This window comes from Argiope bruennichi, chromosome X2 (assembly GCF_947563725.1).
Source record: "Argiope bruennichi chromosome X2, qqArgBrue1.1, whole genome shotgun sequence".
Lineage (NCBI taxonomy): Eukaryota > Metazoa > Arthropoda > Arachnida > Araneae > Araneidae > Argiope > Argiope bruennichi.
In genome coordinates, this window is record NC_079163.1 from 50,653,703 (window position 1) to 50,797,881 (window position 144,179).

The 144,179-nt window shown below is 28.1% G+C and overlaps 1 protein-coding gene across 1 annotated transcript; it reads right to left on the minus strand.

Annotated features, from left to right (window-relative positions):
• Positions 1-939: 939 nt before the first annotated feature.
• Positions 940-56,902, minus strand: LOC129960284 (uncharacterized). Its single transcript, XM_056073588.1, has 4 exons — positions 55,677-56,902; positions 14,100-14,336; positions 5,590-5,655; positions 940-3,438 (listed from the first exon to the last, which is right to left on the minus strand). The coding sequence occupies exons 1-4, from the start codon at positions 56,700-56,702 to the stop codon at positions 3,247-3,249; spliced, it is 1,521 nt and encodes a 506-aa protein (XP_055929563.1). The 5' UTR covers positions 56,703-56,902; the 3' UTR covers positions 940-3,246.
• Positions 56,903-144,179: the final 87,277 nt, after the last annotated feature.

The following is a 144,179-nucleotide window of genomic DNA, read 5'->3' on the forward strand; positions in this document are numbered from 1 at the left end:
TAACTAATCTAAATGATATTCTACTGACACATTCTTTTATATGGATACTTCATGAATATTTTTTAAAAACCATTTTACAGAATATTTTATAGTTGTTATCATTTCATGAAAATCCCTTTCGAATTTTAAACTCTTTTTTGGCTCTCCAAGGATCAAAAATTGCGATTTAATCATTAGATTCTTAATCTAAAAAAGTTTTTCTATGAGTATCAGTATACCTTTTTAACGATAAATTGAAGCTGTATATTTTCAATAACGTAAGAAAATGAAAATTGGAGCTAATTGCTTCTATGGTTGCACATAACTGAGTATTCAAAATTAATGTAATTACCTAAAGGAAAATTTTTTGAAATTATATATATATATATATATATATATATATATATATATATATATATATATATATATATATATATATATATATATATATATATATATATATATATATAGTAATTTTCTCGCATACCCTCTATTAAAGGTGTAATTTCCTATTAAGAGTTTAATAAAATGCTCAAACCTCAACAGTAATTGTGCATAAACATTCGTCCCTTATATTTCTTAACTTAATGGATATCAATTAAAATAATGAAGTAGTTTTCAAAATGTTAATTTCTTTATTTTTCAGTAATCTGTGGTAAAAATAATCAGATCTTGCAAAATTTTGAATATTCAGATGAAATTAGATGACACAAAATATTTCTATTCGGTAATTTCAGACTAAATTTTCTGATTATGTAACCAGATGAAATTATCCTTATTAATTTCCTTTATATTAATATTAACTTTACAAGCAAATTATTATCTTTAATACTTCATTTCTCTTATATGACATAATAACAATTAGTACTTTTTTTCTTTTAAAATAACAAATATATTTTATTACTGACTTTAATTTTAAATTCGAGTTGATAATTTTCTACTAGGTAACGGAAATATAAAGATTTTTCTAATATTAATTATATAAATAAAATTCACGACACATTGAATAGAGTATTTTATTTTTAACGTAACAATTATGGCGGTGAGTACAATTCAATGAAACAGCCGGTGGGTAATTAGTAAAGTAAAGATTTTGGCAAATGAATCACAATTTTTGAAGCATATGATTTTTCTTTCTTTTTTTAATTTATGGTGCTTGAATTCTTTAATTTTATTTAAAAAATAATTAAACAGTTGGTGAAAACAGTAAAAACATTTCATACAGGAACAATAGGTAAATGAGCAAATATTCTTGGATTTCTTTTAAGAAATAAACAAGAAATATTTATAACATTTTTTATAAATGTAAAAAACTTTGAATTAAGCAGAGCGGTACATTTATTTGTTAGACTTTAAAAGTTGTATATGTATTTTGTTTCTTATAATAGTTAATATTATTATGATAAAATATAATAATATGCGTCATCATCTTTCAATCAGTGATAAATGTTATTCCTGATTTCCTTTATTTTGTTTCCACATAGTATTTTTTTTCCTTTTTAAACTTCTAAAAAGGATTCTTAATAACATATGCACTATTTTATAAATATGAAATCCCTATAAATATCGAATCTTTTTAAAGATAGAATATAAATATTTTTCCTATTAACGCAATAGCAATAATTACACCAAATTACATTTATTTTTAAATTATTCAATCCCTTTGTCTCTTCTATTATCCCTGAAAAAAATAATACAGTTTAAATTGTTTTTCTTCAGAAGTTAGTATGGGAAAAGTATTGTTAACTGTTCTAACCGATTTCTGTGCAAATGAAAAATAGGTTTCCTTTTGAAACCGATTATTATCAATATGTCTAGTGTAACGATTCAATTTAGCACACCGCATTCAGCTAATATCTTTTTTTAGCTAACTTTATGTAGAGTAATATCCTTTCGTGGAATAATATGAAGAGCTACTCAAAAGAACTTCATTTATTTATTTTGCAGCAAAATAATATACTTAAACGTATGGTAGGCTATTCCTCTGCTCGAAGAATAATTATGGACGAACAGCAAATTAAGAATCTGATCGCTACATGCAATTTATTTTGCGTCAGTCTTTCAGATTAAAAAAATGGACACCCATCAACTCAGTAAAGCGCTGTTATTGAAACTATATATTATTACTTACATGCCATTCCGCTAACCTACACAACAACAAGAAGTAATTTGCAAGACTGGCTTTTCCTCATTCTTGTTTAGTTGAGGTTGAAGAAAACATTCTTCGCTCACTGCTTTTTATCTTTCGAAGTCGAAACTTGACTGGAATTTTAATCAGTCACGCCGCAACTGAAGCTTACCCTACTTCTATCTATAGCTATTGCACAAAGAATAATATTTTATGCCCAACTTTTCCAATAGAATATATCACGTAATAACTAAGAGATTTTTTTTATGTTTAAAATTAGATTAATAGTTTATGATTAATATAAGCTGTAGTAAGATCTCTTGATGACAGCCTTCCACACATATTAATGAAACTATAGAACATAGTAAAAATTGCGCCTAAGTTTTTAATTAGAATTTTTTGACTTCACCACAACAAAGAAAACCCGTTGATTTATAACTAGTTTTATAATAGATTTAATGACTGAAAACTTCACCTTGAATTCAAGCGTCCTTCGCTGGTGTTTTGAAAGTTTACGATAATTATCTTATTAAAGTTGGGAAGGGTTTCAAAATTATACAAAAAATATATCATTTATCTAGACTCGTTTTATCAGTTTCATATTTAAAATATTTCATCACACTCAGTGAATGCCCAAAGTATGATCAAAAGAACACTTTATTGAAAAATGGTGTAAGGTTTAATGATCAATAAGACAATTATTATTTAAACAATCATTATGAGTTATAATTAATTTTTTTGAAGATATTCAAAGGAAAATTTCACTATTGAGCATCTTATTTATATACATTATTTAGTTCATTAGTCAAACACAGTGAATTCTAATCTTAAGTCTTGACATTTTCATATGAAGGTTCCTTGTATCATCAAACAATCCTTGAAAGGGCTGAAAATTCAGTCATTAATTGCAAAGTTTGCCAAATGTTAGTAACGCTGTTTATGATATTCAATCTATTTAATTTACAAGGCTTCTTAACCTTTCAGGTTGCAATGAAATAAATTCATTCGCAGTTTCCGCTCATTGATGAGCTGCAGAATATGCTACAAACACATTCAATTGCATGGCAATTATAGACATTCTCTTTCGGTCCACAGAGCGCTCTTTATCGTCAGATCTCATCAGAGCTTTTCATCGGTCATCAGACTTCGCCGGTAATACATTGCTGACAACGAATGAGTCCACTTTCGTCGCATGTTACACAGCGAAGAGCCACGAGGTCTTCCGAGAAATGATGTCGGTGTGTCACTGACTTCTTGCTACCACCACATACAGGGCACAAGAGGTAACGGTAACCACCACACTGCTGGCAGATTCCTCCAACAGATTGTTTCTGTAAACAAAAAAGGAAACCTTTCATTTAATCTTACAAATTATAAATGATTTAACAATACATTACTAAGAGGCTTCAAATATTTAGCTATGGCAGTAGGAAATCTACTGCCTTAAGAAAATATTTTCAGCCTTCTGAACATTGGAACTCAGTTTTCCTTATCAATTGTAATTGTGTCCATCCTACCTATATATCTATGTTGAACCTTTCTTTTCTTTCAATTAATTTTGGAATTTTAAGTGTAGGAAAACCTTTCGGACATTGGAAATCTTTTTTATATTTCTTCAATGTGAGATGAAGTGAGGGAAAAACATAGATTTTTATTGGGAGGAATGTTAAAGCCTGACCATGAGATCGATTGCTTAAAATCCGCTTCTATATTCAATATGAAGTGTCGATTTTTCCTCTTTGATAGTTAAACAATGTTAGAAAATGGAATACTAAATCGCTATTTTTAAATAAGAAATACATTTATTTATCCACTTTTACGAATAGTAATTAATTCTTTGAGTACCAGGATGCTTCTTTTGGAATTTCCTGATATTTTGATTATTAGTTTTTACTTTGTTTATCGTTCATATATCCACGCCTCCGTCGTTTTGTTACTTCCCGCACCATTATAGCGAAGTACCTGATAAATTTAAAAACATTGACTTAAAGCTTTCTAGTACTTATATTACTTTAAATGAAACAGAATATCATTCCTTGAACAGTGGAAATCCTTATTTGAGTGGAAATGAAATTTATTATGCAAAAAAAAAACGGCAAATTTGAAGTATAAACTCAAAAAAAGTTCGTAAATAACAAGATTATAATGAAATAAATAAACGTTGGGAGTTATGAAATTTGCCAAGAATATTTTTTATTCTGAATGTGTTTTTGACGCATCTATTATGTATAATATCTTTAGAATGCTGTCATTGGCCTGGTTTCAGTGTAAAGATTCAACGTAAACATCCGGTTGAGGACAGACAATAAATATCCTGAGCCTGGAGACACTTCATGAATATACCAAGTCTTTTAATGCGTTATATGGATACGATCCAACAATTAAAGAATCAATTCCGAATTTTCAGCTAAGGTGCATGCTTTCAATTCGAACTAAACCTAAAACAATGAAAAAACAAGCAATCCAAACCTAGTAAAAAATACGAAGTATTTACATTCTCCTATGAGATGTCTTAAAATTTTGGAATGTTTAATTAAATTTTTCATCGAATTGAAGATTACCGATATTTTAATATTTTTATTCATTTTTAAATCTTTACTTAGTTTCACTTTTCCCAACGAAGCAGTACCAAAGAGTATTCAAACTAAACATGGTTTAGATAGCAAAATAGAAAACATTTCGGTTTCGATGTGGCCAAATTGAGAGGTGAACTTATGGAGTCAGCCAAGCATAAAAAATCAGGGACATGTATCACTATTGCTTAGTCGTCAGAATATGCAAAAGGTGCTGAAAGGTAATACTACGCTTTCTGCTGATTCCCTCCTTTTTGTTATGACATGAGTCAACATGCTTTTGATTCTCTTCAAACAGAACAAATCCTTTCCGAAATTAGATTTCCTGATATCCAGTCAGCCCTAAGCCGATCAGTCAAAGAGTAATGAGCGGCTCATATATTGGTTGGTATTGTAGGCTCTATGATGCATGAGCTATATTTATACTGAAGAAATGTACGCATATTTTCAAATAAAATTTACTTTTTCTTTTCATTTTTGACTGGTTTGAATTTATGGATCATGTGAATCAAGATTTTCAGGTAGTCAGATTTTTTTAAAGGATGTTTTTAAAAGTGATATTACTGATTCAAGAATATTATATCACTATTATGTAGGTGTTACCAAATAAATAAGTTAAATTGCTGAAGATTTTTATGTGATTTTAAAATAAATTATAATAAATTAAAGCTAGATGAAAAAATGGCATTTAGTCAACAATACAGATATGGCTGGAATTCTTAATGCGCATAATAAGCCTTAAATAACATGCACATAATAAGCCATAGTTAAAAATATAATAGATTGTTTACTTAAACTGATGGAAGAAGGTTATCATAATTTTAAGAAAAGGATAACTAGATATGTTCAATAAAACTATAAGAAACTACAGAAATTATATTATATCAACTAAAATTATATTCCACTTACTTTATATGGCCGTACTAACTCCCTTAGATGACCGATTTCATTTAATTGCTCTATGACTTCGGCACCCTGAAAAAAAAAACAGAATATTTAACAACCGTAGTAAAAGTTATTCAATTAATCAAAAAATTAAGATTTATAAACAAATCAATACAGTAATTTACTAAAATATAAACTCCTGAGAGTTTGATTCGATTATATGTTGCTATGTTCATAAAATAGTAAAGAAATATAATATATATAAAAAAAATTTCAAATCTATTTAAAGTAAGGCAATTAGGCAAAATCTGTATAGAAGAGAATTCTGCATTACGCAGTAGTTGTATATATTAAAAGAATTGGTAATATTAATTGAAGGATAATAAAATATTGCATTTATATCTTTTAACATTGTGCTTTCAAAGAAATTACGGAAATTCGGAAGACCACATTATTAAAGAAAAATTCAAATAAATGTAACAATTCTTCGAACACATATAAATTTTTCATTTAAGAAAAAAAAATGTTGCTATATTTGAATCTTTGCATTTTATAATTATTTACAAATTCTCCCTACATCGTACAATAAATATGTGTATTGAAAAATCCTTTTAAATGTTGTTTAGACTCTACATAATCATATTTAATTGGTTGTGCATTTAAATTGCTCAAAGATGTTCATAATAGTGAATTTATCAACATATTATGACTATTATCAACAAAGTCTAACGATAGTTGTAATTTTACACCTATTATGAACGTTTCCAATAATTCCAAAACTGTATACTCAAACAAAAGAAACTTCTGTCTGTATCTTTTACATGAATGTGAACTATAGAATTTGTGTGATCACGCTTGAACAGTTATAATAGTTCCAGAGTATTTGATTAACTTTCCGTTTAATGCTACACACTGAACTATACTGGGATCAATCTCGTCATTTTAAGCTATGGTCAGATGATGAAGATAATTGTTGACCTTCATATCCTAGCCAAACTTCTCCACCAAAACAGAAGAAAGATGTTTCGTTTTCTTCAGACTTAAGTGTACCAAGCTCTAATATATTTTACATCTGATATATTTTAGAATTGGGTTCAAGTACCTGACCCCCTCCCTCATACTCGAAACTGAAAAAATCGTGAGGCCATTAAGTCCGGAGAAAATGTTAGATAATTTCTAAATAAAGATATCGGACTTTTTATCTGAGTTTGCATCCTGCATATAAATGAAGCTTTGATGATCCTTTTAAACCAATTCAATTAATTAATATATCTTTGAAGGTAGGTTGGTTAGTTTATATTTTCTTTTTTATCGTTCGAAATTCTTCTGATTACAAATTTTACACTCTTTTATAATATTTTTCCAGGCTTTTTTAAAGATTATTTTCTTTTACTTACAAAGGATTTTTTTTTAAATTTTCAATCGCTACCAAGTTGTAATAATAGAGAACTAATAAAATATCTTTATTAAAACTTGCATACTTTGAATATGAAAAGTGCATATATTTGTCTTATATTTGTGAATAGATGTTTGATAAACTTAAGTAAATTTTCATTTTAAAAATAATTTTGATATCAAAAACTTTTTAACAATAATTAAAGCTAAAAATTATTCATGTATACCCTCTAATTAAACATATCCTTAATACCAATATAACTGGATATCATTTATTTTTTTACTATTCTCAGAATGATCTAACTATGAAATTATAATGGTTGAAAATCAATTTTGCCTTGCCAGATTTACTAATAAATATACTATTTATATTTTAAAATAATAATTTATTTCTGATTTAAATTATCAAAATTTTTTAGAAGTAAAAGGGCTTCAATAAGGGTATAAATATGATTTATGAATCGTAACGTTGAAACAAAACATTTATTAAAGAACAAAATTCCTGTTTTTATAAACAAATATCGAAAACAAAAAATACCTAAAAGATCTCTCAAATATTCCTCTAAATTTTTGCAAGAGCTTTTAGTGAGGATTCAATAAAATAATATCCTTTATAAATCAATTTTAGGATAAATTGTGTAAACGTAGCATATGAAGATGAATAAAAGAGATGTACGAGCGTTTATTTTTCCGAAGTCAAGGCCGTAGATAAGAAAAGAAAACAGATGTTTCGGCTTTGGCTTTTTAGAGATAATTTAAGGAGCGTTTGTTTATATTCTTTCTATTTATGAAGAATAATTTATTGCTCAGAGAAATATTTCTTTGACAAGTGTTATTTACGTGTTGCAAATCACACCCAAGCGGCATAAACAAAGAAACAGTATGCTTCAAATGACAGTTTTTGTTGCAGAAGCCGTTAAAAGATTTACATAAAAAGGAAGTACCAAATATGCCCGGCTATTTTTTTAAGAACATGCAGGGTTTTTTTCCCCCTTTCTTCCATGTTTTCTAAAACTAATGATTTTAAAAAAACCTTTTAAATACTTTTTTTTACTACTTTTACACTTTGAGAATTAGATACTATCAGGAGTTCTCTGGGCTATAAATGATTTCTTTGATTTTTGTATTTCATATAAAATCTATTAGAGCTAAAAGACTTGGGAATTTTTTTTCTTTTCTGATATTCATTTACGGTAATAACGCTGTTCATTCACATTATAGATCAACTGTGAGTGATGTTTAATTGCAGTTGTCTTACATTCTTCTATGGCGGTATATCCTCCCCTTCTACATTGGAAAACGCACACTGGATTCTGAAATTTAATAGCGCTGTGTGTGTGTGTGTGTATCACAAGAACTAACTTTCTAGTAGCCTTTTATAAAAGGGAAGTGAGTGCATTTTCATATTTTTCTCTCTATAAAATTAAAAACTTCTATTTGTTAAAATTGAAATTAGCCAATCCAATGCAAAAAAATGAATAAGTCGAAGGAAAAAGAAAATCTAATTAATGTACTCGTGTGGTTTTACAATGGCGTCTCGGTAACAGAAGAATATCACTTATAAATATATGGGCAGTTTAATAATGTTTAATGATGATATATTGATAGACGTGTTTTTCATGTTACATAGATAATGTTTAAAACCTCAAAAACAAATTCAGTTTTTCTTTTTCTTTTTTTATTAACTATTCACTTATAATACTATGCCAACGATAAACATGGATTATCAAGGTAATAAAAAATGATTTAAAATCAAAGAATTATTAGCAAATCTCTGGATGAGATTTTTTTTTTTTCTTTAGGCATTACAAAGCTTTAAATCAAAAATATGCGAAATAACTCAAAATGAAAATATTTTAATAGGAAATATTTATATTTCTTTATTTAACAGGACGATTCAGAGTAATTTTCATTATTTTCTTTAATATTGGTATGATCTTATTTGTAAGATACAGGCTCTTCAATACAGAAATTACGTTTTATTCAGCAGTCAAATAAAAAAAATAGCTTAAGAATTAATGTAAAATAATATATAGTAAAGTATCTGATGGTTATATAATCGCTTTTTTTTAACTAAAATTGTTACAGATAAAGCAATGTTAATAAAAAATAAAATGCACATATTTTTAGATATTAATGTTATATATCCATTTTAAATTTTTTAAAAATTTCATTTTTTTTTGCTTTGTTTTGATTTTAAATTTAAATTTTTGCAAGTAATTTTTTTAAGAAAATTTGTAGATAATATGGTCAGTGTAGATAATTCAGTTATACTGATATTTATCAGAATAAATGCATTTCCGTTGAGCTTTATTTTAATTGAGGAAGAAAAAAAGAGCAATGATAGAGACACAACTTTGATATTTTTATATGAGAAATGATTTATTTCCATTAGAAATAGTTGAAATTTAAATGAAAAAATTCCAAACAAATCAAAATTTCCCTGATTGCTTTCAAAGAGTCCAACAATCAATAAATCTGAAGTGGTCACCAAAAATCCCACCATACATGTATTATAATCACTAATTGCTTTATTTTTCTGCAGATCGGTTTATGAAATCTCTTGATATTCATGTAGAACCATAAACATTTTGAGAAAATTCATCAACTATTATTGCAATACATGTATTATAATCACTAACTGCTTTATTTTTCTTCAGATCGGTTTATGAAATCTCTTGGTGTTCATGTAGAACCATAAACATTTTGTGAAAATTCACCATATATTATTGCAAGAAATGTGTTATAATCACTAATTGCTTTATTTTTCTGCAGATCGGTTTATGAAATCTCATGGTATTCATGTAGAACCATTTTGAGAAAATTCATCATGTATTTTTGCAATGTTAAAAACCTATCTGATTTAATAGCGCATTACATTTCTCCGACTCATTTACTACACGAAAAATCAGCAAACTTTGGAGATCAAAATAATGACAACCTAGTCAACCTCTAGACAACCTCTGGAAGTAAAAAACAAAACCACAGATTTCTTACAAAAAAAGCAGTATGATATTGGATTAATTCAGATCAGTACGCCACTGTCGAATGTTTTTAGCGTTCTTTTCAGGAGAGTAGTGCCCTTTAAACCCCCTAGTTTAAATTTTTACCCCCTTGGTAAAAATTTAAACTAGGACTGAAGCTGCTAAATGTATTCGCAATATTGGCTGTAGTTCCTTAGTTGCATGTTTGATGAATCAAATAATCTCAGGGATGAAAATAAAGTTTGTAAACTTATGCACGTGTACTTATCTCAGATCATATTACTTTTGTATACTAATCATAAAATAAATTCCTTCTGGAAGCAATTACTTCCACAGCATGGAGTAAGCTTTTAATCTAAACCTTCCGGGATAGTTTAAAATGATTGTATAAAAATGTTTATCATAAGCGTTCAATTACTTATTGAAAACTAGACACTTATTCTAATTATATGTTATTTTCAATGAATTATAACTTCCAGTCAAAATTATTTTTGTTGACAATTATGCATATTCAGTTCACCAAGATAACTAACGAACACCATTTCCTCGTGCTGATACTCCATTCGTTTCCAATAAAGTAGGTTGAGTTGATACTGATTTCGCTGAAACTGGTACAGGTTGATACTGATACTAGATAGTTTTGTACTTGATAAAACCGGTAAATAATTCTTTTCTCTTAGAAATGAAAAAAGGATACTCGTGGGTATTTGTTTTCGCACTTGTGCAAAGATTAAGAGTGAGCTGATACCCGCTTTTTCAATGTCAAAAGCAGCTTGATAACCGATTGCACCTGACAGTTTTATCTGATAATTTTACATTTGATACATCCGATAATCCATGTCTTTTTCATCAATAGGCATTAAAATACTATATGTTAATAGATATTAGTTTTAAGAACTGTTACTTCAACTCAAATTGCTGGTTACCTAAAACTTTGGTTGTTAATTTTTTACTTTGTTTTTTAAAGCATTACTAAAAAGGAGGATTTTAATAAAATTTTAAAGTTAGACAACAAGAGTTTATTTTTATTTTTCGATTTCTCGTCATGCATTTATTAGGAAAATATTTATGTTTTTAGTTTTAAAAACTTAAATATTGTATTTTTAAGTACATTTTTGAGATTGTTATATTATGAAACTTCTATTCGTGTTCAATGCTTAGTTTTATTAGCTTTCAATTAATTCAGTAATAATAATTATGTTGTTTGAGTTTCATCTTTGTTTGAAATAATAATTGTAAAACAAAATGCATTCATTAATTCATCTAAAATCTCTTCAATTTGTATATTTTATAAGCATTGCAAGAAAAGAAACAAATGTGTTAGAAACACTTATTCAATGTAGTGGTACGAAATAGTGATGCGAAATATAGTATCATATGATTGAAAATGAATGAGATAGAGAAAGTTATCAATCGAGTGCCAAAACTAATACCGAGTACCTGATACTCTTAGTCTATATCAATATTATTTACCTGATACTCTTAGTCTATCTCAATATTATGTACCTGATACTCTTAGTCTATATCAATATTATGTACCTGATACTCTTAGTCTATATCAATATTATGTACCTGATACTCTTAGTCTATATCAATATTATGTACCAGATACTCTTAGTCTATATCAATATTATGTACCTGATACTCTTAGTCTATATCAATATTATGTACCTGATACTCTTAGTCTATATCAATATTATGTACCTGATATTTTTGCGTGTCTGATACAAAGTATTTGGTTGATACAGTATTCCCCAACGTTATATTTTACAGATATTGATTTATTTTATTTATAAAAATCTCAACAGTTTTGATGTAACGTCGTTATACATCAAAACTACCAAGAAGATATTATAGATGACTGCAATAGCTTCGCATTTATAATAGGATTTAGAACACGTTATCCTTCCTGCAAGATAATAAAAATTGAGAAAGCAAAGTAAAACAACGTATATGAAGCACGAGATACCTTGAACGCCGAACACGTTTTGATAATGTTGAAACGGAGTGGTATTAGGTAAATAGTGACCTTCTCATCCGATTAACATAGCTAACTAAAGATTAAATATACGAACATGAGTTTATCTGTACGAAAACTGCTCTCAACAAAATGCCATAGAAAGAATTCATTTAACTGTCTGCATGTAATATCCTTTAACAATAAAATCACTTGTCAGCATATCCTGTTTAAAAGAATTCTCCTGTAACATAATATTGTGCCATATATGCAACAACGTAACGGTCGAATATTTTTCAAAACAGAAAATAATAATCCAACAAAACATGATCATGAAAAGATTTTTGTTGTCTATACAATATACTATAATATAAGAAGACCTTCTCTTTGTTATAAATTGTCTACAAAAGATTTATCTTTTCCAATACTTTTAGGATCATAGTTAATCACAAATAAAGCATTGCGAATATTTTATAGACTGTCTCATTAATGTAATATTGTAATCACTTACAGATAGAAATCGAACGATTAATGTAATATTATACTAAATGTGTATCCCTATTTGTGCTAAAAAATGGAAGCATCCCCACGTTTAATGGAATAATTAAGTCATTGTGCATTTCTAAGGGCATTATTTCCAAATATATGGTCATGGAGACTCAAAATAATGCATATATCAAAATAGTTATTCAAGTATAGAAAATAAATTCTTTGGGTTTTTTCGGCTAACCGGCTAAATTTTAACCGGCTAATATAAATGAAACGAAAAGTTAATTGCTTAATTTAAGTATTAAAATTAGTAGAAATTCTGAACATAGTAAAAATTAAGCTCTCTGAAATATGAGAATAGAAAATTAGATGCAACTTTAACTGCTGATTAGAATCTTTGAACAGCCTACTATATTTTACAATTTAGCATATTTCTCAAACCGGAGCCAGTTGACAAATATATTCACCCGGAAAAAAATGCGGTCATGTCACTAAAAGTCACAAGGTTGACTTGCCATTCGCCTTATCAAAAAAATTAAACGACCTTGAAGACTTTTAGGCTAGAAGACTGCTACGAAAATTATTTAAAAATCCGCACACGTTCAAATATACAAGGTAAATAGGAATGGAAATAGAAGAAACAAATTATATCAAGTTGAATAAATTAGATAAGAATTCTTTTTTTAAAGGAAGTAAAAGCCTTGCTATGTCTTTCTTTCTTCCTGTATTTTCCTTCCTTTTTTGATATTGAAAATAAAGCTGATGAAAGATTTTAATTATATTTTTTAGTAAATATTCATACGAAAAGTTCGTTAATTATTTATTATTTTAAAGCGCATAAAATAATATATATACATAATGTGTTAATATTTCGGCAAATGAAATTTAATGAAAGCGCTATATTAGACTGAAATTATTCAAATAAACATTATTCAGTCATTTTTTTCTATTCTTTTTAATATATATCAGCATATTTAAAAGTTCAGGGGTAATAAGCGGAATATATATATATGTTACAAAATTGATAATCGATAATGTAAACATCTTTATATTCGATAAAGAAAATAAATCACTAACAGAAGTTGCATTATGATTTTGTCTGGAATTATTTGAATTCATTTATTCTTAGAATCTACTCATTTTTTTTCGTCAACTTCGATAAAACTAAGTAAGAGGAAAACTAGTACCTTGAATATGCAATCTATTATTTAATTTGAAATAACTCGAAATATATGAAAAAAAATGACATGAATCTTAAAGCGTTTAAATCTATTAAAGATAAACTCTAAGTTATTTTTATTTTTGCGCTAAAATGTTTTTTACTTAATAAAGCTTTTATTAGAAAGCCTTTGCATTATTAGAAACTGCATGTATTTTAATCAATTTCAGAAAATCGTAAAACACAAATAGCCTGAATAATGCTAGCCTGTGAAATAAAAATAATCTGCATCATGAAGAAAAAACTTCTATAATTTTCGTTGTGTATTATAAGCAAAAGCGTTATTAAGCAATCAGGATGTTAAATCTCGTAAAATGATTTTTTTAAAAATAACTAGATCGCGGCTGATAAAATATTTATCAGACATTGACCTTTGTAATTTTTTTGTGATGAAAATGTTTACAATACATTTTTAAAAAAAGACACAGACACAGACAGCCAGAAATTTAATGCTTATTTTTAGAAAAGCTAAATAAGCAGATACACTTACCCCTAAATGTCTTCCTTCAACAAAAACCTGAGGTACTATTACTCTTGTTAAACCTAGCCTTTCTCTGACTTCTTGCTGGAAGCCTTTATTCATAAAAACGTCTCTTTCTTCAAACTTGACCATTAACGTTTCTAATATTTTTCTTACTTTACGGCACCTTTCAAATGTGTTTCGGACAATGCCCATGGATGTTGTGTAAAAGACTATGCGACCCACTTCCTCCTGGTCGTAATTCCTCTGAAAAAGAAGAAAAAATTCGCATATAATAAACATAAATCGTAGAGCAGTTGCACGAAATATCCGCACTCATATGCATATGTTGGTTTAAGCAATACTCTTTTGTCTGGAAAGAGGCAACGGTATTTTCTAAAATTAGTTTGCTAAAATGTGAATATTAACATGATTTGTAACTTAATCCTTTGTTAATTGTTTATTGATTAAATATCTTCAAGATGCATGTAATTAAATAATTATATATTCCTTCTCCTTTTTCAGATCAAACATTTATGTAAATAAATATATTAACATCTTTTCCTCAATATCATTTGAATAATAAATGTTAATAAAATCAAATGTTAAATAAATTAAATTGATTAATAAAAAAAATCCCGTTAATAAAATGCAATGATACATTATTTTTCTAGCTTTCGGATAAATACTAGAATTAATAAGTATAACTTTTGTATTGTGTATCTGCATATTATGCGCCAGTTTGCAAGTTTATATCCTTGATGTTAATTTTTTTTTTCATTTTGTAATGTTATAAATTATAAATTTGTTTTAGGCAAAATAAACTTTTTCAGTGATTTTAATGTTTATCTGGATCTATTTCTTCTCCTGAGTTTACTGCTCTAAACTGGATAAAGATTTTTTTTTAATTTTGTTGTCTTTTGTTATAAGTTTTCTCTTGTAGTGTAAGTACTGTAAAATTTAAGAATTTTGCAAAAATTCTAAAAACTGATTTGAAAAAAAAAATCAAGAACTGACTTTTGCGTATTTGCAAAATTTTAACGAAGTTTCTGAAATTTATCAGTACATTTTTCTTGACTATATTAATAAACTACTTTAACGAGAAAATAAAAGTTGAAACCATTATGCAACAAAAAACATCTTAATTCTAAACTAAAAAATTTTAAAATCCATTAAGGAAGAATTAGCAGACAAAAATATAGAAATTACCAACATTTAAAAAATGCATTTGAATCCTCAAATGTTTATTATAATAATTAATGAAACAAAAATAGTTTGCTTCTCGGCTCTGCTGATTACAGCACCAAACATGACGCATTCTTATTTGCACTCATGTCCAATTCTAAAATTATTCCTTAGTGTATAAAACATGCAAAATGTAATGAATTTTTGAAAAATAGCAAGTTTTCTATAAAGAGAACATTTAAAATTTCTTAAAGCTGATAGCAAATTATTAAATGAAATAGTGCATATATAACTTAACAAAACGATCTTCAACGTGTGATATTTGATTTTGAATTAAATACATTAAAAATACTTTATTCGATTCGATAATTTATTATCTTCGCTTTTACTACTTTTCTTTTCATTTAACTTTGAGTAATTTATTCACAGTGGAATTAAATTACTCAATTTAAATAATTGGATGCATTTCCAAAAAAAAGAAAAAATAAATAAGCTGATGCAAACAGTTTAGATAAGAGGAAATCAAAATTATATTTATACTCTTGACTCTATTTTCTTTGCTTTTACAGAAAACCCACGACAGAAACTTTCTTTGCTAGCAATTATTTTTCTGAGTGGGCTAATATAAGGTTGGATCAAACAAAAAATATTAGGGCGGAATACGCTACGAAGATGGCTCAAGATGGATATTAATCAATAAAGTAAGATCACGAAAACGCAAAGGAAGGAGGGCAGAAACTGGTAACCTATTATGGTCACCTAAGTTAAACCAGTATGAAGGTGAGTCATCAAATCTATTGATTGAGGCCAAGGCTTGAAACCTGACGAGTTTTGAAGCACGAATTCATTACGTTATAATGTCATTTAATATTCTTTTTATTTTCGATTCAAATTGATTTAGAATTTTAATCTTACAGAAACCACAATTGACTCTTGGAAAATATTTGATACAGAAATCTAAGAATGGAGGATTCTTGCAAACAGCATATTAACAATTATTGCTGTTATGATAGCAATCATAACTATGATTCTTAGAAGTATATGATAATTTTTGTATAGGATTGTTTGATGTAATAATATAATGGTTAAATTATTCTTTTGAAATTTATAATTAGCAGTGTTGTGAAATTCTGTAATATGCTATATTTTCTTTGCAATATTGTTTATAATATTACGAATAATTGATATTCTATATTTTCTTCCTACTTTTGAATTTTTTTAAACGTATATTTAGCTTAATGAAACCATTTGACAACTCGTCCAATGAATCAACTGTAAGAATTGCCTATAAAATATTATTGCAGAAGAGTGAATTTTCCTTAATGCAATTCCTGTTCTCTTCTGAAACAGCTCTTTTCGAATTGAGTAAAGCTCTAATTTTAATCTAAATTTGTTCTTCGAATTGATAGGCTTTATTGAGGCTTATTCTTTGTCTTTGTTTAAGTTGCAAAGGACAAAAATTTTCAATATTTACAATAAAAATTCGAAATTAATCATTTCGATCTTTTTTTATTTCCTTAAAATAAATGTTTTAATATCAATCAAATTTTAGAAATCTGTTATTAGATGTTATAATAACAGTTTATATAATACTAGCCGTCTTTAGAGACCAGCTTATACGATAAAATTATTGATTTTTTAAGCGATTAATATGGTATAGTTAAGTCCTAACGATTATCCGATACGAGGGTTAAATCTATTTTGGAACTTGATAAACCTATTTATTCATTTCTTTTACATCTTGTTTTTTCAAACTGAATGGAATTCCAGTCCATTCTAGAGCATTTCTTATAATATTTAGCAGCAGCAGTAGTTAGAGAAACATTGAATTAAATGCAGATGTAAAAACGTTCAGTGAAACAGTTTGAAAAGTTCGTATAGTGATTTGCTTACATTTGACTGTTGCCATTTAGCAATAAATAATAAGAGCGATTTCTATGTCCAGTACGCTACAGCATTTTACATATATGAATAAATGTATTATTCATGTAATAATTACACTCGCAGTAAAAAAAAATGTGAAAGATTATTGTCTCAAGTGGAATTTTGTCTGCTTTTGCCCACTTTTTTTTGCGACTCAGAGCAACTGACAGTCTGAAACCACCGGCTGCGGTTTAATAATACAAAGTTCATCCCTACGATGGCATCAGGTAGCTTAAAAACGTGTCGTTAAACTGAACTTCATTAAACTAATTAAGAAACCAATTTTATTCAACCACCTGATTCTAAAGAAAGTTTACTTCTTATGCTTGCTTATTTACATCTTCTGCCATTGAAACTGCTTAGACAGATCCAAACCACATACAATGTATTGAATCATCATATATTCATTTCTGTCAATGAGGGACAGACAAAAAGATAATTCCGAAAATCTTTAAAAAGTTATTATTGAAAGTTATTGAATAATAACTTTGAAAAATTATTTGTTAAGACTTTGAAAATGTCATTTTCTCTATAATATAATTATTTGCGTCCTCTAAAATAACTGACTTAACATGTTCAAAGTGACTTTTAAATATTTGTCTTTTCATTTTTATTTTGCAACTAATTAATGATCCTAAGGTTTTCACATCGCGTTCCATTTTGTCACATTATTGAATTTATTTTAAAATGTTGCATAGAAACATTTGATTCTTTATCTTCTTACATAGAAACATTTCATTTTATTTAAATGTAAAAGAAATATTTGACTCTTTATCATAAGATTAACACATTCGCTGCCACTGACGCGCTGGCGCGTCGCAGATAATATATAATTGTACCAAGCCATCTACCAAGCCATCTATATTATAAGATGACACCTTCAACTGCTGCAGTTAAAAGATAGCAAAGAAGGGATCATCTAATTAGACAGAAGGCCCGGATATCAGGCTTGAACCGTGGCAGTGAACGTGTTAAAGTTCTATTTTGCTTAATCAAAAAAAAAAAATCTAATGCCTCTTTTTATTAAATTTTGAAGTATCCTCTACTTGTCTGAGTAGCTGAAAAACATATAGTAGCAATTTTTTGAAGGCATTTATCAACTTCTTCTGCAACTTTTGATAATAAAATATTATTACGTTTAATATCATTGAAAACAATGGATAAATAATAATATATGCTTTAAAATCAATGTTTTGAAGCTTTTCATCCGGTAATTTTTGAACACTACGTCACAGGAGAATTTATATTAATCAATTGTAAATCTGGTATTAATTATTATATTTTATGTAATAATTAATACGTAACAGATTACAATACAAGATTATAATTAAACTGATCATTGCTTCAAAATGATGCGAGTCGAGAAGTTTCAATTCTTTAAATTTATTCATCTGAAATTTCAAAGTTTATTGAGAGTAACGTACCATATTGAGCATGAGAGTAGCATATTGAAGCATAATAATCAACTGCAATCATCTTTTAATAAAATTTCTTCGAATGAAGCATTTTTATATAGGTTAACTTAGCAATAAACTAGACTTTAGAAACTGACTGTGAATTCGTATCAAAGTATAGAATGACAGGTTATTAAATCGTGACATCTTTTTTGAATTTCAGTTGCCCAACCTGTGATTGCGATTGGTTTGAGGTTTTTCTAAAAAAACAAGCGCACGCGGAAATAAAACAGAAAGACAAGGAAGAAAAAAATACAGAAAATAAATCCCTGAAAGCAGTTGCTGAAAAATACTTTTCCCCCTTTTAAAGGTGCTCCTTTTTTTTTTTTTTTTTGCCTTTTTGGTTCTGGCACAATGAATTCAAAAAATGGCATTCTGCCGTTCCACATGAGTAAGTGAACGGAACAATAGATGTGTTTATTCAACTAATGGCATCAGGGGTGTTGCGAGCTCGGAGAAGACTCTTTTTTAATCTGATGTGTCAGCCCAGACCTTAAAATTGAGCAATTTCACCTCAATAATATAAAGCCTATCCAACCTTCTTTGGAAGAAACACCGGCCTTCTTTATAATTTGCTCGGTTGGAAGCAAAAACGGAAAAGAAAAATCTTAGAGTTCCTTTATGTTTCTCCATCGGTCAGAAGTATGATTTGCAGACTTTATTATGTTGTGCTGGCAAAACGTAAAACAAAGCGTTTCATTATCTTGATTTTCTGTTTTGCCTTATATTTTTAACCTTCGAACGGAAAATTTGGAATAGAAAATAAAAAATATACATAAACGAAAATCTAAAAATAAAAAAATATTAATAAAACAGCATGAAGTTTTTAAATTTTTTCTTTGGTTTATAATGATATAATCTAATTAAATTAAACTACATCTAAATTGAATGTTAAGGATTTCCATACGCAGATTTTTTAAGGATTACAATGTATTCCAAGAAATAAAAAAACACACTCTCAAAAATTTGAAAATAGTTAATTAAGAAAATGAGAAATAAATTCAAGCACATCAAATATAAATGGCTAGGAAAAAGCTTAAATGCTTGAAAGTACCAATTTTCTTAGTACTCAGCAATAATCGAAAAACAAAACCATTAAAATTAAAATAAAAAAATTGTATTAGAATTGTTGAAATACGACTAACAATTAGGAAGAAATAAATCTTACTCTCGAAGATCTGAAGTTACGAAAATAAATAATTTCAAGAAGAAACTCGGATTTGATTGAAAATATAGTAGTTTTCTGAGCTATGAAATTTTCATGGATCTTGCTTAGCGTTCAATTATGGCGAAAGATTACTAAAAATAGAAAGAAATTTATTATTGTAGTAGAAATCTCAAAATTCGATCGATTTCACAATCTAAAACTTTGTACCGAATTTTTACTGGTATTTATAAAGAAAATTATTAACTTCATCAGACATTTTGTTTGAAAAACGTAGAATTAAATATTTACAAAAAAAGCACACATCTTATGATAAATGGCCATAAAAATCTATTATATTGCGAAATTTTTATATACATTTCGTCTTTCACGAAGCAACAGTACCTATATCAATTGTCCAACTTTCTCAAGTCAAAGGAATAGGTGAATTTCTTACAAGCAATAATTACTAATTCTTATTTTTTCCCTCGCATCTTATATAAACGCGAGGCCACATATTCATACAAATTGGAAATAAAATGGAAATATACGTCAGTGATTACGACAAATATAGTTTATTTTTCCATTAGCAAAATATGGAAAATTGAACTAGGTAGAGTTGTCTTATTTCACAAAGATTTTTGTTGGTGTTTCTATTTCTGTATTTCCAGCATTTTACCTAGTTTAGAGTAATATAAATAAAAATCATTGTGGTCATATATGTATGAATGTATGTTTCACATCTCCTTTTAAACAAGAGGGACGAATTCAACTAAGTATTGCAGATTAATTATTTCAAACAAGGGAAAGAATACTGTCAACTTCTAAACGCACAAAAATTATTTAAATTTTCAATTAATTCGAAATTTGCCATAATTTTGTTTATTCCCTACAATAACATGGGAGAAAATCACACCAAGAATATTTTTACATCATTTTAAAATTCAAAATGTTACCTTCCTAATGATATCGATTTCATTTCTGTGCTGGTTTTTCTTCAATTTTTATAATTAAAAAAAACTTAACACAGCCGATTTTGAAAGTGGGGAGGTACTTCTTAGTTAGATTATTCTATTAGTATTTTTTTAAATCTTTTTTTTTAATTTATACATATTTTTTCATAAATATCTTTGTTAACTTTAAAGTAGTGCTTAAAATCAAGCAGAAATTAATCACTTAGATAAAAACAGAAAGGCAATATTTTCTTAAGCAAATGAACGACAGCGACTTCAGGCTATGAAAAATTAGCCAAATTTTTTTTCGTAGAAATTACTACGAAAAATATTCTCAGAAAAATATTATTACGGATTTGAAAATTCAAAATTTCACTTTTTCAATGATGACAATTTCTTTTCTGTACAGTTTTTATTTCATTTATTATTACTTAAAGCAGACGATTTTGAAATAAGAAAATGTATAGCTACTCCATAACTGGACGTCAAGACTTTGAACTACTCTACGATTGTTTTTCTTTTCTTTTTATTTTTATTTTCTTTCAATACAGATGTTTAGATACTGTTTTTATTGGTTTTAAAAAAGTAATTTAAGGATGTTTGAAAGGTAGTATAAATCCATCACTCAAATTCAAAGAGTGATTATGAAATTAAAGCTCTCCCGAAAAATGGAATATGAATATATATATTATTGTTAAAGAACAAGAATATAATCGAAAAGCTGTTGCAAAAATATCTTAGAAAATTCTAAAAGTAAAAAGAAAAGATTAACAATTTATATTAGGAACAACTATTAATTTGGTTTGATTTATATTTTCCATAAATAAAAAATTAATTATTTAATTAACTGTCTCAAAATTTTCTTTATAACCTTTCTTATACTTCAGCACTTTTGTTAACAAAATTTGTAGTACTAATATAATAAAAATTAATAATTTATTTAGAAAAGCAGCTTTAAGTGATTTTTAAAAAATCCTTTGCTGCCACTGATGATTTAATTTTAATTAAAAAACATTTCGGGGAATAAAAAGAATTTTTATAATATAATATTCAATACAAAAAGATTTTTTACTTTAAAAATATTATACATCGAAAAGTTTTAATCCAGATAAAAGCTTGGTATATCAAACAGTGTTTGAGAAATATGAAGAGAAATGTATTATATTGAATAGAATTCAGTCTACAAAAGATAAGAATAAAATATTAACAGATTATACAAATGAATAAAATGGGGAGAGGAGAATGCAACATTTATAATAAATTTCTTGCAAGTATTTTTTATAAGTAAATTGTCAAGTAGTTATCATTATAACTTTACTTTGTTTTACAATGAATATAATTAGAAATTTATTTAATTTTTAAATCATAAAACACTTATTCATTTAGTAACTCAGAATTGGTAAACTTGATCACCATTCTTTAGTTGAACACTTAAAAACTGAATATCATGTTTCTTTGAAATACATTAATCGCAAAAAGTGAAACAGAAAGAAGAATTTATCTAAAACGATTGAGAAGCAGACTATATTATTTCCTAAAAGTAAATAAATAGATTTCTTATAGAGAATAGTTTTCTTCTTTAATAAAATATACCAGATAATATTTTTTTCAATCTCAACAAAAGCTTCTTTATTTATACATTTATTTATTTAGTTTAGTTAGTTACTGATATCTTGGATTGTCATGATTCCAATAATCACTTAATTGATACAGTAGTGCATTTATTTTATAAGCTTTCTATTACAGTTAATTCCTTGGGAGTAAAATATGGTGGATCTACTTTAATCTAACATTTTTTAAACATTTAAATAAAAAAATATTCAAGATCTTCTGTAAGAACACTTGAAAAATTGTTACTTCAGTACCAAATAAAGGAATTAACTTTCAATCTAATTTAGCATAGAAACGTGAAGAATAAGCACTGATATATTTATTCATTATAATTAATTTCTCAATTCATAATTTATGATTATTAGTTACTAACGATTGCTTAAAATCGCTTTTATTGCCTCATCTATAGACCCAATCTGAAATTCCGGTATAGCACTTGAACACTAACATCTTAAATTCCGGTATAGCACTTGAATCCCACCCATCTTTAGACGGGAAACAATTATCTTTCTCATAAATAGTAGAAACTTTAACTTCCGCGTAAAATAATATTTGCTATCATAAGGTAAAGAAACAATTTTTTTAAAAAAAACTTTCCATGCAAACTGCTTATTCATAAAATTCACATCAGAAATATACACCAAGCGTATCGCTTCCTGAGACATATGAGAAAAATTTTAGAAGAAAATAAAAAAAAATAAAAAATACTTCCTACTATTAAAATTTAAGCCTACGCATCTGCTTTTGTAACGGAATTCTGATCGCCCTTTATGGAGATACGTTTTGCATGGCTGCCAAAGTCTAGTTCTTTGCTGTCTTAGCTTTTCATGGGAGAGTAGGCTAGAGATATTCTCCGACCCACGCACAAATTGTTACTCATAAAGGCAATCTCATAATTTATTGATAGCTAGACGAAACCAACTCCGTTATCGAACTGTATCTGAAGCCTTAGTGAATAAGCAAACCAACCTTAACTCAGATTTTACTTTTTGTTTTACTTACGGATCTCTTTTGGTCGGTGACCTGGGAAATTCACCTTATGATGATATGCTTTGATTTATGTCGAAAGAATAATCAACTTTAAAAATTTGGTCATTTCATTGAGTTTGAATAAAAATTCATGCTTCTAGTTCTTTTGCTTCGACAGTGAATTAATAAGAAAGCAATGGTTTATTGGTGTGACATGCCATAATTACAAAATGCAAGCAAGTGTTGCATCTAACTGCACATTGCTCTATGCTGTGGTGTGACTTCGCGTCTTATTGCCTCCTATAAAATGCTAGTGAAAATCATTTAAAAGTCAAAATTAGCACCAGTAAAATGCCGAAATTAAACTAATACGGCAGACTGCATGTATAAAATTTGAAACCTAGATTGATTTTATTAAAATACAAAGCAAAATCTTAAAAACAATTAGAAATAAGGATAATTGTAAATTTTTAACCCATCTTGAATAGCTGGAGGAAAATATTACGTTTATGATTGTTGAAATACTTTGATGCGATTATTGCAGATATTTCAATAAACGGTCATTGACCCAGATAGGGAATCATAAAGTGCTAATTTTATTGAATATTAACATCGAAAGGAGTTTAGTATTCTGGTAAATAATTTGGAACGAATATCACTTATTTATAATTTCTATTTAAAACACAACTATGTTGAAGAAATCGTATCAAAAATGTTCTGTGGTTAAAATATTAAAAATTAAACAGTTAAATTGGCTAGAATTATATTTATATAACATCTTATAAATTAAGGATTTAAAAATAAATATGGCAATGAGCAAGGATTGTAGATTTCAGATTTCATTTATGAGCAAAATATTTTAAAGCTTAAAATGTTTGACATTGCAATAACAGGAAAAAAAATTGTTATAATTCTATTTAACACGGAAGCATATTTTTATATCTAAAACTTAAATCTAAGAATATGGGTACCCAGAGGCAAAGTGCGCAATCTAATCTAAAGGATGAGATCTGAACAGCTGGAATAGTATCTGGAACAGCGGCATGTTACTTGATACTTTGGAATATTAATAAGCAGCTGAATTTCTTTCGTTTCAGTTCATGAGATATATATGTCTCAAATATGTTTAGTAAAAATACACCCTTAGGAAACAACTACATATCGAAGAGAAGGGATAAATTACATTGTTTAAACGAATGAAAACTGTTTCAAAATTGTGATTTGCCTTCATTCGTTATTATGTTCTGAGAAAAAAATGAAATTCAGTTCAGATTTTAGGTATTAGGGTATGCCACCGTAAAGAAATTGAACAGTAATCATAAGTTTTATAAGTAATTTTACTATCTTAAGCAAAACACTATTAACTTAATTTTTCAATATGTTATATAAAGAATAAACTCAGGATTTCTTCTTTCGAATTCTAATTGTGTTTATTAACTTAATTCTTATTTACGCCCTTAAAACTTTGTAATAAAAATATTTATTATACGATTAGAATTTACATATACATAATTAATTTTTTATTTTCACTAAAAGCTATTTTATGCCAAAATTAATTTATGATTATTTATCTTTGATACTATTTTTCGGAATATTAATTGATCCTAATTTTTAAAACAAATGAATGTTATCATAGAAAATATACTCTACGCTTACATATTTTAAGCTTTTCTAATATCACAGACTATTGTCTGTATCTGTACAGATAATTAGAAAACCTCAACAAATATACTCGGTGTAGATGGAACTCCATTGTTAAAAATAAAGAAATTGTTACAACTTCAATGTCAATAAATCTATCAGTTTTTATTTTTCGCTTTAATTATTTATGATACAATGGAGACAAACAAGGTATAACCTTGACTTAAATAATCGAATGCTCTGTTTTTTATATATTTTATATCTGGATACAGAATCTTCAAAAAGTCGTAAAAACAAATTGCAAATAAAAATATTCTACAATCAATTCACCACAACACATTAAGTAGTAGAATGTCATTGATTTTATTATTTCACTCGAAACTTTTCCTTTCTACCTTACGCGAGTTTACACAATTATACTTTCATGATCCTACTATCACGTAACATTTACTGCATGAGCAGTCGCACGATCTAAATAGAGTCTACCAAAATAAAATCAGCTGTCTGAGGTAAAAAGCTCATTTCAAGTGATTTCCCTCTTATATGCGTCACCCACATTGATGTCACTGCCAAAGTTCCCTTCCCTTTGACAATTAACAGTTGCATGGTCGATGTTGCAGTACCAAAACTCGCTTTTCCCACTGAGATTTCGTAAATTTACCTCAAAGCTATCGGAGATTCATCTCTCTCTCTCTCTCTCTCTCTCTCTCTCTCTTTTTTTTTTTTTTTTTTTTAGCTTGTTTGCTTTTTAGAATTTTATGTGATGCCTTTCTGAATTGCTAAAAAATGATTCAATGCGAGTGATTGGAATATGGATAGTTGGGCTAGAAAATTATGTTAGTTTATTTTCCACTTCAAATATTTCGTTTTGAATGGTTGTTCTCCAGTAAAGTGGTCAGTCTGAAAATCGAGGAGTCTAAAATTGAGCGTGAAGAAAATAATAATATCATTAAAAAGAAATTGTGCCCATTTTTAGCCAACGAAAATAGAATTAATGTTGATTTATCAACCAATTTTTATATCAAATTGCTTACAATGAGAGAATTTTTGAAAAAAAAAAAGAAAGGGAAACTTTTGAAATATCTGGACAATTCAAGTGACAAAGTTTAAATTATGAACTAATTTATTTTCTCTGACTAAGTTAATAACTGCAGTTTAGGATCAAAGAAATAATTTGAAAAACGAAAGAAAACGTGAGAAAGCGGGACAATTTCGTAGGATCGATATCTTTATTTTTAGCATTCTTTTCTTATATATGGGATACTGGATTTTATGTCCAGTAACAAGATTTCGGAGCAATGAACGATTTCAACTTACCTCTTTCTTATTCTCTCTAGGAAAAATAATAATTCGAATTCATACGTCCAGAACGAAAATTCTTTTGCTTTTGTTATATATGTATGCATAAAAATTTAAACTACACATAATTATGTTACGGCTTTGTGAAACTCTTAAGGAATAATGATTTAAGTATATCGGTATGTTTATTCACAAAAAAATTCAGTATGAAAAGGTAACAATATTATAAAATGAAGATTATTCAATAAGTGAAATTTGCTTTTTAATTTTGGGATCGTTAAAATCTCATCTTCAAAGCATGAAAGCGATATTTTGATTATCATATAACCCAAAGGTCTGCATAGAAAATTTCCCGATATCTAAAGAAATATTCTTTTTTCTCAGACAGAAATTCGTCCTTTTACAGATACGGATATTCTTTTATATTTTAATACAAGAAAGACTCATTCTTTTTCTTTAAAAATGAATTAGACATTGCTTTGCTGACATTAGAAATACTAACCTTGAATGAATACAGAAACATGAAAAAGGACTTCAAATATTCAATATGAAACATATGAACTTTCTTTTAAAATTCCCTTATTTATCACAACGATACCAACAAGTTTTGTATAAACTTCTTTTTGATGCACACGTTATTTGCAATCTATCCAATTATATCATCAAAGAAAGTGTATAAAAGAAAAATATTTTTAAAATTATTTCTTAAAAGGAAAATATTGTCAGAAAAAGATTACAAAAAGTAGTATTACTGGCATAATAATTATTAAATTGTTTTTATATATTCAAATGCGTCTTTTAACTCCTTGACAGCTCTCACTTCTTCTAAAATGCAACAGCATTTTCACTTCATCCACTTGTCACAAAATCTTTTCAAAGTCAAGGCCGGATCTGAGTCCTTTTTTGTCAGTTTCTATCACAGTATTCTTTTAACTACTGGTGAAAAAACTACAGGAGATTCTTTTACAGTGTGAATTTCGACTTTGTCTTTCGTCTTCATCATTTCCTTGTCTAGTAATATGTTTGTCAGTAATTAGCTAATCAGATTTATAAAACAAGCAAAGACAAATCGGCTCATTTGACATCACATTTTATTTCCTTATATGTATTATTTTCCTGTAAAGCTTTTAAGGATTCATGTTATTTTGTAATCTAGTGAGCGAATCCTGCTTGTGCCAAATCAAAATTTTATCAATCGACTTTAAATCTTGAGTGTAAAATTACGTGGAACATGATCCGATATATATTTAGCAGGTTAAAATTCAAAAAAGCATATTAATTTTTATTTATAATTTATTTCATTTAAAATTATTAAATATAATAAACATAATGTGGCTATTCCTATATTGTAGCAGCACGGATTTTGCTAGAAGTAATTTTAATTGCTGTCACATACGCAACCTTATGGAAAAAAGTTTTTTAAAAAAATCATAAATGTTTGCAAATGCAAACTTCATACAAAGATTTTACAATTAACTAAAGAAAACAAATTTCAAAAAATGGTATCGCTTGAATTTGAAAAGAATCTTTTCATCGAATGAGCAGATTAATTATAGCGAAAATAATCATAAATAAACTGGTAAGGTAATTTTAACTAACTTAGGATGTTCGAAGTTGCATAAAGCACTCAACTTCGACTTAATTATTTTATCTTTTACGTGAGAGTAACGATCTCTATTTTCTCATTATGTTCAAATAGTTATTTTCAGAGATTAAATTAAACACGCAAAGAAGAAATTACTTACAATAATAGTTTGTATAAATTTATCTTCATTAAAATAGATTGAAATGTTTTTTTAATCTGAAACTGCGTATCGCTCATTATATTTTTTGCTTTTAGTAACATAGGATTAGTTATTGCCTTTTTATAAATAACCTCTCATCTTTTATGTTCTAAAATGTCTTTAAGCTCAAGTACTAACTAATTAGCAACTGAAAAATTATTTAAATAACTTTTGAACCAAAACATATTTTTCAGACAGAACTTACACTATTTCTAGAAAATTATATCTATATTCTAATTTAATAAATATACGTAAAATGCAGCAATTTTTTATTAGGCTGAAACTAGTATTTAATGAGTAAATTGGAGATATGAAATAAATATCATTTGCTTAAATATTAGATTGCATTTTTGACTTCACAAGTTTAAAAATAACTTTTTCATTAATAATCTGTTATGTTATCCAGTTGAGTACAAAAAAAAAAAAAAAAAAAAAAAAAGTAAACTCTCCAACATCAAAACTAAAACTAGTTAACTCAAATATTCTTCCTGATTTAAGTTTAAAAAACAAAATATTTAATGCTCATGGCTTTATTTACTTAAATCGTTTTCAAATTTTCAGATCACTGGAAATGTAAAACTAGAAAAGTTATTGCCTTAATAAAGATCTTTGACTGTTCTAAACTTCCAATAATAGACAAAATAGATTGCAGGTAAAAAATATATATATAGTATTACCATATAAAGACGGTTACAAGCTTCAATAACCTGTCTTTAAGGGAATGGAACCGGTTCAGGTTTGGATTTAGGGGTTTTCCGGAACATGGCTTAGGTACGGAGTAAACATTTTTTATACGTGAGCAGCTTGGAGCAGCTTGTTGTTTATAGTGATGGCCAAAGGGCATCATTGCTCACAAGAAGATGTAAAGATGATTAATAATTAATGGAAATCGATAGGTGAAGTTTGTTTATGAACTCGCTAGCGAATTTCAGAGTTCATTCGACTTTGAGAAAAGATTATTTATAGAAACATGTTAATAACTTCATGCATGGATTTTACTAGTTCATGTAAATAAAATGTCCTGAAAAGGGAACTGAAAACTAAACATGTAATATGGGAAATCATATGCAGTGTAATTAAAAAAACATTCGCAAGTTCAATTACGCTTTTTTTTTTTTTTTTTTTGTATTGTGTGACACATCTAAAAGAAATCAACAAAGCATGGATTTTTTTAAACCAAAACTGCAATAGTTAAAATGATTGTGATTTTTTTTTTTTCATAATTGTGTTTTCTGAAATGTTCTACGATAAAAATGAAAACTTTGCAATGAGTTATCATGCATAAGGTTTCTAAGCTTGTACTGATTAGCTGATTCTGATTTGAACATTTGGAGCTTTAGCTTATGAAAGGACTGCATATTTTAATTGATAGTAAAAACAAGAAAGAAATGGAAAGAATCAAGGCCTTTTTATTTGAAAAGGAATCATTTTTCTTCAATCTGTGTATACCAAAATTATTAATAAATATTAGCTTGAAATATTTGCGCAATAGATATTAAACAGTTCGGGGCGTTTTTTGTTTTTTTTTAGTACATATGATAGACACACTTGATAAAAATTAAAATGCAGTGCTTCATGATACAATTTTAATAAAATAATTTTAAAAATTCAAGAAAACTTTTAAAAATCTTTTTCTTTAAATAATGAAATCATTTGAAATTCTAAGAAACAAAACATAATAATTTTAACTTAATTTTTAAAAATTATGTTTCATAGCTTTATATGTGTATGTGCCTCTTTTATGTATTAAATATTATAGTAAAAGATCTATGTTCATTTCCTTCCATATGTGCATTTAAAAATAATTTATGAAAATACATTCATTGTCAACAATTTCATATAACACTATTTTAAATATCCTTTCGGCAATTTTGTATTTAAAAGTGAGTTGGGGGGGGGTATTCTTGTAATCAAAATTCGGATTTCTTATTTTAAGAGAAAATAAATTCTCTTACATTTAAATTTTAAATTTTTTTATTATTTTTCCTATCGTGATTACTTAGCAGATTCAGTATTTCACCCAAACAGTAATTTAATTTTGCATTTTATATTTAACATTTCTCCCATCCAAATAAACGTTCTTTTAATAAATAGTTATATGCTTTAAAAGTTAACGCTCAATGAGATTTCAAGGCAAAAATATACAATAATTATATATTCGCATAAAAAAAAGATGACAAATACTTATTTTTAATTGGTGAATTAAAAGAATACCTTAAGAAGGTCATTCACTTGGAGTTTTGAAGCTATATAAATGCAGACACAAAACACATGGATTGTTTCTTAAAATAAAATGAATATATAGAACAAAGGAAAGCAAAAGCTACTTTAATTTGAATTTGTCCAACATGTGAATAATTTATATTCCGAGACATAAAAATATCTGAAAACTATATGAATTTAGCAAAAATTTGAGTACAATGCCTTTTTAATAGCATTTCCTCATTATGAGTATTTTCCCTAGTGAATGATCACAAATGTATTCAAGTGGAACAAAACTTCACTTTCTTTTCCACGATTTTATATGTAAATTATTATTCATAAATCGTTTTTGAAAACAAATCTCAAGTGACCATTGTTTTGAGCTTAAATAAATGAAGTTTGCGTATTCTTAGTAAAAAGGATTTGCGCGCAGAAAGTCTCAGTGTGAGATATATTTTTTCTATATGTAATAATTTTTTCATGTTTTAAGCGGATTAAAAAATTCGCATTACTGTGTATATTGCCAAAAGAATTTGAAATGACTAAAATAATCTTTGATTTTTTTTATATTTTAAATTTCCCGTTAATTAGATTTTTATTATTAAATAATGAAGAAAATCATTCTAAGATTTCATTTTATTTCAGTTTCAGTACACAAATGTTTTGACAATTATGTTAATAATCAAAATATTTCGCATTCTAATAATAATTATTTTTGCCAAAAAAATTATACTATTCAAGAAATTAACATAATGTGTAAAATATATCCCAGATATTTTAAATCAGTATGTTCCTTTTTTTTACTCCGTTTTTTGCTTTCATTTTTTAAAAAAAAAATTTAAAAAAAAATATTCACACTAATATGAAATCGAATTCGTTTGAGAACTCCTGATGTCTAAATAATAATTATCAATTTCAAATTTCTTCACGAGTATCATTCTAATATTGTAATATAAATTCAAAATAACTAAACTTTCAACAAATCAATAGCTTTTTCATTTGTTTTTCGGCCTAAAACCTTCAAAAATTCACAAAATATAATTTAATTAGGAAACAAATCATTGCAAAATTTAGTAATATCAAAATGAAAATGTATTACAGAATTCTCTAAAAAAATAATTTCCGACATTTAATGCTGTTTTCTTTAATGCTTTCTTTATAATAAAATATATTTAATCAATAAATAAGTAAAAGATATATTTTAAATTATCATTCGAAAATAAATAATAAATAAATTTTAAATAATCTGCTTTTGAAATCTATTTTTAATAGGTTTACAGTGGATTTTTAAAATTTTCTTTGATATTTTGGTTTCCAATTTTTCACAAAATGTTTCAGACCTAGGAGAAAGAAGTTAACGAGCTTTCAATGATCCAAATTTTACAACTTTGTTTTACACAATGAATAAAATTTTACTGATAATAAAATATTTCATTTAGTTGAAAATGGATAAATAAATGTACATTTTAAATTGCCAAGGTACATTGCTTGAACAGTAATACAACAAATTGTGAAAAACTAAGAGAAAATTAAATTATGAAATTCAAAGACTTTTATTTAAGCTTACATGAAAAAAACTTGATTTAAATAATACTTCAAACGATTGCTTTCAATATAAAAAGAACATCAGTGAAAAAATTTTGCTATCTCCTCTTTTTTTAAAAGAATTGAATGACAACAAATAGTCATTAAACTATTTACAAAAGAATTTGTTTTGAAAACAGAACTTAACTTTTTTGTTGATCTTTTAATCTGATTGTTATGTAAGTGTGTCTCCTAATATTTCAAGAAAAAAAGTGAATTTGTAAAGGAAATTTCACAATAGAAAATCTCACTGTATGCTTATTTTATGTGTTCTACTGGATTTCTGATTTGTTATATAATATTTCCCTCAGAATCGGTACAAAGATTACCTTAACTCTTTGAACTCGGATGGCTCCACTCGGACATCATTCAAGACGGTGAATCATTTTGAAATTTTATTTATTTATTTTTTAATCTTGATTATCATATATACATACGGAATGATAAGAAGATGTAGATTATTTTTCCAGAAAATTCAACTCAAAACAATTATATAATTTATTTCGGGGACTGTAAGCAAGTCCTTGTATCAGGTGAATAATTATGCATCGGATTGCGGTTTCGAGTTAATTTTGAAAACGAGATCAGCGCAAAGGGAATTGATAAAAAAGTACAGTATCCATCGCACACTCAAATTTTACTCTTAGCTCCAATGTGAGCACATTCAATTGATTTGAATACCAATATTCAACAAAAGCAGGGGCAATTATCGAATGTTTGATACAGACGGTGAAATTCTGACGTTAAAAATGCGCATATTTCTGCTTTTATTGTCATTTTTTAAAAATTATTTGAATTTCTTCTCTAATCATAGATCAAGAATTTTAATACAAAACTGGATGAATGATAGCGATGCTTTTGGTAATATTTTTTTCGTTCGTAGTTTTTAGTTAATATTCAAATGATAATTTTTTATATCCAACAAATTTTAGCTAATAAATATTTAAGTCTACACATCGGATATGAGTTTATTTCCTACTATATTTAACTGAAACCTTATCTAAATTTGTATATGTAGATGGAGAAGCATAAGGTTAATGTGATCAGGTGATGTAGTAACCTTATTTTCTTGAATTTAAGAGAAATACAATAACCATGGGAACTGAATACTTTTCATGGGTATAATCATTAACTGAACTAAATCTTCAGCAAATTATGTTGCTTTTTAGCAGCCTGTTTTCTCTACCTCCATTGCTAAATAAAAGAATGTTACTGAATTTTTCTTTAGTTAGTTCACTGAAATTACATATTGGTTGGAGTTGTAGATATCTCTTAAGACAGCTGCAGTCATTGAAATCAGATAATCTTTTATTTCAAACCTCAAATTATTCTTACTATCGTACTTTTAAAAATCTTCAGATGTTATTTCAGCCATAGTTATTATTTAAAACTTACGTGTACAATGAGGCAAATTATAGTGAAGCATCCAAAACAGAAAAAGGAAATTGAAACAGTGGTTACTGCTTTTGTGTTTTTGAAATTGGAAGATCCATGCGAAAGAATTTGATCAACAGCTTTATAAGGTTCAGGATGATGGCTAGTTCGAAAGTTTCAACAGTCAATTAAAGTTACAGTTAATATTAGATTTTCAGAGGCGTAAGCTAAAGGTTCGTTTAATGTATATATATAAAAATATAAAAGCTTTCGCTTTCGAAATTAAGTGGTCTGGAAAAGAATTTAGCATAAAGGCGTGGATAAATTGATATTATCACTTGTATATATTTATGATGATTTATTATATAAGAATTCTAACGATGAATCTTCTCAAATTTAAAACCTTACACCCCCAAAAGTTTTCAGAGCTTCACCAAGACAAAAATAAAGCAACGGAGCTTAAAGTAAGGATATACGTTTTTTTCTCTCTTTCTGTCGGCAAATCAAAAACTCCCCTACGAGATCACAAGGGTCACAAGTTAATGGAATAATGCGCCTTCAGTTATCCATCAACCTTCACTCAAACCATAAATGAGTTTTTCTATGTATTGTCGATAAGAGTTGCAGATTACTGATTTGATTGCCTTTTTACTTAATTTACGAAGAGAAAATATTGCAATCTTGGGAAATTTGAGATAGAGAGTGCAAAAACTCTCACACAGAAAACGAAAAGAGGCAGGTAAATGAAATTTAAAATGTCGTCATAACACAAAATCTGTAGAAATGTGACCAAAGTTTGGACAAAATTCGTCCAGGAGGAAACTATTTGTCTCTCCGTGATTATGTGATTGCAAAATCTCAAAAGAATAAGAAATTAGATAAATTATATTTAGTATATATATTTAGTTCTTCAAGTAAAATTATAAATTTATATCGAATTTTTCTCAAAAGAACAAGAAGTGGTATTATACCAAAATACATAATAGATATGCTTTTCTATGCGACGAAGCTAAACACAAAATACAACTCATTGTGGAAGTGTATAGAAAGATCTAGAATAAAAAACTTCAGATTTTACTTTCTTGCATGCGAAGAATATAAAGAAAAAATATTGAAATCATCGAAAAATTCGAACTCGAGGTTCTCACGAATTTCCATGCTTCAGACCACTCTGATTCAAAAAAAAAAAAAAAAAAAAAAAAAAAAAAACATTAAACAAAAATTTTGACATTAAAGTCTGTTTCTCTGCCTATGTATCTGTGAACACAATAATTCCAAATCACTTTAAGTTAGGCGAATGAAATTTGGTAAATAGTTTTCACAATAAAATTTGTAGATCAAATTTTGACTAAAATCTATTGAAAGGAAATCTGTTTGTCCAGTTGTCCGAATATAAGTTTACACCATAACCACAAAACCAAGAATTCTAGATGGATAAAATTTGGTACACGGATTTCGCATCTAAAGGGAAGATGTCTTTCAAATTTGGAACCAAATCCGTGTGGGAGTTGACCATCTGTCGGTCTGTACTTTCGCATGCATACGAAAGCGAGAGCTGAAAAACGCTATCATACTTAAATAGATTAAAATTGGTATGTAGTCTTGAGGCTATAACTGTAGTTCTGTGTTAAATTTTGATTTCATTTGGTTGGAAAAAAGGCGTTTAAAACAATATTCGAGTATTTAATGAATCAATAACTGCTAGAATAAAACAAGTGCCGCATTTCATTAGATTAAATTCATACAGACCATTAGAATTTTCAGAACATACACATAATTTTACTGCCCTAATGGGATCAATATTCCAAAAGCAGTGATGGATTTCTTAAAAATGGAGTTATTTTAAGTCATCAGTATTTTTCATTAACATGATTTTGGTGGCATATATGCAGCGTAAATGTGATTTTCATATTACTGGCATCGCGATGTATTTTCCTTTACGATTTTTACCAACAGGCATCTTATTCTAAACAGCTGATTTTATTTTTGATGCGCATGAAACTGCCATTTATCGAATCCACTTTATATTTTATATTTTGGAAAATTATTACTTTTTTTTATAATCTAAACCAAAAAAGAAGATACCAGAGAGTCGCCTCTATTTACAAGGAACAAGGACAACTTTGTTTAATCTGCTAATTTAAGTTTTAAGATATTATTCGTTTATAACTCTCAGTTTTAAATTATATCAGATAATGCCTTAAAAACCAGTTACCTTTGTGTAATATCACAAAAACCTAAATATTAAATAATTATTTCTATTTTAAAGTATGTATTACAAACTTTAATTTGAGTATTCCATTATTTAAATCCTACCGAAAAAGTAAATGTTGTTATTTTAGCGACAAGCTAAGTTCATTTTAAAACCAATTTTTACAAGTTGTTCAAACTTTCATTTTGCAATCTTAAATGTTATCCCAAATGCAGATTTTTTTTCCAGTTTTATTCCAAATTTTATTCAAATAAAAGTCATCAATGCAAAGTATTTTTCTACATATGCACCGATTTCAAACTATAGTTTATTCTGTAAAATATTTTGAACATCGAAGATTTTATTAACCGTTAAAACGGTATTATTATTGGTGCTCAAACATCTATTATTTTTTTTTTTTTTTGCAATTTAAATATTCTTACCAAAAGTGAAAAAATTATCAAAGTTCAAAGATCCAATCAAATTGTCAAAGCATTCTCTCCCTTTGAGAAATTTTGCCTTCTGCTGTTTACTGTTTGAAGTAAAACAAATTAGAAAGTATAAAGTCTAAAACAGAAGAAAATAGAAAATATCTCACATCTGCGCCGTGCCCTTGTAAAAGTAACTCTATGAAGATTGATTAATAGATAAATAACTGGCTCTTTCGGGTTTTGAATTCCATTTTATTGTTTTACTGTTCATATATTTGATTGATTATGACATAACTATCTAAATTTCAGCTTCAATTTCCTCGGAGAACTTTCTTTTCTTATACATACATCTAAAACAAAGAATTTTCTCTTAAAAAAGAAAAAAATGAGTTTTTGTTTATATGCTTATTCTCAAACAGAATCATATGATTCAGAGCAAAGGCTTAAAAATTTAAACATTATTATTATTATTATTTTGTTTAAAAAATTAATCCCGCATGAACAATAAAAAATAAGATAAATTAATAGTTATTTCACTTTCCTGGAAATGAAAACTCAGCTTGTGGATTTATCACACAAACTGAATGATGTGTATTTCCATAAAATGAAGTAATAGGCAATATTAAAATTGGTAGAAGGAATGCCTAATTTTACACACACACACACAAAAAAAAAATCTTCAAAAGCATTACTTTCAAATATCTTGCATTATCACTTAAAAAGAGCGATTATTTAAATACTGTATGTGATCATTAATTACATTTTATATGATTTTTTTAAAAGATTATTATACTGATATGTAATGAATCATTTTTATTTCATTCATGAAATTCAGTATAACTGAAAGTTTCAGTTCAGTTCAATTTTGAAACTGAAACTCATCATGTCTGTCTCTAAATCTAGATTTCAGTCTGGTGTTTCTCAGTGACGTACACTAAACATCACCAAACCTTCCCCTCTCATAATAAGATACCGTCTCACCTGCACATAACTTGGAAATTTTCTTCCCCCTCACCCCCTTTCTGAGTAAACCATTCACAAAATCGCTAGATGTAAGGGAAACATTTCCCCCTCCCCAAAAATGTATGACAGAGCAATAAGATCCCAAATTTTCTTTGCTGCGTTTCCCAAAAGAAGGTAAACATGCCATTTTTTATTGTTGTAGTTGCTGCTGTCTCGTTTTTTTCATAGACGGATTCTGAAATGTTTTAATGTCTGTCCCTAACTTGTTTAGGTTTTGAAGTAATATATATACATATCATATTTATTTTTATTTTTTAAGCCTTTATTTTTAAATTGTCACTAAACGAGATAAATAAAATATCTCATGTTAAAATCGGATCGGCTGCTTTATTAAAGATTTTCGGAAATGCATATATGTAAATTTGATTTAGCACAGTTTAGTTAGATTAACATTCCATTTCGAAGTTGCTTAATTTTTAGTTTGGGATGAGCCTCGTAATATAGGATCGTGGAGAGATCGAAGTCAGAAAAATGTCAGAAAAGAGAAAAAAGAAATTAAATAATTCCTTTCTAACTATAAAGTTTTATAATTCTTAATATTAATTACTTTGATTTTAGTTTATTCGAGTCCTTGCTTTAGTATCGTTTATTAATCCACGAAGTAATAGATAACATTTCGATGCAAATTTAAGTTTTTTATCTTATTAAAAAGCATATAATTCTATATAAAGTATTCTATATAAAGTTCTTCTATATAAAGTTAATTCTATATAAAGTATTTTAGAAGTAATGCAAAATTTTTTTAGAAATAATTGCTGCAATGAATGAAAAATTACACACTTTGGAAAAAGTTTGTTCACTCCTTACTTAAGTTGTTTCGTGGATATTCAATACAATGTTTTAAATTTCGAGAGATATTTCTAACATCGCTACAGATAATTTTGCTGCATATGAATATCTCATTGCAATAATTTTCAAAATGTATAATGAAAGATAATACTTAAATTTTCAAAGCTTTTTCTTTTTACTTTTTTGTATACTAATAATAGAGACACTATTGTAATTATTGAAAAATTCGAACTCGAGATTTTGACGAATCTCTACATTTCAAAACCCCCTGGAATTCGAAAAATATATTTTTCTCATGATGTTTACCTGTATGTCTGTGAAGACGATAATGCATAAACGCTTTGAACAAGGAGGATAATATTTGGTTATATGTATTTCACACCAAATTTATAGATTTTTATCAAATTTTGAACAATATCCATTCAGAGGAAGTCTGCTTGCCTATCTGTTTGAATACTAGTGAATTAAATGATTGTAAAATGCAAGCAGATAGATAAAATTTGGCACACTGGTTTAGCATCCCAAATGTAAATACTTGTCAAATTTGAACCAAATCAGGCGAATTGTTCACCATCTGTCCGTATGTACTTTCACATGTATGTAAACACAATAACTCCTAAACGTGATGACTTAAATAAATAAAATTTAGTATGTTATCTTATGGCAATAACTGTAGTTTTGTGTCAAATTTTAGTTTCTCTCTTTTGAAAAAAAAAAAAAGTCCAAAGTACATATTCACACAGTAGATTCAATAAAAACGCAAAAAATCTACCTATTCACGCAAAAAATCTATATTTTGTAACTACTGTACGTCAATGCCAGCAAGACACTCACGGCCTTACCCAAGGTCCACATTTTTATATTGGGGAGGGGGGAGGAGACATTTTTTGGAGAGCATGCAAGAAATGTTCGGAAAGACCACTGCCTTTAGTTCTTTGATGAAACTCCTAAATATTATAAAAATATATACATGTTTTTTCCTCTGGAAAGATCATATTCAACATTTTCAGATGATGTTTTTATCTCTAAATGTATTTTTTTTAAGGGAAAGGAAATTTTTTTAATCAAATACTGTTTTAATACTTGCCGCCGTCCTGGCCTAGGGGTAGCGCGTAATCTGGGCTTCCCGGGTTCAAAAACTGTTTCTGGCATGGTTGCTCCTTACCCTCTGTTCTATCTGTGAGGTGTGTGAAAGCCCCCACCCCTATAAAAAGGATTTGTGCAAGCGAGTTTATCAGATGATAACAGCTAAAGTCAGTCTACTTCAAGCCATGCTCTAGTCAACATCAACAAAGTTTGGAGGTAGCCCATCTTGGGAGGGACCTTGTCATCGTACGAGTGTGTGCGTGTCATCCTCATATGAGCTAGTAGTCAAATTTCTGTCCTCGGGTGCTCAGAGGCCTTTACCCTCAGAAACTACTCCGCAAATTCGACTTACATCGCTGGTTTTGTCAGCGGGCTTGGCTATAATAAGTGCCATAAGTAACAACAACTGTTTCAATACATTTTCATAAAGGACATTTATTATAAAGCTTATTTCATATACTAATTTAACAATAAACCTGCGCTACACTCTTTCAAACTAATTATTTGATGTGAATGAAGTAATAGGATTTTCACTAATATATTTCTAAAAAGGCATTGTCTCAATGTACGGACATTTAATCAATCCTTTTTCCACACTGAAAACTCAGTAATTTACTTCAAATCTAAATAAGGTCAAACTATTGTTTTTAAAATCATTTTTAATGAAATAATTTCGTAATCTAAATAACTTTAGATATACAATTAAAATCTGAGCTCTATAATACAAATAAAGCCACCCATTACTTCCTCAAGCACTTGGTCTAAGCGAACATCTAACTATCTTCATTTCTTTCAGCAATGCCAAGTTTAGCACGTTATCGCAGTGGAAATTGTCTTTCCCGGTGTTCGAACGTCTTTAGCATTTGATCTCTATAAGATAAACAAGCATTGTTTCATAAGATACTAGAGATTCCGCTGAATGGCATGTAGTTAAGGCAATAATATGCATTCCCTTCATTGTTATTCATCTTGTCTCCTTATTCTAATGACCGAATGGTAAAATCTTCTACAATTGACCTACATTTATTTCAAAAATAAAGAAGACAGTTATTTTGAAGCAGGAAATATAAGAAAATTGCTTAATTTTCCAATTATTGCTAATCAAATTTTTTCATTCATTGTTAAGATGCTTTTAAAAAATAAAAGCCTTTGCAAAAAAAATCATGATTTTTATAACGTTTATTTTATTTACATAAGCATGAGAAGTGGAATGTCATTCAATTAGTTTCCCTTTGGAATCGCACCTTTTAAATGTTCCTTTTTTTTTTTTTTTTTTCATGAGCTTTTCTTTCTCCACAGATTACCCTGATGAAAGGCACAAAGTGTATTTAATAAAAGTGAAAAAGCACAAAGTGTAGTGAATTTTCTAAGCTCTATTTCTAAAAGCCAGAAAATGCGTTAAAGATAAAGACGTTATTAATCTTTGCCATTATCTGAAAACTTCTTTAGATCTTCCTTTTATTAAAACATTTTTTACTTAATATGGATATTACTTTGAAGATTTGCTTAGTACAAAGTAGGTGATTCTTTAGCTAAAATCTACTTTTCTTAAAAAATTAACTTTTTACCAAAAGAATATTTTTATAAGTAATTATTTTTTTATTTCCCTCGTTTTAATGTAATTATTTCTTTAATAATAGCATATATTTTAAACTGACTGACCCTGAAAATCCACAATTTATTCATCGGAAGCAAGCCGAAATTGTAAGTTTACAAATTCAGCTTACAATTCTACGTTTATGAAGGTTTTTGTCAACGTTTTCCAGCTTAAATATTTATTCTTCAAGATACAACAATAAAAAAATAGGTCATGCAATTTGCCTAAAATAAACATTTCACTCGAAATCTTTATAATATCATTACTTTATAAAATGCAATTTTCAGCTTTCAAAAAACACAACCCCTTTGAACCAACAAACTCTTTCTTTTATGATAACAGCTATAAATATACGTTTATCGTGAAGAAGAAAACTTAGAGAAGATGATATCTTGCAAGAAAACGGAAGCTACTACAGGAAAATCTAGCCAGAAAGAAAACACAGCTTCCAGAAGATTACGGAGATTTGAGATATTGCTATTGATAATAATAGCGTGCCCAGTTGACCACGGAAATAGTATAAGCAAGGTACGGTGAGAAGATGTTTTAAACTTTGCACGAGGCATTCGTAATAGGTGATGAATGAAATACGCGAGAGAGTAGAGCAATAAACATTTTGCGTGTGTCCCAAATCTTTGGGTGCGTGAAATATTTTGAAGAACTGTTCCTAAATTCACGGTCTTGGCCTTTTCCTTACGATATTCGTGAAGATTAAAAATACTAAATATAGTATCGAGAAAACTGCTTTGATATAAATGGATAACTTTTGCCGAAGAAAAAAATATTTGCAATAATAAAAATTGTTAAGTTCAGCAATAATTTCTTTCTTATTTTTTATTTAGTTATTCTTGTTGTTATTCTTGTTTTATTTATTTATTCTTGTTGTTATTCTTGTTTTATTTATTTATTCTTGTTGTTATTCTTGTTTTATTTATTTATTCTTGTTATTTTGTTCTAATAGGTTAAAAAATCATTCTACAATATAAGAAAAAAATTGAATTTCATTAAATATCGTATTTAATTCGGGTTTCACCAATGTGTGTTATTTATATTATGTATAAAATGATGCTTAGTATTAGGAATACAATTAATTTTTCAATGCTATGCTTTACGTAAAATACAAGCATTAAAAAAATTCGATAACTACGATTGAGAAAAAAAAAAGAAAGAAAAGAACTTCAATTGAGAAAAAAAAAAATGATTTGCATCGAAATGTTAACTTTCTCTTACAACACAATCAGAATTCTTCTCCGAATATAACGTATATCAATTGGTTTGGCACAGTTTATATACATGCAATTTTAATTTATCTACATTTATATAGAATGTATATTATATATCTTTTCCCTTCCGTTTATGAAGGCAAAATTATATATATATATATTTCGTAGATATATTAATTCTTATATTATACTAGACTTACTTACAAAATATTCAGTTTAAATTTTAACATATTATTTAGTAATTGCAACTGATGTTACAAAACATTAATCATACCAGTTGATAAACTGAAGTTGTCGGGCATATAAATTTAATAATGTTAAATTACGTGTTTAAATATTTAATAAAATATATTATGCCAAATGCTTTCAGCATTTGAAATTTCATGCGATAGTAATTTAATCTCGTTCCCATTTGACGATTTTCAAATGCAGTGCTTTGCATATTAAATAGATTCTTTTCACTTTTATTTAAAAAATTGTTGAATTAATTAAAAAATATTGCGCAGAGGAATAAAACGCATGAGCTGATTCAGATAATTTGACTATTCGCTTTAAAAACTGAATTGCAAAATCTGTTCCCTTGAAATCCAGTCACTGAATCCAATCATAACTGCATTCTTTAAGCGATCTCATTTGGAACTAGTTTATTCATGTAAAGTTCTGATGGCCTTGTCCGAAAAAGACAAAACCTTTAATATTTAGTCAGATATCTTTTTTTCTTTCTCTTTCAACAATAGAAGCATATATTAACTGCTGGAATGAAATGCGCTTCTAGAATAAAGTAAAATGTGTGAGTTTTCTTTTAAATTTTGCAAAGAATTTTCTTTGTGATAAAGTTTACTCGATATCTTCGAGGTAAGCGTGACCTATTATCTTACTCGTACACTTCACTTAGGATCGCGATAACAATCTCATTCGAATTTCACAATAGAATCACAGTGATTGAAAACTGCGGAACCGACAAGTTTTCTTCCCATTTTTCTGTTAATTGCGAAGGAAACGTTTATCTTGTTTGAAATAAATCAGTCTCAGTTGCAGCAGTCTGCAGTATTCCGAGTAGTAGCAAAGAATTGCAAATATTTGTTCTTGAAAGTACCTTAAATGAATTTTCAAAATTATAAATCTTATATTCAAATATAATATGATGTCAAAATCAAAAATTAATTTCTATTTTCTTTATCTTATATTTATTCACATTATAAGGCAGTTATTTAGAAAAATTCATCACATGCTTCTACACTTTGATGAGACTTGTAAATTCAATTGTTTTAATTTTATTTTAAATAAAATATGAAATCGTGTTTCTGAGTACAAAATATATACACACGTTGAAATTTAGCTTTCGGAAAGAATACAACAATTATGTATTTAATTGAATAATCACTTCAAGAATGCACGATATGATGTTATTGAAGTTAAAATACAGTCAATTATAACAACTTAAAAATAAAAATAATACGAAAAGAAAAATGTATTTCAAACATAAAACAAATATTATGAGTCATTTTTCTAGAAAAATAATCAGATCGGCATCTAAGTATGAGAGCAGAAAATATCAGTAAATATAAAAGTTATTTTAACCTGTAGGTTAACAAATCTAATTGAGAATAAAACGAATTTTTACTTTATAATGCTGAATGAAATCAATCTTAATAAGCCTAAGTTTAGTCTACAGGCAGACAGCGTGTTATTTTAAAACTATTAGAATTATTTTTTTTAATTTCAGTTTTTGTTTGAACGACAAAGAAAACATCGAAAGTTGATGAAATACAAATTTCGTATATTTCCTTCAGAAATAAAAATTGAATATAAAGTATATTTATATGAAAAATAAAATTAGCAATATCTTTTAACTCAGTTTTATGCTGATTTTAAAACCATAATGGAAAATCTATTATTTCGTGCCAAAAAAAAAAAAGGTGTTTAAAATAATTCGATGTAGCTGCTTATTTTGCTATTTTCTAGATGAAAATGAAAATTAGATGCCCGCCTCAAGTAATAATTTGCCATCGCTTTTAAAACTACTTAACGTATAAATATTTCGTTTATAAATTATAATTAAATATAAAATGCTCCAATGCGATTTACAAAAATTATACATTCGTATAAATAAAAGATTGCTATTAATCCAAATTTTTAAATAAAAATAAGAGGATTGAAAAATCCAACTATTTTATGGACATTCATTTTATTTATGAAAATATCTCTGAAAGCGTTTTCAACCATGTAAACGTAAGCGATTTTTAAAATATCATAAACAAAAATTTTGAGCATTAAAAAACCCTGAATGCTCAAAATTGGATATGTTTATATAAATGTTGCCTCTTTTACTTCAAAAGTTCAGAATGGAAAGGTATTGCAAAACTGTTCATAGTGGAAAGAAAAATGAGAAACAAATTATTACATGTTTTACAATGCCTATTCTTCTGAAAGAAAAAGTAAAGGAGTGCTGCAGTAAACTTTCCTAACCAATTTATCTCTATTTCTTCTCGTTTTAGCTAGTAAAACGGATTTAACTGAAATCTAGATCTTGTGAAACAATGAATAGTGCTTCCCAAAATAAATTGGTGTAAAGAATCCGTATTATTTTTCCGTTTTTAAACCCAAAATGTCAACAAACATCCTCTGTAATTAACCCATTTTTCATGACAAGTACCACCATGATGAAGTAACAACGGTATGTGTGTGACCTTACAGTTTACGAGTCAAGAATTTCAGAGTTTCTTGCAGGCGTTCATCGCAGTATAACCTTCACCCACTCATACACAAGTTTCTTGCGAAATACTTGTACGCGCTTTAGGCTGAACACAAACTTACATCCTATTCAAAGGGCGCCCTACAGTGACAAATATCCTGTAGGTTGCAACATTTCGCCCAAATTTCTTTCGTGGTCGCACAAAGAAATTGAACAAAAATATACGCTAGTGAACTCGCATATTACGTAGCGATTATACGGTTATATAAGCTTTTAGAAAAGATATAAGATAATCAAGCCCATGCATGATTTTGATAGGCATTGAATTTGGTATGGAGAGCATACTCATCAAATATTTTTTTTCAATTGACCACAAAGAGGAATAAATGATAGAATTGAGAATTGCTTCAATAATAAACTAATTCCAACTAATATCTCTAAATTTCCTATCATGAAGAATAGTCTCAATAAAAAGTACAAAATGAGTTTCCCAATTTTGTACTTTTTATTGAGAATTATATTTAAATATGAATGGACATATTTGTTGAGACAGACTTCCAAAATAACAATTTTCATAAAACTATCTTTTTATATTATTTTACACTAACTTCATTACTTAAACTTTTACTTATATTTTTTAATATACATATATCTAATAACTTTTTCTTACTTCGAATTTTTTGCATTAATCCAGCTAATTTTATTTTGCATATAGTTTTTAAAATATTGATCGCTCTAATAAAATGGCTGGTATCAATTTCGAAAACCAGAATCTAAATTTCCTGCAAGACAAGATCACTAAAAATTTCTGATCAAAGCAATTTTTAATTTCATCCATTTATGTCTTGCCAAAAAACAAAAAAAAAATCCTTTCGTCCCAAATATTTTATTTTAGCTTTATTTTTATGCAACAATCAATTTAATTTCAGCTTTTTTTCCGATTGTTCAAAACCCATCAGTATACAATAATAGAAATACCCAAAATTCATTTCTTTCTTTATATCTTAAAAGAAGATCATTTCATATTTCATGGAAATAAAGCCTGAAATTTTGGTGGAAATTCCATCTCGTATTTACAAAAGGAGGTTACTTTTCAGATCTTTTCCCGGAACACAAACAAAATTCAGAGCTGAATGACAGTCCCATCTTTTTGTGCTCTCAAGCATGAGCTTTGAATCTTGGTGGGCCTCACGTATCTTCCTTGCCTGAGGCATAGCGTTGGCAGAAACCGGCTGTGAAAAGGGCATTCTCAAATCCAAGCATTATTAACGGAAGACAAAATTTATACCTCGATAACCAGTTCAATTCGACCTTGAAGGACGAACTCAGCTGTGTGTGCTTTCGTCCTAACTAGATCCTTAAGGAACTTATGGATGATGTCACGGTGATGATTTCCTTCGTAATCTCAAATTTATGTTCATTTATCAGAATTTATCCTACATTATGAGAAGTTTTTTTCGATTTATATTAACTGGAAACGCTTTAGAAGAAACGGTACTTTTATGAGTAAAAAATGATGTCATAAATGAATTTTGTTTTTCAACTAATCTTATAAGCAGGTGAAAAACAGTTGCATGTGCCTTTGTCCTAATTCGATCATTCAAGGAATTTTTGAACAATATCAGGGTGCTAACTTTATGCTGAACAAAATGTTCATTGATTTGTCAAGATGGTTTATATTATCAATATATGCTGTTATAGAAACAATCCCCATTTATGCGAAACTTAATAATAAACTTCAGCTGCCGAAATTCAGCTATATGTGCTTTATCCCTATATATAAAAGTCCTTTGGATAATATCCAAGTGAAAGTTACATGTAACCAAAGGATGTATGTAATATAACCTTAATTTATCGAATATTAAGTTTCTTTAAAAAGATGGCATGATATAAAACTTTTATGAAACTGCATATACAAAATGCACATTTTCAATGTATTTTATATCGAGTGCCCTTACTTAGCATATAAATTCTCATTTCAACCAGAAAAACCTATTTATTTATTTTCATTTGTAATAGGTATGAATGATCTCATGCTAGGAGTTTCATTTACAATATCAATTTATTTTCATCGTTCATAATTTAGCCTAAATATGTAACCAAATTGATTGCAAAACGACATTAGAAAAATGGTTGAGCATTCATGAGGAAAACCTGCTAAATAATTGAATTTTTGAACAATTGGCACAAAAATTACCACTTAAATTAAGCACTTGGTTTTCTTTTTCTTTTCTATCGATATTATTTAAATAGTAGATCAAAAAATTACTTCTGTTGTATTTAACATACTTCAGCAACAAATTTTAGGCGAATGATGCCTATGGCATCTTATTATTAAGAACTAACTAAAAATTATAAAAATTATTATTAGAAATTACTTATTAATTCGGTAGCAAAATTTTATTTGTAAAAAGAATTTCTCCGTATCAAATAATTTAATATTTAAGATACATTTCTGTGGTAATGCTATCAAGCAAAATTATCTTAGAATCTTTTCACGTGTCTTTGTTCACATTTACTTGTATTCAGTGTTAGCAATCGAAATATTAAGTGATACAATTATTACTAAATAAATGAATACCATAAAATAAAGATATCAGAAAAATAAAAATTTACAAATATTTTATTATCAATTTAATATAATACATCTAAAGAACGCCTTTTATGATAACTACAGCTTTGCAAATAGAATCCAAAGTTCAGTTTATTTATAATTTAAGTGCACTTACTTTGCTTTTAAAATCTATTTCGATTTCTATATAGTGTCTGTATAGAAAATACTATATAGAAAATAGTGAATTCTATTTTCTATATAGTGTCTGTATAGAAAATAGCATACCCAAAGAATGACCATATAAATGCATAATAAATTAGAAATTTAATGTTCGTCTAAACGTCATAGAAATTTAAAATCTAGCATATGTATACTTGCTCGAATGAATCAGGGACTACATGTTGAAATGGATCAGCTTAAATTAGAAATCATATTAATAGATCAAATTGTTGATCGTGTTCTTGCTTTTTATTATTTGATATTACAATAACTTTTTAACTTAATTAAAATAAACTTAATTTAAATTTGCTGACATTCAACGGAAAAAAAGAAAAACATTCCTTGGGTAATCTTTTTTCTATTTTTAAAATACAGATTCTGAAACGTGACCTCTTTATAAAGTCAATCTACATACCTTGTATGATGGTATGAGAACTTAAATAACTATGCTCTTTTTATTTCAAAAGCCATTTGAAATGCAAACTAAAATCGAAATAGTTCATAAGATGTGAAAGACGACAGCTAAATTTAATTAATGTTTCAATTGTTTATTTCATTTTGAAATATTAAACGGCATCTCAACTGCATTAAAGTTCTGAGACATCTTCTTAAAAGCATTAATAATAGGGAAAGCAAAAAATAATAATGCATGCAATAAAATTGTGAAAAAAAAAAACCTATTGTTACGAGTTATGCATACTTATTGATGCATGCATTCAGCGCACATTGCTTAGAGAGAAGAATAATTAGTTTAAATTTAACTGTTACAGAAGCATCTTCGTCAAATAACAAAAATTACACGAAAGAATTATTAGAGCTTATAAATTTCTGGGAACCAATTAAAAAAAGTGATTTTTTGACCCTTTTAAAATTTAACTGATGAAGTTTCAGATAAACTGTAAATTTATAGCATGTCAAAGCGTCATTGTAATCTTGCTTTTTCAAGTGGAAGATTGTGCAATCTGACATTACAATGAAAACCAGACTTTTTAAAATCTTTAAATGCGCCTTTAATATTCTGAATGCGTTTCAGTCGACACTTCGGATCATATTATATGTGTTTTGAGAGAAGTCTAAGTAAAGGAATGAAATTCTTTTATGATCTGAAGCAACAGAAATTATTACATTGATAATACAATAAAACTATTATGTTAAAATTTTAAATTCAAAGATAAAGCATCTTTGGAAGACTTTTAGCTGTTTATTTTTCTTTCTTCTATTTATAAGCCCTAAAATTTTGACTCTAAACCTATCCAATTAGCATAAGTCTAAAATCTGAATGCATGGCTCTTTATTAAAAAAATGACCCTGCAATATACTTACCAGAACAATAGCAGCCTAATCTAATCTAACCTTACTTATCTAAATAGCAATTAAACAAAATAGATAATAATTTAAATTTATCAACATTACTAAATTTTAAAACAAAATAAATTAATAAGTAAATACTAAAGAGAATAAAAATTCATTTTAATACTATGTATTGTTATAAATTTAATAAAACTAAGTAAGATTCTTTAAGAGAAGAATTTAATATTAAATGATGTATATCTCTAACATAAATATAATCCTTCGACAAAGAAATTTTTCATTAGAATAATAAAAATCACTTGGAGAACAGTTTATCTTATAGAGTTAACTGAATCATTTATTTAAATCGACAAGCAAAAGTGAACAAAGACAATTTCTCATTTTTGCAACGTTTAAAAAGTATTGGCAAACAGAAAAAAACCCCAAAAAAACTAAAGTTATTGAAGGATAAGTTTTTCATGAGTAGTGATTCCCCAAAGCAAACATGAATTGAGTTTTAATTAATTGAGTTTTTATTTTGAAGTAACATAAATGCTTGTTATAAGATATACTATGAGAAAGGAAACTCAAAACAAAGGATATTTGCTTTTCTTATCTTTTTGTCAAAGGCATATAATTTGCGTCTAATTCTAAAAAAATGATATAAATTTTTTCTAATAAAATTTTTATCATTTTCTTTGCCATTTTTTTTACCAATTTCTACCCTTTCCTGTCACTTTCTTTGCCATTTTCTATCTTTTTTCTATCATTTACCAATTATACTTCTATATCCACTTGCTATTCTATGCATTTCAGCTTTATATAAAAGGCATCATAATGCACTTCGTTTTTTGTTAATAATAATATTAAATGAATACTTTTTATTTGAAGCCGATTTTTAAAACTTTTTAACACTCTTATAAAATTGCATATAATGAATAACTTCTCATTTATATTTTTAAAAAAGTAAACAACAATTTGTTAAAGATTTTTTTAATTAAATTTATTCGGGATAATTGTTCCTTATATTACGGAAACAATATTAATTTTGTAAGTTGGAAAAATTAATTTTGAAAGTGCATTGAATTTCTGATATATAACAATAAAAGTATATGAAAGAAAAAAATGCAATTTACATGAAAACTATTCATACATATTATAAATTATTTTAATTCTGGAAGCACTTAGAAGACATGTATACGGTAAAACATAAGCAATTTTTTTTAAAAAATGTATAATTATACATACTTTGCAAAAAGTTATCCAAGTCTAATTATAAAAAGTATATTTATATTTACCCAAGATGCTTCCAGAGCAGCTTACTTCCTTGCGGTTAGTACTAAGTTGAAGGATTTTTTTTAAAGTTTGCATTTAAAGAATTTAATGAAATTCATCTTTATTTTAGCATGCAATATATAGAATGGGCTTTAATAATAAAATTAATATGGAAGCATAAATTGCTTTACAACATTTTAAATTTTCAAATAAAATCAAATTCATAAAGATCATCACTTAAGAATTAAAATCCTATAAGGATGATGATAAGAGAGATTCATTAAAATTTTAATTTTAATTTTAATCATTTAATGATAAGCAAGAGAACCAAATCATTTTTAATGCCTTGTTATGAGGATAGGAAATCCTGTAAATAATTTGAAAGCCTTGTTAATGTAAAAAATAGATACTGTATTTCATGCTTAGAAAAAAAATGAGATAAAATTTTAAATGCTCCTTTTTTTTCTTTTTTTTAACCTTATCCGGAAGTCTTACATTCATGTCTGCTTAGATTTCACATTTCTGGAAGACATTTTTATGCTCCTAAATGCATATTTAACTCAAATTTACGTACTAAGGTATAAGTACATATAATTTTAATAAAAATTTTGATTTTTAAGTAACAAATCATAAATAAATAAACATAAATAAATCCATAATTAAAATTAATGTAAATGAGAGAGTTTGTATAGTAAAATATATATCTATGTATTACCTTTATATGAAAATTGCATTAGAGTGGTAAAAAGAACTGAAAAGGTCAGCGTTTTCTTTGAAAGGAAAAATAATTGCAAAATACATTGAAAACAGAGATAAATATGAACATCTTTCATTACATTATAAATTGTTACTGAATACACGCTCCCTTAAAACGAGCAACAATTCACACCCATCAAATCCTGTTGGGTAATCATAGATAAATGCCTTTCCGGCATTTGCCTTCAGGTAAAATCTTGATATTCACATCTTTTACCTAACTGCTTATTTTCGTACCATCATATATATCTACATTATTATACGGTAAAAAATAAAACCCTACTAAAAAACAGTATTTTCTAATTGCTACTTATCAAACAGAGTTTTTTTTTTCTTTTCTTTTTCTTTTTTTCTGATTCATATTCATCATCAATTCAGGTCTTTTCAGGTTGACTGAAAACTAACATTACGAGGAGACTCGAACGAGTTATGAACAGCAGACACATTGACCGTTAAGAATTATGTTCAAATGCAATTTTTTGACCTTGACGGTTGAAAAGTTTTCGATTTGACCTTGAAATAAGCGAATTTCTTTTAACTGTTAGATTTTTTTTTTTTTAATGAGAAGCCAAATTTTGATCTTGAGGGTATGAAATCCTTATTTAATCGCCTAAAACATATCCAAAGCAGTCAACAACATCGCTATTATTTTAATTAAATGCTTATTATCACACTCCTTCTTCATAAATAAAAACTTCTCCATCAAAACTTCTTGCTCTGAGATCCTTTCAATCCAAATTACCATCATCTAATGAAAAATTTATCTGGTATCAAATTGAAATTTAACAAGTATCATTCGAAATTTTTCCCAAGTACCAAATTTGTTTTTAAGTCAGCATTTAACGATAATATGCTATCAATAGTTATAATGTTAATTATCACTTCTAGACATCTTTAATTCTTTGCATTAACTGACTAAAGATTATTCTCAGTAGTTCTTACACGAAAAACTTTCTCAATTTTAATATTCAGAATAGATTGATTATATTAAATACTGCTTTTCACAGTCATAGCTATTCTTTAGCGATTCCAAAACCTTAAATTAATAAAAATAAGTCAAATCTCTTTGAAGTACTCAATGTACCAAATTCTTTTAATATATTTTCTACCAGCTGATTCCCGAATCCATTTACTTAATCTTTTTCCTGGGTAAAATTTCACTGTTAATATGTTAAAATAACATCGAAATTCTGCTTTAAAATTCAATCGGTTTTCATGGAATGACATGATTTTTAATAAATCTATATACGAGTATTATTATGATGGGCAAGCTACATACAATCAAAGTTTCACAATTGTTGAAGAAATTTCATATATAATCATATTCTATCATATTGTATAAGAGAACTAGAAGAACGAGAGTAAGCATTTAAGCGCTTCGTGCATTGAAAGTATCTCATAAGAAATTCAAATATATCCATTTGAAGGAAAAAAAAAAAAAAAAAGAAAGAAAAAAAATCCTCGTATTTGCATCGGATGGATATGTACATCTCAGCTAAGGGTCTTTTATTTAACGAAATTAATCAAGACTATTTATATAAATGAAGATATAAAAACATTTTCAGAATTTTTTTAAGTTAAATAAAACTACTTGAAATAAAACTTCTAACTCATCATTTAAAATATTTTTTTAGATTATGCAGCTTTTGCAAGATTAGACTGTTATACGTATGACTAGTTAAAATAGTCAAACTCAAATCAATTAATCACAACAATCAAAAGATAGGAAAAATTCATTTGCCTTCTGTTATTCCAACCGGCAAATGAGTTTAAATCAATAAAAGGAGACATGAAGCAGACAGCATAATAAAAGCATTGTTCTAAGTGACAGGAATTCCACTTAAAGAGAATAAATATAATTCTATCTCAAATCCCTATTGCATTATGTTGCATTAAAATACAATGTATGTCAGAAGTCTAAATACAAAATTGAAAGAACAATTTAACTATGAATAACGACGAGTTGATGTTCCGTGGCAAAGTCAAATTAATGAAAAAAATACATTAAGCTCACAAAGCGGTTTTGAAATCGTCTTATAAATGAAAGTACACGGGCAATTAAGTAACGGCATAGGCAATTTAGATGTTAAACTATCTTTGCACCATTGTTTAAATCGCGACTCCACCTGCTTAATCTATAATGTTAAGAAGATAATAGAAAATTCCTGTCCTTAACCTTCCGGTCTTTGAAAGTTGAGAATAAAGTTAGAAAAGGACAGTAGCCAAATTCCAGTAATTATGCAATCTTTGCTTTTAGAACTGATTGCATCAAACATAATTCAGGAACTGTCCAGACAGTTTTAATTGGTACCTTTGACCAAAAGCAGTCTTTTGTTTTGGTACAATATTGTTATCTTAAAACACTGTGTCACCGTTCTTTTCTTATTGTTTATAGAAGAGTGGAGTCTGACCAGAAATCCATTCTAAATTCTTTACGTGTCTTACAGGGATCAAAAGACCTTTTATTTAATATCTTATGCAGAACATTACTAAGCAGTTCACTACAGAAAGATCTTTGTCGTGTATTTTGTTTGAAGGTCATAAGTACATTGGAGACATAATAAAAGAAGACTTTGGTTTTAATCCTTACAGAATATACTTCAACTATATTATCAAGCTGATAAATAGAAATGAAAAGGAGTTATACATTTCCGTTAGGAATATTAAACTTGTTCTAAAGTTTTGACAGCTTATAATTACTTTTAGAATGTCAGAATAGAGTTATAATAGGTAGGTGTAATGCATATACTATTTTAGTTTTTGAATTAACAATGGGGCTCTAACTAGACTTTATAACGTGAAACATAATCTAAAATTACTCATGAACCATAAAGAACAAATATCGCAGTTCCATAATCTAGGAATAGGATGTTGAACGCTACATAGCCAATGACATATTGGTAGTATATTGGAAGCTGCAACTGTATCGATGGCGGTTTACTTAATAGATGCTTTTATGCATCTTAAGGTTATAGAAAGAGTTATTAATTAGTGTTGCTTGCTTCATTTATTGCTTATATTTCATTCTTCGACTACTATAATTATAAAAAAAATCAAATTCGCTCAAGTCAATCGAAAAGATATATCAAGCTTATTTATGCATAATTAAACAGTATTAAATATGATCGCAATATATTTAAAAGTAAATGAGATACCTAAGTTAGTTTTAAGCATCAATAATCAATATTCTGTTCAATTGTACATTTTATATGAGATTTAATTTGCATTAAGATTTGCTACAATCTTAAGAAACTTAGAAACGCGCTTTTTCTATAATCCTAAGATGCATGGAAAAGATTTTTACGAAATTCATTGGTGGAGCAGTTGATCGTAGCTTTCTACATACCATCAAAATGCCACTGGCAATACAGATCTCTTCACTTTCTTTTTTAGTAACATCATTTCATCTTTTGAAAATCCAATTTAGTAATTTTTTTTTTCTGTTCTAACATTTATTTTACCTATTGCATCTACTTAATTCTACTTCTAAGACAACTTGCAAGCATAAAGATAAATAATATATATAACAAATAATATAAAGATAAAATTTTTATATTAATATTTTTTTAAACTGAAAAGCTAACGATATATTATAGTAAGTAAGAATTTTGTGCGGCATTTCTGAATTTCTCTCTAGTATCTTGAAATTCAAGAAAAAGACACCGTTATGCAATATATTAATTTATTACTAATATTATATCTTACAGGAAGATGCCTTAAATCTTCATAAAATAACAGTTTTAAAACTTATTAAATAATTGAAAATTAAAATAGTTCCGCAGTCAAATCTCGTTATACAGATATGCTACATTTACTCTAAATTTACAGACCCGCTCATGAGATGAAAATGATATTGAATATGCATAATACTATTTCGACACTCCAGACATAACAACAAGATTGCCTTTTATTGATTAATAACACTTTTTTAAATTTTGACAAAGTTTCTAAATGTGCAGCAGTGTTATTTCAACGGAAGAAAGAAGAAAAAATGATCAAATGATAGCTTAATTATATTGTATGCATATTTGTGTGACATTCGCTAGTTATTTAAAGAATATAAATTATTACTCAAGCATCTTCGAATTAAAAAAAACTGTTAAAATAAAACGATAAATTCAATGTTAACCTCTATTAGTACATAGCAAAATTTTAAACTAATTAATTTTTAATATTAGTTTAAAATACTATAGTTGCTGAGAAAGTATTGATAATAAATAACATTCATAAGCTATAAACCTAATATTAATTATTTTATTGAAAACAATTACTTACCAAATAACGTCAATGAATTATTTTAATTAATCTGCTCATTTCGTTTGTCGCAGAATTTATGTTTTTATGACTTGCAATGTAAACAATTTTGCAAAGATTTTACTTACCTCCGTGAAACATAATTACTCATTCACTTCATTTGAACTAAGAAATTGCATAATTTTGTAATACGGTACATGTCGTCTAAGCGCTCGAAATATTGATTTCAATTCAATAAATAATCAGACAGTTCTCAAATGTCATTTTATATTCAAATAATATTATCTCCGATTCTAAAACTAATAACTCCGGTTCTACAGCCATTTAGTTTTTCAACGTGAATTGAATGAATTAACAGTACAAATTATTGATTAGTCCTTCGAGTTTTATTTAGAATGAATAAATAATTTTTCATTATTCTTTTCCAAATGACAGAAGTTTGATACTTTTTCTCAGGATTTTGCAACGTTTTCGGCTATGAATTTACAGTCTATTAGATATATATTTATTTTTCCTTAATACATTTTTAAAAAGAAGACTGAATTGATATTATATATATATATATTTTATATAAATGAGAATTTCTAAAAAGAAAAAAATTATTATGTATTACAAAGTTGCATGACATAACATTTGTTTACTTAATATTTGCACGTGACAAAAATTGTTATTTATTCAAATTGTAAAATAATAATAGATATCTAAATGCATTTAGTGTAAAACAAAAATTAGTTAATTTTTGGATGAAAAGCACATTATGTTAATAGTTTGACTACAAACAACTTTCTGCATATTTAAGTATCTCTAGTAGCCTATAAATTCAAATTTATACGAAGGTGCATTTCCTTAAAAAAAAGCTATCTTATATATTTTGTTTTTTCTATAATAGTAGGCAAGATTTTTTTTATCATTAGATTTTCAGAACAATTATTTCTTAAAATTTATAAAAATAATTACTTAAAAATTCATTTCTATATAAGTTAAATAATTATTATTCTATAATGAAATTTTAAACCTCATTTGTCATAAAATTTATTTCATTTCAAACATGTAAATGCAATTCGAGAACTGTCTATAAATTAAAAAAAAAAAATGACTTACATTCGATTTTGACTGGAGCAAAGAATTGATACTGGATTTCACTCGATTCTTGAGGGTAAAAGTTCCATCACAATTCCCCGCCAACAGAGCATGGGCAGTTGCAATTTTAGTTTGAACATCTTCAGTGTCTACTTTTTTATCCTCTGAAGTAATGTCCAGTTCTCGAAGATGAAAATGCATATCCCAAGGATCAGAGTCACTGAGCACTCCATTCTTAATCTCTGACTCTTTGTCAGAGTAAGATGCAATGGTCAGTCTCACATTGTTCCCTTTTCCATTGCAGACAACACCGTTGCTTTTCATTGTGTTGTCGTAGCTGTCTCCGGAGGAGGAATCGGATATTAGCAAGGAATGGTTGTTGGCATTGTTGGTCCTTACACTTACTCGAGCACAGTGCCTTCTAGATGGTGAAAAGCCGGAATCAGTTCCGTCATCAGCTTCTCTATCTGAGTCCGATCTTTCACAGTCGCTTCCTGGAGCACTGGAAGCTCCGCTGCTGCTCCGTTCGTCCTCACCCTTAATGATATGGTTCACAGAAGAGCCCACCACCACAGATATTTTGTCCTTACTGTAATCTACTGTTTTGCTGATGCATGGGCTGCTGCTGATACGAATTTTGGCTGAGCTAACGGGGGTGGATGCCACGTTACCATTCTGTTCCATGTTTTCTGATGGAGTCAGCACATCATCTTGGAGCGGTTTCACGCGAATCACGTGTACCAGTTGTGTGGTTGGGGAAGTGCCATTGATGTCTATAGACGAGGAAGCAGTGCTGTTGTTGTTATGTTGTTGAATATTCGAGCTCCCGTCGGAGAAACGCTGCGCTCCAGTGCGCCAAGTAATAGTAGCCTTAGCCCATTCGGAAGAATTCACCGTCTTATCTTTACTGGTAACGTTACCGCTAAGCCGCTCAACTGAGCCATCAACGGAAGGTTGCGCTGAATCAACGGTAGCTCCATTTACACGAACAGATATACCTCCACCGCCAGTATGAATCCGGCTAGAAGGTGGCTCACTAGCCAGCATTTCCGTTTATTAAATGTCCTCCACTGATTTTGAAAAAATAAGTCCCGCTGCGACAAAAAATAATAATAAAAATAAGTCAGATGGTTCTCACGCTGGTATTGCAGGTGCCCAATTCAGTGAGGGGAAATGAGAACGATTTCACAAGACAGCGAAGTTCCGTGCGTCCGTTTCCCTGGCAGCGAAAGCAACTAATAAACTCGTTTGACTTTTAGAATCTACTAACCTGAAATTGCGGAACGCGCGTTTCTTAGAGGACGCATGCGCTCAACCACCGCCAGTTCTTGAGGGCGCTGCGGTATTGGCAAATGAACGGTCGTGTGTAACCGCGTGTGGGGAGTTTCAACTAATTTTTATTGTAAAATTTAAAGCCGGGAAAAGCGTATTGTTTCAAATAACGCGTAAAATAATAGGTGTTTTAGTAAAAGTAAAGTCGTGTTTAATAAGCAAATTAATGCATGAAATAGTTGATAACATCAGTCCAAATACTTTAACATTTTTTAATGTTATTTTACGATTGCCAACAATTCTGAAAACAACTGTTTTTTTAAAAAACTTTTTTCTTTAACGGTTTCATTTGTACATAGTTATTTGTGTGGAGGGTGCTCGTGTACTTTTCAAAATGTGAATGTACACGTACTCTTTTTAATATCAATAGAATCTAAACCAGAGAAAAGTAACGAAAAAGCCAGTCAAAATTCCAATTCGTGAGTTTATTCATTTTAAATTGCGATAAAATCACTATTTGGTTATCTATTTTATTTTATTGATTCCAATTCACTTCTTAATTAACGCATAATTTTCATCCGTTAATTCTGAAATCAGATTTATTTACAAATTGTTTTCTACTCCCTCCGTCCGAAAATATGACATGCATTTTAAAATTATTTTTGTCCAAATATATAGAATATTTAGTATAAGCAGCAACTTCAGTTAATAGGTTAAATTTATTGGCAGTATATATTTATAAAATTCAAAATATAAAATTGTTTTAATTGATGCGGGATATAGATCTTTTATGCACTTCCTGAGATATTTACTGATCTGCTAACTTTAAATTCAGTTTCTTCTGTATTATTGCTTCAGCTTTATTACTGCAATAACTGCTCCAACTACACCTGCTCCAACTTTTGATCTTTCTCTCTCCAGTTGTAATAATCTTTGTAATACACCATTAATCTCACTGTCAATTAATTGCTTTGATTTGATATTTCTTGTTTGTGACACAATACTAATTTCATTCATCCATTTTCTTATAATAATTTTTACTTTAGTGCTATTACTGCAATAACTACTCCAACTTTTGATCTTTCTCCAGTTGTAATAATCTTTGTAATACATCATTAAGCTCACTGTCAATTAATTGCTTTGATTTGATATTTCTTGTTTGTGACACAATACTAATTTCATTCTTCCATTTTCTTATAATAATTTTTACTTTAGTGCTATTTTGTTCTATATCGTTATTTTATTTTACACAAACTACTGCATAGTATTTATTCCAATTAAAACTTTTCACTTTATCGAAAAAAGAAAGTATGACGACTAAAATTTGTTATTTTTCAAAAACTGTCACAGATGCTTTATTAGGTTACCAAGTTGTTTGCCTTCTTCAATAATTTTCGAAGTGTTTTAAAACGTACACGATATTTTCGGACAGAGGCAGTACATATTAAAGAACAAATACCTAAACATAGATAAGCAAAACATTCTTACATTTATTTCATTCCAAATAAAACTAAATAATTGAAAGACACGCAAGGTAATTTGCAAGGTTTTTGAATTATTCCTAAGCTTTTACTTTAGTCCCTAGCCAATGCATCAATTATTATATATAATGAAGGATATGCCATTCCGGTTATTTGGGTTCGATTGAGAATGTTAGAAAAAGGAGTTTTATTGAAATATTTAAAAAATAATTAAATTATAAAATATTTTTGAATGATATATTAAGTTTTTGCATAAAGGTTCTTTGAAATTAGAAAATATATATATTTTAATATATCTTTCTAATTACTATGTAGAATAAAAATAGATTAACGTTTCTGTTGCATACTTGAATGACGAATTTTGAAGAATTAAATCATGCAGACAGAGTTAATATAAACTAGGAGAAACATTATAAATTTAAAGTTTTTCTAAATAAATTTCCCCCTCAAATGTAATTGACATTTTTTACTTTAAATCTCTTAAGAAAATCGAATTCTTCTTTTTCTATGTTTTAGTTTTGTATTAATAAAAGAATTTAATGACTTTTATGACTCTTTCTTTTAATGAAAATTCATTTGAATTTTCAAAAAAAAAGAGAATAAATAAGTTGCTATTTGTTATGTAATTTCCATGTTGGAAATTAATTGCAGTAAAATAAACAAACTTGAATCAATTTTCTTCCCCAAATTTAGTTTCATTATTAACTATTTCAGTATCAACTATTGGAGCTGTTGAAAACTTTAATTATATATGCACGCATAGGGATCCATTTCGTAAACAAAGTAATTATTTTAAAAGTTTCTGAGGTCATATTTGTTTTCGTGGACGTTCACTCTTCATATCGAACTCAAAACCAATGCTTTATTGTTTCGAATTAATTAGTTTTCAAAATAGTTTCCCCAATGATAATTGTGGTATTCAATTAAATTTATTTTCATTGTTTTATTTATGTTTTTTTAATGTTGAACTTTAATGAATATCTCCCAAACTAGTAATCAGAAGTGTAAAGTATTTTCATATAAACTTTAACAAATAAAATAAACACTGTCTTTCATGAACCTTTCATTGTTTTACCGAGACGTCACCTTCATTGACAAGAACAATTCGAAAGAACAGATTTTCACATAACTTTTAATGTATTTTTAAAATTAGTAAATTTTTTGAACTTCTTTTGCTAAACATTCCCATCAGCTCTCTGACCATAAATTAGAATTTCATTACATTAGAGTTCATTAAAGAATGGAGCAAAACCGGAAAAGAACTGGCTTTTGTTTACTATCTCCGCTCTTTACAGTTAAAACATTACTTTCAAATTATTCTTCCATTAATTTTGTTATATAATCAATTCTTAAAAATGAGAGAGTAAACTCTTAAGAAAAAATAAAAAGAATTAACGGAAAAAATTTCTATTATGAAAATATCTAATTTTTTCTTTAGAAAGGGAATTCATAATTCCTTGAATTTTAAGTTAATATTATTTTAATATTTTCCTCAGTGAATATTTGAATAAAATAAGACAGCGTCATATTTCAGAGGACTTGAAAATAATTTTCACACTATTGAGTTTATTAAACTCAATTTAGGAAGTAATAATTTATGTCTTATTTTTGAATTTTACTTAAAGAAATAATATTTAAATATTGTTCAAATTTGGAAGGGTTTTTTTTCTCTATAACATTTAGATCGAAAATTCTAAATAAGATTAATCAAACCAATGAAATCAATGAAACTAATTTAATCAAACCAATGAAATCAATGAAACTAATTTAATCAAACCAATGAAATCAATGAAACTAATTTAATCAAACCAATGAAAATTCCCCCTTTTATACAGAATCTGAGATTCCGGACGAAAGAGAATTTTTTTGTTTTCCAAACATTTCACGGAGCTTTAAGTGAAATGGAATTAAATCAAAATGTTGTGGTTTTCTTTCGTTCTAGTCTCATGAAAATAAACAAAATCGACCTTAATTAAACAACAAATGTCTAATTATTTCCTAAAATTTATTAAATTTACAAAATCAGTCTAATTAAACAATAAATGTCTCATGGTTTACTAAATTTTATAGCTGAATCTAAAAAGAATGTGTAATATTTCAAGTAATCAATTGTTTTGCTGCTTTCACTATGCATATATATCAGTTAGTTTCAATTTTATTTTCAAAACATTTCTACTATTTTCCTTTCAGACACAGTTTAGATGCTTGATTTTTTTATGATCATTTTCACTCTGAAATGGAAAAAAATCATCAAATTTGATTCCTTTTACATTACTGAACTGCAAACAAATAAAGTATATAATTGTATTTCTTTTTTGATAACTACCTGAAACTAAAATGAAGAAGAAATAATTTAAATCAATTATCACTACATTTTAAGTCATATCACTGACTCTCCGACCCGCCCGAAGGCACGCGGATAAATAAAACTGAATGACCGGACCGTCGCAACAGCAACATTGGCGGGAACTGTGGTTGAGTCCTAAAGGACCATCACCGGCCACGGTACAACCCTTCCCGAAGGAAGTACGTCCCGTAATCATCCACCTATTTATCTACACACCACAAGATCCAACCACCATACCGGAAGCATCTCATCCTCATTTTGAAGTGCCAATCCCGGAGGTCATCACTAAATTTTAAACGAATTTTCATAAAAATTATGGCATAAAATATTTAATATTTATTTTATCTTACTTTTTCCCAAGAAGGAAGTTATATTGTAAGCAATGAAATAGAAGAATAAAAATGACAAGTAGGAAAACTTATTAGATTGTAGATACGCGCAGTGCTTATGCGCAGTTTAAATAAGTTAATTATCATTAACAACTTTAAAAAACTGTGCTCGCTCTGCACAACTTTTAAAAGAAAGAAAAATATTTATACGATTTTAACGATTCGAAAAATACGAAAGGATTAACTGGACATTTTTCTTCATAATAAAAATTATAGTAAAATTGTACTTATGATGCTTCTAAATTACTTTAAATGAACTCATGTTATTTTTTAAAACTTCGAATGGTCCAAAATTAATCAGCATAAATTGTAATACATTAAATGTTAAAATGTAATTTCACATAATATTCGATTAAAAACTAAAACCTAATTTCGAATAATATATATATGCCACATAAATTCTGTTTCAAGCACATATGATTTTTTTACATTTATACTTAAGATCGAAAGCATTATTGAAGAACATGTCTGTATCAACGCATGCTACAAAAAACTTGAAAAATTTAAGAACGCAGAAAAGCTTAGAAAGCAAATTTTCAATTAATTCATTTTAAAATCATAGTGTGTTCATAGACGAATAAATGAGCTAGACATCACATACATATTCTATAAATCTTTAACATATTCAGATTCATTAAAAATATATAATTGTTGCAAGCATAATTTATAAAATTTCTTTTGAAATCATCGCTAAGGAAGTATATCAGTTGGTCAGAAAATTCATGAATTCTTTAAAAGCGAAATTCTAATCACGTATTTCGTTCTTCATCTGTCTTCCCACTCAGATAGTGAATAAAACCGTTTTCGGATTCAAAATGTTAGATAGTTGTTTTATAGATTAATTCTTTTATTTCGCACCAAGATTTATTTAACTGTCACATAGCGTTTACGTGAGCAGAAAATTTCATGGGGAAAACCTGAAACAGAGAGGTATAAGTTAGGGTCGTTTACCTAAAAATAAATGAACTAAAATCTAATTCATTTTGTATTGTTCCGATAACAGATTAAAAAAAATGGCGTATCTTTACCAGTCTTGTCAGTTATAAATGCATGGATGAGGTGTCGTTGCATGTGTTAATGGTTGTACTATGTACTTTTTGGTTTTGTACTAGCATCAACTTTAGAGAATTTCTTTCTTGTTTGCATTTCAATCTTCGATCTGAAGCGAAACGTTTGGAAATCATTGTATGTTTCTGGACATTTATGTCTGTTTAATGAATGATGTAAATAATTATTATTAAAATAACTGAATTTCTAATGTTGATAATAGCTGTAAAAATTGATGAACTTTACATTTAGTAATGCATACTAATTAAAGTCACTTTTTTTAAAACTAATTTTGACCTTCTAGTGGGGGAAATATCTTTGCAACTGTTAATAAGTAAAAATTAGTTTACTTTTTAAAATGGTTTCTGTATTTCTAGCCATTTACTCAATGATTCAAATTCTTTAATTTCTTAAGCAAATGTTCAGAAACATTCTAGATGATCATAACATTTTCCCAAGTTCTGGAAAAAAAATTTTCTTCAAAAATGGTCGAATATTGTAAAACTGTTTTTTTTTTAAATTTTGTATATGATAAATGGAATTCTTTTAGAAAAAAAAATTATAAATTAATTTCACAGATATATATTATTAATTCTATCAATTTTAATGAATACAGTGGTTCCACACAATAATTATTAATAATATCCTGAACGTTCTCAAATTGTGATATAAATCTAAATAGTTTCATTTAAAATGTTCTACTTTTAAAAAATTAGAAAGCCTTACTCGGATGAAATCGGTTTTCCCTTCAAAGTTTTTTTTTAAAGTACAAACAGATTGTTTAGTTTCAGAATTTACGAGTGAATATATAATTATATAAATAAAGAATATAAATATTAAAAAGGCTTCTTTTGAGAATTTAATTTAAATCGTGTTAGATAACAAAGGATTGTCTTAAACGACGTATGTCTTCACTATATATTTGTCATAAAAACCTTTTTATGCATCAATTATTGGATTAAATTCTGAAAATCTGGATATCAAAGATTTTTCCAGGAACTGAATATAGAAACTGAAACTATTCTTCCAAAAGAATATCCCAGAAGCATTTAATAAAATTTTTTCATACCCTAAATTTTAAACATTCATTCAGAATAACTGATCATACAGAAAAAGACACGAAAGGATCATTCCAAGATATACAAAATATGATCAAGCCTTACATTACAAAAAACAATTTTAACGAGGTTCTGCTAACTATGGTAATTTTATTACAGTCATAAATGGATACACACTAAGCCTTGAACTTCTTAACTGCATCAAAAATATGAAGAATATAATAAAGACTTAAATTACACTAACTAGAGCCAGTTTTGCGGTTCACAGGTAAGGTGGATACAAAATTTTTTTATCTTGATTCACAAATCTATTTTATATTGATAGTTTCTTTTAATTCGCACACAAGTAGTTAGTTATTTTCAAATTAAAAATTGAATCAAAGCAATTTATTCTTACGGAAAAAATAATTATATATTTATTGAAGAGCTTCGCCCTCATTTTCGTTTTTTGATTTCAAAGAGTTAAAATATTAAATATTGATTATTTCTTCTGAATAATCATATTGCTCAGTTTCAAAGATGAAAGGTGACAGGAGATTTGGTTTCGTGTGCTCTTCGGAAAATTATGAATTATCTTTTTTAAGCTGGTATAATTCCCTCTAATTAGGCAGTCAAATATTTTGGGAAGTTTACACTGAAATCTAGAGCAGTTTTCTTTCTTAACATTTAGTTTTTAACATTAGTAATAATTTTCGTAGTATGATTACGGGATCTAAGATTTTCATAAAACTATATTAAGCCTTCACATTTGAGCAAACAACCTGGTTTAGAAAAAATTCAGTTCTACGCTTCATACGTAATATGACACTAGTAATATTTTTCACAATTCTTTAAAATTTTTATGAATCAAGTTTATTATTCAGATAATTATGATATGTATTATTTTTTACATTAAAAAAAATTTGGATAAATACATTTACGGCAACATCTGTTATTCAAAAGTTTTAGCGCAGCTTTTGAAACATTTCCATTTATCTACATAATTTGTCGCCAACCTCAGGAAAGAAATCCATTCATTCAAGAAAATAAAGAAATTTTATTGTTCCCGAGAAAAAAAAACTCTATCTTATGATTTGAAAATATAGAACTTTCGAAAGCAAAAGTGTCGCTGTTGCAAAAAGAAAAAAGTAAATATATAAGAAAAAAAAAGAAATTGAATTTTATATGCTTGAAAAAAAGTCTAAAGCATGTCTCAGAAAAGGAAAAAAAGACGTAGGCGAAGGCTCATCAAAAAGTTAACAAATTATGTGTCACAGATTTTATTACACTCAGACAGAGTGGGAGTTTACCCAAAGGCGGAGAAAATATAATTTCATCATAAAATAAACTAAGTGAAGCTTGTAATCCGAAATTAAATACACAAAAAAATAGAAAAACGTTTTCTTTTAGTTGACCTTAATAGATGCGATGCGCTCTTACAACTTTGACAAACTGTCATAAAAAAACTAAATAGAAAATTTAAAAAAATCCTTCAATTCCAAGAAGATTTGCGGTTATAAACCTTTCAAATAATAGATATATCGTTCTTTTAGTTTATTTATTTATTTTATTTTTGCAATCGACAAAAATCGTGCTAAAGAATGGGATTTAAGATATTTTAAATTCACAAATACTGAGAGTAGATTTATTCTATTTAATTTTTCAATGGAAGAGTCATTAAAATATTAATTACAAAAATCAATCATCAAATCCATTTTTTTTTTCTAATAAAAAAATGCTTTGTTGTTCATATCCATTACAATTTTATTACATTATAAACTTTCTTGATAAAATGAAATAAATAAATTCTGTTTGAAAATTAAAAAAATAATGTTGTTTTTTTTCATTTCATCTGAAATATCAAATCTAATTGCTTATTCTCTTTTCATTAATTTGGGATAATTTATGATAGTCATATTAATGATTACAATTTTTCGCTACTTAACTTTTCACTTTAATAAACAGGTTTTATATTTATATTTAAATTTACTTTTCCTACTATTGAAGATTATTGAGAATTCTTTAAATACCTTTATTACAATGACCATTTTCATTGTAATATAATTCGGAAGCATTGCAAAAACATCATAATATAAAATGACGAAAATTAGTAGCAGAATAATTTATCATATATACTTATATCTTCGCATATTCAATTGGACATTTACTAATGTTTGAATGTGCAAACATGTTTAAGTATTCCGTCACACATTAACAATTAAATTAAATACTTTATCATAAAGATTTAATTGTATAAGATATTGGAAATATAATTATTCGTAAAATTAATTCGAAGTATTTTTTTTTTTTAAATTATGATTTTTACTCAGAGATTTTCTTTACTGTCATCTATTTGTCTTTAAAAACGTTCAATTATTCATGACTTATGTGAAAGTGATCATTTCCCAATTTTCCTCACTCAATTTAATATACCTGTCAGGGTACCGCAACGACCAAAACGTTATATTTTTGATAAAGCTGATTGGACGAGTTTCACTAGCAGAGCCAAGATATCAAGTTATATGGTGGAACATCCAGACCTTGATGTTGTTGTCGATAATGTGATCTCTTCAATACTCAGAGCAGCAGATGAAACAATTCCGAAATCTGGCACTGCTTTCCCTAAATTTCGGAAACCATTTCTGTCATATAAGAACACAACAGAAAAAATTCCCCTTCGATTTCGCACAAAAAAGATTCTCACATATAACGTCGATCTGACCATAGAAGAATTACGTAAATCATTGTCCACAACTAAGCAAACTTCACCAGGTCCTGATGGCATCACTTATTCTATGATCTAGCATCTGTCAGATGACTCTCTTGATAATATTCTATACATGTTTAATAGAATATGGAAAGAGCATTATTTTCCATCAAAATGGAAATATGCCACCGTCATTCCCATATTGAAGCCTAATAAAGATCCTTTAGATCCTCTCAATTACCGTCCAATTGCATTTACCAGCTGCATGTGCAAACTTCTTGAAAAGATTGTAAATGCGCGTTTAACCTATATTTTGGAAAAAAAAGGATGTATTCACCATTTCAGAGCGGTTTCCGTAAAGGCCGTTGTACAACAGATAATCTGATTTTATTAGAAAGTGCCATTCGTACAGCCTTTCTCAGACGCCACCATCTGGTCTCAATTTTTTTCTACATAGACAAGGCTTATGATAGAGCATGGCGATATGGGATTTTGAAAGACCTATTTGAGCTGGATTTTCGTGGACATTTGCCTAACGTTTATACAAAACTTTTTACAACATCGTTATTTTAGAGTTAGACTGGGAAATACTTATTCTGATGTTTATTGCCAAGAAGAGGGCGTTCCTCAGGGCTCAGTTTTAAGTGTAACCCTATTTATTTTAAAAATTAATAATATTTTATCAGTTTTACCTTCCTGCATACAAAGATCACTTTATGTGGACGATCTTCAGATATCTTGTTCTGGTAGAGATATGAGATTTATTGAAAGACAGCTGCAAACAGCAATCAATAATATGATAGCTTGGACAAATAAAAACGGTTTCACCTTTTCTGCTCAAAAAACCTATGGTGTTCATTTCTGTTCAGCATTAAAGTGTTTTTTTAATATACGTTAATTATTATTGAAGATACCGCACGTGATTATAGTATCAGTGCAATAACAAGGACAAAATGCCACCCATCCAAAAAATAGGAGTTTGAAGTTATTTTCAGTTGTATTAAATATACAAATCTTCCTTTATTTATGTAAAGAAGAAGAAATTACAAACACAATTTTGTAATTGCTTGCAGAATTGAAATTATGCACTTTGATCAAGATTATAAACTATTTACTCAATTCATCATTATGATAGAGTGCGTGATTTAATTAACTCAGGTTCTAATGAACTCTAGGCAAAGAATTCCTCTAATGAAATTGAGAAAAGATTTCTTAAAGAAAGAAAGAAGAAAAGGCGTCTCTACACAACTGAAATCTGTAAGACGAATTTAAAAGTTTATATGTATGAAACATTTATTATAATAATCTTTCAGGCTCAGAATTATAAATTATATTTGTTTTATTTTGATATCGGCAATTTCTTCCATCAGGAATGTTCACATTTTAATTATTTTAGTTAAATAATAATTTCAATAATCAGATATAAAGCTTATACAGTATATTTTCTGAATCTCGCGAAGTTGGTTCATTTACTGAATCTCAAATATCTCCAAACTTAATCGGGAAGGAATTTGAAATTGAAAACTTAGCTAAGATATGTGATTACAGTATGGATGAGTTTTTTACAAACTATTGTACAATAATTAGAGATATTGCATACAATAAATTTAAAAATATATTTGTTCAAAACTTTTAATTTTTTTAATTGGAAGAATGTTTTTTTTTTTTTTTTTTTTTTTTTTTTTTCTTTTTTCTTTTTTGGGGAAAGAGCATTTTTTTTTTTTTTTTCAAATTTGGAAGTGAATAATTTGATATGCTTAAAATCTTTCTGATAGCTTAAGAAGTATAATATCAGTTTTTAGTTTAATATCCAGTAGCACCAGTTTAATATCCAGTTTTTTAATTTGTGATTTTTTTTCCGTAAGATTATTTTTTAAAAATTAAAATTTGAGAAAATAGAATATAAAGATATAAAATAACTTTAAATGTGAACTATGCAATAATAAAAATAATTGTAACTTCTCAGACAATAACCTTAAAAACAGAATATATATATATATGTAATAAATTATATATTTTAATTTATAAAAAAACTATTCCGAAATTAAAATTACTGAATAAACAATAACCTTAAAAACAGAATATATATATATATATATATATATATATATATATATTTGTAATAAAATATATATTTTAATTTATAAAAAAAAACTATTCCGAAATTAAAATTACTGAATCAAAACAGATATGATACTTTCATCAAAAATATACTTTTTAACGGGATCACTTTAATTTAAACATTTTCAGATTGAGTTTACAAAAATATGCAAAAACGTAACAAATATGATATAAAACTATTCTTGTCTGTGTTGAAGAGGGGGGTTAAGGTGTATATAGTATATCTTGCTCTCAGTCTGGTATATGTTTCATTTCAGTATACTATTCTTTTCCTGTTACTTCAATTAAGAAATATCACAACAATTAAAAAAATTATTAGCTTACTTTTCTTGTTAATAGATATTATGAAATGAGTATGCACTCTCCAATTTAAACTATTTGCATCAAGTATTAGAAAAAGGATTAATCAATCAGCGACAATGAAAAGAATTATATATGAAGCTATAGAGAAATAATTTCTGCCACTCATTTCTAATCAGAAATAATTCGATGCATAAAGAACAGTTCAATTTCAAATTAGGGAATTTTTCTGACTGAATATATAATTAAATATGTATGTAAGGTGCTTAAATGTATAAAAATTGAAAGCAAAATTTTGCTCCTTAACTTTGAAATCCCCAAGAGACGAATTCTATTTTTGCAGAAATGTAATTCAGTTAAAATTATTTTAGTTTTATGTACTCAGTTCTTGATTTATTTTATCCAATAATTCAATTATTTTGTTACTCAGTTTTTTTTTTTTTTGAAAATGTTTGAGATTATTTGATATCTTTCAGTAACTAATAAAAGCTTTAAACACTGCGTATTCGCCATGTGTCGAGCAAAATAGAACTTTATTTTTCCCCCATTCAAAAGAAGACGCAAATTTATGTCATAAAAATGAATTTTTAGTATTCAATATTATTCATTGGATATTGGTGAAATTTTAAAACTAAAATCTGTATTGATACTGAAATGTATTACACATTCTAACATGGCAAAAATAACAATTAGATCATATAGATTATAATCAATAATAAGTTTCGAATATCTTTCAGTGCGAATGAATGGACCAGAAGTTTATCTGCCAACATTAGCCGTTGCTCTTTTCCCATGAAATCTTCTTGGAAGGCATTCTGTAAAGGAACAGTTTTTATTAGGTTTCAGAAATAAAATTTAAGGAGTTTCAAAGAATTCATATCAAAACAAAAAGTTGATCCGGCATTCCAAAATTGATTAGTATTGTCTCTAAACAATGATCTACTGCCTACAAATGAACAAATATTAGAGGAAGTGCCTTATTGTTTAGATTTCAATTTCGGAATATTGGTAAAAGAAATGATCACTTCCTCATTTCATTGAATGATCAAAACAGTGTGAAAACCATGTCACGTCGATTCCATTGCACAGATGATTGGAACGGTGCATTTAACTTTTTTATACTTCTCTTATTCCAAAGACATTCTTCGTACGTTATCTTACAACAGGTTTCATCACAAGGAAGCTTCAACACTTTATTTCAATTAGAAACAATACCAGATTGAGCGATTATATTTCTATAAACGAGTGGTAAATGTATCAGTTACTTCTCTGATTGAATTACAATACTGCTATTAATCACCAAATCACTCCTAACCAGAAAGCAACACTCAGGGCAGGAAAAGTGTTAGCGTGATGTAAGGCGTAAGGAGACAAGTTGAGTCATGGTCAGTTAAGCACGAAATCACTTTTCCCTTTTGTACTACAATACCTTTTGCTTTCCAGAAGGGCAGTCATTCAATGAAGAGTGGTTAGAGTTGGAAAAGTGTTGGAAACTTATTATTTCCTACACGAGTGGTCAAAGCATCATTTCACGCTTCGCTTTTACAGTCATGGTGATACATATTTCGTCAGACGTGCATATTTCATTGCTTTAGAAATCCATAATGTCAGATTCATTAGACCTGTTTCCGTTACGTCAAATTTAAAATTGAAATTTTGAGAGAAGCTTGGAAGTGTGAAATCAGACTAATTAGAGCATATATTTAGAGGCCGTTGCCACAAAGGATAATGAATTGTTGTACATTTAAATTTATTAAAGAATAGTGCTTGAGAGATTTCTATTGAATTAATGACTTTCCCTTGAGATAGATATGCATCCTTGGAGTTAATTTCCTGAAGCAGTCCGTACGGATTTAGAATAAGATAGAAACAGACTTTAAATGTGCCAATTTTGAGTCTAATTGTCACTTTTTTTTTCAGGTAGAAGGAAATAACAAAAAAAAAATGTTTTTGAAGTGTAATGAAGTATATCAGGCGAGAATTAGCGAAAATTGAGAAAAATCATATCCTTACCTGTTATGATTTGCTTTCCACTCCAAGTTCACGACACTTTTTAAATAACCTTATGGTTATAGTTGCAGGAGATATGCAGTAGTGCTAAGTTATGTATTCATTAAAAATGTCAAAATACATAATACTGTATATTAGTTCCAAAATTCAGACAACATTTGCAATTCCAAAATAAATGTGTATTTGATTATAAATTTTAAACTACAGTTACAAAAGGAATTCGAGCTATAATAAATTCAATTTATACCATTCTTACAGTTTTGAAGCAATACTAAATTGGCACTTTATTAGAAATAATGGAATGAATTCTAATCATAATCGCATAAAAGATGCTGCTAGTGTTGCCATCCGATGTATAACTACACACTGTTTTAAACAATTTTGTGAATTCAATCTCTGTTTTTATAGCAAGATGAGACAATGGGATTGGCTTGGTATATTTTATTTATATCAGTTGAAATTTAATTGACTGCATTCTTACACTTTTCCTTTAATTAAACAAAATTAAATTAAATTAAACAAAATTAATTTAAACAAAATTAAATTAAACAAAAATCTGAAAATAGTCAATTAAAGAAAGTTATTCTTAAAGAAACAAATTTAAGCTTGTTTTAATAATAATGTTTTCTATTAATATAATACATATTCACATAAATGCCAATATTAGTGTTCTGCTGAATGAAAAAATTAGAAATAATTTTGGTCTTCGTTGTATTTATACTCAATATGCAATTTTAAAAATGTTATAAGCACTTAAAAAGATGAAACAAAGATTTAACGATAGTTTTCATAAATTTCATTTAATTCTAACTTAAATAAGAATAAGAAATCAGATTTCTGACAAGTGCTTTCGAATTTAATTTAAATGTCTCCCTCTTCACTAATTAATTTTACATCTATTCATTTTTCATTTTGGTGTTTCAGAAAACTAAATTACTATGTAATTTATAACTTAATTGTAACACAATTTATAAAATAATGTTATAATTTATAACATTATTTTATAACTTTTTACATTGCAAATGATGCGTAGATGTAATTCTCCTGATTTATTTCAAAAGACTACTGAGATCGAAAGTCAAAAGTAATCTGGGATTTAACAATTATTAAACGATTTTTGCTTGCAAAACTAATTTATTTTGAAAATTCAGGCATGAAAATAAATCTTGATCGTAAGATCTAGCTATTTGTGAACTCATTGTAGTCATTTAAACCTGATAACATGGAATTAAAATTATATATATATATATATATATATATATATATATATATATATATATATATATATATATATATATATATATATATATATATATATATATATATATAAGCTCAAAATGATGGAAAAACGATTATTTTTTATAAAATATATATCTTAGATTAACTCATAACACAATGTTCATTGATAATAATAACATAGCATTCAAAATTATAAAATATTTTTTTACTATTTGAAGAAAATAGTTGGAATCCATGATAAAGTTTAAACAATTATCTGTTAAATTATTCAATTATTCTTAGAAAATCGTATTTTTATTATTCAAAGTAAATAGGGAATAGTTTCATTTATTTTATTTCATAAAGAAAATTCGTAAATTCATCATTCCTTTAATATCCGTCCCTAATTATTGAACAGAGATTTGGAAAGGAATGATTTTATTTTATATAATCCATTAATCCAGAATATCATAAATAATGTACTTAGAATTATACTGAATATTTATTCGTGATATCTACTTATTATTAAGATATAAAAGATAAACTCACAAGAGTTAATCTGAAAGACTCGTTTCATTCTCGTTTAATATGCTGAGTTGATATAATTTACAATTCATTATCCAACTGGCCGAACGAAAACGAATATGATGTCATAGCTTAGAGAAAAATTGCGTAAATCAAATATTAAATAGCATGCGCAATTACGCCTCTTATGTTATTGTGATGCCACATATTGTATTGACACTACAACGTAAAATGTGAAAAATTAAAATAAAAAAATATATTTATAAAGAAAACTAGTAAAAGCATCTACATATTATATATAATTCTGAGTAAACCTTCAGTTGAATTACGCACTCCATTTTATTGTTATTCCTAGAATACTGAATTGTGTAAATTTGACTCATATAGCGAAGACATTTATTGTGCTCACTTTTATTACAAAAATATTAAATAAACAATTTTCGAAGTAAAATTTAAATGTATGCTTATATATAAGATTTATTTTTAAATATACCTTAAATGTATTCTAAATATGGAGTGAATAATGTTTCCTCTTATTTAATATTAAAATCAGGATGGTTACATATTTAGTATTAATGCATTAAATGTAAAGGTTAGTATTCTTAGATTCAAAGGTTTTTTATTATTATAATGCATCAAAATATATATATTCATTAGGAAACATGTTTCTAAAACGAATCTATTATTGAGATATTATTTTTAATAACGGGAATGTGTGAAAAATGCATAATTAACTTTAAAATATGGGATGATGTTCGTAAAAAAGGTCTGATATATTTTGCCCTTCTCAAACATTTTCTGCTAAAATTAACGAAAATTAAGCAAAATTGTTTTTACAAAATGAGAAAATATTAACAATCCATAGTCTTATCAAAATTTGATTCTATGGCAGATGGATTGATTCAGGGCTATAAGGAAGATGGAGAATATATGTGAGATTTATTTTTTAAAGAAAATTGTGGACCGTCTAGGAATACACCATTCGTAAAAACACGTCCCTAATGCCGTTTCTCTGTGAGCAATATGTGAGTGCCACTCAATTGAATGTTCAGTTTTTCTATTAGATCTCATATTGTGATTCAATGATCCTCCTTCGCTATCACAACAGTGGTATGGTTATCAATTTTCGATTCAAAATGAGACTTCGGATATTTTCTATCGGAAATAAAAAAAAGCTAAAGGCAGATGATTTGAAAAACTCTATTTCGGGTTAATTTATTTCAATATGTTGCAGAAGTTATTTGTGATATTATAGATGAAAAAAAATTGTACTTCTGTACTTAATTAAAACCAGCGTCTATTTCAACATTTTGTATTTTACAAGAGGAAGAAAAAAAAAATTTTTCGCAAACAATAGCGAATAGAGCGGATTTTTTTTTCTCAACTAAAAAAGATCATGTTAAAAAAAATAAGGATTATCTCATGTTTACTACAGACGTGTAAAAAATGATCCATCATTTTCCTTATTGACAGTGAAAATTTTACATTTTTCTTCCTCGTAAAATTTTAAAAATTGAAATAGATGGTGTTTCTTGTAAAGTGACAGTATATTAATTCTTATAACTTGAATAAATCTCTTTCAATTTCATTTTTATTCATTATTTATTTTTGGTTCTATATATATGACATTCATTTCACATGAACTGATTTTCCATAAGTTTTAAAAAGTGTCCAAAAATTTGTGACAAAAATTCTTCAGAAGCCCTAAAATAGAATATCTTAAACGGCTAAAAATTTTAAAGACCTAGAAAGGATTTAAAAAATCGCTTTATGTTTATCAGTTATGCGGTTAACACAATGCTCCTAATAAGCTTGACTAATAACTTGAAGTGCTGGATTTAACTCCGTTCAAGTTGAACGCTATCAGCACGGATGCGGCAGTTCTTTTAACTCATAAACTAAGGTAACCAAAACATAGTAGTAAAATATAAGATTAGTTTTAACAAGACTGGATTGATAAAGCACTTAAAATTTTAATTTGTTGCTCCAAGTTTATTTCCATTGGCATTTTTTGTCTGCTTGAATATGGAGTTCAGACGTCCTAAAAATTTTTATGGCTGTAATTCTGGGAATAGGATTTACAGTAGACAACCCGGCGTGTTAATTTTTAAGTCTCTGTTTGGTTAAACTCAGGTTCCTATAAACATTTTTAACAAAATATTGAATAATATTTAATATCCTGCTTTTCAAAAGGTAGATGTTACACTTATATGATACTCTTCAGTGTGTGCTAAGGAAATATAACAAAATCATTAACAAAATATACAAAATGATACTTTTTTAAATAAAATGTTCGTTTATCTGAGATTAGCTGTGATAAGGTTTTTTTAACTTTTTGTCTAGGATTGCGATAATATCATAGATTTGTCCCAAATTTCAATTTGCGCATATTAATTTCAAGTAAAATATTTATTATTTATAAAGATTAGCCTTTTTAAGTTAGAGCCTGAACAATTGTTTTTCCCTACATTTGCGATTTCGGAAGAAAAAAAAAATGGGGAAAAAGGAAAAGAATATTTCCATGTATATATTCAATGTAAGGTAAAAATTAAACAATTGATCATCACTTGACTTTGAAAAATTGATTATTTTCGGAACATTTTCATTTTTTTAGGATGAATCCTATAAAACAATTATCTGTCTCAAATTAGATGAAACAGATAATAACTGGGAAATTATCTGTTCCAAATTAAAAAATAAGCTTAAGAAGAAAACTCCTTGACAGTTTTTATTATGCATAGAATATGACTATCTTGTTACCTATTTCATCAGTCCTCTGTTGCAAGTTCTCCCTCCACCATGTTAGTAGCATTCCTAGTTGTATTTTAGAAATACGTGGGGTGCTTTAATTTAACTTAAAAATCAAAAGCATAAAATATATTTATTCCTAAATTTTTTTTAAAAAATTAATTTGTATCGAGATTATATCTCGAGGTTATATCTTTAAAAGTAAAAAAAAAAAAAAAGGGGGAAGAAAGAAAATTACTTTATTATTTAATGATGTTTCCTGTGATAGTTAAATGTCTTACAAAAACCATTTATGGAATCATTAAATCTTAGTAAACTTACATCATCAAACTAGCTATTTCGTAGAATATCTAGAAAGAACAAAGTGATACAAAAAATGTTTTTATAGAATAGTAAAAACTCTCTCTTGAAGCTCTGCATTGATAGCTATAATGTAAACGATGTAAAAGAAGGAGTAATTTAGTAAATATCTGAAAAGTTTATAAATTCTTATATTTCTTGATTTTATACATATCTGTTTTTCTTAATCAGAATATAAGATTATTTATTTGATGTTCAGTTATAGCTAATGTACTGGATTTTGAAATTTAAACACATAAATCATGATCGGTGAGTTATAAATTACACGTTTTCATGTCTATAAATAAATAGGTGATTTAAATGTAGGTACTGAGGCTTTTTAAGATAAAAGGATATTTTCATTAGATAAAATTATACCCTCCCAATGCAAATTATATCAGGGCATGGAAGATTTCCTGAATACTTCTACAGATTCGGAAGAATGCAATGCACTTGCATAGGTAGGGAAGTCATACGTCTGACCTCCGATCTGCCACGAAGGCACACGGAAAAATTACTGAATGACCGGACTGTCGCAACAGCAACACTGGCGGGAACTGTGGTTGAGTCCTAAGGACCATCCATCACTGGCCGCGGTACAACCCTCCTCCTATCAATCACGAGAAGAACGTCCCGTCATTGATAGGAGGAGCCAGATCTCCCACCTATTTGTGTACCTTTCAGAATGGCGAGATCCATCCACCATGCTGGAAGCATCTCATCCTCATTTCGAGGTGCCCCCGGGGGGGGGGGGTTGTATAGGTAAGGAAATAGGCTCAGTTCAGCACTACATAACAGGATGTGTCGAACTCAAAGAGATTATAGGAGGGCTCATTATGGATAGTAATTTTAACACAATACTACAGTACCCTGGAAATTTAAAAATATTATAGCAAATGATGGAAAAGATTTCTAACCTTTAACCAACAGTTTGAAGATTCTTTGAACTTTTGTTGGTCATTGTTTTCTTATTCAAAAATTGGATAATTAATGAGGAGAACAGTCAGTCACAATAATCCCTGTTTATACGGCTTGGTTTGTGGTAAGCGGTAAATGACTGTATTTTAAAAAAAAGTTAAAATCATACCAGCTAAAAAAAATATTCTGAGCATGAATATTAATATATGGCATGTATACTTAGAATAATGCCTGTATCGAATTAAAGTATTAATATTATGCCAAAAAATACTAATTTCTACTTGTTCGTGTAAATTCTTAGAATTCTCAGAATTCCTAAAAGTTATTTTTATATAATATACATTCTACTTTGGTATTGTCATCCTTATAATCTTTTGGTATCTCATAGACGGACACGACAGATTTGGAAATGAGAAGTTGCTTAAACACTAAGCAAATTGTCGCTTCCTTGGTGGATACAATAATGATGGTGTTTGTCTTACGGCCCAGCGTCATACCTCTGAATGAGGGGTAGGCATATGAGCTGTTTGTAATGAGGACTGTTTTGAGCCGATCCCAGACCCTGGCGTTATTTGGTGTCGAAACTCGGTCATATCTCAGGTCAGTCAGTCTCATACTTCACTCAGTTTTCCTTTGAGTTGGAAGGGTTGGTTAATAATTTTTTTTAAATTCTTTTTTGTTAAAAATCACAAAAGACCGAAGCACCTTTTCATAGTCTCATAAATATCAATTATTTTATTATACAGTACACTCCGATTAATTATTATACAGTACACTATTAATAATATTAATTATTATACAGTTATCAATTATTATACAGTACACTCCAATTCCGCGATTATCCGCGGAATTGGGTAGCGCAACCGCCGCGGATAACAAAAATCGCGGATAATCCGAAAAAAGCTAAAAAGGGGTATAGCAAAATAGGAAACAGTCATTCCAACTTTGAAAAATCGTTTTATGTACAATAAAACGCAAAATAAACAGTTAATAAAATGTTTAACTAACGCTTAGTATTTTAGTATATCACTCAAAACTAACCTAAAATGCATTTTTTTGTTAATGAAAACAGAAAAGTTCTTTGTACTTACGAGAGGCGTCAAGGATACACAGAAAAATTACTACAAATGTACTGTGTCAATACTGTAATGTATTATGTAATTACAAAAGCATAACTGTAAAACTACACCTTTTTGAAGAAATTAGTCATTTGTGTTTGCTTCTTGCTTTGGAAGCAGTTTCTCTTTGCTTGGAAGCAAAAAAAAAAAAAAAAAACTTAGTGCGGCAGGCGCGGATAACCCGCCCGCGGATAATCGGGAGTCTACTGTATATAGAAAAGAATGAAACAGAAATAAAAAAATTAAGAAATGATCTCTTTTAACAAATTCTTTTCTTTTATTGCGTCATTATTTCTCCTATTCTCTGAAATGCACAATACCGAAATTTAGTGGTATTAAGACAGAACAGCGAGAGTAAATTTATCCAACTTGTATCTTCAAAAACTTCTCCGCATACTTCAGCTCAAGGCCAAGAATCTATTTTCAGCAGAGGTAATTGCCTTAACTCATTATACAGGCAAGCCTGTAAGCTAGGAATAGACAAATATGATAGAGTAGATAATAAGAAAGGAAAATTATGCAGTGTATAAAACCTTTGATAATTGCGCATATACTCATTTCAGTTTCGAGTAAACAGAAAGAGAAGCGAGATTTTTTTCGAAAAGCATTTGTAAACTAAACCGTTCTAAATAAAGGCATCTTAAAAATTTTGTAATAGCTGGTTCTTTTCGATTGAAACAGAATTCGGGGCAAGAAAAAGATGTGGATTATAAAATACAAAAAAAAAATAAAAAATAACCATGGCGGTGGTATCACATTTTAAACATAATCATCTGACTTCTGAATATATTTTGATTCCGATCTTCTGTAAGATGCATAGTAAATTCCGAAATAAAAGTGGCATGATATTTTTGCCGTGTATAATGTGAACATGAAGTAACTCCAGAGCAAATAAGAGGGTGTTTATATTTGAATATGTTTATTTGAATCATATTTATATTTGAATAAGAGGGTGTTTATATTTAAATTAATTTTAATAAAATAATTACTTAATCAGATTTAAAGGTCTGATATTGACTAATATTTTTAAAAGAAAGTTAAATTATTAATTTTTGATAAAATAATTACTTAATCAAATTTAAAGGTCTGAAATTGACTAATGTATTTTTAAAAAAAATAATTTAAGTTAATGCATCATAATAAGTAATCAAGTTCGTAAAGTAAGAGAGTTTATTAAAAAGCATATAATTCAGAATCAAAGATATAATTAAACAATTTAAAAATTGTACAATTTCAATGAATTCCAGTCATTCGCATTTTTTATATCTAAAAACTTAATATAATATAAAATGTACCAAGTACCTTTTGAAAATTCGAAGTATTTATTGACATAAAAGCGATATAAAAAAGTTTCTTTTGAAAATACAAATTTTAATATAATATCAATAGATCTAAGTTAAAAATTTGGATGAACCAAATCAAAATATCTTCTAAAACATTAAACAATTCTAACATTTTAAAGATAGCTTTTCTGAGTCATTAAGTTAGTTAACATATCCTGTAACCATATCTCAAGAAGATGCGACTGCAGGCATCATATCGTATCTAACTGCATGTTGTCTCATGTATTGCTCTAACGTTATTTAATTTTCCTATCTACAAATGCGCAAAGGATTTTAAACTTTGCTTGGTCTGCTATATTTAATGTCTATTCAGTTCTTGAGCGGACACAATTTAGAGCATTTAATCGTAATTTTGACGAATTTTTATTAAAAATCTCAAATGTATGCTTCTAAAAAAGCACCTAATTGTAATTTTGAGCAACAAACATTATTTTTTTAAAAAATTGCTAGAAATAGTTTGATAATAGAGCCAAATATGCTAATAAAGTTTGATCTATTTAAATATTTTCTTCCTCTTCTGTTAAATTAATGGACAACAGAGCCTCTCGCACATTAAGTCTTTCACTTTTTTCCTTCAATTCTTTTTTATTCAAAGTACTATCATAAAGATTTCAGAATTCTAGATCAGTATATGAAATAAAAACATCAATCAGCTCAGAAAAAGGAGAAAAATCTCATCGGATTCAATGAATGACTTGTCTGATTTTATGGATTACCTCTTACTTTATCCCCAAGAAATATTTCCTTCCTCTATTGACAAAGTAGGCCCATGAATATCCTCAGGTGTCTTATCGCATTATTATTTCCCTTTTGTCGGAAAATACGACACGAGACAAAACAATGCATATCCGTTTCTTTTCAACTCATGTAACGAGAAAACGGTTTCAGACATTCGGGACATCGAAACGAAGTAGAGCATTTAAGTTGTCGCATCGTCAACCGTAACATGCGTATGCTGGTTCCCCTATTTATTAGGTTAGATGTGAAATATAGTATTTGCATATTTTATTGCATAGAAAGTTGCGAAAAAAATGAATTAAGGTGGTTGAATTAATTATTGAATTAATTAAAAAATGAATTATGATAGATCATGTTTGGAATGCAGCTTTCACATTTGAAAAGAAGTAGAAAATTTAAGAAAACTCAGGAACTTAGAATCTTTCTTTTTCAATTCAAATGGGGTCAAATGAAAAAATCTGACCTCAAATTTTTCAGTTTCATTTCTTGGATATTTCAAACAAAAATTAACCGAAAAAGTCTTTAAAATTTAAAAATTTAAAAATTGACATAAAACTAAACACAAAAGCAGGAAATCACATAGCTCATACTTCATTTGAGTATTTTATTCACTTATTCATACCTTTTTAGGATAGAGAAGAAATTTTTCAAACAAAAAAAATAAAGTGATGGTAAGTATTTTAAGTCGGAAAACAATGAAAAAGAAGCACCGTTTTGTAATGATTGATTGCTGTATTATAACCTCTTGCATTGAAGACACTCGAGAATTATTTGGAACGAATTCAGTAATTTTGATAGGAACAATACCTGAAGATATATCTCCTTCTCCAAAATTCTATCCGATATTATCTGAAACCAGATTTATTGTAGAATGATCATTTGAAGAGTATGTCTTCAGAATAATGCGAAATTGAGTTAATATTAACAGCATAAAATATAATAAATAATTTTCAGAAACTATTTGGAACTAAAGAGTTTGAAGACACACAAATTTTTTTTCTGTATTTACAAAAAAGAATGAAACTAAGCTCTAAGCTCTAATATTAATAGTATATAATAGGATAGATTTTTTTTTCATTTTGAAACTATTGGAGAACAATATGTTTGGAACATATCTTGCACTTTTGTAACGTCATCACATGATAAAGAGGATAACTGAATTGGATCTCCACAATCCAATTACACACGAAAAAGAAGATGCCAGGCAAATGTAAATCAAGTTTTGGATCGTTGATGGAATCGCAATACTGAAGCACATGAAAAAGTACGTATCATTTTAATAACTCTAAAACCATCCTTATTTTGCTTTTCATAGAGCCCGGGACTTTGGGAGAAAAAATTATTCATATTGGGGAGATTAAAAATGAAAAGCAAGATAAAAAAAAAGTCAATCTTAATGCAATGATCAGTTTATCAAACTAAAGTAATTAAGTATAAGATTTGCTAATAATAAAATTTAAACTATAAAAGATATGATAAAATTTTCCTAATTCTTTCATTGAAAGACTACAGAAATTAAGATGTTTCGAAATCAATTTTGAAATTAAATTTCCATCATTTGCAATTACTTTAAGGTTATCGATAAATTCAAAACTTAAACAGATGCGGCAATAAATCAGACATTAGGTCTAGACAGTTAGCAGACAATGCATATTTTAAGCGCATTCTATTTGTTTTGCATTTTAGCAGATACATGGTATCGATTCTACCAGGCTCATTAAACGATTCTGTATCACACATCTCAAGGAATTCGATTTAATATTAACATGCTATTCGTCGTAGTTTACTTTATTAATGAATGATGGTATCTATTTAAGGATTCAATTGCTGGAAGTTGCTACGTTAATCGCAATCAATAGTTACTTTTATTTTTTTCTACATCGAACCATCTACAATTGAATTCCACTTTTGATTTTCCTCTTAAACTCTTCAACTAACTCTTACCTCCCCTCCAATATGACCTTGACCGGTCGAAAGTCTGAAGGAAATACGTGGGCAAGAGGTTATTATACCTCCTACTCTTACTTGCTTTAATGCCACCGCAGTAGCAAAAAAAAAAAAAAAAAAAAAACTGACAACTTCTAGAAAGTCCAGAAGTTTGAAAAACAAACCTAGTTAATCTCCAGCTGTTTCTTAGAAACTTATATTTCTCCGCCAGTGCCGGATACGATCTCAAGTAGTCAGAGTTCCAACTCTTAGAATGTGGTATCCAACCGTGCAATCCCCCCGTACAACATTTTTTATAAGACTAATAAGAAACTGACAGCAAATCCAAGGAACGGTGTTCTTTTAAGTTTATAAGGGTGTTGACAGTACTTGCAACCAACTAAGGCGTAGACTAGAAACTGTGGGTGTCAGACCATCTGCTGAGACCTGTGATAAGGCGGCAAAGAATCGTTGGAAAGGTGGATAAAATATTTTTTTCTTATGTCATTAACCTATTCACTGGGTGTGGGTTTAAAGAATTGTTTAGATTTCCCGACGGGTCGCATAAAATAACTGTAAGAATGAAGATTTTAAATGGTAAGTGAATCTTCCCTTTTTGGGTGCATTGTAATGAATGTTTTGTAAAGAGAAGGGGCCGTAAATATTAGTTTATGAAAATGTTTCTATGTTGTTTGCGATCTGCAATATGGTTTCATGTTAATGACACAGTTCAGGTGTTTGAAACTATTTAAAGGTCAAATTCTAATCTGTTGGAACTTGAAAAATACTACGGCTAAACAGACAATGTATAGTTTCAGGTGCTGGCAGCTAACAATTCATAATAAATGTCGATATCAAATATTCCTCATTTTATGTTCATTATTTAATTCTTTAATTTTGTTTCACCTGTTCACTGATTGTGGGTTAATGAACTGCTTGGGTTTTACAACGCCTGCCTGAAATAATTGCAAGCATAAAAATTTCATTCTGAGAGGCATTCTTCCCTTGAGCAAATTATAATCCAATGACAGTAAATATTAATCACTAATTTTTTTTTAATGTAAGAGTCATATTTTATCAACCTTGAACGTTTGATAATGTGTGTTTTATAATGTTGTTGGTATACAAAAAATATTTCATAAAAGATAGAGTAAATTTCCAGGTGTTTAAATTTTTCAAGTAAAATTCTGTTAAAATATTTGAAGTATTTGACTACGATATCATTTTTTTTATCAAAGCAATTCATAACGAAGAAAGAAAATGATATTCTAGGCTTGGATATTTCTTAAAAAACAATCATAAGAGAAAACGTGTTATGTAACCAAACAAAAGAGAGTGACTCTTTTATAGAAACAAAACTGCTGAGATACCCAAACATGCTCTGGGCATTCTAGTAAATACTGAAATTACTCCCTTTTTATTATATTTTAAAAATACATATAATCAAGATTTCTCAATACTAAATACGATAAATTCATTAATATTCAATCTGAAGGTAATGATATATGTTCATTTTTAATTCTAATGAATTCGTATCTATTTCATTAAATTTAAACTGCTTAAAAATTCACTATTATTAAGAAACAAAATGTTTAACATGGAAAAAGTTTCTTCTTATCAATCAAATAAATAATTAACTTTAACCTGTAGAGGTGTATAAAAAATTTTCAGAAAAATAAACAATTAAGGTAATGTGAATATTTTTATGAGAAAATCAATTACAAATAACAAAGATCATTTTTTTCACAGAATATTTATGTCTTTATCCTTGTTTATTTAATTGATTCATTTGCACTTAAACTATACCTGTTATTAACTAGTAATCATTGGTGTACGCTTAAAGACAGTTGCGAATAAATGCTAAATTTCATCCCAGATAAAGTTATAAATTTTTTCATTGAAACCTTGATTGTGAGTTTCGAAATAGTGATTGTGAGTTTTAAATAATGACGAATATCATTCGTTCCAACATTTCACGCTTGACATAAATGACATAAAATTTATGAATAATGGCGAAATTAAAAATGCGTCAGAAAAAATTCATATCTCACTTTTCATATCAATGTTTTTATGTAACATAACAATACAGCTATTTTGAATCAATAAAAGAAAAGTCACGTGTATGCAATAGAGCTTCAAATTAACACAAAATCACTCGTGCGTTCTATAGTCAATTGTTGCTACACACTTCAGACATAAAACCTCATTGCTGTAAATTCTTGAAATATTACATTAATTTTAATTCAAAGCATGTATAGAAATGGCTTAATAAAAACTGCCATATAAAATATGAGAATGCTTTTTTATGACTTCAGTTTCATTGCAATTGCGAAAAAAAATTTCTCCATGATCCATTTCTATTGGTATTTTGATTTCTCAAGATCTAAAAACTGTTATTTTTATTGATGCGGAATGTTTTATATCCTTAATTACTAGGGCGTATCACATGAAATGTATTAGAAACTACTTGCTGCTGGCTCTTGAAATCGATCAAAGAAGTAGACTTGGATGATAGTAGACAAAGAATACGATCAAAGAAGTAGACTTGGATGATAGTAGACAAAGAATACGATCAAAGAAGTATACTTGGATGATAGTAGACAAAGAATACGATCAAAGAAGTATACTTGCATGATAGTAGAGAAAAAATACGATCAAAGAAGTATACTTAAATGATAGTAGACAAATAATACGTTTGTCCAATTGAATGTTCAAAAATATATGTAATTATAATTTTAAAAAAAATATTGTTAAGAATTCTTTATCGACCAGAATACTAAACCTCCAAAAGCTATCTTAGTAGAATATAAACTTTAAAAAAATCTATGTTTTTCATAAGTGAGAGTTGGAAAATTTTAAATTGCAAGGAAGGAATGATTTTCAAAATAAATAGCAAGGGCTCTGGAGATTCCTTCTAAACGTATTTCACTGTAAGAATTCAATTAAATTTCTTTCCAAATCCAAATATCCGAACCTAAATGAAGTTTAATCATTAGAAAAAATAAAAATAATTTTTTAAAAAACTTTAAGAGGTAGGAAACTTCAGAATAAAATCCTGATAGATTTCAAAGCATAGGAAATAGGAATAAAATATATGTTCGGCGCAGGAGATTAAAACTGACGTCATAAACATTTTATGTTATTCTGCTCACTTAGCTGATGCATAATCGAATACAAGTCTCATTCCTCAGAGGAAAATGGAAAAAGAATATTTTTTCCTAATTATTTGAAACTTGCCTCTCATAAGTGAGAAAAAGCTGTCTAATACCAAAATATCTTTCAGAAAGATTTGCATTAGAGAATTCGATCCACAATTCCATAATATAAGAAGAAAATTTTGAAGTAAACTGATTAACTACAGCTAAGCATTTTTTTAATATATCAGCAGATTCAGTAGTCTGTTTTGCATACATTGACAATTCAAGAACAATATTAGCTTAGAACAAAGGAGCTTCATCTCCAACTTTTATTGTTTCCATTCCCAAAAATTCATTTCTGAAACATAAATAACCCCCTTGCACGGTGAATGAAATAACTTATATATAATTTCCTCTTGCATATTGTTTTGAAACCTTAAATAAAAATATTTTTAAAAATTATTTCTGCAATCGTTTTACATTCCCGTGTACGAAGTATACAGAGAAAAAGTATTACAATTGACAAAAAATTCAAACTCGAGGTTTTGATGTATCTCCATGTTTCAGAACTTCCTTAATCCGAAACACATTTTTGGAATATGTCTGTCTGTCTGCGAAATCGAAAACTCAAAAACTCTTTGAACTAGATAGATGAAATTTGGTATATCTATTTCACAGCAAATTTGTAGTTTTCTATCAAATTTTGAACGAATGCCTGTCTGGCTGTCCGAGAACACGATACTATAAAACGCAAAGAATTGCATAGATAAAATATGGTATATATAGATCTACCATCTAAAATATAGATTCTTATTAAATTTTGAATTTAATCTGTCAAAGGAAGGACTATCTATTGGTCTATACCTTCGCATGCATGTGAACGCGATAATTCAAAAGCGTAGTGACTACAATAAATGAAATTTAGTAGGTGATCTTTTGACTACAATTGTAGTTATATCTAAAATTTTGATTTTAATTGGTCTTAAAAAAACCTCCCAAACACATATTCGGTTTTCTGGTACCTGTGTATTAACAGCATCCCAGCGATTAAACGCCTACAATCTCAATCTAATCGGTTCCTTCGCATCTATTGCTTATCAATGGCATACATTTAATAATATACAAGTATATTTATTAGTCAGTGTATTAAAATGCTTCGGGAAGAACACTCCCGCTAATTTTTAACTCATAATGGAACTTCAGAATGGTTTATATCAGTAAGCAATCAAAATTGTAAATATGCAAGAGAGCAATTTTTTAACCAAATACCATTACACTCTGACAGCAGGGTATTCCTTGCCTTCTCTGTATGAATATAGAGAAGGCAAGAATATACACGTTAGAAGAAAGGCAAGAATTTTCACGTTAGAAGAATATACTAACGTGAAAATTTTCGGAACTCACTCTAAGAATAATCTATTAAATAGCATGTATCAAAGCTTTTAGCGGAAATACAAAGTACTTATATTTGTTAGACTTTTATTACCTATATTTTTTTCTTCCCTATAAATAGCAGAAGACCAAAAAAGAATAATAGTTTGGTTTGATACTTTGCACTAAATTTATTTTATTTTTATAAAATTTTCTTTCTATTACGCAAAAAAAAAAAAAAAAAAAAAAAATTATGTTAACATCGCGTTTTATTCGCTTTGTGACTTGTAGATAACGAGTCACCTTACCTATGACATTTGAGATTTGTTTTGTCAGTCCTGTTTGAAATATTTAATGAAAATTATTATTACATCGTAGCAAGTATTTATATTGCATTTGACGGTGAAATGATGACTAAAGAGGAACAGTAAAGTAACAAGTTAACAACAGATGAATTTAAAACAATATTATTTGCTAATTCTACTTTTCGACATACCGTTTGGCAACACTAATGAATAGCTTTCCGGTAAGCTTATTTATTTGTTTATTTTTGAGTAACAGAAATTTTTCGTTTCTCAGCTAGCAATCGTCCGAATGCCTAAGTAATACAAGTGTTAACCATGCATGATTTTAAATAGTAATGGGATGTCCAGCGATATAAGGTAAAGAAGAAAAAAACGGAGAAAGAAAGAGCGAGGTAGCCAATTTGAAAAGAAAAGCTGATCGTAAAGCTGCTACGTTGGCGGAAAAACGTGAAAAAAATCAATATTTAGATATTGGAGATATGAACAAAGAATGTTCTCGTTGTGAGGCTTTGAGTTTTGAATCGGAAGTAAGTCATATCACTGACTCTCCGACCCGCCCTGAGGCACACGGATGAAGAGAACTGAATGACCGGACCGCAACAACAACATTGACGGGAACTGTGGTTCAGTCCTAAGGGTCATCACCGGCCACGGTACAACCCTTCCCGAAGGAAGTACGTCCCGTCATCGATGGGAGGAGCCAGATCCCCCACCTATTTATGTACCCATCAGGGTGGTGAGATCCAACCACCATACCGGAAGCATCTCATTCTCATTTCGAGGTACCCCCGGGGGGTTTGAATCGGAAGCAAGCCGATTGGCATATGCATGTTTTTATGGTGGGAAGATTAAGAAACTGGTAGCCAGTGGAGTTTAAAAGTTTGCTAACTGGAACTGACAAACATTGCTATTGTATGCTATCGATCAACATCGGGCGAGCGAAAACGAGAAGGGGGCGAAACTCCCTAGCCTTAACTATAAAAATATCTAAATTATTTGAGATTTTGTGTGATATCAAAATTAAAAACAGCTAAGGTAAATTTATAGGCACATATAAATACAACGAAATTTGAATTAAATTTCTTGTGTGTGGAAAGGGTAACGTTTCGAAAAATAAATTTTGCGGTTTATTCAGTTATTAATTTCTCGTATGCGAAATATAATAAATAAAAAAACGTATTTTAATCGTCAAAAAATTTGAACTTGATGTTTTGACGAATCTCTATGTTTCAGATCTCACTGAATTCAGAAAATAAATTTCTGGAATTATGTCATGGTAATTCAAAATCGCTTTGAGTTAGGTAAAGGATATTTTAAAAATGAATTTAACAGCAAATTTATAGATTTCTATCAAATTTTGAACGAAATCCAATGAGAGGAAATCTGTCTGTCCGACAACTCGAATACAAGTGAATATGATAGCTACAAAACGTAAAAATCTGTCTGAATGAAATTCGGTGCACAGATTTAGTATCTGTAACGTAGTTTCATATCCAATTTAGAACCAAATCCGTTAAAAAATTGATCGCCTGTTAGTCTGTACTTTTGCAAACATGTAAAAAGGATAATTCAAAAATGTAACAACATAGGTAAACGAAATTTAATTCATAGGTTTAGCATCTTAAGTGTAGATTCATATTGAATTTTGAACCAATTGTGTCAAAGGGTTGAACATACCTCTGTCTGTACCTTCTCCTGCATCTAAAGTTGACTATTCAAAGACGCAACGACTTAAAGAAAATTTGATATGTAATTCTGTGATTAAAATTTTTAATTCTATATCAAATTTTGGTTTCAATCGGGTGGAAGAAAGGAGTCCAAAATATATATTGGATTTTCTGGTATTTGTACCTTAATCGCATGTAAGCGATTAGTCGCCAAAAATAACTCCAAAGATCGCACGTGATATTTAATACAAATACCGATCTACCGTAACTATTGTTTTCCAGTGATATGCAGTTAATACATAAGTACCGTTTTTCTTTTTTATACGATGAAGCACACAACTGCCATGAGGAAAAATAAGAATTTTAATATATATATCTAATATATATATTTAATATATAAATAAGAATTTTAATATATAGGAAGTCATGGTCTTATACAAAGACCACATTTTTTTTCGGGGGGGGGGGAGATGAATAACACTTTTATTAGAAAGTAACAAGAAAGTTTCTTGGAGACATCCATCCACATATTATAAAAATAAAACTAATTAAAACAACCTTACTTAAAGGATAAGAGCAACGATGGTAACCCGAAACAGCAATTATATAAATGATATATGCAAATATGTAACAATATTTGTTACATATTTGCAATAAGCAATGAAATAAGCTTTGCATATGCAATAAGCAAATGTACAAATGTTTTGTTACATATTTGTTAATAAGCAAATATGTAACAATATTTGTAACATATATTGCTTATTAACACAACATATATATCAAAGAATTACATCAAAACTATTGCTATATAATTAAAATCGAATTATAATAACTAAGTAATATCCTTAAGGAAATAAATTTCAATCTTAAATAATCGTCACCGCTCTTTAGAAGGGTTCAACAGTTTTTAAAATAATTCCGAATATCTGGAAGTTTGAAATCTGTTTGAAGCTGAACAACTAGTTTCAATGTAGTTTATATATTTGTTACATATATGAAATTCATAGTGTCAATTTGATTCCGAAATTTATTGCGGTTTTTATATTGCGAAATTTATTTTGAAGTAGGGAAGAGAAATAACATCATAGCACAGGGAATAAAACAACAAATTACGTGGTGTTATATTATACGTTAGTTGATTTTATGATTTCATTCTCTATTGTTCTGCTTTTCACTGTTACCTAATAAGTGAAAAATACAAATTGATTTAATGCAAATCGCATTTTACTTTTGCTTTTATTTTTTTATAAATGAAAAATAATTACATTTCATTTAAAAGAACATTTTCCTAAGAAGAAAATTAATTATCCTATAAATCCCTAGCGTCTACTAAAATATCCAGATCCATATTATATTGAAGAACATTTTCAGGCTACAAAGAATTCTAAGCAGTTTGCAAGCTTCAGTTCATTCATCCGCATTTTTTCAAAATTGAATCCCTCTGCTCCGTAAAGGAAAGAAAATATCAATTTATTCAACTTCAAGTTTAGAATCATTTTTTACTTGTAACTTTTTTAATATTCTCCATAAATTTAATGGGTAACCACGTTGAATTAAAGAAAAACTTGGAGAGTTTCAGGTTTCTAAAAAGCGACCAATTAAAAATTCGGTCTTGAACTTTTTAATGACTAATAAAGAAAGTTAAACAAGATACGAAATAAGATATTGTCAGTCATTTACCTCTCAGATATCCTGTGCATGGTTTCAGGCGCCATATTTTATCTTTCATCTTCTGTTTACAAATAAAAAGTTAGTTACACAATAATTCGTATCAGTATCACTAGCAGTCAAAGCGCCATGGATTCATTAACTTGCTGAAATATAAACAGTGGAAGAAAAGATCTAGAGTAACATTTCATACAGATATTTTTACTTAGATTAAACTTTCTTACGTAAAAGAGGGAGTCACATTAGTAAGGATATAAAAAGAGTAACTCTAGTTTTCTTGATTTTAATCAAGGGTGCGTTTAAGATTTCACTAATTCCTATAATTAGAGCTTTCAGTAGAAAGTGAGCTAGGTTCATAGGCTTGCCGGTCTTAAAATCGTGCGAAAAGTTTTTTTTTTTTGCGTGTTTATTTTTCTTGCAATCGTGAATCAAAATCGTGTAAGATTGATTGTTTGTTATGTTTCGTGTCACCGAATCTCATTCCCAAGAAATCAGATTTTGTGTACTCACGTTGAGATATAATGTATTCGTTTCGATAACTTTAAGGTAAAATGCTGTAAATTAATGTATGAAAAAGGTTGCATATTGTATTCTGTGTATGAATTGAATATAAATAATCGAACTCTTAATCTAGCACCTAATGCAATAGAACAAAAAATAATAATATTGCACACATGCAATGTTGTTATGTTTCGTGTCACAGAATCTCAATCCCGAGAAATCAAATTTTGCTTACTCACGTTAAGATATAATGTATTCCTGTCAATAGCTGTGTGATAAAAATAAATTAAATATATGAAAAAGACTGCATATTATATTTTGTGTATGAACTGAATATAAATAACCGAATTCTTGATCTAGCACCTAATGTAATGAAACAAAAAAGAATAAGAATATTACACTCGTGCAGTGACCTGGACACAAATGGAAAGCATTTTTGCAAGAACAATTAATTGTAAGACATCTATTGCTTTTCTTATCATCATATTTCAACATACGTAAGATGTCCAAAAGGTAAAATAAACTTCATGGAAATGCGTTAATAGGAAATATAATATAGATTTCATAGAAATAGCTTTCTATAACTCTCCCCCCCCCATAAAAAGCAAAGATTTAACCTATTGTGAACATGCATCAAGATAAGATACATTAAGCACACGTTAAATCAACGAATTTAATGAATACTTATAGATAGGATTATTCAAAATCACAACCTTCTCAGAGCTGATTGTCTTTCACTTTTAATATCTTGTATCAAGCATCTGATTCGGTACAGTCAATCAGAAAGTATTCGCTCTCTCTTCTGAAACTAATTAAAGCATAATAAAATTGTAAAAACTTATAGATGTAGGAATACGTTTTCAGTAATTGCATGAAACATTTCTTCATGTAAAGGATCACAACTATATGTATATTCATTTAAACTGAATTTTATCGAATAATAACACCTGATTTCGAATACATATCTGAATTAATCAGATTAAAATAACTCGAGTACTTGTAACATTTTGTAATTTTGAGAAAAAGGTTCTTGACTTATAAGCTATTGAAAAATTGAATTCCTAATGCTAAATTAATGTTCAATTTTTTAAGCTATAAAGATATATTGAATCTGTAACAGTAATTATTATTTCATATTAAACTATAAACTTAATTTTTAAATTCCCAAGCTAAAAATTCTTAAATAGAAACTGACAAAAATCTTCATGGTATTAGAAAGAGCAAATTTGATTATTTTCTGTCGAATAGTTTTTAAGATATGTAGAAATAAACAAAAACATTCGGAAGCATTCATTTTTTCGGGAGGGGGGGGGCATCTCATCTTCGCAAAAGAATTATCCAGCAGGAATAAAAAATCTTTGAAATGAAACTTAAACTAATTCATGTCTCTCCACGTTGCTTTAGAATATTTCTTTTCCTTTTAAATGGCACATTCTTCCAAACTGGATGACATTTTTTCTATGAATTTAACTTTTCTAAATTGCGAGCAATGACAAGTACCAAGATACATTTTTGGAATTTTCAAAAAAAAAAGTGATTTAACATTTTCTCAACATGTCAGTATTTTAGCACGCATTTCTACTAACCATTAAAATATTTAGAAATTGTTTTCAAATTATAAGATTTTCTCATATAAGTGAATGACTTAGATGGCATGGAGGCGTTGCGTTGACTCACATTAAGAATATTTCTTTCAAACTACCGAATGGCATTGATTGAATCGTAGTTGTTGTATTATATAAGAAAAGTTTTATTCAGATAGTTACTTGTATTTCACATTATAATTTATTTAATTTTTCATTTATTTCTATACAAAGAACATAAAATGAACACATACAGGCATTCAAGTTTCTATACAGTCATTTTCACAAGAATCCTAGAACTAAAGAGGAGCTCCTTTATTTAACTGCAATTAAATAGCTCATTAAACCAAAAAAATCTTTGTCTCCTTTGATATTTAATCTTGGGATGTTTTACGGTGACTCTGGAAATCCCTTAGTTCAATATGTTCTTCACTTATTGAAAAATAATTTAGATGTTGCCATCTATAATTTTCTTTTGGTTATATTTCAGCATTTCGTTTAAAATCTGAAGTTTTGATATTCTAGATATTCACAAACTATTACTCAGTTTTTAATTTAATATTCACTAGATTTTTAAAATATGTAATTGAATTTAATATTTTTATTTCGTTTTTATAAAGTTAATTATATCTTTAAAAAATTTCCTTTCATATTGCATAATATATGAAAAACAGAATATTATAAGGATATCATAATTTAAGATGTTATATACTTCGGTACCCAACCATCGATCTCATTCGAATTTAAAAATAAAAATTTTGAATTAAAATTACCAAAGCACCGGTTAACAATAATATTAACAAAACGATTTAGCCCCTGTAAGCAATAAATGCATCCAGAACTCTTTTTAATTGGTTCGCTTGAAAAAATAATTTTATGTGCCGAATGAAACATCGATTGAATTTGTTGATCATTATATTTTACAATCTCATTTTAAATATCTTAATTTTTCCACCTCTTCATTTTTAAAAGTTATCTTAATGAACTCTAATATTTAAAATCAATTATCACTGAAATATTCCTGCTCACTTATTATTTTAATTTGCATGCAATAATTTTTTAAGTTGCATGAATTTTCAGTCTATTTTCTTCACTGAAAGCAAAGGGAACCAAAATATCCTTACATCCCAATATAGGGGTCACATCAATTGAAACCAAAGTTAGAAGTCAACTCTTTGAATTGCAATACATGATCATTTCAAGCATCCCTCTCCAATTAGGCACCCACTTTGTCTTACATGAACTACATCATCCCCAGCCCCAATTATTTCATTGCGATCCGATATCCCCGTGAAGTAATGTCATGTATCCAAGTAATGTCATGTATAATGTTGTTGTTACCGATCTCATATGGTCGAACTTTGCTAGACGTGAGCTCCACTTAAATTCAAAAACCTCCAAATATTCGTTGTATAAAACTTTATTCTTTAAAACGCCGTTTTTAGTAAGACCCAAACAATCAAGAATGTGGGAGGGGGATGTCTGCTCAGCGTTACACCAATTGCTTCCGGAAACAGCTTACGTCCCTGCTGGAAAGAAAGAGCATTTGTGTACCCATTAATAAATCGTGAGAGAACTGTCTGCTATTTTCTGGGAAGTTTACTCTGGAATTGAAGAGCCCTTTAATGTGAACTATAAAAAGTAAGAGAGCATGGCGATGCGTTATGTAAGCCATCTGCATCCTATTACTTATTAAATTTAATGAGAAAGATGTATTTAAAAATATATAAATAGAAAATATTAACATTAAAGGTTTAATGAAGCGGTGTAGCTATGCTTCGCCCAACGTATGGTGTGATAAAAATATCCTTTATTACTTGCATAAATTAATGTTGTGAAAATATGTACTACCATTTATAAGAAGTAAAGATTGTAGAATCATTTAATTCACATTCATATGTACTATAATTTCCATATTGTTTAACATTTCAATTTTTTTATGAAGCCCAAAGATACCATTTCAATTTAAATATCTTCAAAAATATTAAAATTGTTATAATAATGTTAAATAATTTGGTTGTATCTCTATTTTTTTACCTTGTTTTGATCTTCCCACTTAAAATCCAAAGCGAATCTCTATCTATGAGTTTTCGTTCACTCTAACAAAACAAGTTCTGCCTTAGGAATTGCCGAGGCAAATGAGTGGAAAGCTCTGGAAGCTTAATTATTTTCCATTAATCTAATTGCCAGTTCACAAAAGCAGTTCCACTCTAGAGGGGAATGACTTATATTCCCCTCCAAGCTTTCACCATACTAGAGAAAGTAAAACAAGAGCCTATTCATAAAATCCGGGTTGATTTAGATATTCAACAAATTTTCCTGTTAACTGCAGACTGCTTGACCCCAAAGTGACCACTAAATTAGCCATTGGCTACCACCATGTTCCAGGTGTGTAGGTGTAATTTCTGGTATTGCGGTTGTGGAAAACAAGGTGCGAGTGAAGGAAAAAGCTGCAACTGTTCTCTTTCCAGAGCAGTCCATCTTCGCTGGGAGTTTTCGCCTGAAGTAAATGTCATTTCCTGTTAGGTTTTAGTAAGACCATATTGACCTGGATTAATCGATTGAGAATGGGCAGACGGCAATAAAGACGGTCATTGAAACAGCTTTAATGAAATTTTTATGGGACGCTAAAGAGAGAGTGGTGGACATTGAAATATTGAGCGATTATTGCATGATTTGAATATTTATTAGAAATATTAATATATCTCCGGAAGACTCATCTGTATTCAAGTGAAATCATAAACATTGTCTTTCTGAAACATATATCGTTTCTTATTACTGCTAGTCGAATTATCTTTGTATCAACAAATACGTTTTCTGTGATAAGACGTGTAATGGTAAATTAAAATGGAAAACTAAAAGAAAACTTTTAAAATTTCCCACACATAAAATTTGTATTTTCATCCTCGTTAATTTTCTTTACTATATAAAATATTGCATAGATATTATAGAAATATAATAATAAAATCAAAAATATAATTTTTCATTTCTAGAAGATTGTTATCTTTTAAACAATTGCAAAGAATTAATTTTTTAAGTAAAACTAGTGTGTTCACTTTGAACCTCTTATTGTGCAATAAATTTATTTCGAATATAAAATGGATATAAATCAAACACAAATACCTGGTTCGCTGTGGATAATTTGATTATACTGAATTTCAACAATAAACAGTCAGAAAGTAAATCTACGAGGAATGCTGACATAATGTATTCATATTTATATCAATTTAAATTATTATTATTTGGGTTAATAAACGCCCTCAAAAATGCAACCGGACTGTGAAATGAGTAATTTTAACTTTCGAACATAAATAGTTATTGTTAAGTACAAGTAATTTTAGATAATAATTGAAACTCATATTTGTGATTTTAAAAAAATGAAAAAGGCAGAAAGTTATTTCTACATAATTTGAAACTAGCGCACTGGCCAGTCTGAATGAATTAAATTTTAAGATAAAACATAGGAGATTATTTTCATACAAGTGAGAGGTTTGTGTTCGACCTCTGCTAATATTAAAAGAGGATGCGTGAATGTGTACCAACATGTATATGTGCATTGACACTCTACAAGGCAGACCATTAGATCTAGAGCTCGTAAATTTGGCCCAGAAACACTTTGGGAGATTAAAATTTGCATCTGGGAGGGATTTTATGAAATTTTAAAAAAGTAAGCGAAACTTGGAAATTTTTCCGCTATAAATTCTAAAAAAGAAAAAAAAAGTGACTCTTGCACCATTTTTAAATTTAAAAATTATTTTTTTCGGCTATCACTCTTTAGTGTCTTTGAAATTTGTTGTCAAAATTTAAATAATTCTTAACGACGTTTTTTATTAAATTTTGTAATTTCATTAATAAAATGAAATTCGAATCGTTTTTATTGTTTCTTCAAATATTTCACCCTAGATATTTCTTCCAGTATTGATGATCACAATTCAAAGATTCGGCTGATTATTTTATATTGAATAAGTTTCTCTTTAAAGCATACTTTAAATAAATATTTGCATTTTAATGCTGAGGCAATTACAGTTAAAATAAAACTTTATAAATAGGTAAGAAAAAAAATATAAGTGAATTTAAAATTATTGAAGTGCCTTTCGCGATGATAGTTGCAATCTAAGGCTTCTAAAATAGTGTTATTTGCACTTTATCAAAATTAGAAGTTTAAAATTCTTTGCAGTAGAAGTAATTAAAATTTAGTTATGTATAAACGTTTCACTTTCATTTTTTCGCAACCTGTATTTTCAATGAACTAGCTAGACACCAAAGCCTGCTAGTAGCGAAATATATAAACGTATAGAACATGAATGTGAAAGACTTTTTTTTGCATTATTTTTTAATTCAATAGATGCGATTCCATGACATAGCATGAAAGTAAAATACATTAAAAGTAAGAATAGTTTTTCACCTTGAAAATCTCATTTCGGCGATGGATAACTTTGAATTTGCTTCGTTTAAAATTTTCTTTTCTGTTGTCAAACATGAAAATAACCTATAAAAGAAATAACTAATCTTTTAATTTCTCAGTATATAAGTGTGATGAAACAGAAAGATGGTATATACAACTTATAAATTTCTCAGCAAACAAAAAAGGCAACTAAAATCAAACACAGACGCGCGCGTTTAAAACATATACTATTCCCTAACAACAAAAGATACAAGATTTGCTTCGTTTTATTAAAAATTAAACCACTCGAAGGAAATACGTTGATTTGAATATAAGAACAATAAAAAAATATCTTATTAGCGTTTTGAAGGTTCTTTCGGTACAATAAATAAATTTCAGTTTCATTTGTGAAGTTTTGTTGGATTGTAAGCTGGCATTCAAAATATTTAGGTGAAATATATATTAGGACTAAAACAAATATGATAATACGACATAAAACATAACTGGAAAAAAATGTAAAGCTATATTAAACTTTTTAAAAATCATTATGAAGAAATATATATCAAATACCCATCTACTGCTTGCGGTTTCTATTTTCTTAACTAAAGTCGATTTATATGCATTAAGTGTAGAGGTATATTGTGTATCGTAGTTCAGTGCTCAAATAAATCAGCTGAACTTTTATTCGCTTAACTTGCGAAACTTGGCCGGCATACATTATGTTGGCATTTACAGTATTTAAAAAAAAATCATTATAGGTGTTTTGAATCAAAGCAAAGCAATGTCGTTTAGGAAACTGATTTCTTATAAAATGCTGAGAGTAAAAGAAATTGTCATGGTTTTGAAATTCCTTATAATTCGAATTTCATAACAATTAAAAGCCGTTTAATTAAGAGTTTAAGGTAGATTTTTCAGGATAATTTTACAAGATCATCTTCTTATCATTGCATAGCTTTCATAATTTTTTTTTACATGAAGAACATTGATGAGCCCCATTATTAGTAAAGAAGCATATTTGTCTCGAAAATCTCTCCAAAATAAGTGCCGAACTATTCACAATAAAGAAAAGAATCGATATTTTGAAACAATTTCTACAAATTTAATTCACATTTTAACGTAGCGTGTCAAAAGACATTGAAAATCTTGTTACTCATATAACATATGGCGTTGCGTTTAAGATTTCGAACAAGATTGGCAGTTAGATTTTGCTCTCGATAATGTAATTTGAATAGCACCTTTAAAGTTCTTTGCAGATAATCAGAAGCGAGAGGGAGAAACCAAAGAACAATAGTTTGTGGTCTGCAAAGATTAGTAATCAAAGGAGAAAGCATTTGAACGAAACCATTCCATCAAAATGCCTAATGCCTAGCGACGAAAACAAAGGAATCTTGATCTTTCACTGCCGTGCCATAAAAAAGAAAAGGAAAATAAAAGAATGAGGAAATGGACTTAAATATAAATACAGTTATAATGATACTGGAACTCTAAATTGTACGTTTATGAAAATGATTCTTCTTTTGATGTATAGGATTTGCCCCGAGCAAAAGCAATTGTCACATCAACTGAGTAAATTACGTCTTGTTATCTTTATATTTCAACTATGTATCTATCTGTCAAGTGTTGTTAAAAATTGGAAAAACTTCCATAGTTCAATCATGAGTTGTTTTCAATTCACAACCATGAAAAAATGCTAATTCATCATTTCCCAAAGTAACTGGGTCATGAGTTTATAAAAGTTTGCTGTCATTTTAGATGGAATTGCGAAGAAAAATGCTTTAAATTATCATAAGCTGCTATCATACTTTTAAAATAAGCAGCGGAATATGGTATGAGAAATGTGTCATTCAGATATAGAACGTTGATTCAAATTTTCCATAAATAAATGTATAGAATTTTTTAAGATCCAATATCATCTTGACAGCTGAGGAACAAAAGATATGCCAAAATAAAATGTCTTTTATTTTAACCAAAATTTCAATACAATGCATGTTACTCAGAATTCTAGCATTATTCTGAACAGCCAAAAGGTACTTTTTTTCAATAACCTATAATGTTATGAAATATTTAATCACAATTTTTCATGGAATTATGAATAGGTAAAATTCTAAAAATCAAATGAATTACTTTATTGTGCTATTTTATTATTTTTAAAACATGTGCCACTTTCAGTTAACGAATTTGCCTGAATCATACACTACCACAGAAAAAAAATATCCTGTGCTGAAATCAATACAGTGTAATACTTTTTTTTACTACACTGATTATATTTCTGTCTCATTCTGTTTAATATGAAATTTTTAAGTAATATTAGTTTATCCTTCGTTTCAAAACTTTATTCGTAGAACGATAGTTAAATAATGAAGAATTATAGAAAAAAATTGGAAGGCAAAACAATATCAGATTAAAATCCACTCTACATTAGCATTTTACAGTTGTTATTATTTCGTATGAATTGCTGGAAATGTTAATAACCTTGGATCAAGTTTAATCTTTTAATAAAGATAATAATTTACTTCATTGTAAAAGTATTTGAAATTGTTCAAAAACATTGTATGAAAATAGCAATTCATTTTGCTATAACATTATTTAGAAAATCTATACAGAAAAGATTAAAAATTAGTAGTAGTTTAAATTTTAAAATGCCTTAATTTGAATTATTATAAATGTCCTTTGTTTATAAATTTACCTCTTGGCTAAAAGTTGTTACTAACATGATATTTTTATTAAATGTGCAATTTTAATAAAACAAAAAAAAAAGATAACTGATAAAATTAAATTAAATATTTTTCATTCAATTTTTCGTGAAATTCTTTCATATCTTTCTTTACTGAGAAATGCTTTTTATACTTATGACATTTTCAATTAATCTTGTTTGGAACTTAGAAAGGAAAATTACTTATATCACTTATAAGAAATAAAAATAAAAATAAAAAATAAAAAAATAAGTCAAATAAGCATAAATGAGGAAATAAATTTTGTACTCTTTAATGAAATGAAATAATTATGCACATTTCTGGGATAGTAAAAATTTTTCAAAATCAAAAAAATAAAAAAGATTCTTTAGAATTTTCTAGAAACGGAAAAAAGTATGTCATCAATACAATAAACAAGCAGTTCCAAATGGGAAAAAAATGTATTTATGCCACACGCTGCATTTATGAAATAGATTTTTAAAATAAGCATATATATGTATCAGATTACAAAAACAAACATTGGTAATAAAAAGTACTTATTGCAAAGAAAAAGCGTCACAAAGGACGAATTCAGTGCTTTATTCAAAACTGCCTCACTGTTAGTAGAATAAATAAAATCTTTAAAAAGCTTAATTTTTCTTCTTATTTTAAAGACTTGGAAGAAATTATTCTTCATAGCTTTCAAAAACCTGCTGAAATTATGTCGCATCCTGATTCCACAGTTTTAAATCTAAGATTTTTCATGTAAATTCAGCATTAACTTAATATTTCTCGGAATATGTAACAATCCTCCTCGTTGACATTCAAAGCTGCTCTACCGTTTCGATCCTTGCAATCTGTTGTAATCGCATTTCATTAATCATCTAATTCTCTTCAATTTTTAAGGATATCAAAAGGAAACGAATAAATGGCAACACGTGAAGATCAGACATTTCCTGTGAGTGAAATGAAGGTAAAAGGATGTATTATTCGAATCACGTAACATACATAAAGGCATAGTTAAGAAACTTCGAAATCAGAATGATTAATCGGTGTGATTTTAAGCTACATTTAAAAAAAATTCCTCGCGTAAAAAATAAGAAAAAAAATTATATGATGTTAGATATGAAATTTTGAAATTTCAAAAAATAAGTAATATCGATGTGTATTTACGCAAGCATTTGTTATATTGCAGATATAATGTTAGATATGTTGTTACTTAAAAGAAATGCATAGTATAAATTTATGAAAAACTAAAATGAGCTCCGTTTAAATTATAAAAATTATTTATTATTAAACGAGGCATAAAACTAAAATAACAAATAGAGCATGGCGTACAAAAGCGCGAAAACTAAAGATCAAATTTCACAAATTATTTTGAAGTAGTCTGTAAGGAAAGTTTGAATGATTTTTTTAAAAAAATGAATAAAATATTAAAAATTCAAATAAAAATCAAATAGGATTAGAGAATATCTACTAAATTAATAAAAATTTTGATATCCGAATATTCTGCTAACTTTTCACCTAAATATAATTTTCTATTAAATAAAAAAGGATATCAATACACTGAATTTATTATAGATTATATTCATCTGGCAATGTGTTAAAGACTAAAATGCCTTTCTAAAAATTTTAAAAATGCTTTTGGCATCAACCCCTCTTAAATCATTGTAATGTTGAATTAAACGATTGTAATTGTCATTATTTCTTCTTTATTTGCCTAGATCATGAATTGGATTGATGTGGCTATGATCTGGAGAGCGATTTCGAATGAACATTGGAAGTAGGATTCGTTCTCGCTATGACTTTTGCATGTTGAAAGGTGAACGTTGCTGTAATGTTGAATGACAGAGAGATGGGTGCTGGTCCAGTTCTCCTGATCATATAGGCCATCCCTTCTTAAATCATCTGTAATAGACTGTAACTTTTTAGAGCTTATTATTTGCTTGTTAAAAAATTAGATATTGAAAAAAATAGAAATATTTTAACATCAGTCATTTCCTTCAGTGTAATTAGTTAAAATTATCCATTCACTGATCACTTATATCCAGATCATGCTTCCTACAAGAAGGCGTAAATTCAATGCGAGTGACAATGAAAAAAAAATTCTGATTTTAAAAGTAGATTTCTATGGAGATGCAGGTGATATCATCGGACAAGAAAGGTTTAATTTATTGTACCAATCAAATAGGAATCGAATAAATAATTTTGCAACAAATGACCATTGACATTTTTAGCTGACATTCATTAATGCATTATTTAATTGACATTAATCCATTGGAATTACAAAATGTTTCTCAATCAAAATATTCGAAAATCAAAGAGTAATACTGTGTGAAAGGAAATCATACAGAATATTTGTTTCCTTTTTCTTTATATTTATTCCAGTTTTATGCTTACAGTACATATCTTGAAAAGAGTACGCTGATATTGAAAACCAAATTAGCTGATATTGAAAACCAAATTAGCTGATATTGAAAATGAAATTCGCTGATATCCACTGTATTACAGTGGATATCAGCTGATATCCACTGTAGCAGAAATATTTGTATTAATAATTTTAAAGGCTTGGGTTCTATTAATAGTCAAACGACTCGCATTTACTTAATAATATTTGTATTATTTTTGATTTTGCAAGTTATTATTTTTCATAAAGTAGTATCAGTTTCATTCCTCAAGAAATGAAAATAGCCTTGAGGAAATTTCTCATTATCATATGATGAAAACTAACAATTACTCATCTTCATAATCAATTATTCAGATGGAAGATGTTCCGTTATCCTTTATCTTGTTCAATGAAATTGAATTTTTAAAAATAAAGCTTAAATGAAAACAGATATAATCTCATATATGGAATTCATCAAGTTTAAGGTAACGTTTGTAATGAATAAATGCATAAAAATAATATGTATTTTTCACAATTTCTGTGATCTTTAAAGTTAATAAATATTTTATTGCTTGAAGATTTAGTTCTTCTTTCTCTTCCGTCACAGCTATCTAGAATGCTTTTGGATATGCATAATTTTCACTTTTGACATGAATTTGGGGAAACAAAATTCCATAATATTCGTTTTCATTTTGATAACTTTCTTTTTGCTTTTCTGCCATTAATAATGTGATTCACGCGTTCCACTAATTAATCTGCAACCTAATCCTAAGTTCAAATATTTGTATCACAACTAACGAATCTCTGGTATATGCATTGATAAAGCTAGTCAGACAATCTCTAAGCTGACATTTAATAACTTCTGGCTTATTTTCAACTCAGAAATTGCAGCAGATTTTGTTGATCAAAATAACACTAAGACGACTACAAGTATACAAGGTTGCAGCTTAGATATAGGGACAAGAATTTTTTCATTGAAAAAAATTCGCACACATAATTTACGCTTTTATTGTCTTCAAAAAATAGAAACATACATAATGCATTGAAATACCAAATGAATGTATTAACAAATAAGATTTTCTAAATGTAGTTAGTTCTAAGAAAAATCTGTATCTTGATTCATAATTTGTATTTGTTGAATAATTTTTAATGCAGTTTGTGTAATATTGTAGGAAAAAGTATGTTTCATAAATGGAATATTTTCTTACTTATCTAGCAACTTAGATTTGAAAATTTCAAGTATGCTCCAAAAATAATATAAAATTATTTTTTAAAACATAACTTGATTTAATTACACTTTCATGGGTGCATTTCTCTTTTCTCACACATTTCTTCTCAAGAGATTGCAATAATCAAAATTCCACACCTTTCAATAAACAGAACTAAAACGAAAAATAAATTGAATTTAAGAGAATTTGAAGAAATTGAATTTAAGAGAAAAAAGTTTTTTTAATCTGCTTTTTTGTTTTTACAAATTCATTTATTTACATATATGATTGGATGAATAAAAAAGCGTGAAAACAATGTCAAGAAGTATCAAAAATCAAATTTAGAATTTTGTAGGATCCAGGATTAAGAGATGTAGAATGTTTTGAAGTATTAAATAATTTTTTTTATCAGGAATCTTGGTATTTGAAAAAAAAATATGAAGATTCTGCACAGCTTTGAATTCTTATTTTGGAATTTTATTATATTTTTTTAATGTAATCGCATTACAGTGAATTTGATTAAATGATTTTAACTTATCAAAATTGATTCTGCAAACTTAACCTAGTTTGCCAAAGCATATGAATTAAATCCCCTGTTTTTATCAAAATCAAGTTTTGCTAAGCCCTTTTTTCTCTAAAAATAAAATTTAAACTTCACAAAACGAAACACAATAAATTTAGTTTCAAATTCGATCCTGATTTTTATTTCTTCTTCCTTAATTTAAATACCGTCCATTTTCTTTTAAACATATATTTTGGATTTATTTTATTTAATGCTCAACATTCAGTCTCCTCTCTCTCTCTCTCTCTCACACACACTTTTTTTTGTAAAATGTAAAAAGGATAATAGAATAGTGAAGCTGAGAAAAATATAAAATAATCGAAATCTGATATTTATCAAGCTTTTACGAGGTAAATGCAATTGTTTCTCAAAAGGTAAAAATATTTTTAAGAGAACTAAAGAAAAGAAAGAACTTTTATAGTATTTAATTACAGGAATAAATTATCCAGACTAATATCTTCCAGCGTAGTTAATTGATTATTATCTGTTATTAGATAGGGAAATTAACCACACTTTTGTATGGGAGCCAGTCATTTGTCCCTCGCCACTACTCATTTTTGCGGAGAAATCGACAAAACTCTACTTCATTTCACATTTTCTAGGAGAAAAAATATCGATAGTGTTCCTACACTACGATTGTACTGATTCAGAAATTCATTGTTTCATATCAATGCTCATGAACCACTCCTTCCCCATATACATTACTAATATTTTATCGCCTTTTTTCTTTAGAGAGATGGGTGGTATAAAATATATCGCGCCATTTGCAGAACCAATGTTTGTTTGTTTTTACTCTATTATAATTTAGTCTATTTTTTTACTCTATTATTTATAATTTGGCTACAATTATGCGACTTCTGCAGCACAGACCTTTTGTTGGAACTAAATATGCAATATCATATTAATGCATTCAGACTTGAAATCCAATTAATGATTGAAATCCCTTTAATAAAACTCGTTTTTTTCAAACTATTTAACTAAAAAAAAAATGTTTCCGTCGATTCAAACACCTAAACAAACCAACCTGGAGGGCAATCGACAATTTCGGTTAGATACTGAGTACACATAAGCGTTTTTCTTTTTTACATATAAATTTTTGTGTTTTTTAGTTTCCTGAGTTCTTATTTGACAGTATGTTGAATCAATTTTGTGGGAGAAGTTTTCTTTTTGCATTGACTGGATCAGTGAAAAAAAATGTTTCGAATCATCCTGAAAATATTTAATTAAAAATCAATTATTGATGGTTTTTCAATTCTTTTTTCAAATTATAAAAAATGTTGAAATAATCATCTCAAAAATTTTGAAAAAGATAATGGAAATAGAATGTCATAGCCAGAAATTTTAGAATCAATTTATTTATTTGTAGGAAAAGTGACTAAAATTTGCTTAAAATTCAATAAATTATGTAAGAGATCCTACTAAATTTGTTTAACCTTTTCTAGAGCCGTGGGAAGTATGCTTCCCACCAAATTTATCAATCTTTGTATGAAATTATGTAAGTTGGCATAAGTTCTGACACATTTTTTTAGTAAGTCAGATGCTTCATGTTTAGATGCTTCAGTTCTTTATCTCAGACAAAATGATGTGTCTTTATTTGTTACTTAATTATTAATTAACCAAATTAATTAATTAATCAAATTAAATTTATCTAATAACCTAACTAAATCCCTTTTCTTATTCTAATTTCAAGACTAAAAATATTTTAACATAATATGACTAGAAAAAAATGGCCCTTTAAAGGGTTAAAACAACTATTTGCTGTTTTTGATTGTGCAAAATTTTTTTTTTTTTTTTTTTTTTTTTTTTGCATTCGTTAGAAATTATACTACGGAAAAATAAGCTTGAAAAATCAACCAAACCAACGCAAAACATTAAATAAAAAAAATCCTACATTAAATTTTAATTATTGAGTCACCGATATATTTACATGCGTGTCCAATTTCGTGGTTGCAAATGAGGTAAATTTGTCTGAATATCTCCAATACGTAATTCCAAACTTTTATAAGTATATACATTAAATATTAAACTATTACTATTCTTATCTTCTTGAAAATTATCTATTTAATTATTTATTGAAATAAAAAAATTATCGCTATAAATCGGATTCTTTCTTATTATTAGGATTTTTTTGCGTCTGCTGCCACGTATAATTTTTACTCAATTCTCTATACTAAACAAATTAATGTACATTGTATTTTTGAAGACCAAGAAAAATTCTTACAATTAACTATTTCATAATTTACAAAACTTTGTAAAGCTCTAAATACTTATATATTTCTCCTTCGATACATATTTCTCCTTTCATACAATCTCCTAAAGCCGTATATTATTTATCGTCATAAAACTTTCAAGAAGTACAACTACAGCAAGTTTCTCAACAATACTGAATTCCCACCCACCAGGAAGAATGATGGACGAGAGCATAAGCCTTATGGGGGACTATTATATCCGATGGTTATGGGGCACCTATAAATGAAAATTTAGGTTTACTTTATAATTATCGTCTTTGTTGAATGGATGCCAGGATCCTTTTGGGTGTATGTGAGGTCCGAGGAATTAATTCTACAAGACTCGTTCTACGAGTTCCACTAGTTTATTAAAGAGTGGCCAAAGGGTCATACAAGCTCTTCTCCACTATATGAACTCGAGGTTCTTAATGTCAAGGATTTCAAAAATGATGTTATTTAAGGACACTTAAAACCAACACTTTCAGCCGAAATCTTCTTACAACGCGTAATAACTTTGAACACCTGATCGTCAGTGTCAGAAGGTCCTGTGAAATTCTTGAAAAGAATCGGAAACGTTTTCGGGAGAAATTTTTGCTTTGTTTTCATAACTAAGAGATCGTATTGTTCAAACAAATCAGATTCCCGGGTTCTGTACATTCAGTTTTTTTTTTTTTTTTTTATTCTTTATTATTTGTTTGGAAGAAAATAATAAATCGTAAAAGTTCATTTTGGTGAACGTAGTGTTTTGATTTTCTGTATGGTTTTCGACATTTTTTTATTGTTTTAAAATAATAAAAGTAAATATAAAGTAATAAATGTGTATGTATGTAAGTGAGATCAAACCGATCAATGACTCTATTCATGGCATTTTGCATTTCAACATAAAGGAGAAACGTCCTTATACGGATGCCAATATATTTCAAAATTAAACAAAAGATATTATATATATTACAGAAAATTTTCTTTTTTTTAATAAAAAAATTAAAGATGACAAAGAAGAATTTACAAAAAAAAATTCAGGTAATCCAATACTATTGTTAATTCATATTTATTGTTCTCTGAAAACAATAAATTACTAAACAACTATTACTCCAACATTAAACTGTGATCATATTTTTTCAACTATCAAATATTTAATAAATTATAGTATTTTTTGACCGATAGGATAAAAAATATATATAAAGCAAAAAAAGAGCAAAAGCATTTTAACATGTCATTCAGTCATTTTAACTAGATATTGCATTGTATTTCAAAGTTAAATTGAATTAGTTGGAAAAAATAATATTAAAATGTCTAAAGAATTAACCAAATTTCAAATAATTTTTTCCTTCATTTTGATTCACGAATAATAATAATTTGTATTTATAAACAGTAAATTTTACAGATACTTTTAAACAACTTTAAATGTGATTAAATACTTTCAAATATGTCTAGTGAAATTGGAATAATTTTTTCTTAAAGTTAATTGAAACTTATAACATAAATCAATGTGAGCAATTATATTTCCAACTATTCCAAAATAGTAAAATCTTATTATTGAAATTTGTTATAAACAGAATGAAAAACTAAAACAATCGGTATTTTATTTCAAAGTAAATAAATTACCAAAAATGCGTTATGAGTATCAGTTCTCGATACATAATTTTCTAAATTTTATCGAACAGGCCAATACTTTGAAACATTTCTTCAATGATTTTATTTTGTTTAATAAGGCAGATTGTAAAAGAAGCTTTCAAAGCTCACCATATGCTTAAAATATTTTTGTTTGATTGTTTCTTTTTTTTTTAAAAATGTGAGTATGTGAGTGAGGATTTTATATTTGTAAATGTGAATAGGATCAATAAAAACTCAGGTTCTTTCTCTTTTTCTCTCTTAATCTTATAATCAAGTGATTTGTTTATTCTCTTTCTGTCTATGCTTCTTAAAAAGAAAGACTAAAATTGTAGATTTCCTAGATCTTTCAGTTTCATCCTTAGATCTAATGGAGTTCATTTAAAGGCTAAATCATCATTTTGGTCCCGCAAATTGTAATGACACTGAAATGCCATGATACGAACCACATTTGACATTTTTTCACAATGAATCTAATCTCAATATCAATAAACTTCAGTTATCCTCATATAATTCCTTTCGTCTGTATTTACAACCAGATGGTTAAAAAAGGAATAAATGGTTCCTTGAAAAGTCATCTGTGCCGTAATTACAAATAGGGAGAAATTTAAACTTCCATTTCCTTTTCCTTTGAGCACGTTATCAACTCATTTATTCTAAACAAGAGCGACAAGATCTATGTTCGTATCATTTCCAAGAAAAGTATTCGTAAACATTACCATATGTATTCGTATAGATTCTTGTATGACGTCGTAGATCTTCAATTTAATTTGACAGTGAATGTTTGATTATTCATAAAATAGGTGTGTACATATCTGATTACGTGATCTTCATTCACCTCTAATTCTTTAAATGCGAAACACGTTTATGTGATGTCCGTTCCATGAATAAATCTCTATCCCACTCACATTCACAAATCTAGACGGACGGGATTAAAAAGACAGTCATCGTCTCTAGTTGCTAAACTGGTTTGCTTTGTAATGTTTTTGGTAAGGTGAAAATGGGATGGGGATCTTTAAAAATTCCTGAGTGATTAGAACATCGATACTTTCATTATATTGACACCTGCAGTTTCATTACCTCTGAAACACATTTGGCCAGAAATGGCTAGTGAGAAAAAGAATTTGTATGCCTTGTTTGAAGGTAGGAAGACTCGTTAATTAATATGATAAATCCATATCCCGTTTTAAATGTAAGGAGATCCATTTTTTCATAATTATGAATTGTGATCGACTGGCAGGGATGGCATCTTAGCAGATATTCTCTTGTCTAAATTTCCAAATCATATCGGACGCCATTGAGCAAAAACTGCTCACATGAGAAATATCTTCAATCTCGAAAGCAAAGTTTTTCGATTTCTAAGCCGGGTGTGTCCATGTTCACGTCATGTCAAATGTAGGATGAAAAAGCATTTTTCATATTCGCAAATTTTCGAAAAATTTCTGATTGCTTTCAAATAGGTCATGGTTGCTTGAAGGTCTCGGGTCGAGTATCGGTGGTTACAAATTCAAAATCTGTTTCTTCTGAAGAATCGCTGCTTAAGCGGAAATGGTACACATTTAAATCCCTCAAAATCAAATGCTCTTATATTAATGTGGAACGGAAGTTTGGAAATGGGAGCTCTGGCTAATGTATCGTTGTTGCGATCTGGCAACTGTTCAAAATTACAAATTCCGTCCCGAAATAATCAACGAATTACTTAGAAATGCGTCATAAACATAATTAAAGTAAACCCTACTTAATTTGGAATGCACATTAGACACAGTGCGCACAGAGAATTCTTTTGAGGCATTCTTTCCAGCCTTTATAACTACTCATAACGAAAATGCCATTATTAAAGCTTACTTTCAAAATTAATTATTAATGAAATGTAAGTGAAATTATATCGCTTAAAAAATTAGAGGAATATAAATAATATTTGAAACCGTATTTAAAGAAAGATCTGCTACTTTTTACGTTTTGAACACGCTTTCACATATATTTGCCATACAAATACCGAAAGACTAGAAAATTCTCATTTCAATTTCGTTTCATATTCATAGTGAGTTAGTGTGAAGTTTTGGCTCAAAATACTTGTATGTCTAAACTACGTCAAAATGCTTTTGAGTCATATTCAATAAATCATATCGAAGTGATAAAGGAATAAACCATTCTAAAAAATTCTAGTTTGTTGACATTTAATTTTGAATAGATTTTCTCGAAATCATGGAGAACAACATTTCCTTTAAAAGAGAATCAGCGATAAGAAAGAAGAAATGCCACATGTTAGGAAGCATAAAATAATTTTAATATTAATTATTCTCCAGATTCGATTTTTGAAAATTAGTTCATGCTTTTATTAAAATTAAAATCAATATTTTTTTTACAGCCGATATAGACTTAGACTAAATATATTTGCCCTTTCTAATGTTTTAATTTGGCGTGCAATGACTGGACATCAATATATTCACTACTTTGAGTTTTACTATTTCTTTATCACTCTATCCTATGCAATCATCGTTGATGAAAATTCATTATCATGGTTTCTCTAGCTCCAAATAAATTTCACGTGTCATACGTGCAACAACTTCTACGAATGATTATCTCTTCTTTTTATTAAATAAAAACCGCTTTATCAACAAGAATCCTATTTTTTATCTTCAAAATAATGTAACTTCCGCTTTTGTAATGCTTTTATCTCTTCAGTTTTCGGAAGTGCAAGTAATTTATAAATTGCAAAAATTGTTTGTAATTTGCTTTCACTTATCGGTAAAACCAGAAATATACTTAGGATTTTTTCCTTTAAATAAATGCAACATCATTCGACGAAATATTCTTGATAAGAGATTCTACATACACATGTAGTTTCACTTTCTTTATATAATCAAGTGGTTCAGTTTATTTAAGCTGTACTCAAATATTTAAAAGTCAATAAAAGTGAATAAAATCTAAAGTTTTTTACAAACATGTGCATTCCATTCCCGTGCAGTAATTGCTAATTCAAATTGGCTCAGAAATCAATAAAACTAGAAGAAAAGATCTTATTACACTTAATAGTGAAATAATACATTTCGTCTTCATTATGCAGTTTTTTTACTGACGAAAGTATATTAGTTATTTTTTCTGTTTAAAGAAATATATTCATGTTTAAAAATATCTAGCTGTAATTTATAGAAAAGGAAAGTACTGAATTATGCTAACAATCCTGTTACATAAATTCTGCTTCTCGTCTTAATAAACTTAGCTTAATATGATAAAATTACATAATCTTCAAAAGCTTCTTCATTTAAAAGAAAATAGGACTCTATATATTACTGCTAAAAGACTTTACTTGCAATCATTCGCCTATAAAACTCTTTAAAACTCATTTCCGAAGATCTTTCACGAATTTAAATTGCTTCTGTTCTAAGATTTGTGGCTATTTTGATATTCTGTTGTTGCCACCACAGAGAATAAATGATGTTTGAATAAAACTCATTTTCATCAAAAGCTTTTACTGCGCTTCAAATAACTTTTTAACTGAAAAGAATGAACCGTCTACAACTGGAATGTTTTTCCTTAGAATTGACCTATGACACTTCAACTTACACACACAACACCTGCTGTTAATGGGCTTGCTTCATGCTTGCCAAAATACCTCACACTATTTCTCAACGGATTAAATCATTAATAAAACTGTTATATATAGATATGCACTGCGGTGCAAAAGTTTAGACATTGGCATCATTTGGTTTTAAAATTAAGAATTGTCATAGTAAAATTGCAAAAACCTTTAAACATATTCAAAAACGTTTAAAAGGCTATGATCAAAACATAATTATTTCATTTGCTATAATACTAATTTTTTTCATAAAAACAGAAAATTGCTTGTTGCAAAAGTTTAAACACAATTATGAGAACATTAAGCACTATCATTTCTGTAATTTTTTTAACATATTTGAATTTAAAAGAGATGATGTCACAGATTTCGTGTATTTAAGCTCTGCAAATGATAACGCTTGATCGTCGGGAGCCGCGAAAGAACGAAATTCAAAAGGATGAGGTTACGAAGATTTGGCAGTTGAAAGCTGAAGGTAAATTCGTTCCGAAAATTGCAGTATTTTTAATTGATCAAAGAAGTCTATTCATTGAGTTGTATCTTGTAGATACATAGATAAAACAAAACTTAGTTCTGGGAGACCACGTGTGACAAATAAATACGATGTTTGTCGGATCCAAAGGCTGACGAGCACCCAGTTATGATTATTTGTGAAATTCAAAGATCATCGGGATTCTCAATGTCAAAGGATACGTTTCGTTGACAAATTTTGTAAACAAGAAAAATGGTTCTTTGGAAAATAAAAATGAAGCCAACCTTGAAATCATATAAATCTCGAAAATGATGTGATCTCGAAATCATAGGTTACATGAACCGAAATGGCACTCGGTGATATTTAGCAATGAAAAGAAAAGCAAAATCTTCATGGTTCAGATTATTGGACACCATCAAGACTTGCACCAGGAAACTAGGGTTTTTTTAGTCGTATCAAAATGGTAGCTGGATGATGGTTTCGCAACCTTTTGCTATAATGTAAAAATGTCTCTGTATATTCCAGATTGCTGGACACCATCATGACTTGAAGCAGAAATCTAGATTTTTCTTTAATTGCATACAAAAAAGTGGCTCTATGATGGGTTTTGCAACCTTTGCTATAATATAAAGGTTCTCTGCATCTTACCACCTGTCGTCAAACATCACAGTATTATACTGAGACTTAGAAGGATAACCTACTGTTATTTGCTGAGCTCCTAGGTGGCCGTCACTGGTAATTTCAGAAAGACAATGCTTCGATTCATTATGCAAGCAATACAAGTCTGGTTTAACTCACAGAATATAAAATTTCTTTTCTGGCCTGCATGTAGCCCAAATCTTAACTCTATATAGAATCTTTTCAAAGTTTACAAAGTTTCAAAGTTTTATCTAGACAATAGTCTTCTATAAATGAACTCAAGAGATCTATTGAAGATGAATGGTACGAAACTGATCCACAAACTTTGTTAGTTTTTTCGAAAGAAGCGCGTACTTATAAACTAATCAACAAGAATGAACGTGCAATAAAGTATTTAAATCCTGTGTGTTTTCATTTCATTTTATTTATGTCTACATTTTTGAGAAAATGCTAATTTTGTTTTTTATTCTTAATAATTTTCAATGCGTTCAACTCAAATCATATTGTTATATTACTGTCCATGCATATATAACACAATACTCTGAAGATGAATTTGGAAAATTGATTAAATGTATTTAGAAATCTTCGAGAATTTTTCCATCTTTTAAAATTTGCATCCCAATGTAGCATATATGTTTCTATATAATTAAATTATCAAAAAACATATAAAAGAATAATTACGAAAGAATTTTGCAACTTTTGTCATTATCTTCGATTTAAAATGTCCTGATGAGAAGGAAAATAAATCTATAATTTATATGAGCATATAATCGTGTTTTAGAGGGCTCTTTTAAAGTCTCTATTTTTGCAAATAAATTTATTATTTGATTAGTCTCCGATATTGCAATGTTCCTAGTTACTCCAGTTCTTTCCCAATTATCCCAGAGGCCATAGGGTTATCGATACTTATTTTGACTTCTTATTACAGTAATAAACTGATTTGACGAGAGTATAATTGAGAATACCTTATGAAACTACTTTCTTGCATCAAAATTTACTTTACAGTCCGTTCTCAGCAATCTTAAATTACTGCTTTTTCACTGTTTTTCAATACAAATATGCCCTATTTCATGAAATATCGTATAAAAATTGTTATAGCACTTTAATACTTTCAATTCGAAAAAATTTATAATAATTCTATCTCCAAACGTGTCGGAAAATGAGCTTTTTTAATAAGAAAAATCGATGAAACATTAGGAGACAAAGATAGAAATGTATTAGATTTAGAAACTTACTTTAAAATAAAAAAGGTCAAGCATTTAGTCATTTCAAACAAATTTTTGTTCATTTCAAACAAAACGTTCAATTTTCCATCGAACTGATTTTTCTGTTACATTTACGCTGCCTGAAAAAATTTATTCAGCGATAGAATCAAGTAGAATCTAAATCTCAGGAATTGTAAACTATCATGAACCATCAAACAAATTTTGATTTAGTCAAATTGGTGCTCTTCAAATCTGTCACGTTGAGCTGACCACCGTCAACTCCATCAGTCCCTCAGACGGATGAAAAATGGCCATTTATTCTGGTATCTTCAACAAAATAAAATAAAATATACACATTTGTTAAAAACTCAACTTTGGGGAATTCGAAATGTTACTTTCTTCATTTCCATAGCCTCCATTTCTTATTGTTACCAATCCAAGATCACCTTCAGATACTGCTTTCAGCATCATGTATTTTTGTCCCCTTTCTTGACGTAAGTTTTCTTATTTTCTTCTATATTCGATTCCGAACAGAATTAAATCGTTATTAATAACCAACATTCACAAGTGATTATGTGTTTAGATGACATGTTGTATTCTAAAAAAAAACAATTGTTAATTTGGCATAAAATAATAAATACTATTGTTGGTACAGGATACTATCGCATTCCTAGACTTGATATCACTTTCTATCATATTATGAATTATGCAAGATGCATGAAAAATATAAGTTTTTATTATATTAAAACCTATTTCTAATTACCCGAAAATTAAAATTGCCAGAGTTAAGTAAGAATACTATCACTATCTCTTAGAAGGAAGTCCAAAAGTGAAAACTGAATATTATTCGAAGCTGCTATATTCTTCAGATCCAAGAAATATATAATTTTCCAAATTATCTTGCAAATAATAGATGTACAGAATAAATAATGAAACTTAAGAAAGTTTGTTTTCCACATTTCTTTATTTTCCATTTTTTATTTATAGATTATTTCTTTCTTTATTTTTTTAAAACGGTTGCAGCTAACATAAACAATAGGTACAAAATAACACTGAAAAAGCCATGAAAGTGCTTTTTTCCTTGCTCTAGAGTGCCTTAAAAAAGGTGCAGTTTCATAGATCACTAAAGCGTCACCGATGTGTACTGTAACATTGCTACCTGTTTGTCCTAACTGACCCAACTTTATCTACTATGTCTGGGAATTATAATAGTTAATAAACCCGAAATTCTTACACTTGTGATTATCAAAAACTTTGCTATTATGTTAAAAATTTGGGAGCAATCACAAATTAACTTTCTAGAATTTTATTAAATGTCTGCCGAATAGAATATTTGAAATCTCTGTAATAAAACTTGAGGTGAGTAACTATTAGATAAGTTTTGCTCAACAGAAAAATTTAGAATTATTTCCAGCGAAAGATTATATATTTCAGCCCTAAATCTTACAAATATTTTAATATAATATATTCTTATTCATCGTTAAACAGAGAAAATAAAAAAAACTACCTTCGGTTTGAAAAATAACATATATCTGCAATTTTTTAAATGCATTTTTAATGCTCATTTTTAAACTCGAAACTTTATTGTGATTTAGTTTAAAAGAGAAAAAAATAGATTTATAAATAATCATTTTCTCTTATAAAGAAACGCAGTTTTCATATCTAAAATAAATATGCTTTAAAATTAAAAATTAAAATGGAATTTTACAAGAACTTTTAATACATTTTATCATTGAACTTCGATAAGTCAAAATTAATTTTTAAAGAATTAGTTTGTGTCAGAGATCGAACGAATGTTTTTGTCTTAAAACACTCTACTGTTTTTGACATTTCTGCTTTGAATATGCATATAGTTACAGCTGACTTCATCATATTTCCCCAAAATATTCGTACTAGATCCAAAAAAAACTCTCGGGAAATTTATTTTAATTTTTAAAAATGTATAAAATTGCAAAATTTTAAAAAACATTTTTAGAAGCTCACATAAAATACAAAAAATAAATTTCTTTGTGAGCAATTCGTGAATGAATTCGGTAATGAAATTCGTGAATGAATCACTCGTTTTGCAACTAATTTTGAATTATTTAATAATTAATAAATTAATTATAATGTTATTAATTATAATTAAAATGTAATAATATTTATTTATTTAACACGTGTTTTTTTTTTTGAAAAAGATGTTTTTCTTTAATAACAAAGATTTTTTTTTGTACAAATTTGGATCTAATTCTTCGTGAAATTCAAATTTAAAATAAAAATTTGTTTTTATTTTTTCTACGTTTGCTACATTTAACTCTAGATAAATGAAAAAAATTGAGGTTGAAAACCTTTTTAGAAATATTTAGGGGATAATCAATTTTAAATGAAAATTAATTAATTAATCAATGAGAAAATGAGGGAGCTTTAATTCATAAATCGTTTCTTCACAAAACTAAAATTTTCAAAAATCTGAGTATTTAAAACATGACAGTTATATAGCAAAGTCAGTAAGTACCATAATATATTTAAAAACTTTCAACACACCTTTAAATAACATTCACATTAAAATTACTTTGATACTTTTTACATCTTTAACATTAAAGTTTTACTGCCTTCTCTTTTACATTCCTCCTATAAGTAACTCTCTACAGAATTAATTTAATTCAAACTTACGAAACAAATTTTTTTAAAAAATAAGATGCGAAATATTCCGGCTGTTACACAGTATGAATAAGTTAGTAGCTACCTATTGTGAAAGTGCTAGCATAAGCAATTTGCAACTAAAATGTTCCTATTTAATACAGTCTTTAAAAGCAATCTATTAGCCACTGGCTATTTAATTTCTATTTAAGCAAATGTTGCTTGTTTCGTCGCTGGAATTTTAACACGAAACTTAATAAAGCAGAGTTTTCACATTCCATCACGTGTACCTTCTCACTCCAAACATGCAAACTTATAACATTTTTAGTGTACTTTTAAATATATTAGCTTGGCGACATTTGACATATGTAATGAAAAATAAAATTATGCAATTTTAGTCCTTTTTGTTTTTATTATTTTGGGGGTTTTTTTTATATAGCTATTGGAATAAAGGAAAAAGAATTCATGTTTCGAGAATTTTTTTGCATTTTTAAAACCTAATGCTGAGATGAGACATTGATTTATATGATTTTTAAGCTTTGCTAATAAAATGAAAGAATATATTAGTTTTCTTTCTTTCTACACCATGGTTCTCCGAGAAATTTATGGAAATTTTATTATTTAAGAATTTAACATTTACTATATTTTTGTGACGCTTGATAAATGACTTCATTATTGTCAAAATATATATTTTAATTTTTAATAAAACTTCTTTGAAATACTTATTATTAATTTCTTCTACTTTTATATTTGAGAAAATAAATATACTCATGCAGAAAAGCAATCATGTTCTAAGTATTCATCAGCAAATCAAATCCAATAATATATATTTACAATTATATAGAGATTTTTAAAAATAAAGGCCTTTTTTTCAGTATTCTTCAGTATTCAGATTTTAGTCAAACATAATTAAAATTCTATAAGATAAAGTAATGTTTTACTTACATGATTTTTTTTATTTTTCAAATGCATTTATCCAAATTTTATTTAATATATAATTAAAATTTAAAATAATTTTATTAATTAGCTGCTTGTATAATTTATATTTTCTACATCTGTTTCTAACTATTCCATCTTTGTAAGCAGCCTTACTGTAAATAAGATTAAAAAGAAAAAAGTTGCGAAAAAGTCAGAAATCCAATTAAAAATTCGTATTCGCCTGCTTTTTCCCCAGCTTTTTTTCAGGGAAGATTACCTTAAAAAACAAAAACATATTGATGCATCATACAATATTTCTTTCTTCTCATCATAATGAGGTTATCAAAAATCAACTCAAATCCTTCATCAACATTTCTCTGACAGTTATTCACTTCTTCCTTCCTTCTAATCAGGGAATTATTCATCACTCTCTCCACATTTCGATAGTGAGGTTGCAATTTATTTAATTCGTACTTTCATCAAGAACTGATTAGGCTGTTAAAAAAGAAATAATATAAAAGTATCGTTGTGTAACGAGAAAACACGAATATATATATTGTTATTTCCTAACCTACCACAACGAGGAAAAATTTCCCTTGGGTAATTTAGTAGCATAATCATCCTTAGCATAGCAAGTCAATTTCGTTGCGCGTTCACTTGGGTAGTAAGGTTCGTTCACATCAGTCGAAATTACAGTCTTGAGGGAAAAAATAAAATAAATAAAATAAAATCGTGACTGAAAACAAACACTTTTTTGCGTTTCCCTTTTGCCCTCGAAGCATTTTTTTCAGCATTGCAGTCATGAATATGCATTGATGCTCCTACCATTAATAGTTACCAGAAAACTGTGATGGAAAAAAAGGAGGAGGAGATATTATTTGAAGAATGGGGTCAAATTTCTTACCTGTTGGGTCATATTTCTTCGGACCAAACCTTTCTGCAATGACCCATTTTGACACTGACCTCAAAGGGGTTACCATAAACACCAGTTACGTTTCAGTTATCGTCGGTGTTTGAAACTAATGAAGTGAACCGCTAACTACGGTCCAAACCTAGTCCTTCAGATAACAGTCTGAAAACCTATACAGTTTTCATATAAATGTTTTTTTTTTATTATTTAAGATGTGAAATCTCTTTAAGACTAAAATTATGAAAAGTTATTGCGGAAATCCCTCAATAACTGAGTATGAGGAAATTAAAAAGTCATCTTTAGTCTCTCTAACAAAGAAAGCATCCCCAATTTTCAAGCAATTTTTTTTATTAATAAAAATAAATCATTTCATTCATTTTAGTCATATGCAAAGAAAATACAAAACAAATAATTTTTATTATATTCAAACCATAAGTACGTGCAATAAAACTTCTATTGCAAGATATGTACCCTTTTTGAAAGGATATCCGAGATATGTACCTTAACAGAAAATAAATGATCCTCCGTCATATTAAGTCCTATCCAGATTCTCAATAGTTTAAAAAAAAGAGAAACTTTTGAGAAACTATCTTACAGAAATACTTAAAGTTTCTTTATCGCATTATATAAAACAAATGCGTGTACCCTATGCCAAATCTAAGTAGTTTAAAAATCTGCCAAAGTTTTGTGAATTCCGTAAACCAACTGAGAGCCGTAAATGATTCATCCTTGAATGGTCTTTCAAAAAATCAGTAATTTTAAAAGTATTTTCTACTTCATATAATTTCTGAGTCATAATCAGCATTTCGATTATCCAAACTCTTTTCGCTCAAATATTTTTGAATTTATAAATTAAATCGTCAGAAAGACTGCTAAAATATTTTTAATATCGCTTACTGTTTGTAAAGCAGAAAATGCATTTATATTAATTTTTCGTGCAAACCAACTGTTATTTCAAAGCAAAAATCTTTAGTTATTATTTTTTATGAAATATTTTTAATTAATTACTTACAATTCAGTTTGCTCTATATGGAAGCAAAACACTTCCTGCTAATATTTATAATAAGTTTAAAACTGTTAACAGTGAGAAATTTAATAAATCTATTTTTAGAAGTCGGATAAATTTTATAATTTAACTGCATTTTTCTTGTTGTTTTTTGCAGTGTGAATATTTAGAAAACAGTCTTGAAGTTGTAATCGGAGCTTATTGAAATTCATCCTCAGGATTTAGCTTAATTTACTGATATTGTTTAATCTAGATCAAAAGAAAATCTTCAGTATTAAAACAACTCTATAAAATTCTGTCCTTAATAAAAAGATAAAGATAATTTTTTTCTTTTTATACTATTTTTTTTCCTTTTGTAGGTACTAAAGTCAGCCTTTCCAGCTCATCGAAAACACCCAAACCCATTTTTCGATAAAGCTGGGTCTGCTAAGAAATGAAATCACCCGTGAAACAAACCGTGTCGTCACTCGGATGACAGCCATATCAAATGAAGTTTGAAGTTTCAGACCAACTGGAAATATTTAAGAAGATAACAGATATAGAAAAATAACAAACAAATAAGTTTTCAACACATTGGTGAATGTAATAAATGAAACAAATAATAGCCTTGGTTATATGCAGATTTAAAGTACACTAAGTACACTTTCTTCTAAAGATTTTGAAAAAAAAAAAAAAAAAAAAACTTGTTTAAATAAAGAAAATTATAGGGTGTTAATTCAGAATTGAATTTATCAGACCAGTTTTTATATTAATGTGTTGCATTATAAGAATAATCTCTCGCATTTCTTTAATCAATGGAAAAGCCATAGCATGAATACTTTAGAGGTTTTTATTTACTACATATTTATGGGAATATCTATTGCATCTACAATTTTTTGCTTGCGCTGTTTTATAAATACTCTTATTTCTGTCATCTGAAATTATCTGAGAAGTTATTTCAGAATTTTCAGTTGGAGATACATGTAGAATGCATTATTGCTACAAACACAGATGAAGAAGCTGAAGTCAAAATATCTTTTATATCTATGCTACTAAATGTGATTTTAAGTTATCAAATGAGTCTGATCCACGTTTTCATAAGAGACTATTTTCTGCCTTAATGAAATATTAAAACTCGTCGAGCTTTATATAGATACAATGTTTAGTTAGTTTAATTAACGTCCAATTTTAAAACAACACTAGGGTTATTTTTCGGACGTACCTCGTCAAAATTCAAAATTTCCCTACTTTTGAGACTCGGTCAGATGACGCGGACGACACCTGAGCTGGCACTTATTTTCCAATTTCCACATCTCACAAGCCGGAGGACGTTTGGTCCCGACGATTTAACGTGCACCTGACCCGCTTACACGGGGGTTCTTCGGCAGAATCATGTCTCGTACCCGAACCCTTACCACCAGGCCACCGCGGCTTTGATAGAATGCTTAAGTTGCATACACTATGTTTACGATTCTCAAGTTATACTGTTTTTATTCTTTCGTTGTTTCACTTTTTTATTTCAGAACTGTCTTATAAAAAAAACCAAGTCTCTCTTTAAGCTTATTTTAAATAAATCTGTTTTTCTATTTTCCTCTGAGAGAAGCAATATCTCTGCTGTAGTAATATTATGAATTCAGTATTCAATAAATAACTGTATTATTCATATCAGTTATCCTCCATTCTGCTTTTTATTTATAAATCAAGTAATATATCTGAAGTAACAAGTAAAAACAGGAATGGCCTTTGTATAAATTAGTCTATCTTATAACTTGCAAACACATAAAATGAGCGTTGACATAGAAGAATTTAAATAATTCTTAAATGCTAGAGCTAGGTTTCTGAGAATCAATTGTAACCAGCTAACTAGCGGTCTCTCATCAAAGATACTTTAGATCAATTTGTAGAAGAACGTATCGAAGTATCAAATTTAGTTTCTTTCCACATCCAGGAACATTCAGGCAACACAATAGATTGAAGTTGGACGTTGATAGAAAAATTTCCTGACTTTCCAACAAATTAGCTAACTAGAATATTTCTTTCGTCAGGAAAGAAAATCTAAACTCCTTTCCTTTGAAAAATGCTACAAAATATTCCATCTCACCTGAATCACTTCAAAGATTAATACAATATTCAGATCTTGTAATATCCCAAGTCGCTAAACAAATCTGGCTTTATTTTCTTTTACTTCTTTTTAGAACTGCATACAAATATGGAATTACAATGGCCTAACAAATAACCTAACAGATTGGATTTGGGATTAAATACAATAATGATTGTATTACAAATTATGGAAGTACTGAAATTATCATATTAATTGCATTATTATATGAAAAGGGAAGTACATTCGAGCGTTTTAGTTTCTTACAGTATCCAAGAATATTCAAGAAAACAGTAGATTGATGTTGGACATGGATAAAAAAAATTCCTGACTTTCCAACGAGTTAGCTAACTAGAATCTTCAGAAAAGAGGGTCGAAATTCCTTTCCTTTGAAAAATACTAGAAATTCTATCTCATCTGAATCACGTCAAGGATTAATACAGTATTCAAATGTTGTAGTGTCCCAAATTACTAAGCAAATTTGTTTTTCTTCTTTCTAGAACTGCATACTACCTAGCAAATATGTAATTAGAATGGCCTAACAAACTCTCTAAGATACTGGATTTGGAATAAAAAACAATAACGACTGTAAATATTTTATTGCAGTATATTAATCCATATTTATCATCATGTGTTAGAATCCTAACTGTGTATGTATAGTTGATTAGTCGCAATGGGATGGATTGCGTTTGTTAAAATATTTATGTGTTTTCGACATCAAAATCCTTAAATCTTTGAAATTATAATAGCAAAGAAACTACTTATAAATGGTATAAAGTTATGGTATTTACAAATTCACGAAAATACTGAAATTATCATATTAATTGCATTATTATATATAAATAGAAGCACATTAGCATGATAATTACTCTCACAACCTAGTAGATATGACAATTTTCTTTTTCAATTATTCTTCGATTTACTTAGCTTAGCTTAGCTGTCTTTGACTATCAGTTACTTGAACACATCTCTGTTTTTGTAGTCAGTTGCGTAAATTTTATTATCATCTCAAAGTTTATTGACATATAATTTTATAAAAAACTTGTCACTCTAAAAGCATTGCAAGATAACTTAAAACTAAGGCAATAAAATGCGTCATTAAACTGACATTCGGTTAGTACAAAGAATATAAATCTTTGTCACCTGTCTTAAAATTATCAAAAAGTAAGAAAAAATTTTCTTTAAGAGCGTGAAAGCAATGTACAGCAATTATCGTTGCAAAAGACACTAAAGTTTCATCAGCGTTAGAAATGGAAAAAGAAATAAAGATAAACACTCAAACTTCATTTCATAAGTTCATTTGATGCTTGCTAACTTACTCTATATTAGAAAAAATAATATAACTAGCTACTTAGATGAACTATTTTTTTACAGCTCTTGCCAACAAATCCTCTTACATTTTATAAAAAGAACGTTATTTTCACTTATTCAACTGTTAAGTTTTGAAAAAATACTGATTCGCCATTCTTAGTTACACCCCTGTAGACAGAGACAGATTAGGTTTGTTGTGGGCTCCTTGCACAAAAATTCTTGAGGGTTTTTCTGATATATATATATACATTTTAATTTTCAATTTGCCAGTTATTACGTTACAAAATAACCTAGTTTCACACATAATTTAAATCATTATTACAAGATATTTATTAGTTCTAACTGTGTGTTTATAATTGCTGTGTGATTTAATTTTTATTATTACTTTAATTAATGTTGCTGATAATTGAGAAAACTTGGAATCAGTTATGTTAAATTTATGCATGAAATCAGAATATGTAAATATTCCGAAATGTATGTTACATAATAAAAAGAGTAAGCGGTTTCTTTTTCTTAGACAATTATTATTATTCAATTAGTATTACTATTAGGAAAAAATAACTATTGCTTTTTTGTACTCAATGAAATATAAAATTAAAGAAAATTATTATTTTTAAAAATAGGAACGTGACAAGTTAATTCCAGAAACTGAAATTTAATTAAATATATATTTTACCGTATTCAAAAATTTAGGAATACTTTTTTTGATAAAACACAATAATAACAAATAGAGGCTTCAATAAACAGCAGGAAATATTTCCGATGAAATGCAAATTCACGTAATAATGAGAAATTCCCTTCCATTGAATATCATATATTAGCTAAAATTAATAATTTTTTTTTTACTTTTTTAAACACTTTAATTTTCTTAAAAAATTAATTCTGTACATAAATAAATTCGCAAATTATCAGATAAAAATAATTTTTTAAACATAGAATACATATTTGTTAAATCTATAATTAACATCTTCTCTATTTTAAATATTTCTACAAAGTAAAATATTAAAAAACGTTTTCCAAAAAAATTAATTTTGCTTATCATATTTTACCGTTGATTTGATCATTGTTTGAATTTTATTAGAAAGCTTCAATTTATTTGTTTTCGAAACGAGGAACAGTTGCACTTCTTTCTTCCTCGCAATTATATCTAAAAGTTTAAAGCCAGAAAATTAAACCAAATCCACATTTTAAAATAAATCTTATTAATCCCAAATGCAACCTCATGCCTTCTTAAAATATTTTTTCTTGGTCTTCTCAAAATAATTTCTTCTCTCTTCGTTTTTCATTTTAAATATTCCGATAATAGTTACAGTTATTATTCACATTCTTATACCTATACACCCATGTTTAGTTAATTACTTATTAATCCAGTCCAATTTATTTCTAAAATTTTACAATCTACCTGACTTCAATTAAATGCTAAAAGACAGAATTGTTTATTAAAATGAAAACGAATTCACAATCCGCATTTTTTATTTCCTCGCCAGTTTTCCGAATCTGCTTCATTACTATGATTTGATTCAATGTAAATAAAACGTTAATCCGGCAAAAAAAAATCGAACACAGTTTGAAATGCCTCGGACAAAAAACTTGATATTTCTTCTTCTTATAATTTTTCTCTCATCTATACAAAATGAAAATAACTATTATATCTTGATGAAAAGGTTATCTTTATTTAGGATGTTAGATTAATTTTAAAATTAATTTTGATTAAAATAATGGCTACTTATTTATTGACATTCATTTTCTTTCATAAGATATACATTTGTAGGAACTTTTATCAATTCAATAGTAAGGATTTGTTTCTGTTTATGTTTTGATTCCCTGTTGACTGAAACTTAAAAACACTTTCCCTACGTTTTTCATTACGGGAAAAAAAAATAACTTTTCCTCCTAAATTAATTTCCTTCCAAAATTTTACCATTGACCTGATCATATGTCGACTATAATTAGAGAATTGAGAAGTCTATTTGTTGGTGGAACGAAGGGATTTTATCAGCTGCACTCTTTCTTTCCTTATCAGCTGTCTGAACCTTCATCATTGCCGTAACTATCAGGGTTGGGAGCGGCTGGCTACAGAAGAAAACTGGATCGACTAGGCATTGTAATTAGGACAAGCCTACTTCAGACATGAGGAATGACCTTCAGGTAACTTGCCTTCTAATTTTTAGAAAGGCATGTTAAAAGTAGGCGAGGAAAAAAAGTACATCAGAGGCGAAAGCCTTCTCATCTGTTATAACAAAAGCGAGTTACTGTATTATTGAATATCGTAGATGGTCAGATAAAGGCTTACTTTGCCTTTATCTGACCGAGGCATTTTCAACGATTTAATGATAAGAGTTTCAGGGAAATACATTCTGAACATCTGCTCAAAGCAATAATTAATTAAGTGATAATGCAAACATAAATGTTGAGATAGAAAGTTTACTTTTTAACTTGCTAATTATAGCTATTGATTAAACTGACTGCTGTATCACATAGCAAACGAATTTAATTTATTAATTTATTATTATCAAAATAGTTAATATTAAAAAAAATTTGTCTTTTGTATTACTTTTTTTCATACGAAGTATAGAGAAAGTACCGTAATCGTAAAGAAAAAAAATTCGAATTCAAAATTTTGACAAATGTAAACGTTTCAGACCTCTCCGAGGTCGCAAAACATATTTTTCGCATTATGTCTTTCTATTTGAAACTCCTTTCAGATAGAAAGATAAACTATACAGATAAACTATTCAGTATTTATAACTTACTTTCTGAACATGATAACTCAAAAACGCTTTGAGCTAGACAAAAGAAATTCAGTAAATGGACTGTAAAACAAATTTGTAAATTTCTCTCAAATTTAAATGAAATCCATTCAGAGAAAGTCTGGCTGTCTGGCTGTTTGGATACAAGTTAGTTCAATAATTACAAAACTTAAACACTAGAGAGATATGATGGGATACACATATGTAGCATCTGAAATGTAGATTCTTATTCTTATCACAGTTTGAAACAAATCTGTCTAATGGGTGCCAGACTGTACTTTCGCATGCGTGGAAACGGAATAACTCATAAACACAAGGATTAAAATGAATGAAATTTTGGTATGTGTTCTTGTAACTGCAACTGCAGTTCCATTTCAAATTTTTGTTTCAATCGGTTGCAAAAAAGGAGTCCAAAATACATATTAGCACAATAGTCTCAGTAAAAATGGAAAATTCGCATCAAGCATCTATATTTCATAACTATTGTTCGCCAAGGAATTTGTGACATTATCCAAGGTTCCCACTTTTAAATAAGGGGAAGGGGATAAGACTTTTATAGGAGAGTAAGCGAGAAAGTTTCAGGGAGATCACTCCAGCTGGTTTATTTTCTTTTTTGTACTTTTGTTTGTACAAATTCTGTAATTGTACAAAAAAAAATATTAAGAATATCTGTAACAAAAAATAGATAAAAAGTAAAGAAATTGACTAGCAGTTCGATTTTTTTCAACCCAATAATAAAAATAATGAAAAGATTTTGTAAAGTGGGGGGGGGAATATCTCGTGAGAAGAATAACTCGTTTACTTAAAGGACCTTGAGCCAATTCCGAAATGTTTTGATAATAAACAAGGAAGGCTAAACCATATTGTCGTTTAATTAAGATATAATACTTTGCCGAAATTAATTATATATTTTACTGCAATTTCTTTTGTTTACTTTTATTCTGTATTTTTTAAAGACAAATAGTTTCGCCAAACACATCAAATCTACAATCTTCAGTAACGTTTATACTCGTCGTACACGCTTAAAAGGTTAAATAAACAAAGATAGCTATCAAAACATTAGAGTGGCCGAAGTCGAAGAAATAGCATTAAGTTGAAAAATATTTTTAAACAAAATTCCTTCTTTGCATTCTGTAATCATTTTACTATTTCCAAATCTCATAAAAAAATAATACTTAATTTGCAGACTTATAAATTATAATTTAAGTATTAAATTAAGAGGAAAATTAAGAAAAAAATTGAAAATTAAAAGCGAATTCACATTTCACGGTCAAAGTTCAAAATATAAGCTTCTGGAAGATTTATTCTAGAAATAAGCCAATTCAACTGCATCCACAAAACAGTAAAATTATTTCCTAAGCTACGATCATCAAAATTTAATTAATTCAAAAGCTCATATTAAATATTTGAGTTTACATCCAATTGTGAAGATATTTCCGCTTTTGATCACACATTTAAAACAAGTCTGTTCAGTCTGATGATCGTATGTGGTAGAAGATAAAATTAATATCATATTTTTCTTTATGAGTACAAGAAAAAGAACCAAAATATTACCAGTTCAACACTGTTTTTAAGAAGCGCTTCACGCATATGAAAAAAAAAAATATGAATAAATGAAGTTTTTGGTCCTGTCCAAATGTTCTTATCTCCAAAGCACCACAATACAACCCGCATATGAGAGAATAATTTAAGTATGTCTAGAAATATTTTGAAGAATGGGTATTTCTTAAATATTCGATTAATTTGGATGATTGTATGTACTTAGTATTGTACATATTTTTTATTCTCTTTTAGGACTCCATTCTCTATCATCTATAAAAATTACGTACTAAAAATTAAATTAATTAGGAAGTGAATAAAAATAATAAATAAATAAAAAAAATTCTTTTCACTTATCCCGAAACTGAAATAGGAAACATAATCAAAAATATTATCAAATCTAAAAATGCTGATATATTGAAAATATGAAAATACATATTACAATTTTTTAGAATAATTTTCAAATATGGTATTTTAATGACTAGCCTTAATGATAATACCTTTTGCATATTTAATGTTGCAACACTAAAGAATAAAGCATACCAATCTGTGAACAACTTTGTTGGCTTATTTTTTTAAATGCATGAAAGCTGTAAAAGCTGATATTTTTCAGGATTTAGAAAGTTCACGCAGTCCACAAACGCCTTCAGAATTTTTAATATCTTTTTAAACTCATTCGTCATTGAGATGACGTACTCTCAAATTAGGAATTTCACGTGAGAGTTCTTGAGATAAGTATCTTCAAGAAAAAGACAAAAGAAATGGAAACAGGATTTAGAATATTACCGTAAGCTGAAAATGCCTATAGCTGTGTTTGTATACGTTTGTGTATGTGTGAAAAAAAGAAAAAATCTAAAATAAATTGCTTTAAAACGTCTCCAACTTCGTCATGCCTAACAAAGAAAAGCATTTGCGTCTAAAGCCTCATTCAATCAATTGCCTTCAACTTAAAAAAATATGTTAATATGTAAAGCAAAAGCTGTATCAGTCAACCATAAAAATAAATGTAAAATGTTTCCGTGTTATATCACACGTTTTTCTATGTCTCTCGTAAAATATGAATGTTTGAAAAATGAATGTATGATAAAATTTGAATATTTGAATATTACATGTATATCTCCTGTGCGTGTTCAATGATGCTTTTTTTATATATATTTTCCGCATTTCGACAAAAACAGAGCAATAAGAATAAAAAAATTCTCACTGCATCATTCATTAATATACTAAGCATTTATAGGATGTGCTTCAATGTTTTTTAAACTATCGAACTTATAGAGAGAGAGCATAAGTCATGTAAAAAATTATTCAAATCAATCAAATCTCAAATCAATCCAAATCATTCATCAATCAACGAAACCTCTTTGCGTGATAATAATAATAAACTGATAAAAATTAATTGATTGAATAATTGATAAAATATAAATTTACTAGGATGTAATGAATGTTAAAAAAAGTTTTAAATTCAAATACTAATTATCTGTAATAAAACTGAATCCAAATTTTATTTAATTGGTTTTAATTGAAATTGAAATAAAATACAAATATAGTTAACTGCTCATACACATTATTTTGTATTAAAACAAATCGGTCTAAATTACAACAAGGAAATAAATTATTTCTCTTATCGATTTGTCTTAAACATTAATTATGTTAGTTACCGTTGTTATGCTAGATTATCTTCTTCCGTGTTCTAAACCAAAACCGGATTTATTATGCCACTTTTGTAATCTTATGAATAACGTTTTTTTAATATCAATTTATTTAAAATATTTTAAGTATTTATTTCTGTTTAATATAAATGTGATTATTCCTCAGGTAGAAAAGTTAGCATATATATGAATCCTTTTTAAATAAAAAGAAATCAATTCTTTTGCTCTAAGTGGAACATGTATATTTACAAAGCCTATATTTTAATTTTGTATCGAATTGCATGCTTTTAAGAAATATCACGTTTTCCAGTTTTATTATGCTGGCAAACGAAAAAACAGCACACATTCTAAATTTTAAAAAATAAGTGAATGATTGCAATTTTGTACTTCGTATTTTGATACTGGGTATGGTAACCTCTTCAAGCTCGAAGCTGAAATATATAAAATTTTCCTTTTCTCTTTTCAAGAACCGAATGCACGAATTTGAGCATGAATTAGAAGGAAAGTTGAACAAGATGTCCTTTAAAAAGACCCTATACGTTACAATTCTGCAGGAACAATGCTAAAGAATGAAAAAGATACCCTTTTAATCATCCAATAAAAGATGTTAACCAACCGTTAAAAGAAAAGGGTCTTTTCTTCTCAAATGTTCTCGCTGTTGCTTTTGTTTCATTAACAAAAGTAAAATCAATACAAAACTTTGTTTTTCATCCCATCCGAAACCAGAAACCTATTTATATACATTCAAAATGCTAACAGTAGAATCTTTTCATAGATTTTTATGATCTATTTATTATCGTCAAGGTATGGCTCACGTAGAAAGGGTTGGAAGTCCTTCAAATATGAAGGTCAAAAGTATAATGCTTTTTCACTCACTAGAACATCTCACGCACGAAGAATAAAAGCAAAGGGGAAATTTTTAGATATTTGTGAACTACAGAGTAGGTAGGATCTTTAGAGATCTAATCAGATTCCAAAATAAAAGAGTTGCGATAAATTTCTAGAAGAGGTGATAGTGCGGAAAATGTTAATAGATTTTTTTATGCACTGGATTTTTTAACTGTTGTTATATGGTAGGTAATATTTACAGTGTTCTATATAAAATGCCTTTTATCAGTCTGAATTATTTAAATGTTGTTAGAAGTTAAGGCTACAATGTTAGGGAAAAACAAAAGCTATCATTCGAATGAGTTTCAAAGAGTTAATAAACTAAAATATTCAATTACATTTATTTTAATAACTTAAACGAAATTGATAAATTTCTGAATAAGTAGACTTAATTTGTTTCTGTTAAAATCAAGTTTCTTATAAAAATTTGAGAGCAGTTAAAAATTATAAAATATATTTATATTGTGTCAAATTTTCAGTATTAAAACAGTCGTAATTTGATTAACCTTTTTGTAATTTACTAAATGATCATATATGATTTTTAAATTATTAAATTTAAATATTAAATGAAGCAATAAATAAAAATTACTAGGGAATCAGCTTTCATTATTTGAACTTTTGAGAAGCAATTTCAGATTCACTATATTTAGTTTATCAGTTAGATGGATTATATTGATATACTTTTTACAGCATTTTAGGTTAATAATGGGAAGTTGAAAATTGTTTGTACGGCTAAATTATGATGTGTGAAGAAAAAAAATTAATGATTAAACTTTGAAGTGTCGGTCACATCTGGAAGTATTTATTTTATATATTATAGAATGCCTCATTGAGTTTAAATTATGCACAAATTTTTGAAGCACTCCATAATAATTTTAATACACTCCATAAAATGTTTCCTTCCAGTAGTATGCAAATTAGTGCCATTTTAGTACACAAAGGCAACAACAGGCAAAGTAAAAAATCAGGCAGGAAATTTCCAATCATAATACTCATTACACGAATACTGTGCTAGTGAAAATAAGGAAAAAGAAGTGTGATATACAATCGTTCAATTAAACTACTGATTGCATATGCTTAAATCGCTCATTACATTTTAGTGCTGGTCAGCTCCATGTGATAAGATAATCATCCATTTCTTATACATAAAAATCTCTTCCTAAACATATGCTTTTGTTGTCTCTGACATGCGCTCTGAGAACGATGAACCACAAGATTTGAAATAATTACAAGTATTACCGATATTTGGGTTAAGCAGAAAGTCGAGCAATGCACTGCCCGGCTCAAAACTGCTTGAGATATTAAATCTGTCAAGTTTGAAATGTGGGAGAGAAGGTTTGCAACTCGGAAAGGAAATACAAAAGCAGTCTGGGAGTGGTCCGAGATAAGATGGAATACGAAAAGCAAAACAAACTCGAGACCCAGAAAGATACTCAGCTCTGTGTTAATGGCGTAGGTGGAAGAATTTCTGCTAAAAAAAACAGCATATATCATTGTATCATCAAAATGTGTATCTCAGGTCGATATCTTTTCAATTTGAACAATGCTAAACTTGTGGGTGGTAAAGTTAGAATACTCTTAAGAATTTTAGATATACAAAATTCCAAAATAAATGTAGTTCGCTGTTCATTATCCAAAATATTATAAATGCATCAGAGGATGTAAATTTGATTTTCTTCTAGCCATCTATAATTTCTAAGCACGAAGTTCATGCAAGTATTTTCGTTTGCTAAAATGAATATTGTTTAAAATGATAGTAAGATCTGCAGGTGTTTTTCCCAACTTTCTAAAAATGTAAAAGGTTCATTGACAAGAGAATAGGAAATTCAAACCTAAGTGTAATAACATTAAATCTCTTTAAAATACGTAATTTAAAAATAAACCTACTTAAAAATTCTTTCCTGTTCATAAATTTAATGTATCGCTAACTTTTCTTGTTTATTATATTTGCTAATGAATTTAACTATACTTGCTAATCAGGGTACATTTAGAGGAAGATAACTTTTAATTTGTAATGATCAATATATTTTACTATAATATTATAAACTAAAGTAAAACTAATAATAACAATAAAGATAAACTAATCCTGTTTAGGAAAAAAAAGAAATGAAATTTAGCTGACAATGTTTCGGATAGCAACAAATCTTTAAATAGCATATGAAAATTCTTTTAGCTCTTTATTTTTTTTAATGACTATATACATATGATTATTTAATCAGTGTAAAAATAATGAAAACTTTTACACCGCTTTAGCAAAAAGTGCTTTTCATATTTCATAATCAATATCAGAATTGAAATTCGAATCTGTTGAAAGAATTGCTCTTTGAAATACCCTAAAGGTTGTCAAAACTTGACTTCACTAAAAATGACATTTAGTGTATATTGGTTGATGGATGTTCTATTGATTCTATTGATCATTCTATTGATTATTCAGTCTTCTTCAGTTGTATTTAATGAACACCAACACAAAACGGCATTGTACTATTGTAGGATTAATTTTTTAAAGAAATTCGAGCCAATGGCTCTCTGAATTTCTTGCATGCTTTAGACAGGAACTGCTTTATATAAAATTTAATTAAAAAAATTATTGCCTCTGTTTTAATTCTGATGCTTGTTTAAGTGAAGTTCATGGATCATTGCATAAAAAATTAAACTAAATTATACAGTAAAATTAAAAAAAGAAACTCTGTAAAATGTGAAAAATAAAAACATAAAATATTCTGGTGAGTTACTCACCATATTATCTGTCATCATGCATTATTAAATTAAAAGTTCTAACTGTTGCAAAGAGATATGAATGACCTTTCATTTTTGGAGCATCATTAAGTGTCAAAAAATAAGTATCAGAGAGTTCACGCAGTGCTCATTTGTTTATTTTTAATTTGCACGCGTAATATTGTTTTGCAGAGTAAAGAAAACCATCAAGATGAATTCATATTTAATATTGCTTCAATCCACGCAGGAGTCTAACGAACTCAAGACTGGGATTGAGCAATTCCTTGAAAGAACACACATGAAGTTTCATAAAATAAAACCATCAAAAATAAAGTGAGAGTTAAAAAGATCTCTACTTTTCTTTGGTGATTTGAAGAATAAGTGAGGTCAGGTTATTATCTTTCCATCTCAGTTACGACTTAGACGAGTCACGAAGCAGTAGAGACATGTACTTTTACTGAATAGTTTTCATAAATCCTCACAGCTGGTACTTTTGATTCTTAATGCACTGGTGGTGATAATCTCCATCAGGTTAAAGGCAATTTACTTTGTGGCTGACCTATTAAAGTTCCATAAGCTTAGTTCTTTTATCATCCATTATACAGCTATACACACCTCAAAAGGCAACAAGGAGATGAGTCTTAGTGATGTCTTAATGTACCTTAAACAATGGTGATTACCTATAAAGGAAAAGTGACGGTTCGTGTTCTAATGATAAAGATAGAGAAGAGCTGTATAAACCTTATTTGTTAACTAATTCTCTTAATCCAAACTCCAATATAATCATCCAGGAAACGAAAGCACAATGAAATAAAATAAAATAAATAAAATTTTGATGATCTGTGAACTCAAAACTACAAACAATTGATTTATTTCCAATTCATTCGTAAGCCATTTAAAAAAAATATTCTTTTTAACAAGTAGATAAAAGTAAATAGAGATTGCATACCACAATGTAAATTTTTTTTCTGCTCTTTACAACCTGCGTGATTTGTTATTTCTAAAGACTCGCATCTTTCATCATAAGTATTTTTCTCAACAAATCATTTCTAAAAATTCTGACATGTCAGGGAGGTTTCAACATTTCGAATAATGGTTTCATAAGTGAAACATTCCATTATAAATAACGATAAAAAAATCTCTCCACTCTTTAGAAGTAATTGTAATGTTATTACGAAATCGATTATACTCAATGATAAGAAATCAATTTGAAACATTTTCAATGGAATTAAAAATATTTGCTGTAGTATTCAGAAACTACAGCAAATATGATTGATTTTCATTTATAAAGACATATGATAAAACTTTTAGTTTTCCAACACATTTAACAAAAATTATGTCATCCGAGCACTGTACCCCAATTTGATTCTGAATCTCAACCTTCAGTTAAATAAACTTATAGTGATCAAAACATTCAATGTGGATATTTTTCTTTATGTCTTTACTTACTTGATTGCTTTTATTACTCTGCAGATGCTCTGGAATAGAAGTAAGTAAAGCAAAATAGAAGGTACTACAAATTAGTTTCGAACAAGTTAGAAAATAACCTAACACATGTATTGTTTCATATCAGTCTAGATATGTATTTTTCTATGACACGGAAATCTTCCAATACATATATTAATACTTTAGAAGCATGCTTGAAGTAGAATTCTTTTTAACTTAAGATAAATATATTTTTATTAACTTATTATTTAGCTATAAAATTACTTTATACACAGTGATAAGCTTTTTTTGATTTACTAGGTTTCATGGAGCAAAAACCAAATTTAGCTATATATAGATGATGGACTATAAAAATTGAATAAATTGATAAAAAAAACCATTAAAATTCCATTAATAAAATTTACATAAAAATATGAGAAAAGATAAAATGTAATGAGACAAGATCATAAAAAAAATGATTAAAATTTAAGACTCCAAAAACTTATGCTGAGGAGGGGGAAATATTCGGTGAAAGAAAAATTGCAAATAATAAAATAACATCATTGTTAAAACCAATAGAAACAGCAAAGAATTTATCTTTTACTAGCTTTTACCCGCGACTTCGTACCCGTGGAAATAGATTGGAATTTATAACATCAATGGCTTTATCTTTTGTTACTCCTGCGCATGCGTGAATTTTCAACGCCAATTGGGGCAACACAAATGTATGAATTTTCTACGCCAGTAGGGGTAACGCAATATAGATTATAAATTTTTAATTTCCTTTATTTTGTTTTATTTTAATTCAAAAGTACTTCAGAATGAATCCGAAAGACCGATTCATTAACAATATTTAATTTTAAATGTATCGAACACTAAGAAAATAAACAGAATCGTTTGAAATAATACTCAAAATCATGTTAAGCCTAATCTCATTGGCGTGGGGGAAAAAAACCTGAAACTTTACTCATTTGGTGATTTTTGGCAGATTTTTGGGGAGAAAGTTAGTTTTCAATTAATAAAAAACTAACCACTCAATTAAACGGAATAAATAGTAGCTTATGTCCTATTCCAGACTATAATCTATCTCTCAGCTAAATTTCATCCAATTCTGTTCGACCGTTCTGGCGTGATTGACTAACAAACATCCATCCACCCATCCAAACTTTCACATTTATAATAGTAGTATAGATAAAAGACGTAACTTTGATCATAGTAAGATGCTGAGATAATCCATGTAAACGATTCTCAGTGCAAACTTAAACTAAACATCAACAGGAGAGCATTTTATTTTTGATCATATTTAATTCAGTCAAATATAGTCATATACATAGCAGACTTTTGATGGAATGTAGACCCTGTCCTAAAAAAATAGTTTGGATGCAGATATTAAACCATTCTAGCTGCTCTAGTTTTGAGTATCATATTTCATTTAAATATAGCAAGTAATATTAGTCAACCTCCGAATTTTGACGAATCTGTACGTTTCTGTACTCCCTGAATCCGAATGACATTTTTTGCTCAGCATTATATCTGTTTGCCTGACTGTGAGCCCGATAAATTAAAAAGGATAAGAACTAGGGGGATGAAATTTGGCATTTTCTCTTTACACAAAATTTGTATATTTCTATCAAATTTTGAGAGAAATCCAATGAGAGAAAATCTGTCAGTTCGACTAATCAAATACAATTTGACACGATAATTGGACAGCTAATACCAAAGTTTGGTATACAGACTTAACATCTAAAGCGGAGATATGTATCAGATTAGAAACTGAATCCAGTTGTCAATCTGTACTTTCGCAAGCATGTAAATGTGATATCTCAAAAACGCAAGGACTTAAATAAATGAAATTTGGTATGTTATCTTGTAACAATAAATGTAAATCTGTGACAAATTGTGTTTTAACTCTTCGGATAAAAGACGTCCAAAATAAATATTCAGTTTTCCGGTACTTGTATATTAACCACATCCCATCGATTAAAAAATCGCCCAAGATTGCAAGCTAATACACTCTTTCATAAATATTATTCGTCAGTGGCATGCAGTTAATGATGCTCAAGTATTCGTTTTCTTTACTAATCCACAAAAAACACAACTCTCAGATACAGAACTCTAAAGATAAATCTTTGACGTTTGCGATCTTACCTTGGTTACAATTTTATGTGGCAGTGGGAAAATTGATAACACATTTGTTAGAGAACATACGAGAAAGTTACGGAAAGACTACTCCCGCTGCTTTATTTTGATTTGTGGAATGAAAAAATAATCTTTTTTCATATATAAAACCTATGGAAATAAACGAAGGGTTCATAATCCAATAAGCGTAAATCTATAAATCTAAAGGTCTAAAAGACCATAAGGTTGAGGAATGGACCATTTATCCATTTTTAAACAATTAGTGGGAAAAAAAACAATTTTTGTAAAACCATTTGCTGCCGTAATAAAAAGTCAGTGTCTTGAGTGCTTTGACAACTGACTGATTTTTACAATGAAGGGGCACTTGCAATAAGTCATTGAAAGTCATTGTCAGAAAAAAAAACCTGACCCACATTAATTGGCCTCAGAGCCTTCCGTATAATTCACCAAAATGTATTATCTCAATTTCAACTATGCAGCCATTATTTTCTCCTTAAAATTTTTCATTCCAATATATAATGCAAAAATTGTGTGCGCACTTTTTACGACAGCATAAAATTTATTCTAACTCCTAATGTGTATAACTTATTATTTTTTCAAAATAAAAAATAATAATTCGCTAATTAGAAATTAAATACTTGTTTAGACATCTTTTGTGCATTTTGAAAAGTCTAACGAAGCAAGTTATCGAGGACAACTGTAGTAACTGAAGTATGAAAGATCAACGACATGCTGACCTTCAAGAACAATATTTGAAATTAATCCCAGAAATTTTTCGCGGCCCTTTCAAATTTCAATAATGCTAGATGATTACAATTAGAAAAGACACACTTGTCTCATTAATTAGTCATTTAAGAACATCAAAAGCACTCCGCCTATTTCTAAAACAATTGCCAACTGTGAAAGCTATTTCAACCGTTACAAATTGCATACATCCTTCTTGTTCGGCTTTAATTCATAGAGTTACAACTATTGTATCTCTTCAACTGTAATGAACTTAGATAAGAAATTAAAGATGTCAATCGAAATTAAAGCCTGATTTTTCTGATCGTAAGCTTTTCGCTTGCATTCATTCTGAAAGTGATCTATGTCAAAATAAAGCTAGCTCATGATTTGCTGTTTTGTCGATTGAGATGCAAAACTTTAAAACAAAAAAAGGAATTTCTAAAAAGTTATTTATATTCTTGTTCAAAACTTTTTACATTTGTCTTAGGTTTCTTATTAAATCAATGAAGGTAGTTATTTAAAAACGTTTCGTTTAAATTCGCTTTCATAAATTATCTGTTATCTGAAGAAAGTTGTTAATCTGAAGAAATTTGGGATTCCTGGGATATTTTCATTCTCATAGGTCAGTTGTCCTTATATTGATTATTTTTAGGAAATATAATAGGTAGTGATTGTGTCTTTAGATATTGATTTCATTATTTGAATGCAATATTATGAAATTGGCAGGATAATTTATCATATTTGTATAGTCAAGCAACTTAAAATATTAGCTTCAGTATATTTCTGTGTTTAAATACTCGCAGAATAATAATTTTGATTCTTTAAAATAATATCTTTTCCGAGAAATCTGTTAATTAGAATGAAATCAATTAAATTTTATCTCTCCAAATAAAGAAAAAGTATTCGTTGCTAAAATACACTACAAAAACAGATTCATTTTTATTAACTATGCAGAACGCATTATGTTGTTTGTTTAACTGCCCTTGGAACTGAAATATCTACTTGTAAAAAGAAATTTTATCTATTTGCAGACAAATCTCATTTGTCTGTCCATTGATCCGAAAACTGAAGTTACTCCACATATCTTACACTCCAAGAATTATTCTTTCAACGTTTCCTCGACGATTCGCTTTTCATTGAAACATATTCATGGATTTTCAAGGTTGATAACATTTCCTTGTTCTTTCTTGTTTATCGAGTTTTGCATCATATTCGGGGTTTTTAAATAAGGAAAGTAAATGAAAGGGATCCTGTCAATTCTGTACCTATCGAGCAGCAGTACATCTGGACATATCTTATCGGTCATATCTCATCAGCATTCGTGACCTACAGTTTCAAGTTATTGAGCTCAAATCTTGCCGTCTAATTAACTAATAAATCAAGTTCAAAAAGATCAAAAGAAAAATGATTCCCTCCGCTGAAAGAAAAATGTCGTTCAACTGGCGCCTCCGTACGCAGCAGGACACCCAGTGTTTGTTTTCTAAGGTCATAGGACGATATTTTATTTTTCATGCAAACACTTTTCGCGTCGAATTCATGCCGCCGACTCGTGTGAAAAATAAATTCAGTAAAGTCTGTTTCTTATTAATCTTTGCTCCTTGTTAACGTTATGAAAAACTTGAGTTGCTCCTAGGAGCTTTCTTTCTTTTGCATATCAAGCATTAATATTATTTTGAGATCAGCTTTCAAGCATTAATATTATAATCAGATTGCATATCAAGCATTAATATTATAATCAGATTGCATATCAAGCATTATATAATTATCAGATAAGCTTTCCCAGACATCAAATCTCCAATGGCGTAGCAACATGCCAATGACATTGCCTTTTTTTTCCCTTCTTTTCTATCTCGTCATAAACTGAAAATAAGTGTATTACGTTTTGTCACCTTTTCAAAACTGGCCCTCAGTGCATCTATAATCTCAAGGATAGAGCCGTACTTCTTGTCATTATCCCTTTGTAGTTGTTTCCAATTAAATTTAATAATCAATTCTGGCTTTTCAATGGCAATACAATGCAAAATACTATTCGATTTTTTTTTTAAAAAATTATTCTTTTGGAAATGAAAAAATTTATCGCTTGCATATAAGAATATCTTAAATATTTCTTTGACACTACATACTAGTTCTTAAGAATTAAAGAATAATAAACTATAATTTTTTCAATGGGAAATCCATTGAGTCATCACAGTACGCAAGTATAGATACTTTAAGTACTTGCAAGTATATGTACTTTAATTAAAACTCAAAACTTTAATACGCTTTGCTAATGAATATCTGTATTTTCTAAGAAAGAATATGAAAATGTGAAAATTTATTTTGACATCATTTACTATATAAAAGTAGAAATTGACTCTTAAGTTCATTTTTAATGTATTTAAAAACAACAATATCATTTTTATTTTATTTTATTCATTTATTTATTTTTTATAAATAGAGCTGAAAGCGAAGCACATTGAAGTTTTAGTTCTAACCTTTAATAAGCAACTAAAGATGTTCCGTAGATAATAATGATTAAAAAATAAAACTGATATCGTACAGCCGTAGCACTAATAAGATTTTAAAAGAACTTTTTTCTTAAGAAAACGTAATGTTCTTTCTAAAAATGTTTTACAAATATAATTTACTGTCAAGCATGACACACGCTTTTCAAAAGTCAGATAATGTATATTTAAAGAAGTCAATGAAAGCAAAAAATGCAGCATTCTTAAACTTTAATAAAAATTTGGGCTATATTAATGTAAATATTTAAACAAACAAAAGAAAATAAATTATTTTCTGATTTTTTTTTTATCATGTAAGGAAAATTAATCTTCCTAAGCATTCGACTTCTAAAAAGAGAAATATTTTGAAGCAGGAATCATTTTCAAAGACGGCATTTCTCCTTTTATTTTAAGAGTCCAAATGTAATAGCTAAAGAAAAGGGCTATAATAAATTTAAATTATTAAATTTATAATTATTTTAATGAACATTATCCGGAAATTAACTGTACTATTAAACCTTCTTTCCAAATATAAACCATTATTGAATTCAGTGCCATCATAAAATTCAACCTAAATATAGTACTATATTCGGAACAAGTAAATTCTTTAATTTCTGAATAAAATTGAAAAAAAAATCAATACTTTAAAAAAAATGTTATGTTATTATAAACAAACAAAGAGTTAAATGATATTGTAAAGCTAAGAGGATTTTAGACTCCTTTTAAGGCTTTACCATTTCTTAAGAAAATCTATTTTTTACTATGATCTGCCGCTTCTGGTAGAATCAGAAGATAATTTAGTGTCAAACGCATGTTAATAAACTAAAAGGATTCCAGATAATGATTTCATTCATAACAGTTTTTGAAACTGAGCGCAAACCATTTCCTGCGCTTTCATAAGCTAAAATAGCTCCAAAAGCAGTCTGGGTATTCTCAATAAAAACGTCAGTTTATTAAAGATACAGGTTTTACAGAGCGGAAGTTATTTCAAGAAATAATATAGCTTTTGTTCTGTAAGATGAAAAAAGACCGATCTGCTTATTGCAGTCTATCCAGAACAGTAAATATTATTTCAAGATGCACAAATTCTGTCTTTTATTCCACGAAAGGAGATAATTTCAGCTAAATTTTCAGTCATATAACGGAGTTTCTTTTCTGAAAATTGCTTAAAGATTTAAAGTATCTTTCACCGCAGATTTTTTTTTATTTCAAGATAACTTTAGTAATAAGGGTAAGATAAAAATTTTATAAAATTAAGCTATATTTTGGAATTATTATCAATTTATTTTTGCTTTCATTTATGAATATACAAGCGTTTTTCAGAATTTCATGTATTTTGCAAAAAAAAAAAAAAATGTCCTTAGCAATACCAATTACCCTTCTGCATATTCAAAGTCTTGATTACCTTTGTACCTCAGTTGTTTTTGTTTTTTTTTTGACTAAATAATGCTGAAAAATGAGGTACATAAATTATGGTGGAATTTCTTCTCATCATGTCTCCCAAAAGATCAGAGTATCACGGTATAGTCATGACAGGAGCCAAAGGTCGAAAGTGGTTGCAGTTAAAATGAACGATGCCATTTTATCTATTAAGTGCCCATTAAGCTGTTAAAATGTTGCATGAAATGATACTTTTCTCACGTTATGAGAGAAAATTTTCCATAATAACAGTCATCTGAATGAATCTGAAAGTCAGAATTACTATTCTAAAGAGCATAATACATTTAGGAATAGCAATTTGCGCATAAAATGATTGAGATCATAATTTGAGAGTGACAAAAGTTGTAAGAACCGCATTGATACAACAAAGTTGTAGGAAATACATTGATAAAATAATCAATACAGTTTCAACGTAATAAAAATCTCAGAAAAACGGTAAATGAAGTTAGTAAAGTCACTAATGGAAAACAATTTTATTTTGAACAAAAACAAGGACTGCAAGAGACTAAATGGGGTCATTCGATTGTTTATAAGTATCATTTCATGTTTTTTGCTTGTAAGTGTTAACTCTAAAATATTTGATATTTATGATAATAAATTAAATTTATTAGCAACGGAGTTCAGAGAAAAAGCATAGAACTCTGAATTTCTACTATTAAAGATCTAAAATGTGGTTAAATACTTTTTTTTTCAGAAAAAAAATATTTTCTAAATTAAAATAAATATATTTAAAATGAGAACGATATTAAATAAAAACTCGACTATGAGAATAACTCAGACCAGATATAATTTCCATTTAGTATGACGATCTTAGATGTAATTTTTTCTTTATTTAGAAATGTAATTTTCTAATGTAAAACAAAATAAGTTATATTTACTCTTTTTTGGTCTCAATATGTTCGACACTGACCAAATTTTTGAACAGATTTTAACAGATTTTCCAAGAAAATATTGTCTTTTGAAAATTTCACCTCGTAAAACTGCGCTTCTGAAATATATATTTCATTTTTCTGTATCTCATTTTCGAAAAAAAATTAACAATTATTCCGACTAAAGAAATGGGAGTACAAGTAATTCAGTGAGTAATTACAATGAGATCATTCACATTGCTTAGTATACTATTATATTAAACAAAAAATGTAAATGAATAAAAATATATATAATTAATTATTAAGACTATTATTAATTTCTAAGCGTGGTTAAATTAAAGAATTAAAATTCAAACAAATATTAATCAAATTTAAATTATTCATCCTTAAGAAGATTTCGAGCAAATCAATATTGAAAGACAGGATAAAAGCTAAATATGTGCAATGGCACTGATTTTTTTTTTTTTTTGCATATTTTAACTGCAGAATATAAGTGATATTAAACCTTGAAGAATAAGAAACTCTTTGAATGATGTCATGTTGAAGAACTTGTATGAATCTTTAGATTTAGTACTTAAAAATTGAATGCATATGGTGTTTTTTTTTTAAATATTTTGTTCTGAGAATAAAGATAAAATGCATTTAAAATTTTGCGACTTGACACGCAAATAATATTTTATTCTATTGAAAACGCCTATATTTTAATCTATTGAAAATTTAAGCCACTCACGTTGAATAGTTGATTGTACAGGTTTGGATGCAAAGTTTTATGCAAAGCAGACTGATGTTTTTATAGAAAAGTTTATAAAAAGACACAATAGAGGGCAAATGAACTGCCTGCGTTGAAATATAAAAGTAAATATTTTGCTATTATAAATAATATTGACCAACCAACCAAATTTTTGATGATTTCATGCTGATTTTATCCGAAGACATTTGTTTTTGTATCTTTGTTCTGAAAATTTATCAAATCAAAATATATTTTGTAGCAAATCTAGTCATCATTTGCAATCAAAACAATTTTTTTAAAGATTAGAAAATATGTTTTGAGACCTAATCATTGTCCAAACAAGTTCTATGAGTTTCTAGAAATAGAAATATTTTGACCCGATTTCAAAATTTCTGAACCGTTACCCTCAAATGGTTCTTTTGCAATTGATCATATCTCCTTCCTTTTTTTCCTAGTTTTCATTCCCGCCGTAGTCTGTATCTTTTTTTACTACATACACCAAAATATTTCTGAGAGATATAAATATATTTTAGTCTCCCGCTAACAGTATCTATGTGATACATATGAAATGTACTGTAAACACGCAAATCAACAAACACCACTCAGCTTCCCTACATACTTTAAAGCAGCCTCGTGAAGCAGACATAGATTCATATCAGCAGTCAGTCATCCGTAATACCGTTACTAGTGCCCCCACCCCACCCCGCACTTACAGGATAACGTGACTTGGAGATAGATTTCGTGCTGCCCTCTTAACAAGTGTCCAAGAACAGAAACATTTTCGGCATTTGTAACATTTTGCGAATAATTAGAGATCAAGTAATGATTCGTAGCAATAACCATAAATAATTAAATTTCGGATAATTGCCATTTCGAAAAAAAATATAAATACATAATGAATAAAAATTATTTTGTGCACTTAAATAAATGGGATGGGTCTTTTAGGTTTGATCCGCTGTCAGATGACAAGGAAAATATCTGAGTTGGCATTTCCCTCTCCATAATTCCACTGCAAAACAATATAAGAATATTTGACTCCAATTAATAATACCAAGTTAATTTATACTACAGGTTTTCAGGTTTACAGATGACGCCTAAAATCTTACACCAAAATACAATTCAATGAAATGGCTAATCTAAATACAGTGGATCAACTAAATAATAATGAAGAACTTTTAAGAAGATAAAATATTATTAGATATAAAGCTTATTTATGCTGCTAGGAATTTTATATAGCATTATCCAGCATTCATGGAAACAAATAGAAAGTCATGCAGAAATAGTATGACTGATAAGACGAATCTTTAAGCATGACTGTTAAATGACCCTCTAGGTATGACTGTATGACTGATAAGAGGAATGCCACAACGCCTTTCAAGTTTTAAAAAAATTAACAATTTCTCAAAGGTTTTTTTTTTTTTTTTTTTTTTTTTGCTTAAAGAAGTCCATCGATTACAAAAAGTGTCTGAAATTTCAACTTTAATACCTTTCATTTAAGAAGCAATTTTAACTTCAGAAAGAATACTTGATCAGATGTTTGAAACTGGAAATGTCTCAAATTTTTTATACTTCAACTGCAAATTTAAAAAAAAAAAAAAAAATGTTTTTTAAATGCAATGTTCTCAAACAATAAGAACTACTTTTTAAATCCAAATGAACTCTTAGTTATAAGCAGTGCTATAATAGTATGATGTAATTCAACTCTTCATTGGTAAACTCACTAGAACGCGGAACACATTAAACCGCGAATGCCTCAGAAAATAAATTTAATTCTTACCCAAGTAAATCGTAGGAAGAACAGCTGAAGGGTTAATAATTTTTATAATAAAAAAAGCAATAAGAAATGCATCGTATTGGGCATCTGTTACAGTCACCGTGAAACTAAAAAATATACAGGGTGGAGTTCTTAGCACCTTATCATGTAATCTTCGAAACTAAAAGAAACTTTATTCCGCTTTGGTGCTTTGTAAAACTTGTGGCTTCTATTTCAAGAGAAAGAAAATAAGGATCAGTGTCAGAACTTGCCTCTAGGGGAAATCCTGATATTTTTTTCAAGGAAAAATGAACAGACTTGCAAATGTCTCATTATGAGGATTTCTTTAAAACATTGCACATCAAAGACATTTTCCTGAAAAGATTAAATAACATATCAGACAAATCAATGTCATACAAATTATTGTGCTTCGTATTCTTTTATTGGAGCGATCTGTTTTCGTTTTGAACCGTATTTATATCAAAAAACAAATTTTTCCAAGAACTCTTCAGAAACTTTATAGTTACACTTTCATTTGGCTAATATACATTTTTTTAGTCAAAAATTTTCCTGACTGCCCCATTTGATGTTAAAAACTGTTTTTCAAAATTTTAATTGGGCGTTTAATTAAAATTTAACTGAAATGCTAAACATTTTTTTCAAAAAATTCGGAGAATATTTTCTCACCTTAAAAAAACAACACAGATTTGAAATTTTTTGTGATATCAATTTTATTTTTGTACAATTTTTAAAAACTTTAATAAGTTTTTAAAAATATTTTAAAAAATACTTTGCATTACTTTTCGATGTTTTTATTGCTGTATTTATACACACATGTGTCTCAAAGACATAAAATACATTCTTTGTGTGCTTGTAGATGTTGTTGTAATTAAAAGAAAATTGTTTAAAATAATGTAATTGAGATGACTAATCTTGCTTAAAACATTATCATGCTGTGTATTTCGAATTAGAAATTCGGATATTCTTTGTTTTTTTAGTTTGTCAATACAAAATCAACTTTTATGAAAGCCTGTTCAATTAATTTTGCTTTTTGATGATGTCAGTTCCTTTAATCATGTTCTTTTGAATATTTGCAGTTCATAATTTATAATTAATTCGATGAAAATATGATATTTGATTTGATAACAACATTTTTTTTTAAATTAGGAATTATCTGAGACGTTGAAAACGTAATTGCGTACACATATGCAAATTTGAAAGTACAAATTATTGAAGGTAAGAAATGGGACAAATGGTATAATTCCATTGATATTTCGAAGTATGGATAATCTACATAATGGATGCTTTTTCGAAAATATGCTTGAAACTACTGCCAGATTAAAACTGAAGTACTTCCTAATCGGAAAAACTTACATGTTCGCACATAAAAAAATACATAAATTATGCAATATACCATATTTAATTGTTTTAACATAGCTGTTCTTCTTAAGCATTACAAATATTTTCATTGAAAATTATCATCCCTTTATCGCAAAATAAACTTGCTTTACAAAGAAAATTTAAGTACTTAGATAAGAATTTTAATTTTAAAACATATATCACGATTATTATGTAAGCAATATTTCCTCCATTTCATTTATTTCTTAAATTGAAATGTATTTAAAAGCTTATCAAGGTTTTTCTAACAGTTACTTTGAAACATGTTTTATCTTTATTCTTAAAATACAATTCTATGTTCATAATAACAACTACAATCATAATAAAGCACATTAAACTTAACACGATTTCTATCAATATGGTGCTCGTATTATATTAATATGCTTATCAAAGGACAAAGCACGTACATCAACGGCTTG

Coding starts and splice junctions, on each gene's coding strand:
- LOC129960284 (XM_056073588.1), bottom strand. CDS start 56,702: ATGCTGGCTAGTGAGCCACCTTCTAGCCGGATTCATACTGGCGGTGGA. Junction 14,337..55,676: donor TGCTCCAGTCAAAATCGAAT/GTAAGTCATTTT, acceptor CTTCTTTTTCAG/AGGAATTACGACCAGGAGGA. Junction 3,439..5,589: donor AGTTAGTACGGCCATATAAA/GTAAGTGGAATA, acceptor TTTTGTTTACAG/AAACAATCTGTTGGAGGAAT.